At 47.5% G+C, this 144,179-nt stretch overlaps 5 protein-coding genes and 2 long non-coding RNA genes across 9 annotated transcripts in view; 5 read left to right on the top strand and 2 right to left on the bottom strand.

Moving 5' to 3' along the window:
• LOC106606060 (alpha-1,3/1,6-mannosyltransferase ALG2) overlaps positions 1 to 757 on the top strand; it is a 3,185-nt gene extending 2,428 nt beyond the window's left edge. Inside the window, exon 5 of the mRNA XM_014202140.3 lies at positions 1 to 757. This exon is cut by the window's left edge and continues 984 nt beyond it. The gene's annotated coding sequence lies outside the window, so the exon portion shown is untranslated.
• A 23,627-nt stretch (positions 758 to 24,384) lies between these two features.
• Positions 24,385 to 29,429, top strand: LOC145860050 (DOMON domain-containing protein FRRS1L). Its single transcript, XM_082960213.1, has 5 exons — positions 24,385 to 24,760; positions 25,307 to 25,391; positions 25,525 to 25,663; positions 28,128 to 28,374; positions 28,949 to 29,429. The coding sequence occupies exons 1-5, from the start codon at positions 24,556 to 24,558 to the stop codon at positions 29,119 to 29,121; spliced, it is 849 nt and encodes a 282-aa protein (XP_082816339.1). The 5' UTR covers positions 24,385 to 24,555; the 3' UTR covers positions 29,122 to 29,429.
• Positions 29,430 to 33,091: 3,662 nt separating this feature from the next.
• Positions 33,092 to 86,304, top strand: LOC106595499 (transmembrane protein 245). The gene is made up of 15 exons (XM_082960191.1): positions 33,092 to 33,866; positions 35,123 to 35,240; positions 38,063 to 38,278; positions 38,908 to 39,120; positions 39,352 to 39,521; positions 48,669 to 48,773; positions 48,891 to 48,973; positions 53,161 to 53,251; positions 53,350 to 53,448; positions 53,963 to 54,100; positions 55,162 to 55,284; positions 82,243 to 82,388; positions 83,705 to 83,805; positions 83,989 to 84,163; positions 84,330 to 86,304. Exons 1-15 carry the CDS (start codon positions 33,261 to 33,263, stop codon positions 84,571 to 84,573), a joined length of 2,628 nt encoding a protein of 875 aa, XP_082816317.1. The 5' UTR covers positions 33,092 to 33,260; the 3' UTR covers positions 84,574 to 86,304.
• A 1,444-nt stretch (positions 86,305 to 87,748) lies between these two features.
• On the bottom strand, positions 87,749 to 94,510 carry LOC106594735 (NLR family CARD domain-containing protein 3-like). The gene is given in 9 exon segments (XM_045719027.2): positions 87,749 to 88,321; positions 88,324 to 88,377; positions 88,560 to 88,606; positions 88,694 to 88,864; positions 89,084 to 89,248; positions 89,363 to 89,536; positions 89,639 to 91,430; positions 92,526 to 92,742; positions 94,411 to 94,510. Coding segments are annotated over 8 exon segments (2,781 nt in total). The 5' UTR covers positions 92,716 to 92,742; positions 94,411 to 94,510; the 3' UTR covers positions 87,749 to 88,133.
• Positions 94,511 to 115,983: 21,473 nt separating this feature from the next.
• On the top strand, positions 115,984 to 116,437 carry LOC145860048 (uncharacterized). Its single transcript, XR_014380109.1, has 3 exons — positions 115,984 to 116,069; positions 116,156 to 116,241; positions 116,284 to 116,437. It is a non-coding gene; the product is annotated as an uncharacterized LOC145860048 (long non-coding RNA).
• A 10-nt stretch (positions 116,438 to 116,447) lies between these two features.
• LOC145860049 (uncharacterized) lies at positions 116,448 to 116,897 on the top strand. Its single transcript, XR_014380110.1, has 3 exons — positions 116,448 to 116,549; positions 116,592 to 116,723; positions 116,768 to 116,897. It is a non-coding gene; the product is annotated as an uncharacterized LOC145860049 (long non-coding RNA).
• Positions 116,898 to 117,442: 545 nt separating this feature from the next.
• Positions 117,443 to 144,179, bottom strand: part of LOC106594804 (polypeptide N-acetylgalactosaminyltransferase 1) — a 124,128-nt gene continuing 97,391 nt past the window's right edge. For all 3 annotated transcript variants that reach the window (XM_082960198.1, XM_082960197.1, XM_082960201.1), the window contains 6 exons: positions 137,408 to 137,525; positions 133,215 to 133,395; positions 130,249 to 130,388; positions 130,061 to 130,159; positions 127,982 to 128,116; positions 117,443 to 118,878 (listed from right to left, as the gene is read on the bottom strand). In XM_082960198.1, the coding sequence (XP_082816324.1) occupies positions 118,732 to 118,878; positions 127,982 to 128,116; positions 130,061 to 130,159; positions 130,249 to 130,388; positions 133,215 to 133,395; positions 137,408 to 137,525 (820 nt within the window). In that variant the 3' untranslated portion in view covers positions 117,443 to 118,731. The remainder of the gene's footprint in view (positions 118,879 to 127,981; positions 128,117 to 130,060; positions 130,160 to 130,248; positions 130,389 to 133,214; positions 133,396 to 137,407; positions 137,526 to 144,179) is intronic.

Raw genomic sequence — 144,179 nt, 5'->3', positions numbered from 1 at the left:
GGACTGGAGGACAGACTGGGGAGGGGGGTGTAATGTAGAGGTGCGCTGACTGAGGAGGGCTCTAGACAATTAGTCATTGTTCCCCTAGGAGGGGTTGCTGAGGGAATGGAGGGATGGAATCTCCGCTCCAATTAACAAAAGAGTAACGACTTTACCCATACTGCCCCGGGGCCTCTCGTAACAATACCGGCCCTTGGTTCTAGAAGTGTGTGTGTGTGTGTGTGTGTGTGTGTGTGTGTGTGTGTGTGTGTGTGTGTGTGTGTGTGTGTGTGTGTGTGTGTGTGTGTGTGTGTGTGTGTGTGTGTGTGTGTGTGTGTGTGTGTGTGTGTGTGTGTGTGTGTGTGTGTGTGTGTGTGTGTGTGTGTGTGTGTGTGGGGGTGACCAAGAGCTTCAAAACCACTAGGATGGATCTGTAGTGTGATGACGGGATGCTGTGTGTTTGCGCATGCCACCGAGCGCCATTAGCCAGTTGGCAGCCACAGATCGATCAGCAGGATGTTTGCCACTTCCTCTGTCCTTTCAGACCTTAGTTACTTTTCACAATGAGGGAATGTTTGGCCTGTACATTGCTGTCTGTCTCTGGGTTATTAGGAGATGATGCTGTGTGTTGGTTATTAGGAGTGTGTGTGTGTGTGTGTGTGTGTGCAGTATAGAAGGTCATGCTGTCTGCTGGTCAGTCTTACTGGCCTCTAGAAGCGCTCTTATTGACATTCCTCAAGTCTTAATAAAACAGAGGACACATATCTAGTTTACCAAGTCTGCTTGTTTTGTTGTCAAGTTCTTTCTTTTTCTCTTTTGTACCAGACTGGTGTGTATCAGGCCAGGTATCCAACACACGCACACACACTCCAAATCCAACTCCTATCTACCCACTGCAAATGCAATGCCACCGAGAGAGGAGCGGAAAAGTAGAGGGGCGTGTTTGTGAATACGCGTGTGTGTGTTCAGTCAATGTTTCAGTGAGCAGAGGAATTAGCAGGAGATGAGGAGGGCTGTTACCACGGTGATTTAGAGACCCTGCTAGGAGGGGAAGATAAAGAGGCCCTCTGGAACCACCAGGGAGAGAACACACACACACTGGAGCCACGGGGAGAGGAGGGTGGGCTGAGGAGGTGGGAGACTCCCCCCCCCATCCACCACCTGGGCTCTCCGCAGCTCATAAACACAGTGATTTTAAGCAGGAGACTATCAGGCTTCTGGACACCCAGGAGGACTGTTCTTCTGTCTCCCTGTCTGTCTGTCCCTCAAAGCCGTCAAGTCAGTCAGTCCCCCCTCATCCCTTCCCACCTCCCCTCCCTCCTCCTCTTCTGAGCCCTGTGGTGGGGTAGTGTAATTCTGTTATTGAGACACGATGTGTCCTGAGCTGCAGTGATAACCACTGCCCAGGAGCCACCGGCACTCAGGCTTAATTCATTAATGAGACCGCGGGGTTGGTTTTAAATAGGCTCTAATTCCACACACAGACACCAGGAGAGATTGGGGTGTTGGTGGAGAGATGTATAGGTGTGTGTCTGTGTGTGTGCGTATGTGTGCTGGGTTTTTAGCGATGTGAATGTGTGCTGGGGGGAGGGGGAGGTGAGATGTATCAGTTTGTGTGTATGTGTGTATATCTGTTTTGTTGGCAGTTTGGGAGCGTGTACCCTTATTATTACAACATTAAAGATGAACTCTGTTTTTTAAACCTGCTCTCTGATTGGATGTTAATCATGCTTTCTGATTGGGTGTTAATCATGGGCTAAATGGAGATGATGAGGGAATCACAAACAAGTTAATCACTACAAGCCTTCACCTGGTCACAGACTGCTGGGCTGGAGCCCTGAGAGAACACACACCTATACATCTCACCATCACCTCCAACCCAGAGTGAAGACAAGTCATGAGGATTGATCCAACTCAGAGAGGGAATGTGCACTTATCAAAAGTCAACTGAATTTGTCAATTGTCTAGGACAGTGGTTCCCAACCAGGGGTACCACAGGGGGTACTTGGCCTATCCACAGAGGGTACTTGGCCTATCCATAGGGGGTACTAGGACCCCTGGTTAGGACCTGGGGATACTTGGCCTATCCACAGGGGGTACTTGGCCTATCCACAGGGGGTACTAGGACCCCTGGTTAGGACCTGGGGGTACTTGGCCTATCCACAGGGGGTACTAGGACCCCTGGTTAGGACCTGGGTGTACTTGGCCTATCCACAGGGGGTACTAGGACCCCTGGTTAGGACCTGGGGGTACTTGGCCTATCCACAAGGGGTTCTAGCACCCCTGGTTAGGACCTGGGGGTACTTGGCCTATCCACAGGGGCTACTTGGCCTATCCACAGGGGGTACTAGGACCCCTGGTTAGGACCTGGGGGTACTTGGCCTATCCACAGGGTGTACTTGGCCTATCCACAGGGGGTACTAGGACCCCTGGTTAGGACCTGGGGGTACTTGGCCTATCCACAGGGGGTACTTGGCCTATCCACAGGGGGTACTAGGACCCCTGGTTAGGACCTGGGGGTACTTGGCCTATCCACAGAGGGTACTTGGCCTATCCATAGGGGGTACTAGGACCCCTGGTTAGGACCTGGGGATACTTGGCCTATCCACAGGGGGTACTTGGCCTATCCACAGGGGGTACTAGGACCCCTGGTTAGGACCTGGGGGTACTTGGCCTATCCACAGGGGGTACTAGGACCCCTGGTTAGGACCTGGGGGTACTTGGCCTATCCACAAGGGGTTCTAGGACCCCTAGTTAGGACCTGGGTGTACTTGGCCTATCCACAGGGGGTACTAGGACCCCTGGTTAGGACCTGGGGGTACTTGGCCTATCCACAAGGGGTTCTAGCACCCCTGGTTAGGACCTGGGGGTACTTGGCCTATCCACAGGGGCTACTTGGCCTATCCACAGGGGGTACTAGGACCCCTGGTTAGGACCTGGGGGTACTTGGCCTATCCACAGGGGCTACTTGGCCTATCCACAGGGGGTACTAGGACCCCTGGTTAGGACCTGGGGGTACTTGGCCTATCCACAAGGGGTTCTAGGACCCCTGGTTAGGACCTGGGGGTACTTGGCCTATCCACAGGGTGTACTTGGCCTATCCACAGGGGGTACTAGGACCCCTGGTTAGGACCTGGGGGTACTTGGCCTATCCACAGGGGGTACTTGGCCTATCCACAGGGGGTACTAGGACCCCTGGTTAGGACCTGGGGGTACTTGGCTTATCCACAGGGGGTACTAGGACCCCTGGTTAGGACCTGGGGGTACTTGGCCTATCCACAAGGGGTTCTAGGACCCCTGGTTAGGACCTGGGGGTACTTGGCCTATCCACAGGGGGTACTAGGACCCCTGGTTAGGACCAAGGGGTACTTGGCCTATCCACAGGGGCTACTTGGCCTATCCACAGGGGGTACTAGGACCCCTGGTTAGGACCTGGGGGTACTTGGCCTATTCACAGGGGGTACTTGGCATATCCACAGGGGGTACTAGGACCCCTGGTTAGGACCTGGGGGTACTTGGCCTATCCACAGGGGGTACTAGGACCCCTGGTTAGGACCTGGGGATACTTGGCCTATCCACAGGGGGTACTTGGCCTATCCACAGGGGGTACTAGGACCCCTGGTTAGGACCTGGGGGTACTTGGCCTATCCACAGGGGGTACTAGGACCCCTGGTTAGGACCTGGGGGTACTTGGCCTATCCACAGGGGGTACTAGGACCCCTGGTTAGGACCTGGGGGTACTTGGCCTATCCACAAGGGGTTCTAGCACCCCTGGTTAGGACCTGGGGGTACTTGGCCTATCCACAGGGGCTACTTGGCCTATCCACAGGGGGTACTAGGACCCCTGGTTAGGACCTGGGGGTACTTGGCCTATCCACAGGGGCTACTTGGCCTATCCACAGGGGGTACTAGGACCCCTGGTTAGGACCTGGGGGTACTTGGCCTATCCACAAGGGGTTCTAGGACCCCTGGTTAGGACCTGGGGGTACTTGGCCTATCCACAGGGTGTACTTGGCCTATCCACAGGGGGTACTAGGACCCCTGGTTAGGACCTGGGGGTACTTGGCCTATCCACAGGGGGTACTTGGCCTATCCACAGGGGGTACTAGGACCCCTGGTTAGGACCTGGGGGTACTTGGCTTATCCACAGGGGGTACTGGACCCCTGGTTAGGACCTGGGGGTACTTGGCCTATCCACAAGGGGTTCTAGGACCCCTGGTTAGGACCTGGGGGTACTTGGCCTATCCACAGGGGGTACTAGGACCCCTGGTTAGGACCAAGGGGTACTTGGCCTATCCACAGGGGCTACTTGGCCTATCCACAGGGGGTACTAGGACCCCTGGTTAGGACCTGGGGGTACTTGGCCTATTCACAGGGGGTACTTGGCATATCCACAGGGGGTACTAGGACCCCTGGTTAGGACCTGGGGGTACTTGGCCTATCCACAGGGGGTACTAGGACCCCTGGTTAGGACCTGGGGGTACTTGGCCTATCCACAGGGGGTACTAGGACCCCTGGTTAGGGGTCATGAGTCATGAGAACATAGGCTTACTGGTAAAATGCAAATGGAGTGTACTTCAAGGGCACTCTGGGCAGAGCTAAATTCAGTTGGTGGTACAGTAACGTAAAGAGGTTAGGAACCACTGGTCTAGGATGTTGGTAGTTATGGTAACTGTCCTCCAAATGTCCCTTGTTGGGATGAGTACTGTCATCGTCAGTGTAAAGGGTTAAAGCAGAGAAGAGAGAACGCTGTAGGCCTGTAGAGTGTCATTGATAGATTGTTTAAACAAAGCAAATCTGCATTGATATTCATGAGACGTCTTTCAGCGCTGTTTTACATGGAACACGTTAACAAATTATGGATTTCAGTTTTTACTGCTTCTATAAAGTATTCAAATATATTAGCATATACTGTACCTCGTAACTGTTAACTCTGCAGAGCCTTCAGAGTGATACGCGCACAAACACACATGTGCACCTTCATGCACACACACACACAAACTTTGTGTAAAAGTGATTTAGTCCAGTGACATAAAATAACCATCTCTGGGAGGTTTTAATAAAGCTATCAACAATGTCTGATAGTGGCGTGTTATAGATAGCCTCAATAAAACTCTATGTTTATGGCTCTGCAAGGAGAGACATTATAGGACTAATTCTACCCAGTCTACAGTAGGCTGTAGGGGCTGCTGCTGAAAAGATGGCGTAGACAGAGAGACAGTGAGACAGATGGAATACTGTATTGTAGAATAGGAGTTATCTTTACTGTGAATAGAACTGGTCATATTTATCTAGTCTTGAATCTTGACGTGTTCTGGGTGTCATACTGGTAGTCTCCACTCACAGGCTGTCTCCCAGAGTGGCAGGCAGAACAGGGGAGAGAAGAGAGAGAGGGAGGAGGGTAGGGATGGAGGTAGGAGGGTAATGATGGAGGGTAGGGATGGAGGGTAGGGATGGAGGTAGGACGGTAATGATGGAGGGTAGGGATGGAGGTAGGAGGGTAGGGAGGGAGGGTAGGGATGGAGGGAGGAGGGTAGGGATGGAGGGTAATGATGGAGGTAGGAGGGTAATGATGGAGGGTAGGGATGGAGGGAGGAGGGTAGGGATGGAGGGTAGGGATGGAGGTAGGAGGGTAATGATGGAGGGTAGGGATGGAGGGGGGGGTAGGGAGGGGGTGGGAGGGGAGGGGGTGGGAGGGTAGGGATGGAGGTAGGAGGGTAGGGAGGGGGTAGGGATGGAGGGGGGGGTAGGGATGGAGGGAGTGGAGGTAGGAGGGTAATGATGGAGGGTAGGGATGGAGGTAGGAGGGTAGGGATGTAGGGTAGGGATGGAGGTAGGAGGGTAATGATGGAGGGTAGGGATGGAAGTAGAAGGGTAATGATGGAGGGTAGGGATGGAGGGTAGGGATGGAGGTAGGAAGGTAGGGTTGGAGGGTAGGGCTGGAGGTAGGAAGGTAGGGATGGAGGGAGGAGGGTAGGGATAGAGGTAGGAGTGTAATGATGGAGGGTAGGGATGGAGGTAGGAGGGTAGGGCTGGAGGTAGGAGGGTAATGATGGAGGGTAGGGATGGAGGTAGGAGGGTAGGGATGGAGGGAGGAGGGTAGGGATGGAGGTAGGAGGGTAATGATGGAGGGTAGGGATGGAGGTAGGAGGGTAGGGGTGGAGGGTAGGGATGGAGGTAGGAGTGTAGGGATGGAGGGTAGGGATGGAGGTAGGAGGGTAGGGATGGAGGTAGGAGGGTAGGGATGGAGGGTAATGATGGAGGTAGGAGGGTAATGATGGAGGGTAGGGATGGAGGTAGGAGGGTAGGGATGGAGGGTAGGGATGGAGGTAGGAGGGTAGGGATAGAGGGTAGGGATGGAAGGTTGGGATGGAGGGTAGGGATGGATGGTAGGAGGGGTAGGGATGGAGGGTAGGGATGGAAGGTTGGGATGGAGGGGGGGTAGGGATAGAGGGAGGGAGGAGGGTAGGGATGGAGGGGGGTAGGGATAGAGGGAGGGAGGAGGGTAGGGATGGAGAGAGGGAGGAGGGTAGGGATGGAGGGGGGTAGGGATGAGGAGGAGAAGGGATGGAAGGGGGTAGGGAGAAGAAGCTGTGGGGGAAGCTAAGACCTCCTGGTGAACCTCAGTCTTCCTCTACCTCATTTGTCTGCAAACACACCTACTAACCTCTCTGTGCTAAGCTCACAGTCGATACTTAGTTAAACACCCCTGGTGGGGGGTTATTTATGGAGACTTGCCTTGGGCATGGGTATTGGGGTGAGATAGGGAGGGATGTGGTGCATGCGGGCGTAAGGGGGGGTTGAGGCTGATTGGGGGAGCAGTGGGCCCAAACTGGTACAGAGGGACCATCAGCACGCCAACCGTGATGCCAGCGAGCCCTCGTCTCAGCTGGAGAGAACAACCTCTCCTGATTACACACACTGGGGTGAACGTCAATCACTGTGTTTGTGTGTAGCACAAAGACAATGCTTGTCTTCTTGTGTATATGTTTGCGCGTATGTGTGCGTGGATATGTGTGTGTGTGTTAGCTGCAGAAAGACAATGCCAGTCTATTAGTCTGGTTTGTCAATGTGTTGAAGTCTGTGTGTTGAAGTTTCTGTGTGTGTGTTTATGTGTGTGTGTGTTAGCTGCAGAAAGACAATGCCCGTCTTTTAGTCTGGTTTGTCAATGTGTTGAAGTCTGTGTGTTGAAGTCTGTGTGTGTGTTTGCCATTAGACAATGCCCTCCTCCTCAACATGAGAGAGAGTGTGGTGTGTGTGTGTGTGTGTGTGTGTGTGTGTGTGTGTGTGTGTGTGTGTGTGTGGGGGGGGGGGGCCCAGTGATGGCCTGTTAGATTGAGCTGTCAGTTGCCAGGCATCAGATGAAGATTAATGTTCCACGCAAACAATACGAGGCTGGCAATGATCATAAATATGCTAATGGCCATTATCAATACACACACTGCCCTGACGGGGGAGGGAGGGGGGGGAGGGGGGGGGGGGGGGGGAGGTTACGCTTTAATTCAGGTCACTGAGATAAATAGAGAAATGAATCCCCCCCACCCCCCCTCAACACAAACACACACTGTTGAAGCTGATTGAGTGGAGAGGATGGTTTGGCGTGTGTTATTTTAGGGTGGGGCGATGAAGAGGAGATGATTGGTGTCACATTAAGGATGCGTGTTTGTTTAGTGTGTGCGTGTGTGTTTGCTGTGCGCGTGCGGAGTGTGTTTGTGTGCGTGTGTAGGAGATGATTGGGGTGGTGTAAGGGATGTTTCTGCCAAGGCTCTGATTAAGACTCTACAGGTTCATTCAGCTATGATCACTGCTACATGGCAGAGAGATGCGGAGAGAGGGAAGAATGGAGTGAGGGAAAAGGACCAGGAGGGAGGGACAGACGGACAGAGACTAGAAAGGACAGAAAATAGAGAGAGGGAGAGACAGAGATAGTGATGTTGTGGGCCACAGGTTATTATGTCTCAGGCCGTTCTTAGTCCAGTAAGACTAACCTGACGACTTCTTACAAAGACTCTCACTCACTGGTCTGTCTCGTCTCTTTCCGGTCTCTCTCTGGTCTCTCTGCGTCTCTCTCTGGTCTCTTTCCGGTCTCTCTCTGGTCTCTCTGCGTCTCTCTCTGGTCTCTTTCTGGTCTCTCTTTGGCCTCTCTCTGGCCTCTCTCTGGTCTTTCTTTGGTCTTTTTCTGGTCTCTCTCTTGTCTCATTGTTCTCTCTCTGCTCGCTCTGGTCTCTCTCTGGTGTCTCTGCTCTCTCTGGTCTCTCTGGTCTATCTCTGCTCTCTCTTTGCTCTCTCTGGCCTCTCTCTGGTCTCTCTGGTCTATCTCTGCTCTCTCTCTGCTCTCTCTGGTCTCTTTCTGGTCTCTCTGGTCTCTCTCTCTGGTCTCTCTGGTCTCTCTCTGCTCTGTCTCTGCTCTCTCTGGTCTATCTCTGGTCTCTCTCTCGGTCTCTCTCTGGTCTCTCTGGTCTATCTCTGGTCTATCTCTGGTCTATCTCTGGTCTATATCTGGTCTATCTCTGGCTCTCTCTGGTCTCTCTGGTCTATCTCTGGTCTATCTCTGGTCTCTCTGGTCTCTCTGGTCTCTCTGGTCTATCTCTGGTCTATCTCTGGTCTATCTCTGGTCTCTCTGGGCTATCTCTGGTCTATCTCTGGTCTATCTCTGGTCTCTCTGGTCTACTCGGTCTCTCTGGTCTATCTCTGGTCTCTCTCTGGTCTCTCTGGTCTATCTCTGGTCTATCTCTGGTCTATCTCTGGTCTCTCTGGTCTATCTCTGGTCTCTCTGGTCTATCTCTGGTCTCTCTCTGGTCTCTCTCTGGTCTCTCTGGTCTATCTCTGCGCTCTCTGGCTCTCGCTCTCTCTGGTCTATCTCTGGTCTATCTCTGGTCTATCTCTGCTCTCTCTGGTCTCTCTGCTCTCTCTGGTCTCTCTGCTCTCTCTGGTCTATCTCTGGTCTATCTCTGCTCTCTCTGGTCTCTCTCTGATTTATCTCTGGTCTCTCTGGTCCCAGGTCACTCTTAGATACATAGAGTCATTAGGCCTATACTAATTTAGCACATTATTTCTCCACCCACCTGTCTCCTCCTTTTCAGCTCTTTTCCCTCCCCCTTCTCTCTCTGTCTAGTGTAGAGGGCTGTGGGGGTAGACTGGAGGTACCCATGGGTCTCTCTGACCTTCATCGTCCTTTAACACTCATACACACGCACATAAACTGTTGATGGAGAGTGTAATGTGTGTGGGGTGAGGGGCGGGGGTTGCTGATTAGGGCTAATGAGCTCACAGGGGACTGTGGGATAGAGGAGGACCAGTCAATCGCTCACTAAGGGCGTCAGTGTTGAGGAGTAGTGAACTATATGTAGTTCAACTAGTAATTTAACTACATTTTGCAGTAGCTTGGTGGTAGTTGAACTCAATTCAAATCTAGGTTATGTTTCAGTTAATTACTTTTCTTCATGTAGCGGTATAGCTAACTACTGGAACTTTGCCAAAAGAAATGAAAATATGGGTGAAGTAGGCAATAATTTCCTTTATTTTTCAGTTTCATAACTGCCTAATTCTCACATGAAACAGTGTTTTTGTGTTTAATAGGTTAAATTACACACTCTGTTAACGTATGACCCCAAAGTGTTCTGTTCTTGCAATTTGTAGTCTATGACATTCCAGATTTACATATGATAATTTGTCACAAAGTAGTTTGGATGTAGTGAACTACTTTTTCAAGGTAACTTTAGATAAGTAAACTATATTTTTCTTAAGGGTAGCTCTAGTGTAGCTTCACTTCTTGCAGTGTGAAGTAATTGGTATCTAGGTAAACTCTACTTTCAGAGTAGCTTCACCAACACTGGGAGTCACACTCCTCTCATTTCTGGGGACGCCTCACGTTCCAAATGTGTCAATCACAGGAGGTTGGTGGCAACTTAATTGGGGAGCATGGGCTCGGGGTAATGACTGGAGCAGAATGAATGGAAAGGTATAAAACATATTGTTTCTATGTGTTTGATAACATTCCATTCACTCTGTTCAGGCCATTATGATGAGCCGTCCTCCCCTTAGCAGCCTCCGCTGGTGTGATTGTGTATGAATGTGTCCCGGACACAGGGAAAGACGGTATAGAGGTCTGCTCTCGGTCCTGGGGGAGGGAGGGAGGGTCACAGGTAGAGGGTTCCTCTCACAACCCTTCATGGTCTTTCAGCTCCCCACGGTCATTAAACTCTCCACTCTGGGGTTGCTCATTAACCATGGTCTGAGGTCAGGGCCTGGTCAATAAGGGTTAAGGTCAGTGGTTAACGGTTTAACCGCAGTGGGACAAGGTTGTTGTTTGGTTGAGATGTAGAGTACTGGTGTGATGGTCTGGTTAGCCAAGTGGAGATAACTCATATTAGAAGACAGACACTGATCTGGAAGCCTGTGTGTTTCTGTAAGTGTGTCTCTGTTAGTGTGTATTTGTATGTGTCTCTTCAAATGTGTGTGTCTGCAGGTGTGTGTGTGTGTGTCTCATTAGCATGCATAGCGTCTCTCTGTCTCCTCCTCTGTCCGGCAGGCAGAGCCTTAGCCCCGTGCTCCAGAGTGGAGTTATAGATTAGTGTCCGTGGCTGGAGCAGGCAGGGGGCCGGGGGATCCGCCATAGCCCAGGCTGGGGCAACGTAGACTGGGCACGGCTCACAGCTCATCAGCCTGTCTCTGGAGGGTGGGGAGCTTCACACGGAGCAGAGCTCTGATTAACCACACTAATGACAGACCAGCTCCCAGCTCCCACTGCCGCCCAACACCATAATCACTGCTTCAGGGTGTGCGTGTGTGTATGTGTGTGTGTGAATGTGCGTTGTATGTGCGTGTGTGTGTGAAGTGGCTTGGCGATCATTCACAGATTGAGTCACTCTCACTAACTCTGCCTCTCTCTCTCTCTCTCTCTCTCTCTCCTTCTTTCTCTCTTTCTCTCTCCTCTCTCTCTCTCTCCTTCTTTCTCTCTTTCTCTCTCCTCTCTCTCTCTCTCTCTCTCTCTCCCCTCTCTCTCTCCCTCTCTCTCTCCCTCTCTCTCCTCTCTCTCTCCCCCTCTCTCGCTCTCTCTCTCCTTCTTTCTCTCTCCCCCATTCCTAGTCCTCTCACTTTCCTCCTCTCTCTGTCTCTGAAGGAGATTAGATCTGATCCAGGCCTTTAGAGCTCCTTCCTACTTAAGAAGCGTGTGTGTGTGTGTGTGTGTGTGTGTGTGTGTGTGTGTGTGTGTGTGTGTGTGTGTGTGTGTGTGTGTGTGTGTGTGTGTGTGTGTGTGTGTGTGTGTGTCAGTGCTCTGGGACATTGAATTAATGGTTGAGGGGCGGCAGGTAGCCTTGTGGTTAGAGTGTTGGGCCTGTAACCGAAAGGTTGCTAGATCAAATCCCTGAGCTGACAAGGTAAAAATCTGTCGTTCTGCCCCTGAACAAGGCAGTTAACCCACTGTTAGTAGGCCGTCATTGTAAATAACAATTTGTTCTTAACTGACTTGCCTAGTTAAATAAAGGTTAAATAAAAAATGTAAAATGTGATGGATGTCCTGTCTGTCCCTCTGCTGATGAGCCAATCCCCTCAGCCAACATGTCATCAAAGCTGGAGCACTGTCCTCTCAGCCACATCCACACACAGCAAGACCAATCCTAGATGGTTCTATCTAGACCAATCCTAGATGGTTCTAGACCAATCCTAGATGGTTCTATCTAGACCAATCCTAGATGGTTCTAGACCAATCCTAGATGGTTCTATCTAGACCAATCCTAGATGGTTCTATCTAGACCAATCCTAGATGGTTCTATCTAGACCAATCCTAGATGGTTCTATCTAGACCAATCCTAGATGGTTCTATCTAGACCAATCCTAGATGGTTCTAGACCAATCCTAGATGGTTCTATCTAGACCAATCCTAGATTGTTCTATCTAGACCAATCCTAGATGGTTCTATCTAGACCAATCCTAGATGGTTCTATCTAGACCAATCCTAGATGGTTCTATCTAGACCAATCCTAGATGGTTCTATCTAGACCAAACCTAGATGGTTCTATCTAGACCAATCCTAGATGGTTCTATCTAGACCAATCCTAGACTGTGCTATCTAGACCAATCCTAGATGGTTCTAGACCAATCCTAGATGGTTCTATCTAGACCAAACCTAGATGGTTCTATCTAGACCAATCCTAGGTGGTTCTATCTAGACCAATCCTAGATGGTTCTATCTAGACCAAACCTAGATGGTTCTATCTAGACCAATCCTAGATGGTTCTATCTAGACCAATCCTAGATGGTTTTATCTAGACCAATCCTAGATGGTTCTTGCATGGCTCATGCTAGTAGTAACATTGTCATAGTAAGCACATGTGCAATACAACATTCCTCTAACAGAAAGTTGAGTGAGACTTGAAACTCCTCCCTTAATTTAATACAACAGTACCTTATCTCTACCATTAATTCAATACAACAGTACCTTATCTCTACCATTAATTCAATACAACAGTACCTTATCTCTACCATTAATTCAATACAACAGTACCTAATCTCTACCATTAATTCTATACAACAGTACCTTATCTCTACCATTAATTCAATACAACAGTACTTTATCTCTACCATTAATTCAATACAACAGTACCTTAACTCAACCATTAATTTAATACAACATTTGTCACGACTTCCACCGAAGTGGAAATCTCCTGGTAGACACAGCACTTCCCAGGAGTCACGTGTATCCCCTGTCACAGGAGGAGATGGCGGCTTTGGAAACATATGTCTCCGAATCCCTGGGGCAGGGATACATTCGGCCCTCCACTTCACCTGCCTCCTCGAGTTTATTTTTTGTGAAGAAGAAGGATGGAGGTCTGCGCCCGTGTATTGACTATCGAGGTATCAACCAGATCACTGTTAGGTACAGTTACCCGCTACCTCTCATAGCCAGTGCGATTGAGTCAATGCACGGGACGCGCTTCTTCACCAAATTGGATCTCAGGAGCGCTTACAACCTGGTGCGTATCCGGGAGGGAGACGAGTGGAAGACAGCTTTCAGTACCACCTCTGGGCACTATGAGTACCTCGTCATGCCGTACGGGTTGATGAATGCTCCATCAGTCTTCCAATCCTTTGTAGATGAGATTTTCAGGGACCTGCACGGGCAGGGTGTAGTGGTGTATATCGATGACATCCTGATATACTCCGCTACACGTGCCGAGCATGTGTCCCTGGTGCGCAAGGTGCTAGGTCGACTGTTGGAGCATGACCTGTATGTCAAGACTGAGAAATGTCTGTTTTTCCAACAGTCCGTCTCCTTCCTAGGGTACCACATTTCCACCTCGGGGGTGGTGATGGAGTGTGACCGCGTTAAGGCCGTGCGTAATTGGCCGACTCCGACCACGGTAAAGGAGGTGCAGCGGTTCTTAGGGTTTGCCAATTACTACCGGAGGTTTATCCGGGGCTTTGGTCAGGTGGCTGCTCCCATTACCTCACTGCTGAAGGGGGGTCCGGCATGCTTGCGCTGGTCAGCAGAGGCAAACAGAGCTTTCAGTCGTCTGAAGGAGCTGTTTACCGACGCTCCCGTGCTGGCTCATCCGGACCCCTCTTTGGCATTCATAGTGGAGGTGGACGCGTCCGAGACTGGGGTGGGGGCCGTGCTATCACAGCGCTCGGGCACGCCACCAAAACTCCGCCCTTGCGCCTTCTTTTCTAGGAAGCTCGGTCCGGCGGAGCAGAACTATGACGTGGGGGACCGGGAGTTGTTAGCTGTAGTCAAGGCTCTGAAAGTGTGGAGACACTGGCTTGAGGGGGCTAAGCACCCTTTCCTCATTTGGACTGACCACCGTAATCTCGAGTACATCCGGGCAGCTAGGAGACTGAATCCGCGTCAGGCCAGGTGGGCCATGTTCTTTACCCGATTTCGGTTCACAATCTCCTATCGGCCAGGTTCATTAAACACGAAGGCCGACGCGCTGTCCCGCCTATATGAAACCGAGGGGAGGGCCATCGATCCAACTCCCATCCTCCCAGCGTCATGCTTGGTAGCACCGGTGGTATGGGAGGTGGACGCGGAGATCGAGCGGGCGTTATGGTTGGAACCAGCACCATCTCAGTGTCCAGCAGGTGTTCAGTACGTGCTGCTTGGTGTCCGTGATCGATTGATTCGATGGGCCCATAATCTCCCCTCTTCAGGTCACCCTGGGATCGAGAGGACAGTGCGGAGCCTGAGGGGAAAGTACTGGTGGCCCACCTTGGCAAAGGACGTGCGGTTTTATGTTCCTCCTGCTCGGTGTGCGCTCAGAGCAAGGCTCCTCAACACCTGCCTATAGGGAAATTACAGCCCCTCCCCGTTCCACAGCGGCCGTGGTCGCACTTGTCAGTGGACTTTCTCAACGACCTTCCCATATCTCAGGGAAACACCACAATCCTGGTCGTTGTGGATCGGTTCTCGAAGTCCTGCCGTCTCATCCCGTTGCCCGGTCTCCCTACGGCTCTGCAGACTGCGGAGGCCCTGTTTACCCATGTCTTCCGGCACTACGGGGTGCCCGAGGACATCGTTTCTGATCGGGGTCCCCAATTCACGTCCAGAGTTTGGAGGGCATTCATGGAACGGTTGGGGGTCTCGGTCAGCCTGACCTCGGGTTTCCACCCCGAGAGTAATGGGCAGGTGGAGAGAGTGAACCAAGAGGTGGGTAGGTTTCTAAGGACGTATTGCCGGGACCGGCCCAGGGAGTGGGCGAGATACGTCCCATGGGCAGAGGTAGCCCAAAACTCCCTCCGTCACTCATCAACTAACATGTCACCGTTTCAGTGCGTGTTGGGCTACCAGCCAGTCCTGGCTCCATGGCACCAGAGTCAGACCGAGGCTCCTGCGGTGGAGGAGTGGGTGCAGCGCTCGAAGGACACTTGGAAAGCCGTCCAAGACGCACTAACAAAGGCGAGTGGACGGCAGAAGAAGAGCGCTGACCAGCACCGCAGTGAGACCCCTGTGTTTGCACCAGGGGATCAAGTCTGGCTCTCGGCTCGAAACCTACCCCTCCGCTTGCCCTGCCGGAAGCTGGGGCCGCAGTGTGTAGGTCCGTTTAAAGTCCTGAGGAGGATAAACGAGGTGTGTTACCGGTTACAACTTCCATCTTACTACCGTATTAACCCCTCGTTTCATGTGTCTCTCCTCAGGCCGGTGGTGGCAGGTCCCCTGCAGGAAGGTGAGGTGCCGGAGGTCCCTCCACCCCCTCTGGACATTGGGGGGTCCCCGGAGTATACGATACGCACCATTCTGGACTCCAGACGTCGGGTGGGGGGCCTACAGTACCTCATCGACTGGGAGGGGTACGGCGCGGAGGAGAGGTGCTGGGTACCAGTGAAGGACATTTTGGACCCCTCACTACTGAGGGATTTCCACTGCCTTCATGGGGATCGCCCTGCGCCTCGTCCTCCGGGTCACCCTCGAGGCCGGTGGCGGCGTGCTGCGGGAGCCGCGCATCGGGGGGGTACTGTCACGTATCCCACCGAAGGTGGCTCCCCTGCCTGCTCGGGCGGCGCTCGGCGGTCGTCGTCGCCGGCCTACTAGCCGCCGCTGATCCTTTTTTCCTTTTCTGTTTGTATGTCTTATTGGTTGCACCTGTTCCCTATTTGAGTGTCTTGATTTGTGGTTATTTAAGCCTGTTTAGCCCGCCCAGGTTTGTGCGGGATTATTTTATGTCAGTGTGCTTTTTGGATGTGCTGGCTATTCACCTTGATTTTCTTTCCGGACTGTGTGCCCGTTATTACTGGGTTGGTCATTTTGTTCACGCGCCTGTTGTGTTGGCGTTGACCGTTTTGTACCAGAGAAAATAAATCCATTATTTCCTTACCTCTGCTCTCTGCGCCTGACTCCTACCACCACTCCTAGGAATTCATGACAAGTGTATTTGTTTACCTTGTGCCTTCATTTATGAGTAAAGTACGTTGCTCACTCATTTTTGCTCTCCTGCGCCTGACTTCATGCACCGGCTACACTCACCTTCTGACAACAGTACCTTATCTCTACCATGAATTCTATACAACAGTACCTTATCTCTACCATGAATTCTATACAACAGTACCTTATCTCTACCATGAATTCAATACAACAGTACCTTATCTCTACCATGAATTCAATACAACAGTACCTTATCTCTACCATGAATTCTATACAACAGTACCTTATCTCTACCATGAATTCTATACAACAGTACCTTATCTCTACCATGAATTCAATACAACAGTACCTTATCTCTACCATGAATTCTATACAACAGTACCTTATCTATACCATGAATTCAATACAACAGTACCTTATCTCTACCATGAATTCAATACAACAGTACCTAATCTCTACCATGAATTCAATACAACAGTACCTTATCTCTACCATGAATTCAATACAACAGTACCTTATCTCTACCATGAATTCAATACAACAGTACCTTAACTCTACCATGAATTCAATACAACCAAATGGTGTTAGATTCTGCTCCACCTCACTCTGTGATATGAAACCAAACCGTTTGTTTTGTTGTGCGTCTGCGTTCAGTCCTCTGTACTTGGTAATGGGTCCCCAGGGAAACACAGATCATTTGAGGTCAGGTGGATCTGTGGGTGCAGAGTGACCACATTGCGGCCACATCACATCAATGCTGGAGAGACAGAGAGACTACAGCTGCTAACAGCAACAGCCTATTGATCCCTCACTAAAAGAATGTGTGTGTGTGTGTGTGTGTGTGTGTGTGTGTGTGTGTGTGTGTGTGTGTGTGTGTGTGTGTGTGTGTGTGTGTGTGTGTGTGTGTGTGTGTGTGTGTGTGTGTGTGTGTGCCTGTGTAATGGCCGTGACAGCTGTACTTACCCTCCTCTCTTGAGTGGAGTGATTCCTGTCGGCTGCTAAATGATGTCTCACGGCTGAAGACCCTACAGTTACAGCACTGACCACAGAACATCACAGCGCTTTGTGTGTGTGAAGCGAGGAAGACCAGAAGGTAAGAGGGTAGGAGAGGAAGAGAGAGAGAGGGTGAGATAGATGGAGAGAGAGCAGATGTGAGTAGTCTGTCTGTGTTCAATAGGCCAGTATTCTCTGGAGACCAGTATTGATTGACAGCTCTGACTAAGCCATCCACATCACTGCTGATCCCTCTCAACATCCACATCTTACCGTGTGGGGAGATAGACCTGTACACACAGACACAGGTACACTGACACAGATGCAGACACACAGTACACACACAGACATACACACACAGACACAGGTACACTGACACAGATGCAGACACACAGTACACACACAGACACAGGTACACTGACACAGATGCAGACACACAGTACACACACACACATACAAACAGAGAAGCAGACACACACACACACACACACACACACACACACACACACACACACACACACACACACACAGTGGCAGTGTTTCTGAATTGGGCTGGCGGCTGTTGTTCTCCTGTCACTCAGTCGTCTCTCAGACCCAGGAGACACACCGCTGACATTTAGCAGATTCTCTCCCTCCATCCATCCTCTCTCTCTCCCTGTGTGTGTGTGAGTGTGTCTAGGGTGTCTATGTGGTAATGAACGGGCCTTTGACGCTACTAAGATAAGTCAGGAGTCCCTCATTACCCACCATGCACTGCTCCCCCACGTAGAGTGGTAATTGAGAGGGGGAGAGAGAGATAGAGAGGGGGGAAGAAGAAAAACAGAGAGAGGAGAGACAGAGAGAGAGAGCAGAGACAGAGAGAGAGACAGAGAGAGAAGAGACAGAAGAGAGAAGAGAGAGGGAGAGAGAGAAGAGAGAGAGCAGAGAGAGAGAGGGAGAGAGCAGAGAGAGAGAGAGAGAGAGAGAGAGAGAGAGAATAATAGTTGGATAAACAGAGGATAATTGGGAGGATCGGGAGTGAGCAGAGCGATTGATCAGGGTCATTACAGAGCGCAGACAGAGAGAAGAGGGGTGAAAGGTCAACAGTGCAGCAAGGACACACACTCACGCACTCACTAACACAAGCATACACACACGCACACACACACACTCACACAGATGGTGGATTTAGCAGCTGCAGAGACAGAGACAATTTGAACCTGTTCACGTGTTGCACTAGCAACACCTACAGGTGGGTTAGGATTTTACCCCAGTCTTCCCCAGTCTCACTCAGTCAAGTCCCTCTCCGTCTGCCCAGCTAGAAATGTATGAAATGAAACAAAGTCTGTTATCATAAAGGTTGGTTTTCATATCTATGTCTTCTGTTGGTTATTTCATTAACATAACCGTTTTGTACTTTAGCACACAATCCTTGTGATCACTATGGCTAAACCAATTGCACAGTACTGACTGTGTGCCAGATATTAGAACGGTGGACCTATACTGCCATCTAGAGGCAGGAATAAGCACAACCAGTGAAGAAAGTGAGAATTTTGTGTGTTTTTACATTTTATTTCACCTTTATTTAACCAGGTAGGCAAGTTGAGAACAAGTTCTCATTTGCAACTGTGACCTGGCCAAGATAAAGCAAAGCAGTTCAACACATACAACAACACAGAGTTACACATGGAATAAACAAACATACAGTCAATAATACATTTTTACATTTACATTTACGTCATTTAGCAGACGCTCTTATCCAGAGCGACTTACAAATTGGTGCATTCACCTTATGATATCCAGTGGAACAACCACTTTACAATAGTACATCTATATCCTTTTTTTGGGGGGGGGGGGTTAGAAGGATTACTTTATCCTATCCCAGGTATTCCTTAAAGAGGTGGGGTTTCAGGTGTCTACGGAAGGTGGTGATTGACTCCGCTGTCCTGGCATCGTGAGGGAGCTTGTTCCACCATTGGGGTGCCAGAGCAGCGAACAGTTTTGACTGGGCTGAGCGGGAACTGTGCTTCCGCAGAGGTAGGGGGGCCAGCAGGCCAGAGGTGAATGAACGCAGTGCCCTTGTTTGGGTGTAGGGCCTGATCAGAGCCTGAAGGTACGGAGGTGCCGTTCCCCTCACAGCTCCGTAGGCAAGCACCATGGTCTTGTAGCAGATGCGAGCTTCAACTGGAAGCCAGTGGAGTGTGCGGAGAAGCGGGGTGACGTGAGAGAACTTGGGAAGGTTGAACACCAGACGGGCTGCGGCGTTCTGGATGAGTTGTAGGGGTTTAATGGCACAGGCAGGGAGCCCCGCCAACAGGGAGTTGCAGTAATCCAGACGGGAGATGACAAGTGCCTGGGTTAGGACCTGCGCCGCTTCCTGTGTGAGGCAGGGTCGTACTCTGCGAATGTTGTAGAGCATGAACCTACAGGATCGGGTCACCGCCTTGATGTTAGTGGAGAACGACAGGGTGTTGTCCAGGGTCACGCCGAGGCTCTTAGCACTCTGGGAGGAGGACACAATGGAGTTGTCCACCGTGATGGCGAGATCATGGAAAGGGCAGTCCTTCCCCGGGAGGAAGAGCAGCTCCGTCTTGCCGAGGTTCAGCTTGAGGTGGTGATCCGTCATCCACACTGATATGTCTGCCAGACATGCAGAGATGCGATTCGCCACCTGGTTATCAGAAGGGGGAAAGGAGAAGATTAATTGTGTGTCGTCTGCGTAGCAATGATAGGAGAGACCATGTGAGGATATGACAGAGCCAAGTGACTTGGTGTATAGCGAGAATAGGAGAGGCCCAAGAACTGAGCCCTGGGGGACACCAGTGGTGAGAGCACGTGGTGCGGAGACGGATTCTCGCCACGCCACATGGTAGGAGCGACCTGTCAGGTAGGATGCAATCCAAGAGTGAGCCGCGCCGGAGATACCCAACTCGGAGAGGGTGGAGAGGAGGATCTGAGGGTTCACAGTATCAAAGGCAGCAGATAGGTCTAGAAGGATGAGAGCAGAGGAGAGAGAGTTAGCTTTAGCAGTGCGGAGAGCCTCCGTGACACAGAGAAGAGCAGTCTCAGTTGAATGACCAGCCTTGAAACCTGACTGATTTGGATCGAGAAGGTCATTCTGAGAGAGATAGCAGGAGAGCTGGCCAAGGACGGCACGTTCAAGAGTTTTGGAGAGAAAAGAAAGAAGGGATACTGGTCTGTAGTTGTTGACATCGGAGGGATCGAGTGTAGGTTTTTTGAGAAGGGGTGCAACTCTCGCTCTCTTGAAGACGGAAGGGACGTAGCCAGCGGTCAAGGATGAGTTGATGAGCGAGGTGAGGTAAGGGAGAAGGTCTCCAGAAATGGTCTGGAGAAGAGAGGAGGGGATAGGGTCAAGTGGGCAGGTTGTTGGGCGGCCGGCTGTCACAAGACGCAAGATTTCATCTGGAGAGAGAGGGGAGAAAGAGGTCAAAGCATAGGGTAGGGCAATGTGAGCAGGACCAGCGGTGTCGTTTGACTTAACAAACGAGGATCGGATGTCGGATGTTCTTTTCAAAATGGTTGACGAAGTCATCCGCAGAGAGGGAGGGGGGGGGGGGGAGGAGGATTCAGGAGGGAGGAGAAGGTAGCAAAGAGCTTCCTAGGGTTAGAGGCAGATGCTTGGAAGTTAAAGTGGTAGAAAGTGGCTTTAGCAGCAGAAACAGAGGAGGAAAATGTAGAGAGGAGGGAGTGAAAAGATGCCAGGTCCGCAGGGAGGCTGGTTTTCCTCCATTTCCGCTCGGCTGCCCGGAGCCCTGTTCTGTGAGCTCGCAATGAGTCGTCAAGCCATGGAGCAGGAGGGGAGGACCGAGCCGGTCGGGAGGATAGGGGACATAGAGAGTCAAAGGATGCAGAAAGGGAGGAGAGGAGGGTTGAGGAGGCAGAATCAGGAGATTGGTTGGAGAAGGATTGAGCAGAGGGAAGAGATGATAGGGTGGAAGAGGAGAGAGTAGCAGCAGATGGTATTGCGACGGCGCAATACCATCTGAGTAGGGGGCAGAGTGAGTAGTGTTGGAGGAGAGCGAGAGGGAAAAGGATACAAGGTAGTGATTGGAGACTTGGAGGGGAGTTGCAGTGAGATTAGTAGAAGAACAGCATCTAGTGAAGATGAGGTCAAGTGTATTGCCTGCCTTGTGAGTAGGGGGGGACGGTGAGAGGGTGAGGTCAAAAGAGGAGAGGAGTGGAAAGGAGGCAGAGAGAAATGAGTCAAAGGTAGACGTAGGGAGGTTAAAGTCACCCAGAACTGTGAGGGGTGAGCCATACTCAGGAAAGGAACTTATCAAGGCGTCAAGCTCATTGATGAACTCTCCAAGGGAACCTGGAGGGCGATAAATGGTAAGGATGTTAAGCTTGAATGGGCTAGTGATTGTGACAGCATGGAATTTAAATGCCGAGATAGACAGATGGGTCAGGTGAGAAAGAGAGAATGTCCACTTGGGAGAGATGAGGATTCCAGTGCCACCACCCCGCTGACCAGATGCTCTCGGGGTGTGCGAGAACACGTGGTCGGACGAGGAGAGAGCAGTAGGAGTAGCAGTGTTTTCTGTGGTAATCCATGTTTCCGTCAGCGCCAAGAAGTCGAGGGACTGGAGGGTAGCATAGGCTGAGATGAACTCTGCCTTGTTGGCCGCAGACCGGCAGTTCCAGAGGCTGCCGGAGACCTGGAACTCCACGTGGGTCGTGCGCGCTGGGACCACCAGGTTAGAGTGGCAGCGCCAAGCGATGTGAAGCGTTTGTATGGCCTGTGCAGAGGAGAGAACAGGGATAGACCGACACATAGTTGATAGGCTACAGGATAGGCTACGCTAATGCAAAGGAGATTGGCATGAAAATTAACTAAACAACTGGGGAAGCGAGAGAGCAGGGCCTCCCTCACTAACAATTCACTGAAACACTAAAACGCTAAAATATAACTTTTCTAGCTACCACTAGAAATTAAAATTGATGTAAACTACAGTGGTTCAATGTTTCCAGGAATAGGCTCAAACTTAGTTTATTCCGCTAGATAACTTGGTGCAGTAGAAAAAGTCTATATACAGTCAGTGCAAATGAGGTAGGATAAGGGAGGTAAGGCAATAAATAGGCCATGGTGGTGAAGTAATTACAATATAGCAATTAAACACTGGAATGGTAGATGTGCAGAAGATGAATGTGCGAGTAGAGATACTGGGGTGCAAAGGAGCAAGATAAATAAATAAATACAGTATGGGGATGAGGTAGTTGGATGGGCTGTTTACAGATGGGCTATGTACAGGTGCAGTAATCTGTGAGCTGCTCTGACAGCGGTGATTAAAGCTAGTGAGGGAGATATGAGTCTCCAGCCTCAGTGTTTTTTGCAGTTCGTTCCAGTCATTGGCAGCAGAGAACTGGAAGGAAAGGCGGCCAAAGGAAGAATTGGCTTTGGGGGTGACCAGTGAGATACACCTGCTGGAGCGCGTGCTACGGGTGGGTGCGGCTATGGTGACCAGTGAGCTGAGATAAGGCGGGGCTTTACCTAGAAGAGACTTGTAGATGACCTGGAGCCAGTGGGTTTGGCGACGAGTATGAAGCAAGTGCCAGCCAACGAGAACATACAGGTCGCAGTGGTGGGTAGTATATGGGGCTTTGGGGACAAAACGGATGGCACTGTGATAGACTGCATCCAATTTGCTGAGTAGAGTGTTGGAGGCTATTTTGTAAATGACATCGCCAAAGTCGAGGATCGGTAGGATGGTCAGTTTTACGAGGGTATGTTTGGCAGCATGAGTGAAGGATGCTTTGTTGTGAAATAGGAAGCCGATTCTAGATTTAATTTTGGATTGGAGATGCTTAATGTGAGTCTGGAAGGAGAGTTTACAGTCTAACCAGACACCTAGGTATTTGTAGTTGTCCACATATTCTAAGTCAGAACCATCCAAAGTAGTGATGCTGGACGGGCGGGCAGGTGCGGGCATTTAAGAGCAGTTGGAGGCCACGGAAGGAGTTGTATGGTATTGAAGCTCATCTGGAGGTTAGTTAACACAGTGTCCAAAGAAGGGCCAGAAGTATACAGAATGGTGTCGTCTGCGTAGAGGTGGATCAGAGAATCACCAGCAGCAAGAGCGACATCATTGATGTATACAGAGAAGAGAGCCGGTCCGAGAATTGAACCCTGTGGCACCCCCATAGAGACTGCCAGAGGTCGAGACAACAGGCCCTCCAATTTGACACACTGAACTCTATCAGAGAAGTAGTTGGTGAACCAGGCAATCATTTGAGAAACCAAGGCTGTTGAGTCTGCCGATAAGAATGTGGTGATTGACAGAGTCGAAAGCCTTGGCCAGGTCCATGAATGCGACTGCACAGTAATGTCTCTTATCGATGGCGGTTATGATATCGTTTAGGACCTTGAGCGTGGCTGAGGTGCACCCATGACCAGCTCTGAAACCGTGTGTCACCGTGCCGACAGCTGTTCAGGTAAAGACTCGTTCACACAAAGACTGGTGTTGGTAAAGGAATCATGACAATTGAACATACTGTATGTCTCTGATGGAAAATGGAAAAGTGTGAAACAGCACCAGTGAGAGGAGTCTACTCAGATTCACCGCTTTGATTACCGCAAATCGCAAACCCTGGGTGTGTGCCTGGATACTGGAACATAATAATGATGAGGATAATACATACAGTACATATCTAATGCATTGTCTCTAGAGCTGGAGGAGGGAGATGTGGTCTACATGAGTCTCCCCTCAGGCAGTGGGCTCTTTGATGATACTGATAACCCTAACACTTTCCAGGGCTTCCTGCTCTTCACTTTGTAAGGGAACCACCATGCATTCTGTAATGAATTCAGATGTCTGATGTTAGCTGCTCTGGGTTCAATGTTCCTCTCTAACCAATAAATAAACAAGCATTAAAGACAAACAATTAAAATGATTATCTTTGTATTATTGACAAGAGAAGAAGAATGGGTGAGATTTGAGAATCACAATCCTTGTAAAGCCAGTTGTAACCACTGGTAAATTGTGTATCCTGCTTTTTTTCAGCAGTTTGGCCTTAGTCCTTGGGAGTTATCAATGCTGTCAACAATAAAATGTAATGTAGATTCTAGAATATTTTCACATCACAGAAAGGAATAAGAAACCAACCTACCATAGCAGACATTTCAGCATAATAAATGTATAAATCCCATACATTACCCCATATTGTTATTCAATTGGCATCTGTGTTTACATAAACAGTGCTGAATGGGAATTTAAACGATAGATTGATAATGCTGAGTGTACATCGAGGTTTCCTATTGGACGCTGCAGTGATTGGCTCTATCATGGACGTAATGGGCCATTAGGAGAGAGGAGAGGAGACGGGCGAAACCAACAACAGACACATTCATCCCTAAACTGGGATATTATTACATTATTTTAACATTAAATCCAATCACTTGGATTATTATGGACGTCTCCGTTTCACACTAATTTAGGTGAATTGGCAAAACAAATCGGTTCAGTTACAAATCCCGCTAATTCCAGATTGGTTTAACCGAGGCTCATACGTTTGACCGCACTGGATCCCACTCCTCTCGCGCCCATTCACACTACGGGAAATAGCCTACGACACACTAAACAACCGCGTTGAAAATATTCTGTAGTGATGCGATTGATGTCCAGTGATTAGGCTCCGTAAAGAAATGCTCAAATACAACCAACAATGATGATTCCGTCTCAGTTCTGTCTCCTTTAGACCGTTTTTATACTCCCTTTTTGGCCATGATTTTCCTGCGCAGCCTGCTGCAGCTGGCGGTGCTCCTGGTCCAGGGCAGTTGGCGGGGGGTAGCGCCGAGCCCCACGGATGAAGGCGCACTGCGGGCGAGCCACGGAGACCACGGAGAGCCGGGCCACAAGGAGCCCCATAAGGACTCATACAGTACGTTCGCCTCGGAGTTCCTGGAGTCTAGACATCTATCGGATGATGGTGAGAAAGGGATACAGGATAGACCATTTCTGAACGAGGAATTTAGCTTACTGTGGCCTTCATGGTCATCAAGGCAGTGTTTATGTGTAGGCCTTTTCCTGATGGAAATCAGAGGGCGCATCTACACATCTGTGGTTGATACGTAATTCGTGGTTAATTGGCTATTTATGTGATGATGCGCAGGTTGACAGACCGAGCGTACAGTGTCTTAATTCTACCCGAGTCCACTCATGCATAGATCAGGACCCTGGCCAGCTACCGCCAGCTACCCGCAGCTCCCCGCTCTGGCTCTCACTGGCCGGCCTGGAGATGGGCGAGCATTGGGCGAGCACATTAAATGTTGTATATTATTAGATTTTAATAAATTAACTAAAATAACATATTTCAAACTATCCCAATGTTGTTATGAAACGTGAAGGAGCAGTTGTGCTTCCCTGAATGCACATTAGGCTGAAACCCACCAAATGACATATGGTACAACTTGTAGAAGATGACTAGAGGCAGGTCAGTAGCCTAAACATTTCTTATGTGGTGTGTGTTCTCCAGGCTACCCCTTCCCCACCGCCCCTCCTGTGGATCCCTTCGCCAGGATCAAAGTCGTAGACTGTGGAGTCACCAAGGGCTGCATAAGGTCAGTGTGTGTGTGTGTGTGTGTGTCCAGGGGTTTCTCTGTGTACTGTGGTCCCACTCTGGCAGATGTGGGAGCACATCACTCTGAAGAGGTTACATTTCTTAATCGTGTGTGTGTGTGTGTGTGTGTGTAGGTATGGGAAGCCGGGGTGTGATGCAGAGACATGTGACTATTTCATGAGTTACCGGCGGATCGGGACAGACGTGGAGTATGAGATGAGTGCTGACACTGACGGCTGGGTGGCTGTAGGCTTCTCCTCAGACAAGAAGATGGTAAGGGACCGTATCTGTGTGTGTGTGGGCATAGGTGTGTGTGTGTGTGTGTGTGGGGATGAGCATGCGTGAGATTTGTTCTTACACTCAATTTGCTTCCAACAATTGAGTGGGTAAACCTAATAACCAACATTTCTGCAATGATGTTATTATGTTATTATGGTATTAGGTTATTATGTTATTAGGCTATTACGTGCTATTAGGTTATTATGTTAATATGTTATTAGATTATTATGTTATTAGGTTATTATGTTATTAGGTTATTATGTTATTAGGGTATTATGTTATTATGTTATTAGGGTATAATGTTATTAGGTTATTATGTTATTAGGTTATTGTGTTATTAGGTTATGTTATTATGTTATTTGGTTGTTATGTTATTAGGTTATTAGGTTATTATGTTATTATGTTATAAGGTTATTGTGTTATTAGGGTATTATGTTATTAGGGTATTATGTTATCTATCGTTCATTCAGGTTATTCGCCCTGCTTATTCCACGGGTATTATGTTACGTTAGGGTGGAGGTTGACCTGTGCAGCGTGGTAGGCGCTTATTACCTGTTATTATGTTACCCTCCCTACCGCGTTAGTTATGCTGCTATTCAGCGCTTTACACCATCGTCCCACACTTGTTGGGAGGCATGACTACAGTGCCCCTTCAGAGACAGTAGCGCTGCCTCGAGGACCCCCTTCCGACTTTTTGCCCACCCATCCCCGTGCTTATTACGTTACAGCCTTATTCGAAAATGGATTAAATCGTTTTTTCCGTCATCAATCTACACACAATACCCCATAATGACAAAGCACTTTTTTTGGTGGCATATTTATAAAATAAAATAAACTGAAATATATCATTTGCATAAGTATTCAGACCCTTTACTCAGTACTTTGTTGAAGCACCTTTGGCAGCGATTACAGCCTCGAGTCTTCTTGGGTATGACGCTACAAGCTTGGCACACCTGTATTTGGAGAGTTTCTCCCATTCATCTCTGCAAATCCTCTCAAGTTCTGTCAGGTTGGATGGGGAGCGTTGCTGCACAGCTATTTTCAGGTCTCTCCAGAGATGTTCGATCGGGTTGAAGTCTGGGCTCTGGCTGGGCCACTCAAGGACATTCAGAGACTTGTCCCGAAGCCACTCCTGTGTTGTCTTGACTGTGTGCTTAGGATCGTTGTTCTGTTGGAAGGTGAACCTTCACCGCAGTCTGAGGTCCTGAGTGCTCTGGAGCAGGTTTTCACCAAGGATCTCTCTGTACTTTGCTCCGTTCATCTTTGCCTCGATCCTAACTAGTCTCCCAGTCCCTGCAGCTGAAAAACATCCCCACAGCATGATGCTGTCACCACCATGCTTCACCGTAGGGATGGTGCCAGGTTTCCTCCAGACACGACGCTTAGCATTCAGGCCAAAGAGTTCAACATTGGTTTCATCAGACCAGAGAATCTTGTTTCTCATGGTCTGAGAGTCCTTTAGGTGCCATTTGGCAAACTCCAACTGGGCTGTCATGTGCCTTTTACTGAGGAGTGGCTTCCGTCTGGCCAATCTACCATAAAGGCCTGATTGGTGGAGTGCTGCACAGAGGAACTCTGGAGGAACTGTGGAGCTCTGTCAGAGTGACCATCGGGTTCTTGGTCACCTCCCTGACCAAGGCTCTTCTCCCCCAATTGCTCAATTTGGCCAGGCGCCCAGCTCTAGGAAGAGACTTGGTGGTTCCAAACTTCTTCCATTTAAGAATGATGGAGGCCACTGTGTTCTTGGGGACCTTCAATGCTGCAGAAATGTTTTGGTACCCTTCCCCAGATCTGTGCCTTGACACAATCCTGTCTCTGAGCTCTACGGACAATTCCTTCGACCTTGTGGCTTTGTTTTTGCTCTGACATGCACTGTCAACTGTGGGACCTTATATAGACAGGTGTGTGCCTTTCCAAATCATGTTCAATCAATTGAATTTACCACAGGTGGACTCCAATCAAGTTGTAGAAACATCTCAAGGATGATCAATGGAAACAGAATGCACCTGAGCTCAATTTCGAGTCTCATAGCAAAGGGTATGAATACTTATGTAAATAAGGTATTTCTGTTTTTTATTTTTAATAATTTAGCAAAAAAAATCAAAAAGCCTGTTTTCAGTTTGTCATTATGGGGTATTGTGTGTAGATTGATGAAGGAAATGTTTAATTCAATCAATTTTAGAATAAGGCTGTAACGTAACAAAATATGGAAAAAGTCAAGGGGTCTGAATACTTTCCGAATGCACTGTATAGAGTGTGGGACTTTCTTTGTTTTGATACAGCCTACTCTTAGTTAGTCAACAGCACCTCTACAGACATTTTGGGTCAGAGTCAGCTCAGGCTTTTACTACATCTGGTACACATGAAGTCTGCCACGAAAGGCACATCACAAAAACAAGGCTGATTGGTCAACCTATCCTTCATGCTGATTGGTTCTCCTCACCCCTACCCCTCTCAGGGAGGAGATGACGTGATGGGCTGTGTCCATGACGATAATGGGCGTGTTCGTATCCATCACTTCTACAACGTGGGCCAGTGGGCCAAGGAGATCAAGAGGAATCCTGCCAGGGACGAAGAGGGCGTGTTTGACAACAACCGTGTGACCTGCCGCTTCAAACGGCCGCTCTACGTCCCTAGAGAGGAGACACTGGTGGATCTGCATCTCTCCTGGTTCTACCTGTTGGCCTGGGGGCCTGCTATACAAGGTCAGTCAAGGACTGTGTGTGTGTGTGTGGTATTGTGTGTGTGCAGAGAGTGGATGTGTGTGTTTATTAGTATGTACAGTCCATTCGGAAAGTATTCAGACCCCTTGACTTTTTCCACATTGTGTTACGTTACAGCCTTATTCTAAAATATATTAAATTCTGTTTTTTCCTCCTCAATCTACACACAATACTCCATAATGACAAAGCGAAAACAGGTTTTCAAAATAAGAAACTGGAAATATCGCATTTACATAAGTATTCAGACCCTTTACTCACTACTTTGTTGAAGCACCTTTGGCAGTGATTACAGCCTCGAGTCTTCTTGGGTATGACACTACAAGCTTGGCACACCTGTATTTGGGGAGTTTCTCCCATTCATCTCTGCAGATCTTCTCAAGCTCTGTCAGGTTGTATGGGGAGCGTCGTTGCACAGTTATTTTCAGGTCTCTCCAGAGATGTTCGATTGAGTTCCCAAACCTGTGCTCTTTCCGAATGCACTTTACATGTAAATTATTTCCCTACCCTTTTTCTCTTACTCTCCTCCCCCACTCTTCTCTTTCCTCCTCTCCTCCAGGTTCCATCACCCGTCATGACAACGATGCTCCGCCAGTCTCCGATCACATGATCAGCATCTATAAATATGAGGACATCTTCATGCCGTCTACAGCCTACCAGACGTTCTCCTCACCCTTCTGTCTGCTGCTCATAGTAGCCCTCACCTTCTATCTGCTGATGGGCACCCCCTGAGAGAGAGGAGAGCAGACGAGATGAGAGGAGACGAGAGAAGACAAGAGGAGAGAAGATGAGAGAGGAGACAAAAGAGAGAAGGGGAGAGACGACCAATTAACCCAGAGGAGAGAAGAGAGGAGACGAGATGACAGAAGAGGACAGAAGAGGAGAGAAGAGACGAGTAGAGACGAGATGAGACAAGTGAAGAGGAGACGAGGAGAGAAGTGGAGAGATGAGAGGAGACGAGGAGAGAAGTGGAGAGAAGAGGAAAGAGACAGCAATAAGACTGAGAGTTCACATTGTATTTCTGTCTGCCACACCCTCAATGCAGGGTGCTCTTTACACAGAATTACACTATAAATATATATTAATAAATATATACAGTAGGATACTATATATAATTTACATTGAGGACTCATCAGGAAGCTTGCAAATCATTCTGAAAATTGTATTGTGCTACCATAACAACATTCACTAACCCATTAGTCAGAATATCTGAAATACTGTATGTGTTTCTAGAGAAGAGTAGCATAACCTTTAGTTTTAGTAAGGTATTTCATTTAGTGTATTTATGTTTACGACAGTAAGGTATTACACTCCTGACAACAAGTATTACTCCAACACATGTGGCGAATCACAACTGGACCCTGAATATGTGAAGAACCTACGGACACGATACAAGGAGACATTACACACTGGGACAGACTACTGAGACTGGAGAGAGACTTCACTTAGAGAGAACCATCCAGATTGATGTGAGCCAAAGAAAAGCAGACAGCTCATAGTTTATTATCCTGCTGAAACATACTGCTTCTGTATGCAGCCATACTTTACACAACACTCATTCTCCACAGGGGAAATACAGTATTAGTAGTAGTAGTATTATAGTATTTGTATACAGAAACTAAGACTAGGTGGTTGAACAGATGTTTTGTTTGTTTGTTTCAGCCCCAGTCTCACTGTGTAACACTGAACTCTATACTGTTTTCCACAATGCCATTTTACATGCTGATGATTAAGACAGGGTTCTCTTTTCTCTCTATGTGTGAGAGGGTCCATTTTCTTAGGACTGCTTTATTTCACCACATGCTAGGTCATGTTTCATTTGCCTGTGGCGAGGTGTGTGTGTGTGTGTGTGTGTGATAACTGTTTGCTGACGATAGGGCAGCTGACTGTATGATTGATGGCGCATGATTCCTTTGTAGATATGCAATAACACACCCATCAGCACTGAGGCTGTAGTGGACATGATGACAGCCAGGGACGGGGGCTCTGTCTGACAGCTTGCCTTGGCCCTGCAGCATATGGCCTAAAGCTGAAGGAATCTATGGCACAGAGTCCAGTTGTATTTGTACCGTTCACTGAACCGTTGTGTTCCATGGAAATGCTTCCTCGCTGAAACAGTGTCTAGTGTCTAACGTGCAAGTGTTTTTGTTATCAATAAAGCTGTGTTCAATAATAAATACACACCGACATGTTGTTTTCATCCCTGTGGGTCATGTGATGGCTCTGTCAGCTGCATCATGTGCCCCTCAGGCAACATACATTTCATCTGCAATCTAATGAATTTACAATGAATCACACAACCATACAACATCTGTGTGGGTCGCTCTGGGCTGGGAACAAACCATACAACATCTGTGTGGGTCGCTCTGGGCTGGGAACAAACCATACAACATCTGTGTGGGTCGCTCTGGGCTGGGAACAAACCATACAACATCTGTGTGGGTCGCTCTGGGCTGGGAACAAACCATACAACATCTGTGTGGGTCGCTCTGGGCTGGGAACAAACCATACAACATCTGTGTGGGTCGCTCTGGGCTGGGAACAAACCATACAACATCTGTGTGGGTCGCTCTGGGCTGGGAACAAACCATACAACATCTGTGTGGGTCGCTCTGGGCTGGGAACAAACCATACAACATCTGTGTGGGTCGCTCTGGGCTGGGAACAAACCATACAACATCTGTGTGGGTCGCTCTGGGCTGGGAACAAATAATGGGCATTGACATATTTTTGGAAAAGCAGCACATTCAAAATAATTCCAGATAATAGAGGATAGGGTTAGACTACAGATATCTGGGTAACACTTCATTTTAAAAAGATCCTTATTACAGTGTAATTACAGTGTAACAGGTATTGTAGTTAACTGTAACAGCTCATAGTTACAGTGTAACAACAACATGTAACTAGGAGTAATTGAGGTATGCAATTACAGAGGTGCAACAATTAATGCTTGTTACAAATGGGCAGGTTTCCACTAAATTCACCAATTTAGAGCTTCGCTTCTTCTCAGCTGCATACAGTTACAACTGTCACAAAGGTTGTGACCCCTCGTGGATGCGCTGGGTGTCAGAGATATGATGCTCAATAGGCTCTAATTACTTAGCGTTGAATGTGTACTGTTCTAACTACATCTCCACTCAGTGGTGTTGCTAGCACCTGCCCCCAAAATAAAGTGTTCCATCTGGGTTAACTGGTAAGAACAGATCAGAACAGATCAGTAAGTCAACCTCACTGACTGGGATCTAATATGGGTGGTATCGCAGATGTGGAAAAATACACTACTTCAAAGCATAGTACATGTAATGTTTTCCTAAGTACAATGTAATTACTAGTTGTTACACAGAATTTAGCTAGTTAAAATAAAGTGTATCTTGAGGGGTACTTAGTTGTAATTAATGTGTACTTATACAGTACACATCCTGACAACCTGGCCCTCAAGCTTCTGGAAGTTTCACTTCATTTCACAATAAGGTACAGAAATTAAGTGAAACTTCCAGAAGCTTTAAAATGAGGGCCAGGTTGTAAGGATGTACAGTGTACTGTATAAGTACACATTAACTACAACTAAATACCCCTCAAGATACGCTTCATTTTAATTAGTTAAATCCTGTGTAACAACTAGTAATTACATTGTACTTATGCAAATATGACATGTACTCTGTGTACTAGTGTGTTTATCCTCCCACTTGGATTGCGCTTCCTGAAGCTTTAAAATGAGGGCCAGGTTGTCAGTATAAGTACACATTAATTACAACTAAATACCCCTCAAGATACACTTTATTTTAACTAGCTAAATCCCGTGTAACAACTAGTAATTACATTGTACTTAGGCAAACACTACATGTACTTTGCTTTCAAATAGTGTGTTTTTCCTCATCTGGGATGATCAAATGAACCCAGATGGTACACTTTATTTTAGTGGCAAGTGCTAGCAATAAAGTTGAGTGGAGATCTTTTTTCAACAGTGCACATTCATGAGTAAGTAATTAGAGCCTATTGAGCATCATATCTCTGACACCTAGCGCATCCACGAGGGATCACAACCTTTGTGACAGTTGTAACTGTATGCAGCTGAGAATAAACAAAACACTAAATTGGTGAATTTAGTGGAAACCTGCCCATTTGTAGCAAGCATGGCAACAAGGATTCATTGTTACACCTCTGTAATTACAGACCGCAATTACTACCAGTTACATTTACATTTGAGTCATTTAGCAGACGCTCTTATCCAGAGCGACTTACAGTAGTGAATACATACATTTCATTTCATGCATTTTTCTTTTTGTACTGGCCCCCCGTGGGAATCGAACCCACAACCCTGGCGTTGCACACACCATGCTGGCGTTGCAAACACCATGCTCTACCAACTGAGCCACAGGGAAGACCTGTAGAAGTTATTACAGTGTAACTATTGGTTGATACAGTTAACTACAATACTTGTTACAGTGTAATTACACTCTAATATGGGCACTTAAAATGAAGTTTTACCTGTTTTGTAAAGATTGTAATGACAGGCTATGCAAATATGTGATTACTTTGCATATTTCCTAGGTGACAGCACGGACATCCTCAATTCGTGGTGATTCTCTGACAAAGGTCTGTTTATTCAAGTTTCTGTGTGTAGTTCAACTGGGCATTCCAAAGAGTAGTCTACTAGCAGCAAACTAGGCAGCGAGCACAGTTCTGTCTGGCACCAGCTACAATACCCATCATACCTTGCGACTGTTACGTCACCAGTACGTCTAGTGTTGTGTTGTTCCTCATGTGTGGTAGCGGTATCAAACATACTGGAAACTAACGCTCCTTCTTCCGTCTGTGGTGGTAGTGGGTGGATCCGCAGGAGGACGCAGACCGAAGCGGAATCATTGAAGATGGCAGACGAGGAGGACTCGGGGCCGGAGGCAGAGCCGGCTCCTTCCTCTCCCGCGGAAACCCCTAGTTCCGCCCGGCCTCACTACGTCTCGTTCTCCGAGAGCGTCCAGCCAGCGGTGGGCATGATGAGCCAGCTACTCAGCCAGCCTTCCTCCCTCAAATTCGACAAGAACATCAAACAGGCCTTCTACAACACAGGAGCGATGATTTTCGTGGCTATCTGTTGTGGAGCGGCTGTGCTAGTCTTCTTTATCCTGGAAGCCTTTCTGAGACCACTGCTCTGGGCCGTTCTCTGCGGGACCTTCCTCCACCCATTCAAACACTCCCTAGCCCGGTTGGGACGCTCCTGGCTCAACGGCCTGCAGGACACCGGGACGCCGATACTCCTGGGGACGCTGCTGGTCCCGGTGTGGTGTTTCAACCACGGAGTGGATTTCCTGGGGGGTCTGGTGCTGGAGAGGCTCACGGTGCTGCTGGTGATCGGGGCGGGCGCGCCACTCATCTACTTCTTTTACCTGTTCTGGAGCGTCATTGGCATGCAGGTGATCATCGGGCACGTGTGTGACGTCATCGGGAGCGCGCTGGACTGCTTCCACTCAGTGTGGGTGAGTGACAGGGACACTACTGACGCTGAAGGAGGAAGGCCCCCACAACAATAAGAAAGGCTTTTCCAATACTGTAGTCTACAACAGGATGGATGGGCAGGGGATAAGACTGCAGCCCTTACATGAATCAAGTACTCAGCTAACTACATTTAGATTTCCTGAGACCTTTCACAGGCCTTGGCTTTGTGTGTGTGTGTGTGTGTGTATTTCCTTAAACTCTTTATAAAATAGATAAAGAACTCTTATAAAAGTACTTTCTGCTTTTTCTCTCTCTCTACTCCCTCCCTCATCTTCTCTCTCTCTCTGTGCCTCTCTCTCTCTACTCCCTCCCTCATCTTCTCTCTCTCTCTGTCCCCCCTCTCTTTCTACTCCCTCCATCATCTTCTCTCTCTTCCCTCTCTCTCTCTCTCTCTCTCTCTCTCTTCTACTCCCTCCATTATCTTCTCTCTCTCTACTCCCTCCCTCATCTTCTCTCACTCTCTGTCCCCCCTCTCTTTCTACTCCCTCCATTATCTTCTCTCTCTCTTCCCCCTCTCTCTCTCTCTCTTTCTACTCCCTCCATTATCTTCTCTCTCTCTACTCCCTCCATCATCTTCTCTCTCTCTCTGCCCCCCCTCTCTCTCTCTTTCTACTCCCTCCATTATCTTCTCTCTCTCTACTCCATCCCTCATCTTCTCTCTCTGCCCCCCCTCTCTCTCTTTCTACTCCCTCCCTAATCTCTCTCTCTACTCCCTCCCTTATCTTCTCTCTCTCTACTCCCTCCCTCATCTTCTCTCTCTCTCTGTCCCCCCCTCTCTCTCTCTACTCCCTCCATCATCTTCTCTCTCTCTGCCCCCCCTCTCTCTTTCTACTCCCTCTCTTATCTTCTCTCTCTCTACTCCCTCCCTAATCTTCTCTCTCTCTCTGTCCCCCTCTCTCTCTCTCTACTCCCTCCATAATCTTTTCTCTCTCTCTGTCCTCCCCTCTCTCTCTACTCCCTCCCTCATCTTCTCTCTCTCTTTCTACTCCCTCTCTCATATTCTCTCTGTCTCTCTACTCCCTCCCTCATCTTCTCTCTCTCTCTCTACTCCCTCCCTCATCTTCCCTCTGTCTCCCTCTCTCTCTACTCCCTCCATCATCTTCTCTCTCTCTGCCCCCCTCTCTCTCTGTCCCCCTCTCTCTCTCTCTACTCCCTCCCTCATCTTCTCCCTCTCTCTGTCCCTCTCTCTCGCTCTACCCCTCCCCCATCTTCTATCTTCCTGTCTTCCTCTCTCTAGGTGATGACAGTGGTGTTGGGGTATGTACTGGCTGTAGTCTGCAAATGGAGCCCCGGTACAGAGAGATACCTGAGAACTATGTCTGTACCTGTCTGGACCATACTACTCTTCTACCTGGGTGAGGAGAGGGGGAGAGGGGGAGAGAGGGAGGGAGGGAGAGAGAGAGAGGAGGAGCTATGTGAGCGAGAGCCATGCCTGTACCTGTCTGGACCATACTACTCTTCTACCTGGGTGAGGAGAGGGGGAGAGAGGGAGGGAGGGAGAGAGAGAGAGGAGGAGCTATGTGAGTGAGAGCCATGCCTGTACCTGTCTGGACAACATGTTCTATTCTTCTACCTGGATACAGACAGGGGAGTGGAAGAGGGAGTGGAAGAGGGAGTGGAAGAGGGAGTGGAAGAGGGAGGGAGAGAGGGAGTGGAAGAGGGAGTGGGAGAGGGAGTGGGAGAGGGAGTGGGAGGGAGAGTGGAGTGCGAGAGGGAGTGGGAGGGAGAGGGAGTGCGAGAGGGAGTGCGAGAGGGAGTGGGAGGTAGAGGGAGTGCGAGAGGGAGTGCGAGAGGGAGTGAGAGAGGGAGTGGGAGAGGGAGTGGGAGAGGGAGTGGGAGAGGGAGTGGGAGAGGGAGTGGGAGGGAGAGGGAGTGGGAGAGGGAGTGGGAGGGAGAGGGAGTGGGAGAGGGAGTGAGAGAGGGAGTGAGAGAGGGAGTGGGAGAGGGAGTGGGAGGGAGAGGGAGTGGGAGGGAGAGGGAGTGCGAGAGGGAGTGGGAGAGGGAGTGGGAGGGAGAGGGAGTGGGAGAGGGAGTGGGAGGGAGAGGGAGTGGGAGGGAGAGGGAGTGGGAGGGAGAGGGAGTGCGAGAGGGAGTGGGAGAGGGAGTGGGAGGGAGAGGGAGTGGGAGAGGGAGTGGGAGAGGGAGTGGGAGGGAGAGGGAGTGGGAGGGAGAGGGAGTGGGAGGGAGAGGGAGTGGGAGGGAGAGGGAGTGGGAGAGGGAGTGGGAGAGGGAGTGGGAGGGAGAGGGAGGGAGAGGGAGTGGGAGGGAGAGGGAGTGGGAGAGGGAGTGAGAGAGGGAGTGGGAGGGAGAGGGAGTGCGAGAGGGAGTGGGAGAGGGAGTGAGAGAGGGAGTGGGAGGGAGAGGGAGTGGGAGAGGGAGTGGGAGAGGGAGTGGGAGGGAGAGGGAGTGGGAGAGGGAGTGAGAGAGGGAGTGGGAGGGAGAGGGAGTGGGAGAGGGAGTGGGAGAGGGAGTGGGAGGAGAGAGGGAGTGCGAGAGGGAGTGGGAGAGGGAGTGAGAGAGGGAGTGGGAGGGAGAGGGAGTGGGAGAGGGAGTGGGAGAGGGAGTGGGAGGGAGAGGGAGTGGGAGAGGGAGTGGGAGAGGGAGTGGGAGGGAGAGGGAGTGGGAGAGGGAGTGGGAGAGGGAGTGGGAGGGAGAGGGAGTGCGAGAGGGAGTGGGAGAGGGAGTGAGAGAGGGAGTGGGAGAGGGAGTGGAGGTAACTTTGTAGGTATTTATGTTCCATCATAAGATAAGGAAGCGTATAAAGGTCAAGTGTGTGGCCGTGGTCTCAGGATATTTAGTCTTCAGCATTAATAGACAGCTGGTTGTGTGCTGGGAGCGAGGGAGGGGGTGTTAACCTTCAGGCTGACATGTTAAAACATACTGAGAGCTGAAGCACTGCTAGGACAGAGGTATTTACAGGGGGGGTAGTAGTACATTCTGATGAGAGCTGAAGCACTGCTAGGACAGAGGTATTTACAGGGGGGGTAGTAGTACATTCTGATGAGAGCTGAAGCACTGCTAGGACAGAGGTATTTACAGGGGGGGTAGTAGTACATTCTGATGAGAGCTGAAGCACTGCTAGGACAGAGGTATTTACAGGGGGGGTAGTAGTACATTCTGATGAGAGCTGAAGCACTGCTAGGACAGAGGTATTTACAGGGGGGGTAGTAGTACATTCTGATGAGAGCTGAAGCACTGCTAGGACAGAGGTATTTACAGGGGGGGTAGTAGTACATTCTGATGAGAGCTGAAGCACTGCTAGGACAGAGGTATTTACAGGGGGGGTAGTAGTACATTCTGATGAGAGCTGAAGCACTGCTAGGACAGAGGTATTTACAGGGGGGTAGTAGTACATTCTGATGAGAGCTGAAGCACTGCTAGGACAGAGGTATTTACAGGGGGGTAGTAGTACATTCTGATGAGAGCTGAAGCACTGCTAGGACAGAGGTATTTACAGGGGGGTAGTAGTACATTCTGATGAGAGCTGAAGCACTGCTAGGACAGAGGTATTTACAGGGGGGTAGTAGTACATTCTGATGAGAGCTGAAGCACTGCTAGGACAGAGGTATTTACAGGGGAGGTAGTAGTACATTCTGATGAGAGCTGAAGCACTGCTAGGACAGAGGTATTTACAGGGGGGTAGTAGTACATTCTGATGAGAGCTGAAGCACTGCTAGGACAGAGGTATTTACAGGGGGGGTAGTAGTACATTCTGATGAGAGCTGAAGCACTGCTAGGACAGAGGTATTTACAGGGGGGGTAGTAGTACATTCTGATGAGAGCTGAAGCACTGCTAGGACAGAGGTATTTACAGGGGGGGTAGTAGTACATTCTGATGAGAGCTGAAGCACTGCTAGGACAGAGGTATTTACAGGGGGGTAGTAGTACATTCTGATGAGAGCTGAAGCACTGCTAGGACAGAGGTATTTACAGGGGGGGTAGTAGTACATTCTGATGAGAGCTGAAGTACTGCTAGGACAGAGGTATTTACAGGGTGGTAGTAGTACATTCTGATGAGAGCTGAAGCACTGCTAGGACAGAGGTATTTACAGGGGGGGTAGTAGTACATTCTGATGTAGTTTCAAAAGGAGTTTACTGTTCATTATTCATCACACTGCCATACGCCCCTCTCACCATATACCCCCCCCCCCCCTCTCCCTCATGCCTCTCTCTCTAGTGTCTCTGACTGGCTCGTGGAGAGTTCCTGTGTTTGTAATCGTGGTCACGCTCCTCATCGTGGGCTCTCAAGAGAAACCACCTGTCCCTGGTAACTCAGGTGAGCTGTCAGGACAGGTGTTGTCGTTCGCTGCTAACACCATCTACATGGCCATCTCCTGTAGTAACCTCCACCTGGGCCCCGAGAGAGAGACCAGCAGCAGCAGTGTCTCCGCAGGTCAGATAACACACGCACACACACACACACACACACACACACACACACACACACACGCACACACACACACACACACACACACACACACACACCGCACGCACACGCACGCACGCACGCACGCACGCACGCACGCACGCACACACACACACACACACACACACACACACACACACACCACACACACACACACACACACACACACACACACACACACACACACACACACACACACAGACACACCGCACGCACGCACGCACGCACGCACAGACACGCACGCACGCACGCACGCACGCACGCACACACACACACACACACACACACACACACACACACACACACACCGCACGCACGCACGCACGCACACACACACATACACATACACCACACATAGGCGTTGTACCGCAGTAACTAACCATCAGCCACAAAAAGCTCTCTAAGTCTTAATTCTACATTAATTCAATAGATGTTGAAGGTTTGGACTGATTTAATGACCACTTTCTCACCCTTTCTATCACGTTTTCAATCCAAATCTACTTCATTGTCTTGACTGTCACAATGGCTTAACTCCTCTCATCTCTCCTCTCCTCACCCCCTCCTTTCCTCATCTCCCCCCTCCTCTCTCTCTGTAGATGGGGTGGACTCTGTGGGCCCTGGCCCTTCCGGTCCCCCCTCTGTCTTCCCGTTCCCCCGTCAGGGCCGTCCTGAGCTGGGGGGTCTCTTCCAGAAGAAGGGGTCCCAAAGAGCCAGTGATATCTACTTTGTCCTGCTGGCCTGGGCTTTTGTACTGGTCCAAGTCTGGCTCAATCTCTGGATGCTACAATTACTGCCTATCCCAGTGGCTGGTAATATCTCAAACACTCACACACACTTACACACAGAGACTTACACAGACAGACACACACACTGACCCAAGCACTCACACGACCCAGGCACGCACACACACACACACACACACACACACACACACACACACACACACACACACACACACACACACACACACACACACACACACACACACACACACACACACAATGCATAACATTGTGTCTGTGTGTGTGTGTGTGTTGTAGTGTGGGTGTTGAAGAAGCTGGTGGTACATTTTGGTCTGAAGCGATTCGCTGAGAAGACTCTGTCGTCATGGTGGGTAGGACTGGAGAAGTTTGGCCGTGAGCGACAGGACGCCATCATGCCTGGACCAATCAAAGGACTCGTTCAGTTCCTGCTACGCGTTGACACCAAGGTAATGGCCCGCCCCCCCGGCCAACCTCCATAAGACACACAGCCACCCTGCCAACCTCCCTGAGACACACAGCCACCCTGCCAACCTCCCTGAGACACACAGCCACCCTGCCAACCTCCCTGAGACACACAGCCACCCTGCCAACCTCCATAAGACACACAGCCACCCTGCCAACCTCCCTGAGACACACAGCCACCCTGCCAACCTCCATAAGACACACAGCCACCCTGCCAACCTCCCTGAGACACACAGCCACCCTGCCAACCCCCATAAGACACACAGCCACCCTGCCAACCTCCATAAGACACACAGCCACCCTGCCAACCTCCCTGAGACACACAGCCACCCTGCCAACCTCCCTGAGACACACAGCCACCCTGCCAACCTCCATAAGACACACAGCCACCCTGCCAACCTCCATAAGACACACAGCCACCCTGCCAACCTCCCTGAGACACACAGCCACCCTGCCAACCTCCCTGTGACACACAGCCACCCTGCCAACCTCCCATAAGACACACAGCCACCCTGCCAACCTCCCTGAGACACACAGCCACCCTGCCAACCTCCCTGAGACACACAGCCACCCTGCCAACCCCCATAAGACACACAGCCACCCTGCCAACCCCCATAAGACACACAGCCACCCTGCCAACCTCCCTGAGACACACAGCCACCCTGCCAACCCCCATAAGACACACAGCCACCCTGCCAACCTCCCTGATACACACAGCCACCCTGCCAACCTCCCTGAGACACACAGCCACCCTGCCAACCCCCATAAGACACACAGCCACCCTGCCAACCTCCCTGAGACACACAGCCACCCTGCCAACCTCCCTGAGACACACAGCCACCCTGCCAACCCCCATAAGACACACAGCCACCCTGCCAACCTCCATAAGACACACAGCCACCCTGCCAACCTCCCTGATACACACAGCCACCCTGCCAACCTCCATAAGACACACAGCCACCCTGCCAACCTCCCTGAGACACACAGCCACCCTGCCAACCTCCCTGAGACACACAGCCACCCTGCCAACCTCCATAAGACACACAGCCACCCTGCCAACCTCCCTGAGACACACAGCCACCCTGCCAACCTCCATAAGACACACAGCCACCCTGCCAACCTCCCTGAGACACACAGCCACCCTGCCAACCTCCCTGAGACACACAGCCACCCTGCCAACCTCCCTGAGACACACAGCCACCCTGCCAACCCCCATAAGACACACAGCCACCCTGCCAACCTCCCTGAGACACACAGCCACCCTGCCAACCTCCCTGAGACACACAGCCACCCTGCCAACCTCCCTGAGACACACAGCCACCCTGCCAACCTCCCTGATACACACAGCCACCCTGCCAACCTCCATAAGACACACAGCCACCCTGCCAACCCCCATAAGACACACAGCCACCCTGCCAACCTCCCTGAGACACACAGCCACCCTGCCAACCTCCCTGTGACACACAGCCACCCTGCCAACCCCCATAAGACACACAGCCACCCTGCCAACCTCCATAAGACACACAGCCACCCTGCCAACCTCCCTGAGACACACAGCCACCCTGCCAACCCCCTGACACACAGCCACCCTGCCAACCCCCTGACACACAGCCACCCTGCCAACCTCCATAAGACACACAGCCACCCTGCCAACCCCCTAAGACACACAGCCACCCTGCCAACCCCCATAAGACACACAGCCACCCTGCCAACCTCCCTGTGACACACAGCCACCCTGCCAACCCCCATAAGACACACAGCCACCCTGCCAACCTCCCATAAGACACACAGCCACCCTGCCAACCTCCCATGAATGACACACAGCCACCCTGCCAACCTCCATAAGACACACAGCCACCCTGCCAACCTCCCTGAGACACACAGCCACCCTGCCAACCTCCCTGAGACACACAGCCACCCTGCCAACCTCCCTGAGACACACAGCCACCCTGCCAACCCCCATAAGACACACAGCCACCCTGCCAACCCCCATAAGACACACAGCCACCCTGCCAACCTCCATAAGACACACAGCCACCCTGCCAACCTCCCTGTGACACACAGCCACCCTGCCAACCCCCATAAGACACACAGCCACCCTGCCAACCTCCATAAGACACACAGCCACCCTGCCAACCTCCCATAAGACACACAGCCACCCTGCCAACCTCCATAAGACACACAGCCACCCTGCCAACCTCCCTGTGACACACAGCCACCCTGCCAACCCCCATAAGACACACAGCCACCCTGCCAACCTCCCTGAGACACACAGCCACCCTGCCAACCTCCCTGATACACACAGCCACCCTGCCAACCTCCCTGTGACACACAGCCACCCTGCCAACCTCCCTGATACACACAGCCACCCTGCCAACCTCCCTGATACACACAGCCACCCTGCCAACCTCCCTGAGACACACAGCCACCCTGCCAACCTCCCTGAGACACACAGCCACCCTGCCAACCTCCCTGATACACACAGCCACCCTGCCAACCTCCCTGATACACACAGCCACCCTGCCAACCTCCCTGATACACACAGCCACCCTGCCAACCTCCCTGATACACACAGCCACCCTGCCAACCTCCCTGATGACACACAGCCACCCTGCCAACCTCCCTGAGACACACAGCCACCCTGCCAACCTCCCTGAGACACACAGCTACCCTGTATTTTTATAAACCACTTCCTGATGTATCTCTGGTCACCACTGGAGGGTGCTGATGCATACAACACTGTAGACAAGATACAACACAATTCTTATCGACAGTGATTCTGTGATTTTGATCGGCTAGCAGCAGTGTAGGGTCCTGTTTACCCTGGGGTAACGGTTCTGGACAGTTAAGGTAAGGGTTGAAGGAGCTGGTCTTCTCTGTGATATATGAATGATCTCCCTACAGGTTAATATTACTACTGAATGATCTCCCTACAGGTTAATATTACTACTGAATGATCTCCCTACAGGTTAATATTGCTACTGAATGATCTCTCTACAGGTTAATATTACTACTGAATGATCTTACAGGTTAATATTACTACTGAACGATCTCCCTTCAGGTTAATATTACTACTGAATGATCTCCCTACAGGTTAATATTACTACAGAATGATCTCCCTACAGGTTAATATTACTACTGAACGATCTCCCTACAGGTTAATATTACTACTGAATGATCTCCCTACAGGTTAATATTACTACTGAATGATCTCCCTACAGGTTAATATTACTACTGAATGATCTCCCTACAGGTTAATATTACTACTGAATGATCTCCCTACAGGTTAATATTACTACTGAATGATCTCCCTACAGGTTAATATTACTACTGAATGATCTCCTCTACAGTGTTAATATTACTACTGAATGATCTCCCTACAGGTTCATATTTTTACTGAACGATCTCCCTACAGGTTAATATTACTACTGAACGATCTCCCTACAGGTTAATATTACTACTGAATGATCTCCCTACAGGTTAATATTACTACTGAATGATCTCTCTACAGGTTAATATTACTACTGAACGATCTTACAGGTTAATATTAGTACTGAATGATCTTACAGGTTAATATTACTACTGAATGATCTCCCTACAGGTTAATATTACTACTGAATGATCTCTCTACATGTTAATATTACTACTGAATGATCTTACAGGTTAATATTACTACTGAATGATCTCCCTACAGGTTCATATTTTTACTGAACGATCTCCCTACAGGTTAATATTACTACTGAATGATCTCCCTACAGGTTAATATTACTACTGAATGATCTCCCTACAGGTTAATATTACTACTGAATGATCTCCCTACAGGTTAATATTACTACTGAATGATCTCCCTACAGGTTAATATTACTACTGAATGATCTCCCTACAGGTTAATATTACTACTGAATGATCTCCCTACAGGTTAATATTACTACTGAATGATCTCCCTACAGGTTAATATTACTACTGAATGATCTCCCTACAGGTTAATATTACTACTGAATGATCTTACAGGTTAATATTACTACTGAATGATCTCCCTACAGGTTAATATTACTACTGAATGATCTCCCTACAGGTTAATATTACTACTGAATGATCTCTCTACAGGTTAATATTACTACTGAATGATCTCCCTACAGGTTAATATTACTACTGAATGATCTCTCTACAGGTTAATATTACTACTGAATGATCTTACAGGTTAATATTACTACTGAATGATCTCCCTACAGGTTAATATTACTACTGAATGATCTTACAGGTTAATATTACTACTGAATGATCTCCCTACAGGTTAATATTACTACTGAATGATCTCCCTACAGGTTAATATTACTACTGAATGATCTCTCTACAGGTTAATATTACTACTGAATGATCTCCCTACAGGTTAATATTACTACTGAATGATCTCCCTACAGGTTAATATTACTACTGAATGATCTCCCTACAGGTTAATATTACTACTGAATGATCTCTACAGGTTAATATTACTACTGAATGATCTCCCTACAGGTTAATATTACTACTGAATGATCTCCCTACAGGTTAATATTACTACTGAATGATCTCCCTACAGGTTAATATTACTACTGAATGATCTCCCTACAGGTTAATATTACTACTGAATGATCTCTCTACAGGTTAATATTACTACTGAATGATCTCCCTACAGGTTAATATTACTACTGAACTGATCTCCCTACAGGTTAATATTACTACTGAATGATCTTACAGGTTAATATTACTACTGAATGATCTCCCTACAGGTTAATATTACTACTGAATGATCTTATCAGGTTAATATTACTACTGAATGATCTCCCTACAGGTTAATATTACTACTGAATGATCTCCCTACAGGTTAATATTACTACTGAATGATCTCCCTACAGGTTAATATTACTACTGAATGATCTCCCTACAGGTTAATATTACTACTGAATGATCTCCCTACAGGTTAATATTACTACTGAATGATCTCCCTACAGGTTAATATTACTACTGAATGATCTCCCTACAGGTTAATATTACTACTGAATGATCTCCCTACAGGTTAATATTACTACTGAATGATCTCCCTACAGGTTAATATTACTACTGAATGATCTCCCTACAGGTTAATATTACTACTGAATCGATCTCCCTACAGGTTAATATTACTACTGAATGATCTTACAGGTTAATATTACTACTGAATGATCTCCCTACAGGTTAATATTACTACTGAATGATCTCCCTACAGGTTAATATTACTACTGAATGATCTCCCTACAGGTTAATATTACTACTGAATGATCTCCCTACAGGTTAATATTACTACTGAATGATCTTACAGGTTAATATTACTACTGAATGATCTCCCTACAGGTTAATATTACTACTGAATGATCTCCCTACAGGTTAATATTACTACTGAATGATCTCCCTACAGGTTAATATTACTACTGAATGATCTCCCTACAGGTTAATATTACTACTGAATGATCTCTCTACATGTTAATATTACTACTGAATGATCTTACAGGTTAATATTACTACTGAATGATCTTACAGGTTAATATTACTACTGAATGATCTTACAGGTTAATATTACTACTGAATGATCTCCCTACAGGTTAATATTACTACTGAATGATCTCTCTACATGTTAATATTACTACTGAATGATCTTACAGGTTAATATTACTTCTGAATGATCTCCCTACAGGTTAATATTACTACTGAATGATCTCTCTACAGGTTAATATTACTACTGAACGATCTTCCTACAGGTTAATATTACTACTGAATGATATCCCTACAGGTTAATATTACTACTGAATGATCTTACAGGTTAATATTACTACTGAATGATCTCCCTACAGGTTAATATTACTACTGAATGATCTCCCTACAGGTAAATATTACTACTGAATGATCTCCCTACAGGTTAATATTACTACTGAATGATCTTACAGGTTAATATTACTACTGAATGATCTCCCTACAGGTTAATATTACTACTGAATGATCTCTCTACAGGTTAATATTACTACTGAATGATCTTACAGGTTAATATTACTACTGAATGATCTCCCTACAGGTTAATATTACTACTGAATGATCTCCCTACAGGTTAATATTACTACTGAATGATCTCTCTACAGGTTAATATTACTACTGAACGATCTTACAGGTTAATATTAGTACTGAATGATCTTACAGGTTAATATTACTACTGAATGATCTCCCTACAGGTTAATATTACTACTGAATGATCTTATAGGTTAATATTACTACTGAATGATCTCCCTACAGGTTAATATTACTACTGAATGATCTCCCTACAGGTTAATATTACTACTGAACGATCTCTCTACAGGTTAATATTACTACTGAATGATCTCCCTACAGGTTAATATTACTACTGAATGATCACCCTACAGGTTAATATTACTACTGAATGATCTCTCTACAGGTTAATATTACTACTGAATGATCTCCCTACAGGTTAATATTACTACTGAACGATCTCTCTACAGGTTAATATTACTACTGAATGATCTCCCTACAGGTTAATATTACTACTGAATGATCTCCCTACAGGTTAATATTACTACTGAATGATCTCCCTACAGGTTAATATTACTACTGAATGATCTCCCTACAGGTTAATATTACTACTGAATGATCTTACAGGTTAATATTACTACTGAATGATCTTACAGGTTAATATTACTACTGAACGATCTCTCTACAGGTTAATATTACTACTGAATGATCTCCCTACAGGTTAATATTACTACTGAACGATCTCTCTACAGGTTAATATAACTACTGAACGATCTCTCTACAGGTTAATATTACTACTGAATGATCTCCCTACAGGTTAATATTACTACTGAATGATCTCCCTACAGGTTAATATTACTACTGAATGATCTCCCTACAGGTTAATATTACTACTGAATGATCTCCCTACAGGTTAATATTACTACTGAATGATTTTACAGGTTAATATTACTACTGAATGATCTCCCTACCGGTTAATATTACTACTGAATGATCTCCCTCGTCTCACCCCCTCGTCTCATCCCCCTCGTCTTCACCTCTACAAATAAAATATTGCACTTTCGCTCTCTTTTTCTCTGCACCGTTTTGTTGTTTTTTCTATTCTGCTCAAGCACACGTTGACACATCTTGTAACCAATCAGAACGGCATTCACTCCCTGCATCCAATCAGCACTTCCTGTTTTCTAAAGCCCCCCTTTACTGCCTGTATCCAATCACAATCTGTGTTGTTTGTGCTTGGGAACCATGTGATGATTGCTGCACAGGTCTGTCAAATAATAATTTCCCCAATGTCTCTTTGTCTCCTCCTGAAGCTCTGGCATTGGCTTAACAAGCAGGTAATGTTCTGGAGGAGAGCTCTGCTGAGAGAGAGAGAGAGAGAGAGAGCATGAAAGTGTGTGTCTGAAATAATGTCAAAATGAGAATGAAAGAGAGAAGAAGTGGAAGAGTGTGTGTATGAAATAGTCAGAGAACAAAAGAGAGAGAATGATAAAGGAAGGAAGTAAGAGAATGTGTGAAGCCGTGTGAGAGCCCTATAGTAGCTTGGAGTGACGCTGTAACCATCCACTGTCATCCCTCCATCCTGTCTCCGCCCCTCGCTGACCTCACTTCCTCCCTGCTTCTGTTGTGGTGAAGCTACGGTGGGGCGAGCTCATTCATTGGCTCCTCAACCTTCCTTAGCTTCTCCTCTGTGGTCTGATTGGCTGGTTGGCTTCTGAGCATGTGTGAGGTGCATGGAGAGAAGAAACTGCTTTAGACCAAGCTGAGGGGAGTGCCGGGGGGGTTGGGTTGGGGGGGGGCAGGGCTGCCCCTACTATTACCAAGACAGGGTAGACGCCCCCTGCTATTCCCTAGCTCTGGAAATGAAGAGCTGTACCATGGAGGGGCATTAGCAGACCGCCTAAAGAAAGATCTGGGTGGGGTCCTGGGGGTGACATGGGTTTGGGAGGGGTGGGACTGAGCTGGTACTGGGTTGGGTTGAGTTGGAGTCTGATCCATATTGGACAGGGGGGACATCCATATTAATGACTATTCTGTAGTGAAGGCGTTAGATTAGCATCTTTAAAGGTAGACTCAGCCTCGAGCAGCACGGCTGATATTGAGATGAGCAAGATACAAGACTTTGCTTTCACACAGTCACACAGTATTCGCGCATGTGCACAGGTTCGCTTCACACTGATAGCGTGCTAGCTATGGGACCAAAACAGAGGAGAAGTTAAGCATCTCTCTCCAACGCTCTTAGTTGTTGTGGAAATGGACCCACTCGCTGGTTACTTTGTGCATCTACGTCATATCGCTGAGTCTACCTTTAAAACAGCAGTTACATCAAACTGATTTCTGATTTTGACTGGTCTTGAGCTGAGCTTTGCTGTAGTCTATATTTCTGTAGAGTCTATATTGTAGATTCTCTAGATTTTCTCTCAGATTCTCGTTCTGTTATGTGTTGACTTGATGTGTCCCAATACTCTGAGGTTGCCACCATATTGCTTCATGTCCTGTCAGGTCAGTGGCCATGTTGTGTAATACCACTGGGACACCGCCTTACTAATATCTCACCATCACCTTCAGCCTCCTGATGGTAACGTTCAGCATTCTTCCTCAGTGACCTCACACACTCCCAGGTCACTTAGGAAGGTGTCATAATGCTGTCATAAGGTATCATAGGGTTGTTATAAGGCAGGGAACATAGAGAAACCTAAATACTGGGAAGTGACTGTCCTTCTCTGTGGCCCTTAGAGGAACTTCCTCTTAAAGTTACAATAAAGACGTGTGAAGAGATGAGCCTGCAGACAGAGCACACATCTCACACACAGCCCTGGGGTTTAACATGCATACACTCATGCATGGTGTGTGATAGTGTGTCTGTGTACACAGGCTGTTCTCAGGATCCAAGATGGCGGCGGTAGGCTTTAGTTCAGACACAGAATGTCTGCCTTGGTCTCTGGTTTCCCAGGGGAGAAGGACACAGGTTTCTCCATGTGTCCAGTCACATCTGCAACAACTCCTAATGGCAGATACTGACTTTTGTCTCTCACTCTCTGTCTGTTCTCCCTCTCTCTCCCTCTCTCTCTCTGTAGATGGTCATATGGTTGGAGCGCTCCCTGGATAAACTCATCAGTATCTTCATCATCTTCCTGCTGGTGACAGGAACTCTGCTCATGGGTCTCCTGCTCACTGCTATGGTGCGGTACTGTGTGTTCCTCAGAGCTTACCATAGTTTGATTTCCTCCTCTTCCACTGTACATAGCTAATTGAGAGATAGGCTATTTTCAGCATAACCTCTCTCTCTCTCTCTCTAGGTTCATCATGAGAGTGTTCATATCATAGAGGTCACCAGTAACCTTATCAACGAGACTTTGTCCAGCCATCCAGAATGGGCCAAGTAAGAGAGACACTCACGCGCACACACACACACACACACACACACACACACACACACACACACACACACACAAACACAAACACATAGTCTCTGGCTCCTTGTACACTTGGCTGTCCATAAATATTGATGATGACGTTACTCCCAATTGTCACAGAGGTGTGATTACTGTGTGGGGTTGGGGTTGTGCCAGTGCGTGTGGCTGTGGCTGTGCAGGCCAAAGCAGGTGGGTGAGTTGTTGCTGGGGGGTGAGTTGTTGATGTGGAAGGTGAGCTCTTCTTAATGGGGGGTGAGTTGTTGATGTGGAAGGTGAGCTCTTCTTGCTGGGGGGTGAGTTGTTGATGTGGAAGGTGAGCTCTTCTTGCTGGGGGGTGAGTTGTTGATGTGGAAGGTGAGCTCTTCTTAATGGGGGGTGAGTTGTTGATGTGGAAGGTGAGCTCTTCTTGCTGGGGGGTGAGTTGTTGATGTGGAAGGTGAGCTCTTCTTGCTGGGGGGTGAGTTCTGATGTGGAAGGTGAGCAATTCTTGCTGGGGGGTGAGTTGTTGATGTGGAAGGTGAGCAATTCTTGCTGGGGGGTGAGTTGTTGATGTGGAAGGTGAGCTCTTCTTGCTGGGGGGTGAGTTGTTGATGTGGAAGGTGAGCTCTTCTTGCTGGGGGGTGAGTTGTTGAGGTGGAAGGCAGTGTTTTCCATTAGCGTCGGCAGTCGGTTAATCAGCCGGTTACAGACTCATTTTCAGCCAGCTACATTTTCCACTTCATATTAACTAGGTTACTTTCCATCTTCTAGCGATCTATTTATAGGACAGGCGCCTGTCAGTCACAAAGCGAGTGATGGCAGGGAAAAGCAGCAGAGAGGAAGAGGCAAAGCAAGAGGTTTCACACTCGCCAAAATCTGTCCAATGCGTTTCTATGGTCTTATTTTGGACCTAAGCTTGTCGCCTGCCTTCCCGCCTTTGGGACAACGACTCCCATTGGTAGGGAGGAGACATGAGCATCTCGTCATTATATACAGATCTTTGGTTGCAGTCAAATTATTTTACAGTGAGGAGGGAGAGAGCACGATGCTTGTGAATTTGCACCGCCCATGTAATGTAAGTGGTAATGATGAGTTGAAATTCACGACTTTGCCAAATTATTATTTTCTGACACATTCATGTATTATCTTTGGTGTGCTTCACAGAGCCAGCCACGCGGAGTGGTGGCTCACAGTAGCCTATTTACTTAGTCTAGGCAGCCGATAGTGGGCGCTAGAGCTGCACGACTGTCTGATTGATTTCCATTCCCAGTAATACATACACTGGTTTCCCCCGTGGACTGGCTCGCACATAAAACGTCCTCCATTCAGGCTGAGAAGTTGTCATTTCCCTCCTTCACTATCTTTAATAGTGTTAATAAAACACAATTTTTCCATCACCATTGGCTGAATGCGGTGTGCAACATCTCTGGCTACTTCTTCTGGCTGGTTACTTTTTCTATTTGGCAGGCTACTATGTACTTGTGGAAAACACTGGGAAAGGTGGGCTGTTCATGCTGGGGGGCGAGTTGTTGACCATTAATGTGGAAAGTGGGCTCTTCTTGATAGATGATGAGTTGTTGACCAATGATGTGGAAGGTGGACTCTTCTTGATAGATGATGAGTTGTTGACCAATGATGTGGAAGGTGGGCTCTTCTTGATAGATGATGAGTTGTTGACCAATGATGTGGAAGGTGGGCTCTTCTTGATAGATGATGAGTTGTTGACCAATGATGTGGAAGGTGGACTCTTCTTGATAGATGATGAGTTGTTGACCATTAATGTGGAAGGTGGGCTCTTCTTGATAGATGATGAGTTGTTGACCAATGATGTGGAAGGTGGGCTCTTCTTGATAGATGATGAGTTGTTGACCATTAATGTGGAAGGTGGGCTCTTCTTGATAGATGATGAGTTGTTGACCAATGATGTGGAAGGTGGGCTCTTCTTGATAGATGATGAGTTGTTGACCATTGATGTGGAAGGTGGACTCTTCTTGATAGATGATGAGTTGTTGACCATTAATGTGGAAGGTGGGCTCTTCTTGATAGATGATGAGTTGTTGACCATTGATGTGGAAGGTGGACTCTTCTTGATAGATGATGAGTTGTTGACCATTAATGTGGAAGGTGGACTCTTCTTGATAGATGATGAGTTGTTGACCATTAATGTGGAAAGTGGGCTCTTCTTGATAGATGATGAGTTGTTGACCAATGATGTGGAAGGTGGGCTCTTCTTGATAGATGATGAGTTGTTGACCATTGATGTGGAAGGTGGACTCTTCTTGATAGATGATGAGTTGTTGACCAATGATGTGGAAGGTGGGCTCTTCTTGATAGATGGTGAGTTGTTGACCAAAGATGTGTGTCTTGCTGAGACTGACGGACTTGTCGACAGAGGTGACAGGCTGAGTGAATGCTGCATGGATTCTGGTGAGTGGGAGAGGAGATATTGCGGTGCAAAGTTGTGTTGAGTTGAGGTCTTGCTGGTGGCTTGGAGGCGCCGGAGGTTGAATAGATTGTCATCCAGCCGGAACTGCTTTATTTACCCAACATTCATCTCTTCATGGTACAGACGGCTCAAAGGCAAGCAGTGGACTGGGCCTGGGGGTTAACTAGGTGAGCAGTGGACTGTGCCTGGGGGTTAACTAGGTGAGCAGTGGACTGGGCCTGGGGGTTAACTAGGTGAGCAGTGGACTGGGCCTGGGGGTTAACTAGGTGAGCAGTGGAATGGGCCTGGGGGTTAACTAGGTGAGCAGTGGACTGGGCCTGGGGTTAACTAGGTGAGCAGTGGACTGGGCCTGGGGGTTAACTAGGTGAGCAGTGGACTGGGCCTGGGGTTAACTAGGTGAGCAGTGGACTGGGGGTTAACTAGGTGAGCAGTGGACTGGGCCTCTCATAGACATCACACCACCCTGTGGTGATAACCCCCTGGCTCCTCATAGACATCACACCACCCTGTGGTGATAACCCCCTGACCCCTCATAGACATCACACCACCCTGTGGTGATAACCCCCTGGCTCCTCATAGACATCACACCACCCTGTGGTGATAACCCCCTGGGCCTCATAGACATCACACCACCCTGTGGTGATAACCCCCTGCCCCTCATAGACATCACACCACCCTGTGGTGATAACCCCCTGGCTCCTCATAGACATCACACCACCCTGTGGTGATAACCCCCTGGCTCCTCATAGACATCACACCACCCTGTGGTGATAACCCCCTGCCCCTCATAGACATCACACCACCCTGTGGTGATAACCCCCTGGCTCCTCATAGACATCACACCACCCTGTGGTGATAACCCCCTGCCCCTCATAGACATCACACCACCCTGTGGTGATAACCCCCTGGCTCCTCATAGACATCACACCACCCTGTGGTGATAACCCCCTGGCTCCTCATAGACATCACACCACCCTGTGGTGATAACCCCCTGCCCCTCATAGACATCACACCACCCTGTGGTGATAACCCCCTGGCTCCTCATAGACATCACACCACCCTGTGGTGATAACCCCCTGGGCCTCATAGACATCACACCACCCTGTGGTGATAACCTCCTGGCTCCTCATAGACATCACACCACCCTGTGGTGATAACCCCCTGGCTCCTCATAGACATCACACCACCCTGTGGTGATAACCCCCTGGCTCCTCATAGACATCACACCACCCTGTGGTGATAACCCCCTGGCTCCTCATAGACATCACACCACCCTGTGGTGATAACCCCCTGGCTCCTCATAGACATCACACCACCCTGTGGTGATAACCCCCTGCCCCTCATAGACATCACACCACCCTGTGGTGATAACCCCCTGGCTCCTCATAGACATCACACCACCCTGTGGTGATAACCCCCTGGCTCCTCATAGACATCACACCACCCTGTGGTGATAACCCCCTGGCTCCTCATAGACATCACACCACCCTGTGGTGATAACCCCCTGACCCCTCATAGACATCACACCACCCTGTGGTGATAACCCCCTGGCTCCTCATAGACATCACACCACCCTGTGGTGATAACCCCCTGGCTCCTCATAGACATTACACCACCCTGTGGTGATAACCCCCTGGGCCTCATAGACATCACTCAACTGCTGAACAGGGTGCTTTATTGGTAAATCAGTCCCTGACTCTCTTTCTCTCTCCACCCTCTCTCCTCCAGTTGGCTCCCTGAGGCCCAGGTCATCCAGAAAGCTATGAACTCAGCTGCCACTAACGTCTACCAGCATGGTCGAGAATGGATAACATTCAAGGTAAGAGAGACAACAGGAGAGAGATGGAAAGAGAGGGAGGGGGTGGAGACACTGGTAAAATCACTGATTGTGTGTGTGTGTGTGTGGTGTGTGTGTAGCTCCATAAGATGCTTGGTGAAAAGGGGAACCACACAGCTGTCATAGAGAAGCAGGTTCTGGAACTGTGGGACAGACTGTACCACTCCTGGTTTGTCAAGGTAACGCAGGGGGGGTGGCCTGGTCCATCAGACCACAGTATAGGGGGGTTCACAGGGTCACATCTTCATGTTTGGCTTGAGAATATATAGACTGAAACACTGATTACCCCTTATAAACACAGACCAGAACTACACTATACATTCATACTTATAAACACAGACCAGAACTACACTATACATTCATACTTATAAACACAGACCAGAACTACACTATACATTCATACTTATAAACACAGACCAGAACTACACTATACATTCATACTTATAAACACAGACCAGAACTACACTATACATTCATACTTATAAACCCAGACCAGAACTATACTATACATTCATACATGTCTCATTCTCTTAACACCGTGTGTGTGTGTGTGTGTGTGTGTGTGTGTGTGTGTGTGTGTGTGTGTGTGTGTGTGTGTGTGTGTGTGTGTGTGTGTGTGTGTGTGTGTGTGTGTGTGTGTGTGTGTGTGGCGTGTGTGTGTGCTTACATGTCTGTACGGCGTTTCTGTCTCAGAATGTAACCCATACAGGAGGGCGTAACCGTAGTGGTGGTCAGAAGCTTGTCCAGAGACAGAACAGCTGGCTGGGAGAGATCTTAGACTGGCAAGACATCGCCTCCTTCGCTCAGGAGAACATAGAAACACTGCTCTCTGTGAGTACACACGTGTGTGTGTGTATTGTGCGTGCGTGTGCGTGTGTATATAACGTGTGTATCCTCTGTTATAGATAGTGGAGTCTCTGTGTGTATATAACGTGTGTATCCTCTGTTATAGATAGTGGAGTCTCTGTGTGTATATAACGTGTGTATCCTCTGTTATAGATAGTGGAGTCTCTGTGTGTATATAACGTGTGTATCCTCTGTTATAGATAGTGGAGTCTCTGTGTGTATATAACGTGTGTATCCTCTGTTATAGATAGTGGAGTCTCTGTGTGTATATAACGTGTGTATCCTCTGTTATAGATAGTGGAGTCTCTGTGTGTATATAACGTGTGTATCCTCTGTTATAGATAGTGGAGTCTCTGTGTGTATATAACGTGTGTATCCTCTGTTATAGATAGTGGAGTCTCTGTGTGTATATAACGTGTGTATCCTCTGTTATAGATAGTGGAGTCTCTGTGTGTATATAACGTGTGTATCCTCTGTTATAGATAGTGGAGTCTCTGTGTGTATATAACGTGTGTATCCTCTGTTATAGATAGTGGAGTCTCTGTGTGTATATAACGTGTGTATCCTCTGTTATAGATAGTGGAGTCTCTGTGTGTATATAACGTGTGTATCCTCTGTTATAGATAGTGGAGTCTCTGTGTGTATATAACGTGTGTATCCTCTGTTATAGATAGTGGAGTCTCTGTGTGTATATAACGTGTGTATACTCTGTTATAGATAGTGGAGTCTCTGTGTGTATATAACGTGTGTATCCTCTGTTATAGATAGTGGAGTCTCTGTGTGTATATAACGTGTGTATCCTCTGTTATAGATAGTGGAGTCTCTGTGTGTATATAACGTGTGTATACTCTGTTATAGATAGTGGAGTCTCTGTGTGTATATAACGTGTGTATCCTCTGTTATAGATAGTGGAGTCTCTGTGTGTATATAACGTGTGTATCCTCTGTTATAGATAGTGGAGTCTCTGTGTGTATATAACGTGTGTATACTCTGTTATAGATAGTGGAGTCTCTGTGTGTATATAACGTGTGTATCCTCTGTTATAGATAGTGGAGTCTCTGTGGGTGGTGATGAGTCGGAACGTTGGGCTGCTGATCTCCACAACGACCACACTCCTCACTGTCCTCTTCCACAGCGGCACAGCTCTACTCAACTTTGCCCTCAGCCTGGTAACACACACACACAGCTCTACTCAACTTCGCCCTCAGCCTGGTAACACACACACACAGCTCTACTCAACTTCGCCCTCAGCCTGGTAACACACACACACACAGCTCTACTCAACTTCGCCCTCAGCCTGGTAACACACACACAGCTCTACTCAACTTCCCCCTCAGCCTGGTAACACACACACACACACAGCTCTACTCAACTTCCCCCTCAGCCTGGTAACACACACACACACAGCTCTACTCAACTTCGCCCTCAGCCTGGTAACACACACACACAGCTCTACTCAACTTTGCCCTCAGCCTGGTAACACACACACACACACAGCTCTACTCAACTTTGCCCTCAGCCTGGTAACACACACACACACACAGCTCTACTCAACTTCGCCCTCAGCCTGGTAACACACACACACACAGCTCTACTCAACTTCGCCCTCAGCCTGGTAACACACACACAGCTCTACTCAACTTCCCCCTCAGCCTGGTAACACACACACACACACAGCTCTACTCAACTTCCCCCTCAGCCTGGTAACACACACACACACAGCTCTACTCAACTTCGCCCTCAGCCTGGTAACACACACACACACAGCTCTACTCAACTTCACCCTCAGCCTGGTAACACACACACACAGCTCTACTCAACTTTGCCCTCAGCCTGGTAACACACACACACAGCTCTACTCAACTTCGCCCTCAGCCTGGTAACACACACACACAGCTCTACTCAACTTCCCCCTCAGCCTGGTAACACACACACACACACAGCTCTACTCAACTTCGCCCTCAGCCTGGTAACACACACACACACAGCTCTACTCAACTTCGCCCTCAGCCTGGTAACACACACACACACAGCTCTACTCAACTTCGCCCTCAGCCTGGTAACACACACACACAGCTCTACTCAACTTCACCCTCAGCCTGGTAACACACACACACACAGCTCTACTCAACTTCGCCCTCAGCCTGGTAACACACACACACACAGCTCTACTCAACTTCGCCCTCAGCCTGGTAACACACACACACAGCTCTACTTAACTTCGCCCTCAGCCTGGTAACACACACACACACAGCTCTACTCAACCCTCGCCCTCAGCCTGGTAACACACACACACAGCTCTACTCAACTTCGCCCTCAGCCTGGTAACACACACACACACACAGGCTCTACTCAACTTCGCCCTCAGCCTGGTAACACACACACACAGCTCTATTCAACTTCGCCCTCAGCCTGGTAACACACACACATAGCTCTACTCAACTTTGCCCTCAGCCTGGTAACACACACACACACAGCTCTACTCAACTTCGCCCTCAGCCTGGTAACACACACACACAGCTCTACTCAACTTCGCCCTCAGCCTGGTAACACACACCACACACACACACACACACACACACACAGCTCTACTCAACTTCGCCCTCAGCCTGGTAACACACACACACAGCTCTACTCAAATTCGCCCTGAGCCTGGTAACACACACACACACACACAGCTCTACTCAACTTCGCCCTGAGCCTGGTAACACACACACACACACACAGCTCTACTCAACTTCTCCCTGAGCCTGGTAACACACACACACACAGCTCTATTCAACTTCGCCCTCAGCCTGGTAACACACACAGCTCTATTCAACTTCGCCCTCAGCCTGGTAACACACACACACACACACAGCTCTACTCAACTTCACCCTCAGCCTGGTAACATACACACACAGCTCTACTCAACTTCGCCCTCAGCCTGGTAACACACACACACACAGCTCTACTCAACCCTCGCCCTCAGCCTGGTAACATACACACACAGCTCTACTCAACTTCGCCCTCAGCCTGGTAACACACACACACACACACACACACACACACACACACACACACACACACACACACAGCTCTACTCAACTTCGCCCTCAGCCTGGTAACACACACACACAGCTCTACTCAACTTCGCCCTGAGCCTGGTAACACACACACACACACAGCTCTACTCAACTTCGCCCTGAGCCTGGTAACACACACACACACACACACACAGCTCTACTCAACTTCGCCCTGAGCCTGGTAACACACACACACACACAGCTCTACTCAACTTCGCCCTCAGCCTGGTAACACACACACACACACAGCTCCACTCAACTTCGCCCTGAGCCTGGTAACACACACACAGCTCTATTTAACTTTCGCCCTCAGCCTGGTAACACACACACACACACACACAGCTCTACTCAACTTCGCCCTGAGCCTGGTAACACACACACACACACACACACACAGCTCCACTCAACTTCGCCCTGAGCCTGGTAACACACACACAGCTCTACTCAACTTCGCCCTCAGCCTGGTAACACACACACACAGCTCTACTCAACTTCGCCCTCAGCCTGGTAACACACACACACAGCTCTACTCAACTTCGCCCTCTAGCCTGGTAACACACACACACAGCTCTACTCAACTTCGCCCTCAGCCTGGTAACACACCACATCACACAGCTCTACTCAACCTTGCCCTCAGCCCTGGTAACATACACACACAGCTCTACTCAACTTCGCCCTCAGCCTGGTAACACACACACACCATACACACACACACACACACACAGCTCTACTCAACTTCGCCCTCAGCCTGGTAACACACACACAAAGCTCTACTCAACTTCGCCCTCAGCCTGGTAACACACACACACAGCTCTACTCAACTTCACCCCTCAGCCTGGTAACACACACACACACAGCTCTACTCAACTTCACCCTCAGCCTGGTAACACACACACACACACAGCTCTACTCAACTTCGCCCTCAGCCTGGTAACACACACACACAGCTCTACTCAACTTCACCCTCAGCCTGGTAACACACACACACAAAGCTCTACTCAACTTCGCCCTCAGCCTGGTAACACACACACATAGCTCTACTCAACTTCACCCTCAACCTGGTAACACACACACACACAGCTCTACTCAACTCGCCCTCAGCCTGGTAACACACACACATAGCTCTACTCAACTTCGCCCTCAGCCTGGTAACACACACACACACATAGCTCTACTCAACTTCGCCCTCAGCCTGGTAACACACACACACACACACAGCTCTACTCAACTTTGCCCTCAGCCTGGTAACACACACACACAACAGCTCTACTCAACTTCGCCCTGAGCCTGGTAACACACACACACACACAGCTCTACTCAACTTCGCCCTGAGCCTGGTAACACACACACACACACAGCTCTACTCAACTTCGCCCTCAGCCTGGTAACACACACACACACACAGCTCCACTCAACTTCGCCCTGAGCCTGGTAACACACACACACACACACAGCTCTACTCAACTTCGCCCTCAGCCTGGTAACACACACACACACACAGCTCTACTCAACTTCGCCCTCAGCCTGGTAACACACACACACACACACAGCTCTACTCAACTTCGCCCTCAGCCTGGTAAACACACACACACAGCTCTACTCAACTTCGCCCTCAGCCTGGTAACACACACACACAGCTCTACTCAACCTTGCACTCAGCCTGGTAACATACACACACAGCTCTACTCAACTTCGCCCTCAGCCGGGTAACCACACACACACACACACACACACACACACACACACACACACACACACACACACACACACACACACACACACAGCTCTACTCAACTTCGCCCTCAGCCTGGTAACACACACACACACAGCTCTATTCAACTTCGCCCTCAGCCTGGTAACACACACACACAGCTCTACTCAACTTCGCCCTCAGCCTGGTAACACACACACATAGCTCTACTCAACTTCACCCTCAGCCTGGTAACACACACACAGCTCTACTCAACTTCGCCCTCAGCCTGGTAACACACACACATAGCTCTACTCAACTTCGCCCTCAGCCTGGTAACACACACACACAGCTCTACTCAACTCTCGCCCTCAGCCTGGTAACACACACACACATAGCTCTACTCGACTTCGCCCTCAGCCTGGTAACACACACACACACAGCTCTACTCAACTTCGCCCTCAGCCTGGTAACACACACACATAGCTCTACTCGACTTCGCCCTCAGCCTGGTAACACACACACACACAGCTCTACTCAACTTCGCCCTCAGCCTGGTAACACACACACACAGCTCTACTCAACTTCGCCCTCAGCCTGGTAACACACACACACACACACACAGCTCTACTCAACTTCGCCCTCAGCCTGGTAACACACACACACACAGCTCTACTCAAATTCGCCCTGAGCCTGGTAACACACACACACACACACACACACACACACACACACACACACACACACACACACACACACACACACAGAGCTCTACTCAACTTCGCCCTGAGCCTGGTAACACACACACACACAGCTCTACTCAACTTCTCCCTGAGCCTGGTAACACACTCACACACAGCTCTATTCAACTTCGCCCTCAGCCTGGTAACACACACAGCTCTATTCAACTTCGCCCTCAGCCTGGTAACACACACACACAGCTCTACTCAACTTCACCCTCAGCCTGGTAACATACACACACAGCTCTACTTAACTTCGCCCTCAGCCTGGTAACACACACACACACAGCTCTACTCAACCCTCGCCCTCAGCCTGGTAACATACACACACAGCTCTACACAACCTCGCCCTCAGCCTGGTAACACACACACACACACACACACACACACACACACACACACACACCACACACACACACACACAGCTCTACTCAACTTCGCCCTCAGCCTGGTAACACACACACACAGCTCTACTCAACCTCGCCCTCAGCCTGGTAACACACACACACACAGCTCTACTCAACTTCACCCTCAGCCTGGTAACACACACACACACAGCTCTACTCAACTTCACCCTCAGCCTGGTAACACACACACACACACACACACAGCTCTACTCAACTTCGCCCTCAGCCTGGTAACACACACACACAGCTCTACTCAACTTCGCCCTCAGCCTGGTAACACACACACACACACACACACACACAGCTCTACTCAACTTCTCCCTGAGCCTGGTAACACACTCACACACAGCTCTATTCAACTTCGCCCTCAGCCTGGTAACACACACAGCTCTACTCAACTTCGCCCTCAGCCTGGTAACATACACACACAGCTCTACTTAACTTCGCCCTCAGCCTGGTAACACACACACACACAGCTCTACTCAACCCTCGCCCTCAGCCTGGTAACATACACACACAGCTCTACTCAACCTCGCCCTCAGCCTGGTAACACACACACACACACACACACAGCTCTACTCAACTTCGCCCTCAGCCTGGTAACACACACACACAGCTCTACTCAACCTCGCCCTCAGCCTGGTAACACACACACACACAGCTCTACTCAACTTCACCCTCAGCCTGGTAACACACACACACACAGCTCTACTCAACTTCACCCTCAGCCTGGTAACACACACACACACACACAGCTCTACTCAACTTCACCCTCAGCCTGGTAACACACACACACAGCTCTACTCAACTTCGCCCTCAGCCTGGTAACACACACACACACACACACACACACACACACACACACACACACACACACACAGCTCTACTCAACCTCGCCCTCAGCCTGGTAACACACACACACAGCTCTACTCAACTTCGCCCTCAGCCTGGTAACACACACACACACACAGCTCTACTCAACTTCGCCCTCAGCCTGGTAACACACACACACACACACACAGCTCTACTCAACTTCGCCCTCAGCCTGGTAACACACACACACAGCTCTACTCAACTTCGCCCTCAGCCTGGTAACACACACACACAGCCCTACTCAACCTTGCACTCAGCCTGGTAACATACACACACAGCTCTACTCAACTTCGCCCTCAGCCGGGTAACACACACACACACACACACACACACACACACACACACACACACACACACACACACACACACACACACACACACACACACAGCTCTACTCAACTTCGCCCTCAGCCTGGTAACACACACACACACAGCTCTATTCAACTTCGCCCTCAGCCTGGTAACACACACACACAGCTCTACTCAACTTCGCCCTCAGCCTGGTAACACACACACATAGCTCTACTCAACTTCACCCTCAGCCTGGTAACACACACACAGCTCTACTCAACTTCGCCCTCAGCCTGGTAACACACACACATAGCTCTACTCAACTTCGCCCTCAGCCTGGTAACACACACACACAGCTCTACTCAACTCTTGCCCTCAGCCTGGTAACACACACACACATAGCTCTACTCGACTTCGCCCTCAGCCTGGTAACACACACACACACAGCTCTACTCAACTTCGCCCTCAGCCTGGTAACACACACACATAGCTCTACTCGACTTCGCCCTCAGCCTGGTAACACACACACACACAGCTCTACTCAACTTCGCCCTCAGCCTGGTAACACACACACACAGCTCTACTCAACTTCGCCCTCAGCCTGGTAACACACACACACACACACACAGCTCTACTCAACTTCGCCCTCAGCCTGGTAACACACACACACACAGCTCTACTCAAATTCGCCCTGAGCCTGGTAACACACACACACACACACACACACACACACACACACACACACACACACACACACACAGAGCTCTACTCAACTTCGCCCTGAGCCTGGTAACACACACACACACACAGCTCTACTCAACTTCTCCCTGAGCCTGGTAACACACTCACACACAGCTCTATTCAACTTCGCCCTCAGCCTGGTAACACACACAGCTCTACTCAACTTCGCCCTCAGCCTGGTAACACACACACACAGCTCTACTCAACTTCACCCTCAGCCTGGTAACATACACACACAGCTCTACTTAACTTCGCCCTCAGCCTGGTAACACACACACACACAGCTCTACTCAACCCTCGCCCTCAGCCTGGTAACATACACACACAGCTCTACTCAACCTCGCCCTCAGCCTGGTAACACACACACACACAGCTCTACTCAACTTCACCCTCAGCCTGGTAACACACACACACACACACAGCTCTACTCAACTTCACCCTCAGCCTGGTAACACACACACACAGCTCTACTCAACTTCGCCCTCAGCCTGGTAACACACACACACACACACACACACACACACACACACACACACACACAGCTCTACTCAACCTCGCCCTCAGCCTGGTAACACACACACACAGCTCTACTCAACTTCGCCCTCAGCCTGGTAACACACACACACACACAGCTCTACTCAACTTCGCCCTCAGCCTGGTAACACACACACACACACACAGCTCTACTCAACTTCGCCCTCAGCCTGGTAACACACACACACAGCTCTACTCAACTTCGCCCTCAGCCTGGTAACACACACACACAGCTCTACTCAACCTTGCACTCAGCCTGGTAACATACACACACAGCTCTACTCAACTTCGCCCTCAGCCGGGTAACACACACACACACACACACACACACACACACACACACACACACACACACACACACACACACACACACACACACACAGCTCTACTCAACTTCGCCCTCAGCCTGGTAACACACAAACACACAGCTCTATTCAACTTCGCCCTCAGCCTGGTAACACACACACACAGCTCTACTCAACTTCGCCCTCAGCCTGGTAACACACACACATAGCTCTACTCAACTTCACCCTCAGCCTGGTAACACACACACAGCTCTACTCAACTTCGCCCTCAGCCTGGTAACACACACACATAGCTCTACTCAACTTCGCCCTCAGCCTGGTAACACACACACACAGCTCTACTCAACTCTCGCCCTCAGCCTGGTAACACACACACACATAGCTCTACTCGACTTCGCCCTCAGCCTGGTAACACACACACACACAGCTCTACTCAACTTCGCCCTCAGCCTGGTAACACACACACATAGCTCTACTCGACTTCGCCCTCAGCCTGGTAACACACACACACACAGCTCTACTCAACTTCGCCCTCAGCCTGGTAACACACACACACAGCTCTACTCAACTTCGCCCTCAGCCTGGTAACACACACACACACACACACAGCTCTAATCAACTTCGCCCTCAGCCTGGTAACACACACACACACAGCTCTACTCAAATTCGCCCTGAGCCTGGTAACACACACACACACACACACACACACACACACACACACACACACACACACACACACACACACACACAGAGCTCTACTCAACTTCGCCCTGAGCCTGGTAACACACACACACACACAGCTCTACTCAACTTCTCCCTGAGCCTGGTAACACACTCACACACAGCTCTATTCAACTTCGCCCTCAGCCTGGTAACACACACAGCTCTACTCAACTTCGCCCTCAGCCTGGTAACACACACACACAGCTCTACTCAACTTCACCCTCAGCCTGGTAACATACACACACAGCTCTACTTAACTTCGCCCTCAGCCTGGTAACACACACACACACAGCTCTACTCAACCCTCGCCCTCAGCCTGGTAACATACACACACAGCTCTACTCAACCTCGCCCTCAGCCTGGTAACACACACACACACACACACACACACACACACACACACACACACACACACACACACACACACACACACACACACACACACACAGCTCTACTCAACTTCGCCCTCAGCCTGGTAACACACACACACAGCTCTACTCAACCTCGCCCTCAGCCTGGTAACACACACACACACAGCTCTACTCAACTTCACCCTCAGCCTGGTAACACACACACACACAGCTCTACTCAACTTCACCCTCAGCCTGGTAACACACACACACACACACAGCTCTACTCAACTTCGCCCTCAGCCTGGTAACACACACACACAGCTCTACTCAACTTCGCCCTCAGCCTGGTAACACACACACACACACACACACACACACACACACACACACACACACACACACACACACACACACACACACACACACACACACACACACACACACACACACAGCTCTACTCAACTTCTCCCTGAGCCTGGTAACACACTCACACACAGCTCTATTCAACTTCGCCCTCAGCCTGGTAACACACACAGCTCTACTCAACTTCGCCCTCAGCCTGGTAACACACACACACAGCTCTACTCAACTTCACCCTCAGCCTGGTAACATACACACACAGCTCTACTCAACCTCGCCCTCAGCCTGGTAACACACACACACACACACAGCTCTACTCAACTTCGCCCTCAGCCTGGTAACACACACACACAGCTCTACTCAACCTCGCCCTCAGCCTGGTAACACACACACACACAGCTCTACTCAACTTCACCCTCAGCCTGGTAACACACACACACACAGCTCTACTCAACTTCACCCTCAGCCTGGTAACACACACACACACACACACAGCTCTACTCAACTTCACCCTCAGCCTGGTAACACACACACACAGCTCTACTCAACTTCGCCCTCAGCCTGGTAACACACACACACACACACACACACACACACACACACACACACACACACACAGCTCTACTCAACCTCGCCCTCAGCCTGATAACACACACACACAGCTCTACTCAAATTCGCCCTGAGCCTGGTAACACACACACACACACACAGCTCTTCTCAACTTCGCCCTGAGCCTGGTAACACACACACACACACAGCTCTACTCAACTTCTCCCTGAGCCTGGTAACACACTCACACACAGCTCTATTCAACTTCGCCCTCAGCCTGGTAACACACACAGCTCTACTCAACTTCGCCCTCAGCCTGGTAACACACACACACAGCTCTACTCAACTTCACCCTCAGCCTGGTAACATACACACACAGCTCTACTCAACTTCGCCCTCAGCCTGGTAACACACACACACACAGCTCTACTCAACCCTCGCCCTCAGCCTGGTAACATACACACACAGCTCTACTCAACTTCGCCCTCAGCCTGGTAACACACACACACACACACACACACACACACACACACACACAGCTCTACTCAACTTCGCCCTCAGCCTGGTAACACACACACACAGCTCTACTCAACTTCGCCCTGAGCCTGGTAACACACACACACACACACAGCTCTACTCAACTTCGCCCTGAGCCTGGTAACACACACACACACACACAGCTCTACTCAACTTCGCCCTCAGCCTGGTAACACACACACACACACAGCTCCACTCAACTTCGCCCTGAGCCTGGTAACACACACACAGCTCTATTTAACTTTCGCCCTCAGCCTGGTAACACACACACACACACACAGCTCTACTCAACTTCGCCCTCAGCCTGGTAACACACACACACAGCTCTACTCAACTTCGCCCTCAGCCTGGTAACACACACACACAGCTCTACTCAACTTCGCCCTCAGCCTGGTAACACACACACACACAGCTCTACTCAACTTCACCCTCAGCCTGGTAACACACACACACACAGCTCTACTCAACTTCACCCTCAGCCTGGTAACACACACACACACAGCTCTACTCAACTTCGCCCTCAGCCTGGTAACACACACACACACAGCTCTACTCAACTTCGCCCTCAGCCTGGTAACACACACACATAGCTCTACTCAACTTCACCCTCAGCCTGGTAACACACACACACACAGCTCTACTCAACTTCGCCCTCAGCCTGGTAACACACACACATAGCTCTACTCAACTTCGCCCTCAGCCTGGTAACACACACACACAGCTCTACTCAACTCTCGCCTTCAGCCTGGTAACACACACACACATAGCTCTACTCGACTTCGCCCTCAGCCTGGTAACACACACACACACAGCTCTACTCAACTTCGCCCTCAGCCTGGTAACACACACACACACAGCTCTACTCAACTTCACCCTCAGCCTGGTAACACACACACACACAGCTCTACTCAACTTCGCCCTCAGCCTGGTAACACACACACACAGCTCTACTCAACTTCGCCCTCAGCCTGGTAACACACACACACACACACACACACACACACACACACACACACACAGCTCTACTCATCTTCGCCCTCAGCCTGGTAACACACACAAAAAGCTCTACTCAAATTCGCCCTGAGCCTGGTAACACACACACACACACACAGCTCTACTCAACTTCGCCCTGAGCCTGGTAACACACACACACACACAGCTCTACTCAACTTCTCCCTGAGCCTGGTAACACACTCACACACAGCTCTATTCAACTTCGCCCTCAGCCTGGTAACGCACACAGCTCTACTCAACTTCGCCCTCAGCCTGGTAACACACACACACAGCTCTACTCAACTTCACCCTCAGCCTGGTAACATACACACACAGCTCTACTCAACTTCGCCCTCAGCCTGGTAACACACACACACACACAGCTCTACTCAACCCTCGCCCTCAGCCTGGTAACATACACACACAGCTCTACTCAACTTCGCCCTCAGCCTGGTAACACACACACACACACACACACACACACACACACACACACACAGCTCTACTCAACTTCGCCCTCAGCCTGGTAACACACACACACAGCTCTACTCAACTTCGCCCTCAGCCTGGTAACACACACACACACAGCTCTACTCAACTTGACCCTCAGCCTGGTAACACACACACACACAGCTCTACTCAACTTCACCCTCAGCCTGGTAACACACACACACACAGCTCTACTCAAATTCGCCCTCAGCCTGGTAACACACACACACAGCTCTACTCAACTTCGCCCTCAGCCTGGTAACACACACACATAGCTCTACTCAACTTCACCCTCAGCCTGGTAACACACACACACACAGCTCTACTCAACTTCGCCCTCAGCCTGGTAACACACACACATAGCTCTACTCAACTTCGCCCTCAGCCTGGTAACACACACACACAGCTCTACTCAACTCTCGCCCTCAGCCTGGTAACACACACACACATAGCTCTACTCGACTTCGCCCTCAGCCTGGTAACACACACACACACACAGCTCTACTCAACTTCGCCCTCAGCCTGGTAACACACACACATAGCTCTACTCAACTTCGCCCTCAGCCTGGTAACAAACACACACAGCTCTACTCAACTTCGCCCTCAGCCTGGTAACACACACACACACACACACACAGCTCTACTCAACTTTGCCCTCAGCCTGGTAACACACACACACACACACACAGCTCTAATCAACTTCGCCCTCAGCCTGGTAACACACACACACACAGCTCTACTCAAATTCGCCCTGAGCCTGGTAACACACACACACACACACACACACACAGAGCTCTACTCAACTTCGCCCTGAGCCTGGTAACACACACACACACACAGCTCTACTCAACTTCTCCCTGAGCCTGGTAACACACTCACACACAGCTCTATTCAACTTCGCCCTCAGCCTGGTAACACACACACATAGCTCTACTCAACTTCGCCCTCAGCCTGGTAACACACACACACAGCTCTACTCAACTTCACCCTCAGCCTGGTAACATACACACACAGCTCTACTTAACTTCGCCCTCAGCCTGGTAACACACACACACACAGCTCTACTCAACCCTCGCCCTCAGCCTGGTAACATACACACACAGCTCTACTCAACCTCGCCCTCAGCCTGGTAACACACACACACACACACACACACACACACACACACACACACACACACACACACACACACACACAGCTCTACTCAACTTCGCCCTCAGCCTGGTAACACACACACACAGCTCTACTCAACCTCGCCCTCAGCCTGGTAACACACACACACACAGCTCTACTCAACTTCACCCTCAGCCTGGTAACACACACACACACAGCTCTACTCAACTTCACCCTCAGCCTGGTAACACACACACACACACACAGCTCTACTCAACTTCGCCCTCAGCCTGGTAACACACACACACAGCTCTACTCAACTTCGCCCTCAGCCTGGTAACACACACACACACACACACACACACACACACACACACACACACACACACACACACACACACACACACACACACACACAGCTCTACTCAACTTCTCCCTGAGCCTGGTAACACACTCACACACAGCTCTATTCAACTTCGCCCTCAGCCTGGTAACACACACAGCTCTACTCAACTTCGCCCTCAGCCTGGTAACACACACACACAGCTCTACTCAACTTCACCCTCAGCCTGGTAACATACACACACAGCTCTACTCAACCTCGCCCTCAGCCTGGTAACACACACACACACACACAGCTCTACTCAACTTCGCCCTCAGCCTGGTAACACACACACACAGCTCTACTCAACCTCGCCCTCAGCCTGGTAACACACACACACACAGCTCTACTCAACTTCACCCTCAGCCTGGTAACACACACACACACAGCTCTACTCAACTTCACCCTCAGCCTGGTAACACACACACACACACACACAGCTCTACTCAACTTCACCCTCAGCCTGGTAACACACACACACAGCTCTACTCAACTTCGCCCTCAGCCTGGTAACACACACACACACACACACACACACACACACACACACACACACACACACACACACACAGCTCTACTCAACTTCACCCTCAGCCTGGTAACACACACACACAGCTCTACTCAACTTCGCCCTCAGCCTGGTAACACACACACACACACACACACACACACACACACACACACACACACACACACACACAGCTCTACTCAACCTCGCCCTCAGCCTGATAACACACACACACAGCTCTACTCAACTTCGCCCTCAGCCTGGTAACACACACACACAGCTCTACTCAACTTCACCCTCAGCCTGGTAACATACACACACAGCTCTACTCAACTTCGCCCTCAGCCTGGTAACACACACACACACAGCTCTACTCAACCCTCGCCCTCAGCCTGGTAACATACACACACAGCTCTACTCAACTTCGCCCTCAGCCTGGTAACACACACACACACACACACACACACACACACACACACACACACACACAGCTCTACTCAACTTCGCCCTCAGCCTGGTAACACACACACACAGCTCTACTCAACTTCGCCCTGAGCCTGGTAACACACACACACACACACAGCTCTACTCAACTTCGCCCTGAGCCTGGTAACACACACACACACACACAGCTCTACTCAACTTCGCCCTCAGCCTGGTAACACACACACACACACAGCTCCACTCAACTTCGCCCTCAGCCTGGTAACACACACAGCTCTACTCAACTTCGCCCTGAGCCTGGTAACACACACACACACACACACACAGCTCTACTCAACTTCGCCCTCAGCCTGGTAACACACACACACATACACACACACACACAGCTCTACTCAACTTCGCCCTCAGCCTGGTAAAACACACACAGCTCTATTCAACTTCGCCCTCAGCCTGGTAACACACACACACACAGCTATATTCAACTTCGCCCTCAGCCTGGTAACACACACACACACACAGCTCTATTCAACTTCGCCATCAGCCTGGTAACACACACACACACAGCTCTACTCAACTTCGCCCTCAGCCTGGTAACACACACACACACAGCTCTACTCAACTTCGCCCTCAGCCTGGTAACACACACACACAGCTCTACTCAACTTCGCCCTCAGCCTGGTAACACACACACACACAGCTCTACTCAAATTCACCCTCAGCCTGGTAACACACACACACACAGCTCTACTCAACTTCACCCTCAGCCTGGTAACACACACACACACAGCTCTACTCAACCTCGCCCTCAGCCTGGTAACACACACACACAGCTCTACTCAACTTCGCCCTCAGCCTGGTAACACACACACATAGCTCTACTCAACTTCACCCTCAGCCTGGTAACACACACACACACAGCTCTACTCAACTCGCCCTCAGCCTGGTAACACACACACATAGCTCTACTCAACTTCGCCCTCAGCCTGGTAACACACACACACACACATAGCTCTACTCAACTTCGCCCTCAGCCTGGTAACACACACACACACACACACACACACACACACACACACACACACACACACACACACACACACACACACACACACACACACACACACACACACACACACAGCTCTACTCAACTTCGCCCTCAGCCTGGTAACACACACACACAGCTCTACTCAACTTTGCCCTCAGCCTGGTAACACACACACACACAGCTCTACTCAACTTCACCCTCAGCCTGGTAACACACACACACACAGCTCTACTCAACTTCACCCTCAGCCTGGTAACACACACACACACACAGCTCTACTCAACTTCGCCCTCAGCCTGGTAACACACACACACAGCTCTACTCAACTTCGCCCTCAGCCTGGTAACACACACACATAGCTCTACTCAACTTCACCCTCAGCCTTGTAGCACACACACACAGCTCTACTCAACTTCGCCCTCAGCCTGGTAACACACACACACACAGCTCTACTCAACTTCGCCCTGAGCCTGGTAACACACACACACACACACAGCTCTACTCAACTTCGCCCTCAGCCTGGTAACACACACACACAGCTCCACTCAACTTCGCCCTGAGCCTGGTAACACACACACAGCTCTATTTAACTTTCGCCCTCAGCCTGGTAACACACACACACACACACAGCTCTACTCAACTTCGCCCTCAGCCTGGTAACACACACACACAGCTCTACTCAACTTCGCCCTCAGCCTGGTAACACACACACACAGCTCTACTCAACTTCGCCCTCAGCCTGGTAACACACACACACACAGCTCTACTCAACTTCACCCTCAGCCTGGTAACACACACACACACAGCTCTACTCAACTTCACCCTCAGCCTGGTAACACACACACACACAGCTCTACTCAACTTCGCCCTCAGCCTGGTAACACACACACACACAGCTCTACTCAACTTCGCCCTCAGCCTGGTAACACACACACATAGCTCTACTCAACTTCACCCTCAGCCTGGTAACACACACACACACAGCTCTACTCAACTTCGCCCTCAGCCTGGTAACACACACACATAGCTCTACTCAACTTCGCCCTCAGCCTGGTAACACACACACACAGCTCTACTCAACTCTCGCCTTCAGCCTGGTAACACACACACACATAGCTCTACTCGACTTCGCCCTCAGCCTGGTAACACACACACACACACAGCTCTACTCAACTTCGCCCTCAGCCTGGTAACACACACACATAGCTCTACTCAACTTCGCCCTCAGCCTGGTATCACACACACACACAGCTCTACTCAACTTCGCCCTCAGCCTGGTAACACACACACACACACACACACACACACACACACACACACACACACAGCTCTACTCATCTTTGCCCTCAGCCTGGTAACACACACAAAAAGCTCTACTCAAATTCGCCCTGAGCCTGGTAACACACACACACACACACAGCTCTACTCAACTTCGCCCTGAGCCTGGTAACACACACACACACACAGCTCTACTCAACTTCTCCCTGAGCCTGGTAACACACTCACACACAGCTCTATTCAACTTCGCCCTCAGCCTGGTAACGCACACAGCTCTACTCAACTTCGCCCTCAGCCTGGTAACACACACACACAGCTCTACTCAACTTCACCCTCAGCCTGGTAACATACACACACAGCTCTACTCAACTTCGCCCTCAGCCTGGTAACACACACACACACACAGCTCTACTCAACCCTCGCCCTCAGCCTGGTAACATACACACACAGCTCTACTCAACTTCGCCCTCAGCCTGGTAACACACACACACACACACACACACACACACACACACACACACACACACACACACACACACACACACAGCTCTACTCAACTTCGCCCTCAGCCTGGTAACACACACACACAGCTCTACTCAACTTCGCCCTCAGCCTGGTAACACACACACACACAGCTCTACTCAACTTGACCCTCAGCCTGGTAACACACACACACACAGCTCTACTCAACTTCACCCTCAGCCTGGTAACACACACACACACAGCTCTACTCAACTTCGCCCTCAGCCTGGTAACACACACACACAGCTCTACTCAACTTCGCCCTCAGCCTGGTAACACACACACATAGCTCTACTCAACTTCACCCTCAGCCTGGTAACACACACACACACAGCTCTACTCAACTTCGCCCTCAGCCTGGTAACACACACACATAGCTCTACTCAACTTCGCCCTCAGCCTGGTAACACACACACACAGCTCTACTCAACTCTCGCCCTCAGCCTGGTAACACACACACACATAGCTCTACTCGACTTCGCCCTCAGCCTGGTAACACACACACACACACACAGCTCTACTCAACTTCGCCCTCAGCCTGGTAACACACACACATAGCTCTACTCAACTTCGCCCTCAGCCTGGTAACACACACACACAGCTCTACTCAACTTCGCCCTCAGCCTGGTAACACACACACACAGCTCTACTCAACTTCACCCTCAGCCTGGTAACATACACACACAGCTCTACTCAACTTCGCCCTCAGCCTGGTAACACAAACACACACACAGCTCTACTCAACCCTCGCCCTCAGCCTGGTAACATACACACACAGCTCTACTCAACTTCGCCCTCAGCCTGGTAACACACACACACACAGCTCTACTCAACTTCGCCCTCAGCCTGGTAACACACACACACAGCTCTACTCAACTTCGCCCTGAGCCTGGTAACACACACACACACACAGCTCTACTCAACTTCGCCCTGAGCCTGGTAACACACACACACACACACAGCTCTACTCAACTTCGCCCTGAGCCTGGTAACACACACACACACACACAGCTCTACTCAACTTCGCCCTCAGCCTGGTAACACACACACACACAGCTCCACTCAACTTCGCCCTGAGCCTGGTAACACACACACAGCTCTATTTAACTTTCGCCCTCAGCCTGGTAACACACACACACACAGCTCTACTCAACTTCGCCCTCAGCCTGGTAATACACACACACAGCTCTACTCAACTTCGCCCTCAGCCTGGTAACACACACACACAGCTCTACTCAACTTCGCCCTCAGCCTGGTAACACACACACACATACACACACACACACAGCTCTACTCAACTTCGCCCTCAGCCTGGTAACATACACACACAGCTCTACTCAACTTCGCCCTCAGCCTGGTAAAACACACACAGCTCTATTCAACTTCGCCCTCAGCCTGGTAACACACACACACACAGCTATATTCAACTTCGCCCTCAGCCTGGTAACACACACACACACAGCTCTATTCAACTTCGCCATCAGCCTGGTAACACACACACACACAGCTCTACTCAACTTCGCCCTCAGCCTGGTAACACACACACACACAGCTCTATTCAACTTCGCCCTCAGCCTGGTAACACACACACACACAGCTCTACTCAACTTCGCCCTCAGCCTGGTAACACACACACATAGCTCTACTCAACTTCACCCTCAGCCTGGTAACACACACACACACAGCTCTACTCAACTCGCCCTCAGCCTGGTAACACACACACATAGCTCTACTCAACTTCGCCCTCAGCCTGGTAACACACACACACACACATAGCTCTACTCAACTTCGCCCTCAGCCTGGTAACACACACACACACACACACACACACACACACACACACACACACACACACACACACACACACACACACACACACACACACACACAGCTCTACTCAACTTCGCCCTCAGCCTGGTAACACACACACACAGCTCTACTCAACTTTGCCCTCAGCCTGGTAACACACACACACACAGCTCTACTCAACTTCACCCTCAGCCTGGTAACACACACACACACAGCTCTACTCAACTTCACCCTCAGCCTGGTAACACACACACACACAGCTCTACTCAACTTCGCCCTCAGCCTGGTAACACACACACACAGCTCTACTCAAATTCGCCCTGAGCCTGGTAACACACACACACAGCTCTACTCAACTTCGCCCTGAGCCTGGTAACACACACACACACAGCTCTACTCAACTTCTCCCTGAGCCTGGTAACACACTCACACACAGCTCTATTCAACTTCGCCCTCAGCCTGGTAACACACACAGCTCTACTCAACTTCGCCCTCAGCCTGGTAACACACACACACAGCTCTACTCAACTTCACCCTCAGCCTGGTAACATACACACACAGCTCTACTCAACTTCTCCCTGAGCCTGGTAACACACTCACACACAGCTCTATTCAACTTCGCCCTCAGCCTGGTAACACACACAGCTCTACTCAACTTCGCCCTCAGCCTGGTAACACACACACACAGCTCTACTCAACTTCACCCTCAGCCTGGTAACATACACACACAGCTCTACTCAAATTTCGCCCTCAGCCTGGTAACACACACACACACAGCTCTACTCAACCCTCGCCCTCAGCCTGGTAACATACACACACAGCTCTACTCAACTTCGCCCTCAGCCTGGTAACACACACACACACACACACACACACACACACAGCTCTACTCAACTTCGCCCTCAGCCTGGTAACACACACACACAGCTCTACTCAACTTCGCCCTGAGCCTGGTAACACACACACACACACAGCTCTACTCAACTTCGCCCTGAGCCTGGTAACACACACACACACACACACACCCAGCTCTACTCAACTTCGCCCTCAGCCTGGTAACACACACACACAGCTCTACTCAACTTCACCCTCAGCCTGGTAACACACACACACACAGCTCTACTCAACTTCACCCTCAGCCTGGTAACACACACACACACAGCTCTACTCAACCTCGCCCTCAGCCTGGTAACACACACACACACAGCTCTACTCAACTCGCCCTCAGCCTGGTAACACACACACATAGCTCTACTCAACTTCGCCCTCAGCCTGGTAACACACACACACACACATAGCTCTACTCAACTTCGCCCTCAGCCTGGTAACACACACACACACAGCTCTATTCAACTTCGCCCTCAGCCTGGTAACACACACACACACAGCTCTACTCAACTTCGCCCTGAGCCTGGTAACACACACACACACACACACAGCTCTACTCAACTTCGCCCTGAGCCTGGTAACACACACACACACACAGCTCTACTCAACTTCGCCCTCAGCCTGGTAACACACACACACACACAGCTCCACTCAACTTCGCCCTGAGCCTGGTAACACACACACAGCTCTATTTAACTTTCGCCCTCAGACTGGTAACACACACACACACACAGCTCTACTCAACTTCGCCCTCAGCCTGGTAACACACACACACAGCTCTACTCAACTTCGCCCTCAGCCTGGTAACACACACACACACAGCTCTACTCAACCTTGCACTCAGCCTGGTAACATACACACACAGCTCTACTCAACTTCGCCCTCAGCCTGGTAACACACACACACACACACACACACACACACACACACACACACACACACACACACACACACACACACACACACACACACACACAGCTCTACTCAACTTCGCCCTCAGCCTGGTAACATACACACACAGCTCTACTCAACTTCGCCCTCAGCCTGGTAAAACACACACACACAGCTCTACTCAACTTCGCCCTCAGCCTGGTAACACACACACACACAGCTCTATTCAACTTCGCCCTCAGCCTGGTAACACACACACACAGCTCTATTCAACTTCGCCCTCAGCCTGGTAACACACACACACACAGCTCTCCTTAACTTCGCCCTCAGCCTGGTAACACACACACACAGCTCTACTCAACTTCGCCCTCAGCCTGGTAACACACACACACAGCTCTACTCAACTTCACCCTCAGCCTGGTAACACACACACACACAGCTCTACTCAACTTCACCCTCAGCCTGGTAACACACACACACACAGCTCTACTCAACTTCGCCCTCAGCCTGGTAACACACACACACAGCTCTACTCAACTTCGCCCTCAGCCTGGTAACACACACACATAGCTCTACTCAACTTCACCCTCAGCCTGGTAACACACACACACACAGCTCTACTCAACCTCGCCCTCAGCCTGGTAACACACACACACAGCTCTACTCAACTTCGCCCTCAGCCTGGTAACACACACACATAGCTCTACTCAACTTCACCCTCAGCCTGGTAACACACACACACACAGCTCTACTCAACTCGCCCTCAGCCTGGTAACACACACACATAGCTCTACTCAACTTCGCCCTCAGCCTGGTAACACACACACACACACATAGCTCTACTCAACTTCGCCCTCAGCCTGGTAACACACACACACAGCTCTACTCAACTTCGCCCTCAGCCTGGTAACACACACACACACAGCTCTACTCAACTTCGCCCTGAGCCTGGTAACACACACACACACACAGCTCTACTCAACTTCGCCCTGAGCCTTTTAACACACACACACACACAGCTCTACTCAACTTCGCCGTCAGCCTGGTAACACACACACACACACAGCTCCACTCAAGTTCGCCCTGAGCCTGGTAACACACACACAGCTCTATTTAACTTTCGCCCTCAGCCTGGTAACACACACACACACACAGCTCTACTCAACTTCGCCCTCAGCCTGGTAACACACACACACAGCTCTACTCAACTTCGCCCTCAGCCTGGTAACACACACACACAGCTCTACTCAACCTTGCACTCAGCCTGGTAACATACACACACAGCTCTACTCAACTTCGCCCTCAGCCTGGTAACACACACACACACACACACACACACACACACACACACACACAGCTCTACTCAACTTCGCCCTCAGCCTGGTAACATACACACACAGCTCTACTCAACTTCGCCCTCAGCCTGGTAAAACACACACACACAGCTCTACTTAACTTCGCCCTCAGCCTGGTAACACACACACACAGCTCTATTCAACTTCGCCCTCAGCCTGGTAACACACACACACAGCTCTATTCAACTTCGCCCTCAGCCTGGTAACACACACACACACAGCTCTACTTAACTTCGCCCTCAGCCTGGTAACACACACACACAGCTCTACTCAACTTCGCCCTCAGCCTGGTAACACACACACACACAGCTCTACTCAACTTCACCCTCAGCCTGGTAACACACACACACACAGCTCTACTCAACTTCACCCTCAGCCTGGTAACACACACACACAGCTCTACTCAACTTCGCCCTCAGCCTGGTAACACACACACACAGCTCTACTCAACTTCGCCCTCAGCCTGGTAACACACACACATAGCTCTACTCAACTTCACCCTCAGCCTGGTAACACACACACACACAGCTCTACTCAACTTCGCCCTCAGCCTGGTAACACACACACATAGCTCTACTCAACTTCGCCCTCAGCCTGGTAACACACACACACAGCTCTACTCAACTCTCGCCCTCAGCCTGGTAACACACACACACACACACACACACACACACACACACACACACACACAGCTCTACTCAACTTCGCCCTCAGCCTGGTAACACACACACACAGCTCTACTCAACTTCGCCCTGAGCCTGGTAACACACACACACACACAGCTCTACTAAACTTCGCCCTCAGCCTGGTAACACACATACACACACACACACAGCTCTACTCAACTTCGCCCTAAGCCTGGTAACATACACACACAGCTCTACTCAACTTCGCCCTCAGCCTGGTAAAACACACACAGCTCTATTCAACCTCGCCCTCAGCCTGGTAACACACACACACACACAGCTCTATTCAACTTCGCCCTCAGCCTGGTAACACACACACACACAGCTCTATTCAACTTCGCCCTCAGCCTGGTAACACACACACACACAGCTCTACTCAACTTCGCCCTCAGCCTGGTAACACACACACACACAGCTCTATTCAACTTCGCCCTCACCCTGGTAACACACACACACACAGCTCTACTCAACTTCGCCCTCAGCCTGATAACACACACACACAGCTCTACTCAACTTCGCCCTCAGCCTGGTAACACACACACACAGCTCTACTCAACTTCACCCTCAGCCTGGTAACACACACACACACAGCTCTACTCAACTTCACCCTCAGCCTGGTAACACACACACACACACAGCTCTACTCAACCTCGCCCTCAGCCTGGTAACACACACACACAGCTCTACTCAACTTCGCCCTCAGCCTGGTAACACACACACATAGCTCTACTCAACTTCACCCTCAGCCTGGTAACACACACACACACAGCTCTACTCAACTCGCCCTCAGCCTGGTAACACACACACATAGCTCTACTCAACTTCGCCCTCAGCCTGGTAACACACACACACACACATAGCTCTACTCAACTTCGCCCTCAGCCTGGTAACACACACACACACAGCTCTACTCAACTTCGCCCTCAGCCTGGTAACACACACACACACAGCTCTACTCAACTTCGCCCTGAGCCTGGTAACACACACACACACACAGCTCTACTCAACTTCGCCCTGAGCCTGGTAACACACACACACACACAGCTCTACTCAACTTCTCCCTCAGCCTGGTAACACACACACACACACAGCTCCACTCAACTTCGCCCTGAGCCTGGTAACACACACACAGCTCTATTTAACTTTCGCCCTCAGCCTGGTAACACTCACACAGCTCTACTCAACTTCGCCCTCAGCCTGGTAACACACACACACAGCTCTACTCAACTTCGCCCTCAGCCTGGTAACACACACACACAGCTCTACTCAACTTCGCCCTCAGCCTGGTAACACACACACACATACACACACACAGCTCTACTCAACTTCGCCCTCAGCCTGGTAACATACACACACAGCTCTACTCAACTTCGCCCTCAGCCTGGTAAAACACACACACACAGCTCTACTCAACTTCACCCTCAGCCTGGTAACACACACACACACAGCTCTACTCAACTTCACCCTCAGCCTGGTAACACACACACACACAGCTCTACTCAACCTCGCCCTCAGCCTGGTAACACACACACACAGCTCTACTCAACTTCGCCCTCAGCCTGGTAACACACACACATAGCTCTACTCAACTTCACCCTCAGCCTGGTAACACACACACACACAGCTCTACTCAACTCGCCCTCAGCCTGGTAACACACACACACACACATAGCTCTACTCAACTTCGCCCTCAGCCTGGTAACACACACACACACACACACACACACACACACACACACACACACACACACACACACACACACACACACACACACACACACACACACACACACACACACACACACACACACACACACAGCTCTACTCAACTTCGCCCTCAGCCTGGTAACACACACACACAGCTCTACTCAACTTCGCCCTCAGCCTGGTAACACACACACACACACAGCTCTACTCAACTTCGCCCTCAGCCTGGTAACACACACACACAGCTCTACTCAACTTCGCCCTCAGCCTGGTAACACACACACACACAGCTCTACTCAACTTCACCCTCAGCCTGGTAACACACACACACACAGCTCTACTCAACTTCACCCTCAGCCTGGTAACACACACACACACACAGCTCTACTCAACTTCGCCCTCAGCATGGTAACACACACACACAGCTCTACTCAACTTCGCCCTCAGCCTGGTAACACACACACATAGCTCTACTCAACTTCACCCTCAGCCTGGTAACACACACACACACAGCTCTACTCAACTTCGCCCTCAGCCTGGTAACACACACACATAGCTCTACTCAACTTCGCCCTCAGCCTGGTAACACACACACACAGCTCTACTCAACTCTCGCCCTCAGCCTGGTAACACACACACACACACACACACACAGCTCTACTCAACTTCGCCCTGAGCCTGGTAACACACACACACACACAGCTCTACTCAACTTCGCGTTGAGCCTGGTAACACACACACACACACAGCTCTACTCAACTTCGCCCTCAGCCTGGTAACACACACACACACACAGCTCCACTCAACTTCGCCCTGAGCCTGGTAACACACACACAGCTCTATTTAACTTTCGCCCTCAGCCTGGTAACACACACACACACAGCTCTACTCAACTTCGCCCTCAGCCTGGTAACACACACACACAGCTCTACTCAACTTCGCCCTCAGCCTGGTAACACACACACACAGCTCTACTCAACTTCGCCCTCAGCCTGGTAACACACACACACACACACACACACACACACACACACACACACACACACACACACACACACACACACACACACACACACACACACACACACACACACACACACACACACACAGAGCTCTACTCAACTTCGCCCTCAGCCTGGTAACACACACACACAGCTCTACTCAACTTCGCCCTCAGCCTGGTAACACACACACACACAGCTCTACTCAACTTCACCCTCAGCCTGGTAACACACACACACACACACACACACACACACACACACACACACACACACACACACAGCTCTACTCAACTTCGCCCTCAGCCTGGTAACATACACACACAGCTCTACTCAACTTCGCCCTCAGCCTGGTAAAACACACACACACACAGCTCTACTCAACTTCGCCCTCAGCCTGGTAACACACACACACAGCTCTACTCAACTTCACCCTCAGCCTGGTAACACACACACACACAGCTCTACTCAACCTCACCCTCAGCCTGGTAACCCACACACACACAGCTCTACTCAACTTCACCCTCAGCCTGGTAACACACACACACACAGCTCTACTCAACTTCGCCCTCAGCCTGGTAACACACACACACAGCTCTACTCAACTTTGCCCTCAGCCTGGTAACACACACACACAGCTCTACTCAACTTCGCCCTCAGCCTGGTAACACACACACACAGCTCTACTCAACTTCGCCCTCAGCCTGGTAACACACACACACACAGCTCTACTCAACTTCGCCCTCAGCCTGGTAACACACACACAGCTCTACTCAACTTCCCCCTCAGCCTGGTAACACACACACACACACAGCTCTACTCAACTTCCCCCTCAGCCTGGTAACACACACACACACAGCTCTACTCAACTTCGCCCTCAGCCTGGTAACACACACACACAGCTCTACTCAACTTTGCCCTCAGCCTGGTAACACACACACACACACAGCTCTACTCAACTTTGCCCTCAGCCTGGTAACACACACACACACACAGCTCTACTCAACTTCGCCCTCAGCCTGGTAACACACACACACACAGCTCTACTCAACTTCGCCCTCAGCCTGGTAACACACACACACAGCTCTACTCAACTTCGCCCTCAGCCTGGTAAACACACACACACAGCTCTACTCAACTTCGCCCTCAGCCTGGTAACACACACACAGCTCTACTCAACTTCCCCCTCAGCCTGGTAACACACACACACACAGCTCTACTCAACTTCGCCCTCAGCCTGGTAACACACACACACACAGCTCTACTCAACTTCGCCCTCAGCCTGGTAACACACACACACACAGCTCTACTCAACTTCACCCTCAGCCTGGTAACACACACACACAGCTCTACTCAACTTTGCCCTCAGCCTGGTAACACACACACACAGCTCTACTCAACTTCGCCCTCAGCCTGGTAACACACACACACAGCTCTACTCAACTTCCCCCTCAGCCTGGTAACACACACACACACACAGCTCTACTCAACTTCGCCCTCAGCCTGGTAACACACACACACACAGCTCTACTCAACTTCGCCCTCAGCCTGGTAACACACACACACACAGCTCTACTCAACTTCGCCCTCAGCCTGGTAACACACACACACAGCTCTACTCAACTTCACCCTCAGCCTGGTAACACACACACATAGCTCTCTCTGTGTGCCTCCTCCTTCATACCTTAATATTTACACTGTTGAGTGTGTGTCTGTGTCTGTGTGTGTGTGTGTGTGTGTGTCTGTGTGTGTGTGTGTGTGTGTGTGTGTGTGTGTGTGTGTGTGTGTGTGTGTGTGTGTGTGTGTGTGTGTGTGTGTGTGTGTGTCTGTGTGTGTTTGTGTGTGTAGGTGATATTCCTGACCACGTTGTTCTATCTGCTGAGTTCCAGTGGAGAGTACTACGAGCCTGTCAAATGGGTGATCAGCCTCACTCCTCTGTCCCAGCCCGGACCATCCTCTAACATCATAGGACAGTCTGTAGAGGAGGCCATCAGGTACACACACACACACACACACGGTCTTGTACAGCTAACCTTGTGGGAACACACAATTCAGTCCCATTCTAAATCCTATTTTCCCTAACCCCTAACCCGTACACTTACCCTAACCCATACACTTACCCTAACCGTAACTGTAACCCTAAAAATTGAACCAAAAACCTAACCTGAACGCGAAACCTAACCCTAGCTCCTAAACCTAACCCTAGCTCCAAAACCTAAACCTAACCCTTAAACCTAACCCTAGCTCATAAACCTAAACCTAACCCTAGCTCCTAAACCTAACCCTAGCTCTTAAACCTAACCCTAGCTCCAAAACCTAAACCTAACCCTTAAACCTAACCCTAGCTCATAAACCTAAACCTAACCCTAGCTCCTAAACCTAACCCTAGCTCTTAAACCTAACCCTAGCTCCTAAACCTAACCCTAGCTCCTAAACCTAACCCTAGCTCTTAAACCTAACCCTAGCTCCTAAACCTAACCCTAGCTCTTAAACCTAACCCTAGCTCCAAAACCTAACCCTAACCCTTAAACCTAACCCTAGCTCATAAACCTAAACCTAACCCTAGCTCCTAAACCTAACCCTAGCTCCTAAACCTAACCCTAGCTCCTAAACCTAACCCTAGCTCTTAAACCTAACCTAGCTCCTAAACCTAACTCCTAAACCTAACCCTAGCTCTTAAACCTAACCCTAGCTCCTAAACCTAGCTCTTAAACCTAAACCTAAACCTAGCTCCTAAACCTAAACTTCTGGTCCCCACAAGAATATTTAAACACGTCCACACACACACTGCACACGTTTGTCACGGTTATCGTCGGTGAAGGAGGACCAAAATGCAGCAGGACTGTGTTTGTTCATTTTGAACATTTATTAAATCAAAATGAACACAAAAACAACAAAACGAACTCAAGATATACCGACAGTCTTCTCAGGCTCATACATGCTAGACAAGTAACAATCTCCCACAAATACACAGACAAACACACCCAACTAATATAGGACTTCCAATCAAAGGCAACACCACACAGCTGCCTTCAATTGGAAGTCCACCCCAATTAACTCAACATAGATATAGATTACCTAGACTAAACATAGAATTACATAAACAAGGAACAGTGCCCAAAAACCCCGGAATACATAAATCAAATGCCCTTTTTAGAAAAACCACCACCCCGAACCACATAAACCAAATACCCTCTGCCACGTCCTGACCAAACTACAATAACAATTAATCCTTATACTGGCCAGGACGTGACAACGTTTGACATTTGAAATGTTAAAACATATATTTGTTTAATTGTGTGTGTTTTAGAGGGGTGTTTGATGCCTCTCTGAAGATGGCAGGGTTCTATGGTCTCTACACCTGGCTGACACACACCATCTTCGGCATCCACATCGTCTTCATCCCCTCTGGTGAGTGTGTTCAAAACTGACTGATCATATAGAACACCTTAACTTGCTGATGTTTGACTGACTAGCCTGGAGATGAGGAAAACCCTACTTGTGTCCAGACTATTAGGTGAAGAACTTGTATAACAGGACTGTTCTATTCCAGTCTTCTGTCTTACTATTGTCCTCTTCCCTCGCCCCCTTCAGCCCTGGCAGCTATCCTGGGTGCGGTGCCGTTCCTGGGGACGTACTGGGCAGCGCTGCCCGCTGTGTGTGACCTGTGGCTGGCCCAGGGAGAGGGGGTCAAAGCCTTGCTACTGCTACTCTTCCATCTGCTGCCCACCTACTTCGTAGACACAGCCATCTACTCCGATATATCAGGGTACGAGAGCGTGTGTGTGTGTGTGTGTGTGTGTGTGTGTGAGAGAGAGAGTGTGTACGTGTTTGTGCATATTCACTGTTTATGAGATCAGTGTGTAAGAGAGAGAAATCTAATCTGTTATGATATTAAAGTAAGTGTGTGTTGATATCTGTCGTCCCCTCCACAGTGGTGGTCACCCGTATCTGACTGGTCTAGCAGTGGCAGGAGGAGCATACTATCTGGGTCTGGAGGGGGCGATCATCGGTCCTATCCTGCTCTGTATCCTGGTGGTAGCCTCCAACATCTACAGTGCCATGCTGATGAGTCCCAACTCTGCCCAGCCCACCCCTGTACAGTCTACCTGGCCACTACACCCTGCCAGGTCCTTCATGGACACCACTCCCTCGGTGCTGAAGAGGATGAGCGAGTGAGAGGTGGAGTATCTCCTGGTTTCTCATTGGCTGGGTGCCTGTCCCTTGGCTTCTTATAGGCTGATTACCTGGGAGAAGCACCCTTTCCTCCCTCGTGCTCCTCCCGAGCTCTATGGGGTCTCCCAGGCGGAGTGGCAGGGTGTGAGGGGAGGTTACCCACGATGCCATCAGCCTGATAAAGCTACTTTTCAGACCATGGAGGAGAGACCCTCCCCTCCCCCAACACATATAAGACCATAGAAAATATTTACATTACAAATCAAATCAATGGTCCACAACATGTATACTGGGCACACCATATTTAATATTGAATGTATGATACCATATTTAATATTGAATGTATGATACCATATTTAATATTGAATGTATGATACCATATTTAATATTGAATGTATGATACCATATTTAATATTGAATGTATGATACCATATTTAATATTGAATGTTTGATACCATATTTAATATTGAATGTTTAATTGATGCTTATCACATCTCGCTGAATGCGGTGCCTCTTTCAGTGTTCCACACATTCAGCAATGGTAAAGTTTATTGTGCCGCAATAAGGGATGGAACGTGGATTTTAGAACATGGGTCTGTTCTACCCATTCTATGTACACGTATAAGACCCCCCAGTACCAAATCTACACACCTGCCTAAAGTGGGATGTAACTTACTCCCCCCTCCCCCAGTCCTTCTGCCCCCTCTACCTGGCACTTTTGTGAAGGTTAAAGTTCAGAATGGGTCGCACGTTGTAAGCTGCAATGGAACACTGAGTCAATGAACTAACCCTGGTCCTGGAGAGCTACTGGATGGGCAGGGTTTAGTTCCAGCCCAGCATTAACACATCTGATTTAAGTAATGAAGGATTTAATAAGGGGACTAGAGCCTGTACACACTGGTGCCCTCCAGATGCCACCAAAATTAACATTTAGCGCTTTTGGTTTTTATCATCTTTACTGTTATCATTAATATAATACTGTTTTATTATCTCTATGGTTACATGTTGTATGTTGGGAGTTCTCTTGGCGTGGCGATGAGTACTGTATACAGGCACTTCCTGTGCTGAGAGGTGGAACTTCCTGTGTTGATGTTTTTACATTTAAAAATAGCTCAAGTTTATGTTTTGCTCTCTAACACACACACACACACAGGTTGATGTCAGTGCTGCTGTAAGGTGAATGTAATCTAAAGGCGCTGTAGTTGTTACATATCACGGTAATAAGGCAGTGGGTCCTGGCCTGTACTAACTACATCCTATTATAATCTATCACATACCCCAGATTACACACACACACACACACACACACACACACACACACACACACACACACACACACACACACACACACACACACACACACACACACACACACACACACACACACACACACACACACACACACACACACACACACACACACACACACCTCCACATTTATGTGAGAAGGATGAACTTTCACATTATAAATGTAACTGTTTACACCAAATGAACGATGTACAGGTATGTATTCTGATTGAGTACTCTGTATGTGAAGCACGACATCATCTTATGTGGCCAAAGCGTTAGCTGTCTGAGGTTGGGAGGACTGGTTATTTATCCTCAGACGGTTGGAGTCCTACTATTGGCTCACTTCCCTCACCTCACACTGACGTCACCTGACTCTGGAACACACTGTTGCTGTGTTTTCTACTGGAAATGCACTGAGACAATAAACATGACTGTTTGAACTAAGATGGCGTCCTCCTGGTGTTGCTCAACAATAACAACTCGTTCATTTTCAGACTGATCATCACATACATTTTTTATATTTTCCCTCAACGATCAATCATTAACCAAACTGATTTGAGCATTACAGGCTAACACTTGATGTTGAAGTCGTTGTCTAAACAAGTTCCAGAACACTACAGAGAGGGGACGGGGACATGAACCCACTCTGCAGAGTACACTGGAACTGATCCCCAGAGAGATAAAAATGTTAAATAAAAACATGAAGCAATGCACTTATTGATCGATTCTATTTTGTTTTCTAATAAGGCTACTCACACCATACATGAACATGTTGGATAACACATTTCAAAGGGCAGAAAGACAAACAGATGTACAAACCACAATAATAAAATAACAATTACAAATGACTAAACATTTATATTTTTCCGGCAGCATTTCTTAAGGCTATTTACACTAAAAACACAGAGGGAAAAAATGACTCCCACTGATTTAGAGTCCTGAAGTCAGGCTGTGTCCATGTTCCAACAAGTCCTTGTCCACTTTCAGATTGTGCCCACTTTGTCAGATATGCATCTACACATGGTATTAAAATGTGTCTCATCCGTCCACTGTGTCGGCATTGGGACCATATTTCCTCGTCCCTTCTTGTATGCAAATTATTTTGAAATTGCCTCTTTTGTATTCTACTATTCGACAGTAAGTTGAGAACCCGACTGAGTTCATTAGGTTATTTATACTTTTTTGGGGGGGGAATTGATCCGAGGGCCTTCGAAAGGGGGGGCTGATTTAGAGGGTGTGATGATGATGATTTAAATGGTTTTACTGTCCAGATCCATCTACACTTGTAAAGATATTCAGACACAATGGGTGCCTGACTGCCTCCGGAGGTGGGAAGGAAGATCTGATCACAATCAGATCATGGGTTTTTTGATTGTCTACAACTGTCTAAAAATGTGGGCACAATCAGAATGTGGACAAGATCAGGACTAAGCTATGTTATAGCTCCAGGTATAAACAGGACTAGAATATGTGTGCTGGAGCAGGAGGTAAAAGGATGGGGGTCCTGAGGAGTTCAGAACTGTCTTACTCTGCACAGGGTAATAGCTGAGTCAAGCCAAGGCCATAGCACCACATAAAGTGGCTCAGTGAAGGTGGCGTGGAATGTGTGCAGGTGGGTCAGTGTGTCAGAGGAAATATTGTAGAAGGACAGGGTAGCACCTTGCCAATCCAGATACACTCCTACTCTGCGGGAGCTGGAGGACGGTAAAAGGATGGGGGTGCTCTTTATGTTATGAAAGGCATCATAGGACTTGTCATTGCAGTACAAACTCCAGGACATGTCATTGTAACCAATCACACAGTCATTATTCCCTCCTTTCCTAACAAGTCTTCTATATGTCAGCCTGTCACGGCTGTTGTCGGTAAATGAGGACCAAAACGCAGCAGGTACGTGAATGCTCATCTTGATATTTAATTATCTTTCAAAACGAACATACAAAAATAACAAAAACACGAACGATCAACAAAAACAGTCTGGTAAGGCACAAGGCTATACACAGAATAATCACCCACAAATCACACATACAAACACACCCTAATATATGGAACTCTCAATCAAAGGCAGATAGACAACACCTGCCTTCAACTGAGAGTCCCAACCTCAATCAACCAAACATAGAAACACACAACCTAGACTAACCATAGAATTACTAAACATAAACCAAAACCCGGAATTACTAAATCAAACACCCTTTACACAAAACACACCACCCCGAACCACAGAAAACAAATACCCCCTGCCACGCCCTGACCAAACTACAAAACAATTAACCTTATATACTGGCCAGGACGTGACACAGCCCTACATAAGCCCCATAACCCTCCCACTCTGCCTCCCAGTAGCAGCGCCCAGAAAGAGGCTCTCTACACAGCATCTGAGTCCACTGGTCAAACCTCTCTGGGTGCTCAGGATAGTTGTTCTGATGTCCTTTGGAGTCATGCACCAGCTTCCTGTCCCCTGAGTCAGGTACAGTTGAGGGTGTATGGTGTTGAGTTCTGGTGTGAGCTCACAGGCATCTGATGATACATAACACATCAAGAGAATAGTTTGGCATCGTTGTGTAGTTTTATTTCAAGTTTATTTAGATCATATAGTATTGGTAACAAGTATAATCTCGTATATTCCAAATAAATGTTATCCCTGGGAAACATTAAACAACAGTAATTTTACTCTGATTCCGAATGGTATTGAGACTTACATTTTCTCAGTGCTGATTTTAACCAGCACTCTGAATCATGGTCCACACTGGAAGAACAGCAGAAACAAACAGACAGTTAGAATCAAGGACTTATCTTTTTGATGGGAAATAATAACCAATGTTAATGTTTTTACCTGAGTGTCTGCAGTTTATAGTGTGGATCCTCCAGTAGAGAAGAGAGCAGTTTCCCTGAGTCTCCAGGGTTATTGTAGCTCAGGTCCAACTCTCTCAGGTGGGAGGGATTTGAGCTGACAGCTGAAGCTAGAAAAGCACAACCTTCCTCTGTGACTCCACAGAATGACAGCCTGCAGAAAGAGACATCTCACTCTCAGAGAAATATACACTCATGTCATCTACATGTCCAATAAATAAGAGTCTACCAGATTAGTCTGGAATATTTAGTATAATATTATCATTTTTTGAGAAAGTACGTGTACATAATCTCAGAATATTAACTGTAAGGGGTACAGTTAGGGTAGGGTCAACAGTAGGGTTAGATAATAAACACAGTGTGGAAGACTAACCTAAGTATCTTTAGTTTACAACTTGGAGTCCCCAGTCCAACAGAGAGTTGTATCACTCCTGAATCCTGCAGGTCATTGTCACTCAGGTCCAGCTCTATCAGACTTGAGTTTGAGCAGAAAACTGAAGCCAATGCTTTACTGTTTTTGATGTTACATTGCTTCAGCCTGAAGAGAAAGTAAGAGTGATTGAAATTCATATGGGGTCATCATAAACTTTATGAACAGCTCTTGAAACTTTATTTCATACAATTTGACCCGATTTCGGGATTTGTTGTTTACTTGAGTTTCTCCAGTGGACAGGGTGGGTTCTTCAGTCCAGCAGAGAGCAGCTCCATTCCTGAATCCTGCAGGTCATTGTCACTCAGGTCCAGCTCTCTCAGGTGTGAGGAGTCTGAGCTGAGAACTGAGGCCAACGACTCACAGCATTTCTCTGTGAGGTTACATCCATTCAGCCTTAAGAAGAAAAAAGACCACTATGTGTTAAGAAATCAACCCATATCTTTGTTTATATTAGTGTTCTGTCTGATGACGAAAGTTTGAATTTAAAGTACTTACAGAGCTGTTCTGGAAGCCTTGACCACTGGCAGCAGCCTCACAAGACCTTCATCTGATCTGATGTACTTCTTCAGGTCAAACACATCCAGCTCCTCTTCTGAGGTCAGCAACACAAAGAGAAGAGCTGACCACTGTGCAGGAGAGAGTTCTTCTTTAGAGAGACTTCCTGAGCTCACGTAGCTTTGGATCTCCTCTACTAGTGAATGGTCATTTAGCTCATTCAGACAGTGGAACAGATTGATGCATCTCTCTGGAGAGGAATTCTCCCTGATCTTCTCCTTGATGTATCTGACTGTTTTCTCATTGGTCTCTGAGCTGCTTCCTGTCTGTGTCAGTAGGCCTCGAAGAAGAGTCTGATTGGACTCCAGTGAGAGGCCGAGAAAGAAGCGGAGGAACAGGTCCAGATGTCTATTCTCACTCTGTAAGGCCTTGTCCACTGCACTCTTGTAGAGGATTGTTACAGCTGTGTCTTTGGCTGTCTGAGGTTTCCTGGTTGTTTTTTGTTCAGACATTACATTTACAGTATCATTGTTGAATGTGAGAAACACGTATAAAGCTGCCAGAAACTCTTGAATGCTCAGATGCACAAAGCAGTAGACCTTCTCCTGGTGCAGCCCAAACTCCTCTCTAAAGATCTCTGTGCACACTCCTGAGTACACTGACGCTTCTGTGACATCAATGCCACACTCTCTCAGGTCTTCATCATAGAAGATCAGATTGCCTTTTTCCAGCTGCTGAAAAGCCAGTTTTCCCAGTGCTAGGATGGTAGTTTTATTCCAATAATGATCCAATGCAAGATCTCCAAGGTACTTCTGACCCCTCTGTTTGGTCTGAAACACCAGGAATTGTGTGTACATTTGAGTCAGAGTCTTGGGCAAATCTCCGCTTTCTGCTTCACGCAACATTTCCTCGAGAACTGTGGCTGAAATCCAACTGAAGACTGGTATGTGGCACATGATGTAAATGCTCCTTGAAGACTTCAAATGCTTTATGATTCTGTTGGCCAGGTTCACATCACTGATTCTCTTCCTGAAGTACTCTTCTTTCTGTGGGTCGTTAAACCCTCGTACTTCTGTCACACGGTCAACACATTCAGGAAGGATCTGATTGGCTGCTGCAGGTCGAGAGGTGATCCAGAGGAGAGAAGAGGGAAGCAGATTTCCCTTGATGAGGTTTGTCAGTAGGACATCCACTGAAGTTGGCTCTGTGACATCACAACAGCTCTCATTATTCTGAAAGTCTAGAGGAAGTCGACACTCATCCAGACCATCAAAGACAAACAGAACTTTGTACTTTTCAAAGTCTGTTATCCCTGATTCTTTGGTTTCTATGAAGAAGTGATTGAGAAGTTCAACCAAGCTGTGTTTTTTCTTCATCAGATTCAGCTCCCGAAAAGGGAGTGAAAATATCAAGTGGACATCATGATTTGCTTTTTCTTCAGCCCAGTCTAGAATGAACTTCTGCACGGAGACCGTTTTTCCAATGCCAGCGACTCCCTTTGTCAGCACTGTTCTGATACATTTGTTTTGTCCAGGTAAGGGTTTATAGATGTCGTTGTACTTGATTGGTATCTCTTGTGTTGACGCTCGTCTAGATGCCGTCTCAATCTGTCTCACTTCATGTTCCTTATTGACCTGTCCACTTCCACCCTCTGTGATGTAGAGCTCTGTGTAGATCTTATTGAGAGGGGTTGGGTTTCCCTGTTTTGCTATTCCCTCAAAGACACGCTCACACCTCCTCTTCATGTTGGACTTGAGTCTAAGTTGGCACACAGTAAGGTCACCCAAAAGACCTGACAATTTAGATATCATTAATGTTAACATGTTACTACAGACACATTCAGGGTTTCAAGCAGCTATGTATTACAGTGTATACTTTCAAGCAAACAACCGTATAGGCCTCTCTTATACCACTGTGCTTTTGCAAACAGAATAGCTCAAAGAAGATCAATTAAATATAGGCATGTAGATTAGGGAGAGTGTATTTACAGAAATTCTCCGTGAAATTTCTCTCTGGGCATACACAGGGTGTCATTCTTCAAATGCTGGTGCATTTGGCCATGGCATTTCAGAAAAAGAATAAATAATGTTTCTAGATCTAAAACATCTTCCCATTCTAAATCAACTAATATGTCAGCTTAATAACTTTGAATAATTGTTCTATTATGATAACATTGTGCCACCAGTAGGAGTAGTAAAACAAATGACACAGTCTTGGTAATTGAGAATTTTCTCAAATGGAGGACACAGATGCTAAAATATAAGGTAATGTACCCTTATATTTTTTTTTTACTAAAGTGATAGGATTACGTATTTAGCTCACAATGTAATTTCCTTTCATTTAAATTGAGTAACACCAATGACACTGTGTATTTAGACAACAAATGATTTATGGAATCCTCAAATGTATGACCTACTAAAAGGGTGTGATTAGCTAAGAATTTTCTTTAATATAGACTCCTCCCCCGATAACGGTTTGCCACTGGAATGCTCAAGGTCCTTGTATATCTTTGTAATGAGTGATTTTAATGTAATTGATCTATACAATATGTTAAATACTTTTGTTTACTTTCTAGCATTCAAAATAATAGATAGATATCTCTAAATCCCCAAAACATGCCACTACAACTCTACTCATCAATATTGGGGAAAGCCAATTTGCTTGCCCCAAGTACTTTAAACAATGCATAAAAAAAGTTTTGCAGTATAAAGGACTTGCATTAAGTTTTACAATGGATAAACAGTTCAATACCAATAAAAACATGTATGATGCGTACCTATTTGTCATTTTAAAATGTTTTCATGGTTGAAAAGACAAGGGACACAAATGCCCCTGCAATTCAAGAATGACCCATGAGGCAATGAAGATTAAAGCATAGAGCACTTACTTTTCTCCAGTGTGTCAGCGAGCTCCTTCTGATCCATGTTCATCAGGACGTGCAGCGTGATCTTTAGAGCCGCCTCTCTGGCACTCCTCTGCTTCTTCTCATCTTCACCGTCCACCACTTCCTCATCTTCTCCCTGACTCTCAGAGCCTGGACTCAGAAGCCTCTCGAACATCTTCAACTCACTCTTCATAAAAGTGATGATGTTGGCTTCGACCAACTGTTGAAACAATCATTTAAAAAAAGGTATATGATATGGGCCTTTCCAAGCTGTTGTTATAAGTTTTGATTTGCCAGGGAGTATTCAAACCCAGGCCTCAAGGACCTCAGTGCTGTTAGTTTTATTAGGGATGAAACCTATTGTTAGTCTTAGAATATTTTTGGTCAAACAACTCAAGCATTGATTGATAACTTGTTTTCTAATATGGCACACAGAAAGTAGGCGCCATGAGGAACTCAGTCAAAAAGAATGGCACCGATTGGCCTATAAGTGATGCAGGCCCATGGTACATATCTTAACTTACAGTACCGGTCAAAAGTTTGGACACACCTACCCTTTCCAGGGTTTTTCTTTATCTTTACTATTTTCTACATTGTATAATAATAGTGAAGACATCAAAACTATGAAATAACACATATGGAACCATGTAGTAACCAAAAAAAGTGTTAAATCAAAACAAAATATATTTAATATTTTAGATTCTTCAAAGTAGCCACCCTTTGCCTTGATAACAGCTTTGCACACTCTTGGCAACCCAGGCTTGCCATGGACATTTCCCTGCTAACTGGGTGGGCGTTGGAGTGGGCTACGGCTGTCTGGGAGAGAGGACAGGAGAGGAGGAGCTGGGTTCCTACGAGGGGTTCATGGCTCTGTTCAGGGTGGTCTTCGACCATCCACCGGAGGGTAGAGAGGGAGGTGAGCGACTACTCCCACTCCGGCAGGGTGCCCAGACCGCTGCAGAATATGCCCTCACCTTCTAGACTGTGGCAGCCTCCAGGGGATGGGATGAGCCTGTGCTGCGCACCTTATTCGGAAGAGGGAGTTGGCGTGCCGGGACGACAACCTTTCACAGGATGCGCTCATCGCTATGGCCATCAACCTGGACAACCTTCTTCTGGAGTTCCGGCGCCTCCATTGTCCCTCACCCCACTCTTTTGACCGTCCTGGGGCAGAGCCTGAACCTATGGAGATAGGGTTCACACACCTCGCCCCGGTAGAGCGACGTCGCCGGAGACAGCTGTGTCTCTATTGCGGTCAGGAGGGGCACTGGCTCCAGCGGTGTCCGGTGCATCCCAACCCGAAGTCCACTGGGGCAGAGGGACAGCCCCGTGATCATCCGTCTCGCAGTGTAGGCATGAGTATTCCTTCATCATTGTTTTCCTCCAAACCCTTGCTGTTTTCCATTTCATTGGTTGGCTGTCCCTCAGGTGTTGTCTCTACAGCTCTAGTGGACTCCGGTGCAGCGGGGAATTTTATCCACCAGACCCTTGTCTCCTCCCTGAACATCACCACGTACCCATTCTCCTCTCCTTTCCCGGTTCAAGCCTTGGATAAACGACCATTGAGATCCGGCACTATCACGCACATCACAGCACCACTCACCCTCACCTTCCTCATCACCAGGGTTTCCGTACACAAAGGCAACCTCTCCTGGTCAATGACTTGATCATGTGTTTTTGACTTTTCTAACCTTTGCAAAGGCTGATGATAAGTCAGTAAAAGCAGAAAATATGTTTAATGTAATTGATTAAAATGCAGTTGTTATTTCCCAGGTTCAGAATGGATAATCTATGAGTAGCTACCCAATATTTCACTCCAAGTGCATTGCAGGCATGTATAATAACACGCATACACTTAACCCACACAACTATCCCCATAAACTCTCACCTTTGCTTATCCTTACTGAACTCTATTGGATGACCCATAGACTTGTCACTCTTTAGGGACACACAGCTGGGTCCCGGGGAGACTGGTCTCTCCTGCTGGACACTATCAGAAGCACATAAGGACAAGACTTGCAGCATATCAGTACTGGTGGTAATAGGGTCATTCCACATGATTTCAATCACTTTCTGACTGCACCCCTTTTGATTTGAATGAAACCTTCCATACAAGTTTGCCCCTTGTAGAAGTGGTCAGAAAGGGACTTTTTGGACCTGAATGCCAAAACATTCAGGAGATAGAGGTTCTCAAAGTTGACCCATTTAGCATTACCCCACCTTACCATGAGACATCCATGTCTTCATCACTGGAAAAGATCAAATGTTGAGTTTGATATCATTTGAAAGCTTACAAACAGGGTTGTCAAACTATTTTATAATTTCTTTCAAACATTGAAATTTTTGTACATTTAAAGTTCCAATGCAGCTGTTTTTATCCCAATATCAAATAATTTCTGGGTAACAAATACGTACCTTACTGTGATTGCTTTCAATTAAAATGGTGCAAAAGAAACAAAAGTAGCTTCTTAGCAAAGAGCAATTTCTCAAGCAAGAATGTAGCTAGGACTGTGTAGGAGTGGTTTGGGTGGGAGGGGAAAACAGAAAATTAGCTGTTCTCGGCAGAGGTTTGGAAGCGTCTTTCTTATTGGTCAATTAACTAATTTACCCCATGTCACCATGGAAGGCCAAAACTCCCTCCGACCAAACAGGCAGAAATTTCAGGCGCTTTTATTAGATACACCAATCTAGTACCTCATCTGACCCCCCTTTGCCTCCAGAACAGCCTGAATTCTTCGGGGCATGGAAACATAGCTCAATTGGTATCAAGGGACCTAACGTGTGCCAGGAAAACATTCCCTTCACTATTACTCCTCCGCCACCAGCCTGTACCATTGACACCAGGCAGGATGGGGCCATGGACTCATGCTGCTTACGCCAAATCCTGACTCTGCCATCACAAAAGGAGCCGGAATTCATTGGACCAGGCAATGTTTTTACACTCCACAATTGTCCAGTGTTGGTGATCGCATGCCCACTGGAGCCACTTCTTCTTGTTTTTAGCTGATAGGAGTGGAACCCGGTGTGGTGGTCTACTGCAATACCCATCCGTGACAAGGACCGACGAGTTGTGCGTTCTGAGATGCCGTTCTGCACACCACTGTTGTACTGTGCCGTTATTTGGCTGTTTGTGGCCTGCCTGTTAACTTGCACGAGTCTTGCCATTCTCCTTCAACCTCTCATCAACGAGCTGTTTTCGGAAACAGGACTGACGCTGACTGGATGTTTTTTATTTGTCGCTACATTCTCGCTAAACCGTAGACACTGTTGTGCGTGAAAAGCCCAGGAGGCCGGCCGTTTCAGAGATACTGGAACCGGCGTGACTGGCACCAACGATCATTCCACGCTCAAAGTCACTTAGGTCACTCGTTTTGCCCATTCTAATGTTCAATCGAACAGTAACTGAAAGCCTCAATGCCTGTCTGCCTGCTTTATATAGCAAGCCACAGCCACATGACTCACTGTCTGTAGGAGAGAACCATTTTCGTGAACGGGGTGTAAACTGGTCACTGAGTGTATGTTGTAGCTTAGACCCTATTGTACATTATCAGAGGTGGTTGTGTTGTACCCACCATCAGTTGAGACACAGCATGCTCTTCTTAAATACAGAATGGGTGTCATATTTTGGCTGATAAATGAACAAACATTTCTACTTTCAAACCGTACCACAAAGATGGTTGGAGGTCCACACATCAGAGCATGTTGACTTGAGTATCCATTGTTTTATATTAAACTGTCAATCATAGGAAACCTATTGAACTCATAGAAATATATAGAATAGACATTCCCATACAAGTTGACATTCGACGTGGATGGACTGGCGGCCATCTTTCTGAAGGTATAGGCCCATTCTATGATTTCTGTTTCTATGATTGAAATGACACCCACCCTTGTATTCTAGAGAATGCTGTGTTTCAACTGATGCTGGGCACAACATAAACACCTCAGACAATGTAGAATAGGGTCTAAGCTACAACATATGTGAAAAATCATTTCCGTTAAAGGTAAAAAAAAAAAAATTATATATATTTTTTAAAGAAATTATAAAATAGTTTCATAACCCTGTTTGTAGGCTTTCAAATGATATCAAAGTCAACATTTTATATTTTTTTATTGATGAAGACATGGAAGTCTCATGGTAGGATGGCGAATGTTTTGGCATTCAGGTTCAAAAAGTCACTTTCTGACCACTTCTTCTACGGGCAAACACGTTCGGAAGGTTTCGTTCAAATCTAAAGGGGTGCAGTCAGAAAGTGATTGAATTCTTTTGGAACGGCCCAATAGGGGGAAAGCATGAGGCATCTGTATGGTGATGTAATAAGGTGGGTAAAATCGGAAGCCGGAGACAAGAAACGTAAACACAAAATTAGTGTAATTCTAGGTCTATTGGTGCATTCCGCTATTTACAAAATATAAAGGTGTTTGTCAACTACATTCACATCCATTACGTCCCTGACTTATACCTTTGTTCAGTGGAAATGGTTCCTTTTCTGAACTCTATTGGATGACCCATAGACTTAGTGACCCATAGTCACTCTTCATGGACAGACAGCTGGGTACAGGTGAGACTGGTCTCTCCTGTTGGATTGGGCTTCAACACAACACTCTCCTAATCAATGCTGTTTTCTACAATGTATGAATTATTATACATCACTAAAAAGTAAAATATGTTGACACTATAGTATACAAGATGCATGACTGCAATGTCAGTAAAAAACACACAAACACACACACCCTTTAAACCCCCTAAGCTCCTTTGAGACGCCTCTTTCAAAGTCACTGAGATCTCTTCTTCTAGCCATGGTAATCAAAATAATGGTCAACTGGGCATTTTCATACATGACCCTAAGAGTAATGGGGTGTTTCTTACCTTTTAGCTTCATTGTCATTGTCCGGTTCCTCAAAACCACTTGTTTTAGAGGCAGTGTCCCCCTCCTCCCTCTCCCCAGAGAGGCTCATTTTAGAGGCACTTCTCTCTCACTGGGGAAGGAATAGAGATGTCAGATTTTTAGAGAAATTAGAGGAGTATCCGGATGTGGCATCTGTCAACCACCTGTAGTTGTTCTGAATTGTCCTGTTGTCCTCCAGACACACAGTAGGCTAGCTGAGTTTTTACACCCATGTAGCCTCACAAAAGTACAGTACAATTGTGTTCCATGAACATCATTATCTATTGGATGTATTTCAAAATAAATACAGGCTGCAGTTCTTACCTCAGTCAGTTCCTTTCCTCTCTCCGTTCTGTTCTACCACTCCCAACGCACCTCATATGACAGCCTCAAACTCTCTCAGGTAATGTTCTACCACTCCCGACGCACCTCATACGACAGCCTCAAACTCTCAGGTAATGTAGTAACTCTGTTCTACCACTCCCGACGCACCTCATATGACAGCCTCAAACTCTCTCAGGTAATGTAGTAACTTTGTTCTACCACTCCCGACGCACCTCATACGACAGTCTCAAACTCTCTCAGGTAATGTAGTAACTTTGTTCTACCACTCCCGACGCACCTCATACGACAGCCTCAAACTCTCTCAGGTAATGTAGTAACTTTGTTCTACCACTCCCGACGCACCTCATACGACAGCCTCAAACTCTCTCAGGTAATGTAGTAACTTTGTTCTACCACTCCCGACGCACCTCATATGACAGCCTCAAACTCTCTCAGGTAATGTAGTAACTTTGTTCTACCACTCCCGACGCACCTCATATGACAGCCTCAAACTCTCTCAGGTAATGTAGTAACTTTGTTCTACCACTCCCGACGCACCTCATATGACAGCCTCAAACTCTCTCAGGTAATGTAGTAACTCTGTTCTACCACTCCCAACGCACCTCATATGACAGCCTCAAACTCTCTCAGGTAATGTAGTAACTCTGTTCTACCACTCCCGACGCACCTCATATGACAGACTCAAAGTCCAACAGGTGCCCTATTACTTTTTACTAGATTGTGCTCTTTCAATTGACTGGTTTATCCATTTCTGTTTTAAGGTCACAGAGAGACACACCTGCACCTGCTGGGAAATCAAATGACTCATGATCGTGACAGAGGATACATATTACCACCAATACATACATGACTTGCTTATCAGCATACCGGTGCACAGACACACCATTGTGTGTGAATACCACTGAGCACAGAGAGAGAGATAGATCTGTTTAACGCTGTTACTTTGACTTGAACGGGTAATGTGATTCCACAACATGTCTCCCATGACCCCAGGAAGTAATTTATACAATTTATTGACAGTGAGAAATGTCCCATATTGTCACACCGGTGTGCCGTCAGGAAAGTAGGAGAGTTATTCCACTGAAGACTTCACAACCACACAGGGTGACAGCTGAGTCAGGCCAGGGCCACAGCACAGCATAGAGAGGCTCGTTGAAGGTGGTGTGGAAGGTGTGCAGGTGGGTCAGTGTGTCAGAGGAAACACTGTAGAAGGACAAAGTTCCAGCCGGCCAGTCCAGGTACAATCCTCCTCTGTGGGATCGGGAGGAAGGGCCAGGTATGGATATGTTGTTTACATGATGATAGGCACCATAAGACTCATGAGTGCAGTGCAGACTACTGGACAACTCTCTGTAGCCAATCACACAGTCATTAGTCCCTCCATTTCTAGGGAGTCCATTATATGCCAACTCTGCATAAGCCCCATAACCCTCCCACTCTGCCTCCCAGTAGCAGAGCCCAGAAAGAGGCTCTCTACACAGCATCTGAGTCCACTCGTCAAACCTCTCTGGGTGCTCAGGATAGTCAGTCCATTTGTCTGTTATGTGCACCACCTTTCTGTTTCCTTCTGTCAGAAAGAGCGCTGGATGTATGGTGTTGAAGTCTGGTGTGAGCTCACAGGCATCTGATGAAACAAAATACGTCAACATTCTTATTATTGTAATTATAGTTTTTTCATTGTTTAATTTAGATTTCATTGTGATGTCTTGCTCCTGTTACCAAAATGTGTTCAAATGGGAAACTTTTGGGCCTAGATTAAATCTGCATCACGGAAGAGCAGCGAGATTGAAATTTAAAGGCAATTTTCGGCATTTGCGGAGACTACATTCACTGTAAACGTTGGATATGTCGGCTCAATTGTTTCTACAACATTTCTCCATGTCAAGCTTGCTAAAGCAAGGAGCAACAAAAAACTATTCAATTATTACCTCAGGTGTTGATGTTCTCAAGACTTCTATTTCTTCAGTGCTGATAATAACCAGCACTCAGAGTCATGTTGTACACTTGGAGAATAGACAGTGATTAAATGTCAGTGAAGTTCTTCTTTAGAGAGACTTCCTGAGCTCACGTAGCTTTGGATCTCCTCTACCAGTGAATGGTCATTCAACTCAGACAGTGGAAAAGATTGATGCACCGCTCTGGAGAGGGATTCTCTCTTATCTTCTCCTTGATTTACTCAAGTGTTTCATTATTGGTCTGTTTCAAAAGGCCTCGTTGGAGAAAGTGGTTGGAATCCAATGAGCGGCCCAGAAGGAAGCAGTGTCCAGAAGTCCAGGTGTCCATTCTAACTCTACAAGGCCTTGTCCACTGCATTGTTGTGAAGGATTGTAGCAGGTATATCTTTGCTTCTAGTGCTAGTTCCCTTTTTAGCCATCAGATTCACATTGTTGTTGATGAACATGTGAACACTCCTGTACTCCCTGTTCACCCACGACTGCGTGGCCATGCACGCCTCCAACTCAATCATCAAGTTTGCAGACGACACTACAGTGGTAGGCTTGATTACCAACAACGACGAGACGGCCTACAGGGAGGAGGTGAGGGCCCTCAGAGTGTGGTGTCAGGAAAATAACCTCACACTCAACGTCAACAAAACAAAGGAGATGATCGTGGACTTCAGGAAACAGCAGAGGGAGCACCCCCCTATCCACATCGATGGGACAGTAGTGGAGAAGGTGGAAAGTTTTAAGTTCCTCGGTGGACACATCACGGACAAACTGAATTGGTCCACCCACACAGACAGCGTGGTGAAGAAGGCGCAACAGCGCCTCTTCAACCTCAGGAGGCTGAAGAAATTTGGCTTGTCACCAAAAACACTCACAAACGTTTACAGATGCACAATCGAGAGCATCCTGTCGGGCTGTATCATTTCCTGGTACGGCAACTGCTCCGCCCACAACCGCAAGGCTCTCCAGAGGGTAGTGAGGTCTGCACAACGCATCACCGGGGGCAAACAACCTGCCTTCCAGGACACCTACACCACCCGATGTCACAGGAAGGCCAAAAAGATCATCAAGGACAACAACCACCCGAGCCACTGCCTGTTCACCCTGCTACCATCCAGAAGGCGAGGTCAGTACAGGTACATCAAAGCTGGGACCGAGAGACTGAAAAACAGCTTCTATCTCAAGGCCATCAGACTGTTAAACAGCCATCACTAACGTTGAGTGCCAAACAGCCAACAGCCATTAGCAATCACTAACTCCGTGGTGCCAGAATAACAACCTATCCCTCGACGTAACCAAGACTAAGGAGATGATTTTGGACTACAGGAAAAGGAGGACCGAGCACGCCCCCATTCTCATCGACGGGGCTGTAGTGGAGCAGGTTGAGAGCTTCAAGTTCCTTAGTGTCCACATCAACAACAAACTAGAATGGTCCAAACACACCAAGACAGTCGTGAAGAGGGCACGACAAAGCCTATTCCTTCTCAGGAAACTAAAAAGATTTGGCATGGTTCCTGAGATCCTCAAAAGGTTCTACAGCTGCAACATCGAGAGCATCCTGACTGGTTGCATCACTGCCTGGTACGGAAATTGCTCGGCCTCTGACCACAAGGCACTTCAGAGGGTAGTGCGTACGGCCCAGTACATCACTGGGGATAAGCTGCCTGCCATCCAGGACCTCTACTCCAGGCGGTGTCAGAGGAAGGCCCTAAAAATTGTCAAAGACCCCAGCCACCCCAGTCCATAGACTGTTCTCTCTACTACCGTATGGCAAGCGGTACCGGAGTGCCAAGTCTAGGACAAAAAGGCTTCTCAACAGTTTTATCCCCAAGCCATAAGACTCCTGAACAGGTAATCAAATGGCTACCCAGACTATTTGCATTGTGTGCCCCCCAACCCCTCTTTTTTTACGCTGCTGCTACTCTCTGTTCATCATATATGCATAGTCACTTTAACCATACCCACATGTACATACTGCCTCAATAAGCCTGACTAACCGGTGTTTACTTCCCTATTATTCACCTAATACCTTTTTGCAATATTGGTTAGAGCCTGTAAGTAAGCATTTCACTGACAAATACACCTTGATTTGATTTGCTGCCAACATACTGACTCAAATCTCCAGCCACTTTAATAATTAAAAATTGGATGTAATAAATGTATCACTAGTCACTTTAAACAATGCCACTTCATATAATGTTTACATACCCTACGTTACTCATCTCATATGTATATACTGTACTCTATACTATCTACTGCATCTTGCCTATGCCGTTCGGCCATCGCTCATCCAAATATTTATATGTATATATTCTTATTCATTCCTTTACACTTGTGTGCATAAGGTAGTTGTGAAATTGTTAGATTACTTGTTAGATATTACTGCCCTGTCGGAACTAGAAGCACAAGCATTTCGCTACACTCGCATTAACATCTGCTAACCATGTGTATGTGACCAATAAAATTTGATTTGATTTGAACCACATACAGAGCAGCTACAAACTCCAGAATGCTGAGATGCACATAGCAGTACACCTTCACCTGATACAGCCCACCCTTCCTCTCTGAAGATCTGTCTGCACTCTCCTCAATATACTGACAAGTCTGTGACATCAATTCTGCACTCTCTGAGGTCCTCCTCATAGAAGAACAGATTGCCCTTTTCCAGCTGTTGAAAGGCCAGCTTCCCCAGTTTCAAAATGTTCTCTTCATCCAGTGTCAGCTTTCTCTGATCTCCGTGGATATTTCTTATTTTATCAGTATGTTGAAGATCAGGACGTGTGTGTACGTTTGACTCAGAGTCTTGGGCATCTCTCCACTTTATGCCTCATGCAACATTTTCTCAAGAACTGTGTCTGAAATCCAACTGAAGAATGGTGTGAGGCACATGATGTAAAGGCTCCTTGAAGACATATGCTTGATGATTCTGTTGGCCAGCTTCTCATCACTGATTTTCTTCCTGAAGTACTTCAGACGAGTCCCAAGACACTTGTGGGATTCGTAGAGCAAAACGGAGACCACCATCGTGTTCGTGAGAGTCTCATCTTTCCATAAAGGAAATAATAGTTTGTAGGCCAAACCATTCGGACACTACAGACGATTTTGTGAGAAGACCGATTTTCAGGATGTCTCATGGTCTGACTAACACCACTCTAGCTCTGTCACCTTTCACTGCAGATTGGAAGTGTGACATAGGTGGATGCAGTGGATTGAGATGCATGCAATGCCAAAAAAATTATATTTCTAGCTTAAACTGACGGATTGTGTTTAAAAAAAAATTATTATGCAAATTAGATTTACGAGGACATATACCTAAAACATTTTTTAAAGATACTTACAAATAATATCAAGGGGTATGTAATATCAATGTTTCACAGATGTGAACTAAACTTTGCATTGATCTGTATATTCTGAGCACAGGGTAGACAATGCAAATTGAGCCCTAAAGGCTGAAAGCTCTTTTCTCCAGTATGTCAGCAAACTCTGCTTCTCATCTGCACTGTCCACCACTTTCTCATTCTGCTTCTGACTCAGTCCTCTCAAACCTCAACTCATTTTTCACTGTCCACCACTTTCTCATTGTCACGACTCCTACCGAAGGTGGCTCCCCTTCCTGCTCGGGTGGTGCTCGGCGGTCGTCGTCACCGGCCTACTAGCTGCCACTGCTTCCCTTTTTCCCCTTTCTGTTTATTGGTTTCACCTGTTTTGTGTTGGGCTGATTAGTCAGGTTATTTTAGCCAGTAGGCCCGCCTGCTCTGTGTGCGGGATTGTTTGTGTGTTGCTACTGTGCACGCTTGTGTCTGATGTGTTTTCGGTCGTGGGTTTTCTCCGGACTGTTTCAGTCCCCAGTGTTTGGGGCATTTGTTTTGTGTGCGCCCTGTATTTTTGTGGGGTGGCTTATGTTCGCCGTGTGTGCAAATAAAGCACTACCCTGTACTCTCTGCTTCCTGCGCCTGACTTCGCACCCACTACACCCAGAGCCTTTCACTCATTCTGCTTCTGACTCAGTCCTCTCAAACCTCAACTCATTTTTCACACAAGTGATGACATTGTCTTCAACCAACTATTGAGACAACAAATATACAAATTAAATAGATATTTCAAGTTAGAGTCTTAACAAACTACAGGTAACTGCCAAAATAAAGGAAACACTTGTGGAAATGAGGGATACAAAGTATATTGAAAACAGGTGCTTCCACACAGGTGTGGTTCCTGAGTTAATTAAGCAATTAACATCCCATCATGCTTAGGGTCGTGTATGAAAATGACCAGTTGCCAATTATTTGGAATACCATGGCTGGATGAAGAGATCTCAGTGACTTTGAAAGAGGCGTCTCAAAGAAGCATAGGGGGTTTAAAGGGTGTGTCTGTCTGTGTGTCTGTGTCTCAGTCACCAGATCTCCACCACCATCAACAAAACACCAAATGATGGAAGAATGGTGTCGTATTCTTCCTCTTACCTTTGATCAGTAGGAATGTCCTCCTCTCTGAATTGTAGAGGCTGACCCATTGACTGGTCACTTCATGGACACACAGCCTGACACAGCTGGGTATAGGTGACCTTGGTCTCTCCTGCAGGATAGAACTTCAACACAACAGAGACACCTTCAGTGTCTCATCTACTCTGTCCAATGATGACATATCATTGCTGGATTACCTTTAATGCCCAATATGTTCTCGCTATGCACACGTGAAGAATTTACTCTGCCCTCCGTCCCCAAAACACACAAACACACTCACTCACATTCCTTTTACCTTTTAACTTCGTTAGTGTCATGTTCCCCAGAGAGACTTTGAGGCAGTAGCCCCCTCTTCTCTCTCCCCAGAGACTTTTAGAGGCAGTAGCCCCCTCTTCTCTCTCCCCAGAGACTTTTAGAGGCAGTAGCCCCCTCTTCTCTCTCCCCAGAGACTTATAGAGGCAGTACCCCCCTCTTCTCTCTCCCCAGAGACTTTTAGAGGCAGTAGCCCCCTCTTCTCTCTCCCCAGAGACTTTTAGAGGCAGTAGCCCCCTCTTCTCTCTCCCCAGAGACTTTTAGAGGCAGTACCCCCCTCTTCTCTCTCCCCAGAGACTTTTAGAGGCAGTAGCCCACTCTTCTCTCTCCCCAGAGACTTTTAGAGGCAGTAGCCCCCTCTTCTCTCTCCCCAGAGACTTTTAGAGGCAGTAGCCCCCTTCTCTCTCCCCAGAGACTTTTAGAGGCAGTACCCCCCTCTTCTCTCTCCACAGAGACTTTTAGAGGCAGTAGCCCCCTCTTCTCTCTCCACAGAGACTTTTAGAGGCAGTACCCCCTTCTCTCTCCCCAAAGACTTTTAGAGGCAGAACCCCACTCCTCTCCCTCCACAGAGACTCATTATAGAGGCTGTTGTGTCTTCTATAACTATGAAAAAAATAGAGAAGTGCTTTAATGAAAATACTCTTGACATCAGAAAGTTCTGTGAGAATATCTGGATTCAGCATCTCTGGACTGGAACCGTGCTTCACTATCAACGCTAAAACCATCCGCATTTCATGGTTAAGTGTCAGAGATGGCAGCATATCCGCAATCTGGCCTACGCCATTGTTTTACTGTATAGGTACACAAGGGGGCTGTTTCATTGGCCTAATAGTTATCTCAGGCTCAGCAATACATCGCTATATAGTAAATCTGATCTGCTACTATATAGATCTAAGTAGCAAGAACACTTGGATCTAAACCAGGGCTCTCCAACCCTGTTCCTGGAGAGATACCCTCCTGAAGGTTTAAACTCCAGCCCTGTTCCTGGAGAGATACCCTCCTGTAGGTCTTAACTCCAGCCCTGTTCCTGGAGAGATACCCTCCTGTAGATTTTAACTCCAGCCCTGTTCCTGGAGAGATACCCTCCTGTAGGTTTTAACTCCAGTCCTGTTCCTGCAGAGATACAGTCCTGGAGGTTTTAACTCCAACCCTGTTCCTGGAGAGATACCCTCCTGTAGGTTTTAACTCCAGCCCTGTTCCTGGAGAGATACAGTCCTGTAGGTTATAACTCCAGCCCTGTTCCTGGAGAGATACCCTCCTGTAGGTTTTAACTCCAGCCCTGTTCCTGGAGAGATACCCTCCTGTAGGTTTTAACTCCAAAACCTACAGGACTGTATCTCTCCAGGAACAGGGCTGGAGTTAAAACCTACAGGACTGTATCTCTCCAGGAACAGGGCTGGAGTTAAAACCTACAGGACTGTATCTCTCCAGGAACAGGGCTGGAGTTAAAACCTACAGGACTGTACCTTTCCAGGAACAGGGCTGGAGTTAACCTACAGGACTGTATCTCTCCAGGAACAGGGCTGGAGTTAAAACCTACAGGACTGTATCTCTCCAGGAACAGGGCTGGAGTTAAAACCTATAGGACTGTATCTCTCCAGGAACAGGGCTGGAGTTAAAACCTACAGGACTGTATCTCTCCAGGAACAGGGCTGGAGTTAAAACCTACAGGACTGTATCTCTCCAGGAACAGGGCTGGAGTTAAAACCTACAGGACTGTACCTCTCCAGGAACAGGGCTGGAGTTAACCTACAGGACTGTATCTCTCCAGGAACAGGGCTGGAGTTAAAACCTACAGGACTGTATCTCTCCAGGAACAGGGCTGGAGTTAAAACCTATAGGACTGTATCTCTCCAGGAACAGGGCTGGAGTTAAAACCTACAGGACTGTATCTCTCCAGGAACAGGGCTGGAGTTAAAACCTACAGGACTGTATCTCTCCAGGAACAGGGCTGGAGTTAAAACCTATAGGACTGTATCTCTCCAGGAACAGGGCTGGAGTTAAAACCTATAGGACTGTATCTCTCCAGGAACAGGGCTGGAGTTAAAACCTACAGGACTGTATCTCTCCAGGAACAGGGCTGGAGTTAAAACATACAGGACTGTATCTCTCCAGGAACAGGGCTGGAGTTTAAACCTACAGGACTGTATCTCTCCAGGAACAGGGTTGGAGTTTAAACCTACAGGACTGTATCTCTCCAGGAACAGGGCTGGAGTTAAAACCTACAGGACTGTATCTCTCCAGGAGCAGGGCTGGAGTTAAAACCTACAGGAGGGTACCTCTCCAGGAACATGGCTGGAGTTAAAACCTACAGGACTGTATCTCTCCAGGAACAGGACTGGAGTTAAAACCTACAGGACTGTATCTCTCCAGGAACAGGGCTGGAGTTAAAACCTACAGGAGGGTACCTCTCCAGGAACAGGGCTGGAGTTAAAACCTACAGGACTGTATCTCTACAGGAACAGGGCTGGAGTTAAAACCTACAGGACTGTATCTCTCCAGGAACAGGACTGGAGTTAAAACCTACAGGACTGTATCTCTCCAGGAACAGGGCTGGAGTTAAAACCTACAGGAGGGTACCTCTCCAGGAACAGGGCTGGAGTTAAAACCTACAGGACTGTATCTCTCCAGGAACAGGGCTGGAGTTAAAACCTACAGGAGGGTACCTCTCCAGGAACAGGGCTGGAGTTAAAACCTACAGGACTGTATCTCTCCAGGAACAGGGTTGGAGTTAAAACCTACAGGACTGTATCTCTCCAGGAACAGGGCTGGAGTTAAAACCTACAGGACTGTATCTCTCCAGGAACAGGGTTGGAGTTAAAACCTACAGGACTGTATCTCTCCAGGAACAGGGCTGGAGTTAAAACCTACAGGACTGTATCTCTCCAGGAACAGGGCTGGAGTTAAAACCTACAGGACTGTATCTCTCCAGGAACAGGGCTGGAGTTAAAACCTATAGGACTGTATCTCTCCAGGAACAGGGCTGGAGTTATAACCTACAGGACTGTATCTCTCCAGGAACAGGGCTGGAGTTAAAACATACAGGACTGTATCTCTCCAGGAACAGGGCTGGAGTTAAAACCTACAGGACTGTATCTCTCCAGGAACAGGGCTGGAGTTAAAACCTACAGGAGGGTACCTCTCCAGGAACAGGGCTGGAGTTAAAACCTACAGGACTGTATCTCTCCAGGAACAGGGCTGGAGTTAAAACCTACAGGACTGTACCTCTCCAGGAACAGGGCTGGAGTTAAAACCTACAGGACTGTATCTCTCCAGGAACAGGGCTGGAGTTAAAACCTACAGGACTGTATTTCTCCAGGAACAGGGCTGGAGTTATAACCTACAGGAGGGTACCTCTCCAGGAACAGGGCTGGAGTTAAAACCTACAGGACTGTACCTCTCCAGGAACAGGGCTGGAGTTAAAACCTACAGGACTGTATCTCTCCAGGAACAGGGCTGGAGTTAAAACCTACAGGACTGTATCTCTCCAGGAACAGGGCTGGAGTTAAAACCTACAGGACTGTATCTCTCCAGGAACAGGGCTGGAGTTAAAACCTACAGGACTGTATCTCTCCAGGAACAGGGCTGGAGTTAAAACCTACAGGACTGTATCTCTCTAGGAACAGGGCTGGAGTTAAAACCTACAGGATGGTATCTCTCCAGGAACAAGGCTGGAGTTAAAACCTACAGGACTGTATATCTCCAGGAACAGGGCTGGAGTTAAAACCTACAGGACTGTATCTCTCCAGGAACAGGGCTGGAGTTAAAACCTACAGGATGGTATCTATCCAGGAACAGGGCTGGAGTTAAAACCTACAGGACTGTATCTCTCCAGGAACAGGGCTGGAGTTATAACCTACAGGATGGTATCTCTCCAGGAACAGGGCTGGAGTTAAAACCTACAGGACTGTACCTCTCCAGGAACAGGGCTGGAGTTATAACCTACAGGATGGTATCTCTCCAGGAACAGGGCTGGAGTTAAAACCTACAGGACTGTACCTCTCCAGGAACAGGGCTGGAGAGCCCTGATCTATAAGTACTGCAGCCCCCCTCTGGGATTAACAAATGTTACATTTACATAGATGCTCTTATCCAGACCAACTTACAGTAGTGAGTGCATACAGCTTCATATTTTGTTTGTACTGGTTCCCTGTGGGAATTGAACCCACAACCCTGGTGTTGTAACTGCCATGCTCTACCAACTGAGCCACACACGACAAACTTAACTTTTCTGTGTTCCTCTATCTTCGAAGGTGAACCTGAGGTTATATTGCAGACGCCAGTTACCTGAACCCAGGTCTCCGAGCTAGGTAAATCTGCTTTTAGTTTTAATGCACTGTAGAACAAAATACATCTTGATGTTCTGGTACCATTCAGGCAAGTTAAAGTATTGATTGGGGTCTTAATTGTGGAGGAATATATATATATATGTTGTATTATACAGGGCACATTTGAAAAAGAGACCTAGGTCTCTTTCATATAATCACTATCAAGTTCATACAGATGGCAGAATTAGGAGACAGCTCTTACCGTAGTGTTCTTCTCTCCTCTCTCCAGTGTGTTTATGTGATGGCATCAGTCTATCATGCAGTCTATCATATCATCTTAAAAACTGGGTAAGGGTGGGTGGGTAAAGTTTAACAGAGACTATATTACTTTATAACATAATCTCTTGTTGTTACAACAGACAAAATGTGTGTAAAAAAGCGCCGCCATTAATGTTGTTCTCAGCATGATCAGTCAAGAAACACAGAATCAACCATAGAAATAGAACACATCTCTTTAGGTCAGACCAGCACTGATGGACTGATCACTGGTGGACTGATCACTGGTGGACTGTACACTGGTGGACTGATCACTGGTGGACTGATCACTGATGGACTGATCACTGCTGGACTGTACACTGGTGGACTGATCACTGGTGGACTGATCACTGGTGGACTGATCACTGGTGGACTGATCACTGGTGGACTGTACACTGATGGACTGATCACTGGTGGACTGATCACTGGTGGACTGTACACTGGTGGACTGATCACTGGTGGACTGATCACTGATGGACTGATCACTGGTGGACTGATCACTGGTGGACTGATCACTGGTGGACTGATCACTGATGGACTGATCACTGGTGGACTGTACACTGGTGGACTGATCACTGGTGGACTGATCACTGATGGACTGATCACTGATGGACTGATCACTGGTGGACTGATCACTGGTGGACTGATCACTGATGGACTGATCACTGATGGACTGGTCACTGGTGGACTGATCACTGGTGGACTGATCACTGGTGGACTGATCACTGGTGGACTGTACACTGATGGACTGATCACTGGTGGACTGATCACTGATGGACTGATCACTGATGGACTGATCACTGATGGACTGATCACTGATGGACTGATCACTGATGGACTGATCAAATCAAATCAAATGTATTTATATAGCCCTTCGTACATCAGCTGATATCTCAAAGTGCTGTACAGAAACCCAGCCTAAAACCCCAAACAGCAAGCAAAGCATGTGAAAGAAGCACGGTGGCTAGGAAAAACTCCCTAGAAAAAACTCCCTAGAAAGGCCAAAAACCTAGGAAGAAACCTAGAGAGGAACCAGGCTATGAGGGGTGGCCAGTCCTCTTCTGGCTGTGCAGGGTGGATATTATAACAGAACATGGTCAAGATGTTAAAATGTTCATAAATGACCAGCATGGTCAAATAATAATAATCATAGTAGTTGTCGAGGGTGCAACAAGCACGTCCGGTGAACAGGTCAGGGTTCCATAGCCGCAGGCAGAACAGTTGAAACTGGAGCAGCAGCACGGCCAGGTGGACTGGGGACAGCAAGGAGTCATCATACCAGGTAGTCCTGAGGCATGGTCCTAGGGCTCAGGTCCTCCGAGAGAAAGACAGAAAGAGAGAAAGAGAGAATTAGAGAGAGCATATTTAAATTCACACAGGACACCGGATAAGACAAGAGAAATACTCCAGATGTAACAGACTGACCCTAGCCCCACGACACATAAACTACTGCAGCATAAATACTGGAGGCTGAGACAGGAGGGATCAGAAGACACTGTGGCCCCATCCGATGATACCCCCGGACAGGGCCAAACAGGCAGGATATAACCCCACCCACTTTGCCAAAGCACAGCCCCCACACCACTAGAGGGATGTCTCCAACCACCAACTTACCGTCCTAAGACAGGGCCGAGTATAGCCCACAACAATCTCCGCCATGGCACAACCCAAGGGGGGGCGCCAACCCAGACAGGAAGACCACGTCAGTGACTCAACCCACTCAAGTGTATCTCCCATGGACGGCATGGAAGAACACCAGTAAGCCAGTGACTCAGCCCCTGTAAAAGGGTTAGAGGCAGAGAATCCCAGTGGAAAGAGGGGAACCGGCAAGGCAGAGACAGCAAGGGCGGTTCGTTGCTCCAGCCTTTCCGTTCACCTTCACACTCCTGGGCCAGACTATACTTAATCATAGGACCTACTGAAGAGATAAGTCTTCAGTAAAGACTTAAAGGTTGAGACTGAGTCTGCGTCTCTCACATTGGTAGGCAGACCATTCCATAAAAATGGAGCTCTAAAGGAGAAAGCCCTACCTCCAGCCGTTTGCTTAGAAATTCTAGGGACAATTAGGAGGCCTGCGTCTTGTGACCGTAGCGTACGTGTAGGTATGTACGGAAGGACCAAATCGGAAAGATAGGTAGGAGCAAGCCCATGTAATGCTTTGTAGGTTAGCAGTAAAACCTTGAAATCAGCCCTTGCCTTAACAGGAAGCCAGTGTAGGGAGACTAGCACTGGAGTAATATGATCAAATTTTTTGGTTCTAGTCAGGATTCTAGCAGCCGTATTTAGCACTAACTGAAGTTTGTTTAGTGCTTTATCCGGGTAGCCGGAAAGTAGAGCATTGCAGTAGTCCAGCCTAGAAGTAACAAAAGCATGGATAAATTTTTCTGCGTCATTTTTGGACAGAAAGTTTCTGATTTTTGCAATGTTACGTAGATGGAAAAAAGCTGTCCTTGAAACAGTCTTGATATGTTCTTCAAAAGAGAGATCAGGGTCCAGAGTAACGCCGAGGTCCTTCACAGTTTTATTTGAGACGACTGTACAACCATCCAGATTAATTGTCAGATTCAACAGAAGATCTCTTTGTTTCTTGGGACCTAGAACAAGCATCTCTGTTTTGTCCGAGTTTAAAAGTAGAAAGTTTGCAGCCATCCACTTCTTTATGTCTGAAACACAGGCTTCTAGCGAGGGCAATTTTGGGGCTTCACCATGTTTCATTGAAATGTACAGCTGTGTGTCGTCCGCATAGCAGTGAAATTTAACATTATGTTTTCGAATGACATCCCCAAGAGGTAAAATATATAGTGAAAACAATAGTGGTCCTAAAACGGAACCTTGAGGAACACCGAAATTTACAATTGGTTTGTCAGGGGACAAACCATTCACAGAGACAAACTGATATCTTTCCGACAGATAAGATCTAAACCAGGCCAGAACTTGTCCATGTAGACCAATTTGGGTTTCCAATCTCTCCAAAAGAATGTGGTGATCGATGGTATCAAAAGCGGCACTAAGATCTAGGAGCACGAGGACAGATGCAGAGCCTCGGTCTGACGTCATTAAAAGGTCATTTACCACCTTCACAAGTGCAGTCTCAGTGCTATGATGGGGTCTAAAACCAGACTGAAGTGTTTCGTATACATTGTTTGTCTTCAGGAAGGCAGTGAGTTGCTGTGCAACAGCTTTTTCTAAAATTTTTGAGAGGAATGGAAGATTCGATATAGGCCGATAGTTTTTTATAATTTCTGGATCAAGATTCGGCTTTTTCAAGAGAGGCTTTATTACTGCCACTTTTAGTGAGCTTGGTACACATCCGGTGGATAGAGAGCCGTTTATTATGTTCAACATAGGAGGGCCAAGCACAGGAAGCAGCTCTTTCAGTAGTTTAGTTGGAATAGGGTCCAGTATGCAGCTTGAGGGTTTGGAGGCCATGATTATTTTCATCATTGTGTCAAGAGATATAGTACTAAAACACTTTAGTATCTCCCTTGATCATAGGTCCTGGCAGAGTTGTGTAGACTCAGGACAATGGAGCTTTGGAGGAATACCCAGATTTAAAGAGGAGTCTGTAATTTGCTTTCTAATGATCATGATCTTTTCCTCAAAGAAGTTCATAAATCTATTACTGCTGAAGTGAAAGCCATCCTCCATTTGCGAAGGCTGCTTTTTAGTTAGCTTTGCGACAGTATCAAAAAGAAATGTCGGATTGTTCTTATTTTCCTCAATTAAGTTGGAAAAATAGGATGATCGAGCAGCAGTGAGGGCTCTTCGATACTGCACGGTACTGTCTTTCCAAACTAGTCGGAAGACTTCCAGTTTGGTGTGGCGCCATTTCCGTTCCAATTTTCTGGAAGCTTGCTTCAGAGCTCGTGTATTTTCTGTATACCAGGGAGCTAGTTTCTTATGACAGATGTTTTTAGTTTTTAGGGGTGCAACTGCATCTAGGGTATTGCGCAAGGTTAAATTGAGTTCCTCGGTTAGGTGGTAAACTGATTTTTGTCCTCTGACGTCCTTGGGTAGGCAGAGGCAGTCTGGAAGGGCATCAAGGAATCTTTGGGTTGTCTGAGAATTTATAGCACGACTTTTAATGCTCCTTGGTTGGGGTCTGAGCAGATTATTTGTTGCGATTGCAAACGTAATAAAATGGTGGTCCAATAGTCCAGGATTATGAGGAAAAACATTAAGATCCACAACATTTATTCCATGGGACAAAACTAGGTCCAGAGTATGACTGTGGCAGTGAGTAGGTCCAGAGACAAGTTGGACAAAACCCACTGAGTCGATGATGGCTCCGAAAGCCTTTTGGAGTGGGTCTGTGGTCTTTTCCATGTGAATGTTAAAGTCACCAAAAATTAGAATATTATCTGCTATGACTACAAGATCCGATAGGAATTCAGGGAACTCAGTGAGGAACGTTGTATATGGCCCAGGAGGCCTGGAAACAGTAGCTATAAAAAGTGATTGAGTAGGCTGCATAGATTTCATGACTAGAAGCTCAAAAGACGAAAACGTCGTTGTTGTTTTTTTGGGGGTAAATTTAAATTTGCTATCATAAATGTTAGCAACACCTCCGCCTTTGCCGGATGCACGGGGGGTATGGTCACTAGTGTAACCAGGGGGTGAGGCCTCATTTAACACAGTAAATTCATCAGGCTTAAGCCATGTTTCAGTCAGGCCAATCACATCAAGATTATGATCAGTGATTAGTTCATTGACTATAACTGCCTTGGAAGTGAGGGATCTAACATTAAGTAACCCAATTTTGAGATGTGAGGTATCACAATCTCTTTCAATAATGGCAGGAATGGAGGAGGTCTTTATACTAGTGAGATTGCTAAAGCGAACACCGCCATTTTTAATTTTGCCCAACCTAGATCGAGGCACAGACACGGTCTCAATGGGGAAAGCTGAGCTGACTACGCTGACTGTGCTAGTGGCAGACTCCACTAAGCTGGCAGGCTGGCTAACAGCCTGCTGCCTGGCCTGCACCCTATTTCATTGTGGAGCTAGAGGAGTTAGAGCCCTGTCTATGTTCGTAGATAAGATGAGAGCACCCCTCCAGCTAGGATGGAGTCCGTCACTCCTCAACAGGCCAGGCTTGGTCCTGTTTGTGGGTGAGTCCCAGAAAGAGGGCCAATTATCTACAAATTCTATCTTTTGGGAGGGGCAGAAAACAGTTTTCAACCAGCGATTGAGTTGTGAGACTCTGCTGTAGAGCTCATCACTCCCCCTAACTGGGAGGGGGCCAGAGACAATTAATCGATGCCGACACATCTTTCTAGCTGATTTACACGCTGAAGCTATGTTGCGCTTGGTGACCTCTGACTGTTTCATCCTAACATCGTTGGTGCCGACGTGGATAACAATATCTCTATACACTCGCCAGTTTTAGCTTTAGCCAGCACCGTCTTTAGAGCCTTAACGTCGGTAGCCCTGCCCCCTAGTAAACAGTGTATGATGGCTGGATGATTAGTTTTAAGTCTAATACTGCGGGTAATGGAGTCGCCAATGACTAGGGTTTTCAATTTGTCAGAGCTAATGGTGGGAGCTGTCGGCGTCTCAGACCCCACAACGGGAGGAGTAGAGACCAGAGAATTCTCTGCCTCCGACTCCGACTCGCTTAATGGGGAGAACCGGTTGAAAGTTTCTGTCGGCTGAATAAGCGACACCGGTTGAGCATTCCTACAGCGTTTCCCTCCAGAAGCCATGAGAAAGTTGTCCGGCTGCGGGGACCGTGCGAGGGGATTTATACTAACGTTACTATCTGTACTTACTGGTGCCACAGACGCTGTTTCATCCTTTCCTACACTGAAATTACCCTTGCCTAACGATCGCGTCTGAAGCTGGGCTTGCAGCACAGCTATCCTTGCCGTAAGGCGATCGTTCTCCTGTATATTATAAGTACAACGACTGCAATTAGAAGGCATCATGTTAATGTTACTTAGCTTCGGCTGTTTGAAGTCCTGATGAACCATGTCCAGATAAAACCTCCGGGGTGAAAAAGTTGAATGAAAAAAGTTGAGTGAGGGAAAAAGTAAAAATATACGGTAATGAAAAAGTAAAAAACCGTCAGGTAGCAAAGTAAGATCGGCAACAAAACGCACAGCAGCATAAACAAGTCTGCAAGTTGTGACCGGAAACAGGAAACCGGAAAAAACACTGGTGGACTGTACACTGATGGACTGATCACTGGTGGACTGATCACTGATGGACTGATCACTGGTGGACTGATCGCTGGTGGACTGATCGCTGGTGGACTGTACACTGATGGACTGATCACTGGTGGACTGATCACTGGTGGACTGATCACTGGTGGACTGTACACTGATGGACTGATCACTGGTGGACTGATCACTGGTGGACTGATCACTGATGGACTGATCACTGATGGACTGATCACTGATCACTGGCGGAGTTCAAGATAATCTGTTGTCTCATGAATATGTGAGTAAAGAGAGAGACAGGAGTCCATGTTGTTGTTGTGGTGTTCTGTAAACGTTCTGACTTTTATTTCTACAACGTTTGAAACAGCTCAGTCTGGAAGCCTGGATATAACTCATACAGCTGTCAATCAAACCCCGCCCCTCCCCGACAAGAGTCGATTCTTTAGATACAAACAGTCCTCGCCTGTCTCACAGTCAAAACCCACCAATCAGAAATCACACATCTTTATCGCAGTCATTCAATCAAACATGAATCCGTCAAGTAAAGCCCCCCCACCCATTTCCACAGCAAAGATGAGCCAATGAAATGTCAGAACGGTGTGTAAACCCCTCCCCCAACAGAGGAGGTTGAAATAGTTAATGATAGACGTCATCTCTCAGACTGGCAAACTGATAAAAGCAGGTGATACAAAACAACTAAAAAGAAGAGGTAAACCAAAATGATAAGTCAAATGTTAAGTAAAGGAGTGATATGAGCAGAGAGGTCTATGTTGAAATGTTAAGTAAAGGAGTGATATGAGCAGAGAGGTCTGTGTTGAAATGTTAAGTAAAGGAGTGATATGAGTAGAGAGGTCTGTGTTGAAATGTTAAGTAAAGGAGTGATATGAGCAGAGAGGTCTATGTTGAAATGTTAAGTAAAGGAGTGATATGAGCAGAGGTCTGTGTTGAAATGTTAAGTAAAGGAGTGATATGAGTAGAGAGGTCTGTGTTGAAATGTTAAGTAAAGGAGTGATATGAGCAGAGGTCTATGTTGAAATGTTAAGTAAAGGAGTGATATGAGTAGAGAGGTCTGTGTTGAAATGTTAAGTAAAGGAGTGATATGAGTAGAGAGGTCTGTGTTGAAATGTTAAGTAAAGGAGTGATATGAGTAGAGAGGTCTGTGTTGAAATGTTAAGTAAAGGAGTGATATGAGTAGAGAGGTCTGTGTTGAAATGTTAAGTAAAGGAGTGATATGAGTAGAGAGGTCTGTGTTGAAATGTTAAGTAAAGGAGTGATATGAACAGAGAGGTCTGTGTTGAAATGTTAAGTAAAGGAGTGATATGAGCAGAAAGGTCTGTGTTGAAATGTTAAGTAAAGGAGTGATATGAGCAGAGGTCTGTGTTGAAATGTTAAGTAAAGGAGTGATATGAGTAGAGAGGTCTGTGTTGAAATGTTAAGTAAAGGAGTGATATGAGTAGAGAGGTCTGTGTTGAAATGTTAAGTAAAGGAGTGATATGAGTAGAGAGGTCTGTGTTGAAATGTTAAGTAAAGGAGTGATATGAACAGAAAGGTCTGTGTTGAAATGTTAAGTAAAGGAGTGATATGAGTAGAGAGGTCTGTGTTGAAATGTTAAGTAAAGGAGTGATATGAGCAGAGAGGTCTGTGTTGAAATGTTAAGTAAAGGAGTGATATGAGTAGAGAGGTCTGTGTTGAAATGTTAAGTAAAGGAGTGATATGAGCAGAGAGGTCTGTGTTGACCAGAAAGATATAAGTGGTTATGGAGTGAGATACTGTAGGACACCTTACATCCCTCTCCCACATTCATGATCAAACATTTACTGCATTCCTGAACCGCCTCCATTTTATTCTAACGATACAAAGCATAGAAGTCAATGTATGAAACTGAGATACTGCCCTTAACTGACCTCTGGTCAGTTTATGCAGCTCCACTGTGCTGTTCCGTGATATAGAAATCGCATTAAACTGATGTGCTGATAAGAGTGGAGTTGACGGGCTGGGGTTAGTACTACACACACACACACACACACACACACACACACACACACACACACACACACACACACACACACACACACACACACACACACACACACACACACACACACACACACACACACACCCCCCCCCCCCCCCCCCCCCCCCTGGAGGATGGAGCCATTGGAGTGTTTTATCAGGACGTCTTCAGGAAGTAAATATGATAGAGAAGATTAAAGTGACAGTCCAGTTCAGCTTGTGTGTTTATTTCTGTTTGTGTATGTGTGTACGTGTGTATACTGTGTTTGTATGTGGGATTATTTATGTGTGTGTGTGTGTGATATGATCAGATATGCAGAGGCCCAGGGCTGTGTGTGTTGCCTCCGGACACTGATCTATGACCAGTTCTTGTTTCCTACCCATAATGGTTAACGTTAGGATTTGAGGAGGTTAAGGGAAACGTCAACCAGCAGCCGTATTAGCTCTATGTTAAACACTTTACCTTAAAGACATAAACAGACAGATAAACTACAGTCGCTGCTCTGTAGAACTCTCACAGTAATAAACAAACACATGTAAAAAAGTCTACATAGAAATCTCAGTATATCACAAACATATTATTTCTGTCTCTATATCTGTCTGTAGGAGTGCAAGTCCGTCAATTAGGGATTCAGTTCAGTTTGTGGTTCAGCGCATTGTTCCTTGGTGCTTCGCTGGAGAGTTCTGAGTCCCCCCTCTCTCTCTGTTTCCATCTCCTCTCTCTGAGTCTGTCTCTTCAGGCTGCAACTCAGGGGAGGAACACTAGAGGGAGACAGATACTGCTAGGTGCAGCTGTATGGGGCTGTCCTCATACATGCACAGTCATACAATACTGCAACAGGAGGGCATATCCCAACACATGTACACATGATGGCTCGCTCAAACGCACACCCCCTTCCTTCATATGAGTTCACCAGAGTTCATTTCCAAACTCAATGAAAAAAAATCACTAATGAGCCACCTTTACTTGAGAACACACACACACACACACACACACACACACACACACACACACACACACACACACACACACACACACACACACACACACACACACACACACACACACACACACACACGGTAAACATAAGTGATGAGTTTGGAGTGTTGGGGAGACTGCCTTGTCCATGGAAGGTGTGAGCAACACAGAACCTTGTTTCTCTCTGTGAGTCTCTCTCTCTCTCTTTAACAACATGTTTCTCCAGGAGCAGGTCTCTCTCTCTCTCTCTTTAACATCATGGCTCTCCTGGAGCAGGTCTCTCTCTCTCTCTTTAAAACATCACCAGTCTCTCTTGATAAAAGTATGAGTCTCTCCTCCATTGAGTCCAAACATGTTCCCTCTCTCCCAGCCGCCATAGAAGAGCCCTGCTTCATCCCATTCAGCGTGGACTGTCCCTTCTGTTCTCCTCCTCTTCCCTCCTCTCACTCTCTCTCTCTCCGTCAGTGTGTGTGTGTGTGTGTGTGTGTGTGTGTGTGTGTGTGTGCGTGTGCGTGCAGCAGTCAGAAGATCTCAGGCAGCGTGACGTTGCGCAGCAGCCACTGTTGAGAGCGAGTGTGTGTGCAGTCTCTGACACTGGGCACCTGGCTGTCCTCCTCACTGGCCTTGTCCAGACACTGGTTACTATTGACGTGGATCAGGGTCAACTTCTGTAGAGACAACAGACAGAGAAACAGACCTGGGTCAACTTCTACAGACACAACAGACAGAGAAACAGACCTGGGTCAACTTCTGTAGAGACAACAGACAGAGAAACAGACCTGGGTCAACTTCTACAGACACAACAGACAGAGAAACAGACCTGGGTCAACTTCTGTAGAGACAACAGACAGAGAAACAGACCTGGGTCAACTTCTACAGACACAACAGACAGAGAAACAGACCTGGGTCAACTTCTGTAGAGACAACAGACAGAGAAACAGACCTGGGTCAACTTCTACAGACACAACAGACAGAGAAACAGACCTGGGTCAACTTCTGTAGAGACAACAGACAGAGAAACAGACCTGGGTCAACTTCTACAGAGACAACAGACAGAGAAACAGACCTGGGTCAACTTCTATAGAGACAACAGAGAAACAGACCTGGGTCAACTTCTGTAGAGACAACAGACAGAGAAACAGACCTGGGTCAACTTCTACAGACACAACAGAGAAACAGACCTGGGTCAACTTCTACAGACACAACAGATAGAGAAACAGACCTGGGTCAACTTCTATAGAGACAACAGATAGAGAAACAGACCTGGGTCAACTTCTACAGACACAACAGAGAAACAGACCTGGGTCAACTTCTACAGAAACAACAGAGAAACAGACCTGGGTCAACTTCTACAGACACAACAGACAGAGAAACAGACCTGGGTCAACTTCTACAGACACAACAGAGAAACAGACCTGGGTCAACTTCTACAGACACAATAGAGAAACAGACCTGGGTCAACTTCTACAGACACAACAGAGAAACAGACCTGGGTCAACTTCTACAGAAACAACAGAGAAACAGACCTGGGTCAACTTCTACAGACACAACAGACAGAGAAACAGACCTGGGTCAACTTCTACAGACACAACAGAGAAACAGACCTGGGTCAACTTCTACAGACACAACAGGGAAACAGACCTGGGTCAACTTCTACAGACACAACAGAGAAACAGACCTGGGTCAACTTCTACAGACACAACAGAGAAACAGACCTGGGTCTACTTCTACAGACACAACAGATAGAGAAACAGACCTGGGTCAACTTCTACAGACACAACAGATAGAGAAACAGACCTGGGTCAACTTCTACAGACACAACAGACAGAGAAACAGACCTGGGTCAACTTCTACAGACACAACAGAGAAACAGATCTGGGTCAACTTCTACAGACACAACAGACAGAGAAACAGACCTGGGTCAACTTCTACAGACACAACAGACAGAGAAACAGACCTGGGTCAACTTCTACAGACACAACAGAGAAACAGACCTGGGTCAACTTCTATAGAGACAACAGAGAAACAGACCTGGGTCAACTTCTGTACAGACAACAGACAGAGAAACAGACCTGGGTCAACTTCTACAGACACAACAGATAGAGAAACAGACCTGGGTCAACTTCTACAGACACAACAGACGAGAAACAGATCCTGGGTCAACTTCTACAGACACAACAGACAGAGAAACAGACCTGGGTCAACTTCTACAGACACAACAGACAGAGAAACAGACCTGGGTCAACTTCTACAGACACAACAGACAGAGAAACAGACCTGGGTCAACTTCTACAGACACAACAGAGAAACAGACCTGGGTCAACTTCTATAGAGACAACAGAGAAACAGACCTGGGTCAACTTCTGTACAGACAACAGACAGAGAAACAGACCTGGGTCAACTTCTACAGACACAACAGAGAAACAGACCTGGGTCAACTTCTACAGACACAAAAGACAGAGAAACAGACCTGGGTCAACTTCTACAGACACAACAGACAGAGAAACAGACCTGGGTCAACTTCTACAGACACAACAGAGAAACAGACCTTGGTCAACTTCTACAGACACAACAGACAGAGAAACAGACCTGGGTCAACTTCTACAGACACAACAGAGAAACAGACCTGGGTCAACTTCTACAGACACAACAGAGAAACAGACCTGGGTCAACTTCTACAGACACAACAGAGAAACAGACCTGGGTCAACTTCTACAGACACAACAGACAGAGAAAAAGACCTGGGTCAACTTCTATAGAGACAACAGACAGAGAAACAGACCTGGGTCAACTTCTACAGACACAACAGACAGAGAAACAGACCTGGGTCAACTTCTACAGACACAACAGAGAAACAGACCTGGGTCAACTTCTACAGACACAGCAGAGAAACAGACCTGGGTCAACTTCTACGGACAACAGAGAAACAGACCTGGGTCAACTTCCACAGACACAACAGAGAAACAGACCTGGGTCAACTTCTACAGACACAACAGACAGAGAAACAGACCTGGGTCAACTTCTACAGACACAACAGACAGAGAAACAGACCTGGGTCAACTTCTACAGACACAACAGACAGAGAAACAGACCTGGGTCAACTTCTACAGACACAACAGAGAAACAGACCTGGGTCAACTTCTACAGACACAACAGAGAAACAGACCTGGGTCAACTTCTACAGACACAACAGACAGAGAAAAAGACCTGGGTCAACTTCTATAGAGACAACAGACAGAGAAACAGACCTGGGTCAACTTCTACAGACACAACAGACAGAGAAACAGACCTGGGTCAACTTCTACAGACACAACAGAGAAACAGACCTGGGTCAACTTCTACAGACACAACAGAGAAACAGACCTGGGTCAACTTCTACAGACACAACAGACAGAGAAAAAGACCTGGGTCAACTTCTACAGACACAACAGAGAAACAGACCTGGGTCAACTTCTACAGACACAAAAGAGAAACAGACCTGGGTCAACTTCTACAAACACAACAGAGAAACAGACCTGGGTCAACTTCTACAGACACAACAGAGAAACAGACCTGGGTCAACTTCTACAGACACAACAGAGAAACAGACCTGGGTCAACTTCTACAGACACAACAGAGAAACAGACCTGGGTCAACTTCTACAGACACAACAGAGAAACAGACCTGGGTCAACTTCTACAGACACAACAGACAGAGAAACAGACCTGGGTCAACATCTACAGACACAACAGACAGAGAAACAGACCTGGGTCAACTTCTACAGACACAACAGAGAAACAGACCTGGGTCAACTTCTACAGACACAACAGAGAAACAGACCTGGGTCAACTTCTACAGACACAACAGACAGAGAAAAAGACCTGGGTCAACTTCTACAGACACAACAGACAGAGAAAAAGACCTGGGTCAACTTCTACAGACACAAAAGAGAAACAGACCTGGGTCAACTTCTACAAACACAACAGAGAAACAGACCTGGGTCAACTTCTACAGACACAACAGAGAAACAGACCTGGGTCAACTTCTACAGAAACAACAGAGAAACAGACCTGGGTCAACTTCTACAGACACAACAGACAGAGAAAAAGACCTGGGTCAACTTCTATAGAGACAACAGACAGAGAAACAGACCTGGGTCAACTTCTACAGACACAACAGAGAAACAGACCTGGGTCAACTTCTACAGACACAAAAGAGAAACAGACCTGGGTCAACTTCTACAAACACAACAGAGAAACAGACCTGGGTCAACTTCTACAGACACAACAGAGACACAGACCTGGGTCAACTTCTACAGACACAACAGAGAAACAGACCTGGGTCAACTTGTACAGACACAACAGAGAAACAGACCTGGGTCAACTTCTACAGACACAACAGAGAAACAGACCTGGGTCAACTTCTACAGACACACAGATAGAGAAACAGACCTGGGTCAACTTCTACAGACACAACAGACAGAGAAACAGACCTGGGTCAACTTCTACAGACACAACAGAGAAACAGACCTGGGTCAACTTCTACAGACACAACAGACAGAGAAACAGACCTGGGTCAACTTCTACAGACACAACAGAGAAACAGACCTGGGTCAACTTCTACAGACACAACAGACAGAGAAACAGACCTGGGTCAACTTCTACAGACACAACAGAGAAACAGACCTGGGTCAACTTCTACAGACACAACAGACAGAGAAACAGACCTGGGTCAACTTCTACAGACACAACAGACAGAGAAACAGACCTGGGTCAACTTCTACAGACACAACAGACAGAGAAACAGACCTGGGTCAACTTCTACAGACACAACAGACAGAGAAACAGACCTGGGTCAACTTCTATAGAGACAACAGAGAAACAGACCTGGGTCAACTTCTGTACAGACAACAGACAGAGAAACAGACCTGGGTCAACTTCTACAGACACAACAGAGAAACAGACCTGGGTCAACTTCTACAGACACAACAGACAGAGAAACAGACCTGGGTCAACTTCTACAGACACAACAGACAGAGAAACAGACCTGGGTCAACTTCTACAGACACAACAGAGAAACAGACCTTGGTCAACTTCTACAGACACAACAGACAGAGAAACAGACCTGGGTCAACTTCTACAGACACAACAGAGAAACAGACCTGGGTCAACTTCTACAGACACAACAGAGAAACAGACCTGGGTCAACTTCTACAGACACAACAGAGAAACAGACCTGGGTCAACTTCTACAGACACAACAGACAGAGAAAAAGACCTGGGTCAACTTCTATAGAGACAACAGACAGAGAAACAGACCTGGGTCAACTTCTACAGACACAACAGACAGAGAAACAGACCTGGGTCAACTTCTACAGACACAACAGAGAAACAGACCTGGGTCAACTTCTACAGACACAGCAGAGAAACAGACCTGGGTCAACTTCTACGGACAACAGAGAAACAGACCTGGGTCAACTTCCACAGACACAACAGAGAAACAGACCTGGGTCAACTTCTACAGACACAACAGACAGAGAAACAGACCTGGGTCAACTTCTACAGACACAACAGACAGAGAAACAGACCTGGGTCAACTTCTACAGACACAACAGACAGAGAAACAGACCTGGGTCAACTTCTACAGACACAACAGAGAAACAGACCTGGGTCAACTTCTACAGACACAACAGACAGAGAAAAAGACCTGGGTCAACTTCTATAGAGACAACAGACAGAGAAACAGACCTGGGTCAACATCTACAGACACAACAGACAGAGAAACAGACCTGGGTCAACTTCTACAGACACAACAGAGAAACAGACCTGGGTCAACTTCTACAGACACAACAGAGAAACAGACCTGGGTCAACTTCTACAGACACAACAGACAGAGAAAAAGACCTGGGTCAACTTCTACAGACACAACAGAGAAACAGACCTGGGTCAACTTCTACAGACACAAAAGAGAAACAGACCTGGGTCAACTTCTACAAACACAACAGAGAAACAGAGCTGGGTCAACTTCTACAGACACAACAGAGAAACAGACCTGGGTCAACTTCTACAGACACAACAGAGAAACAGACCTGGGTCAACTTCTACAGACAACAGAGAAACAGACCTGGGTCAACTTCTACAGACACAACAGAGAAACAGACCTGGGTCAACTTCTACAGACACAACAGACAGAGAAAAAGACCTGGGTCAACTTCTATAGAGACAACAGACAGAGAAACAGACCTGGGTCAACTTCTACAGACACAACAGAGAAACAGACCTGGGTCAACTTCTACAGACACAAAAGAGAAACAGACCTGGGTCAACTTCTACAAACACAACAGAGAAACAGACCTGGGTCAACTTCTACAGACACAACAGAGACACAGACCTGGGTCAACTTCTACAGACACAACAGAGAAACAGACCTGGGTCAACTTGTACAGACACAACAGAGAAACAGACCTGGGTCAACTTCTACAGACACAACAGAGAAACAGACCTGGGTCAACTTCTACAGACACAACGGATAGAGAAACAGACCTGGGTCAACTTCTACAGACACAACAGACAGAGAAACAGACCTGGGTCAACTTCTACAGACACAACAGACAGAGAAACAGACCTGGGTCAACTTCTACAGACACAACAGACAGAGAAACAGACCTGGGTCAACTTCTACAGACACAACAGAGAAACAGACCTGGGTCAACTTCTACAGACACAACAGATAGAGAAACAGACCTGGGTCAACTTCTACAGACACAACAGACAGAGAAACAGACCTGGGTCAACTTCTACAGACACAACAGAGAAACAGACCTGGGTCAACTTCTACAGACACAACAGACAGAGAAACAGACCTGGGTCAACTTCTACAGACACAACAGACAGAGAAACAGACCTGGGTCAACTTCTACAGACACAACAGACAGAGAAACAGACCTGGGTCAACTTCTACAGACACAACAGACAGAGAAACAGACCTGGGTCAACTTCTGTACAGACAACAGACAGAGAAACAGACCTGGGTCAACTTCTACAGACACAACAGAGAAACAGACCTGGGTCAACTTCTACAGACACAACAGAGAAACAGACCTGGGTCAACTTCTACAGACACAACAGATAGAGAAACAGACCTGGGTCAACTTCTACAGACACAACAGACAGAGAAACAGACCTGGGTCAACTTCTACAGACACAACAGACAGAGAAACAGACCTGGGTCAACTTCTACAGACACAACAGAGAAACAGACCTGGGTCAACTTCTACAGACACAACAGACAGAGAAACAGACCTGGGTCAACTTCTACAGACACAACAGACAGAGAAACAGACCTGGGTCAACTTCTACAGACACAACAGACAGAGAAACAGACCTGGGTCAACTTCTACAGACACAACAGAGAAACAGACCTGGGTCAACTTCTACAGACACAACAGAGAAACAGACCTGGGTCAACTTCTACAGACACAACAGACAGAGAAACATTTTTTTAAATATATATTTGAGTCATTTAGCGAGGCTCTTACCTAGAGCAACTCACAGTTTAAAAGTGCATTCATCTTAAAGTAACTGTGAAAATGTCACTTTTAAAAGTGAATATTCTGTTAACCTGTTAGGGATTGGGGGCAGTATTTACACGGCCAGATAAAAAACGTACCCGATTTAATCTGGTTATTACTACTGCCCAGAAACTAGAATATGCATATAATTATTGGCTTTGGATAGAAAACACCCTAAAGTTTCTAAAACTGTTTGAATGGTGTCTGTGAGTATAACAGAACTCATATGGCAGGCAAAAACCTGAGAAGATTATGTACAGGAAGTGCCCTCTCTGACCATTCCTTGGGCTTCTTGACTCTCTTTATTGAAAACTTAGGATCTCTGCTGTAACGTGACACTTCCTACGGCTCCCATAGGCTCTCAGAACCCGGGAAAAAGCTGAATGATGTCTTTGCAGCCCCTGGCTGAAAAACATTAGTGCCTTTGGTAAGTGGTCTATCAGAGGACAATGAGACTGAGGCGCGTGCACGAGGCGACCCCATGTTTTTATTTTCTCTGTCTTTGAACTAAAACACGGTTTCCCGGTCGGAATATTATCGCTTTTTTACGAGAAAAATGGCATAAAAATTGATTTTAAACAGCGGTTGACATGCTTTGAAGTACGGTAATGGAATATTTAGACATTTTTTGTCACGAAACGCGTCGGGCGCGTCACCCTTCTTTACCCATCGGATAGTGTCTTGAACGCACGAACAAAACAGAGGATATTTGAACATAACTATGGATTATTTTGAACCAAACCAACATTTGTTATTGAAGTAGAAGTCCTGGGAGTGCATTCTGACAAAGAACAGCAAAGGTAATAACATTTTTCTTATAGTAAATCTGACTTTGGTGAGGGCTAAACTTGGTGGGTGTCTAAATAGCTAGCCCTGTGATGCCGGGCTATTTACTCAGAATATTGCAAAACGTGCTTTCACCGAAAAGCTATTTTAAAATCGGACATAGCGAGTGCATAAAGGAGTTCTGTATCTATAATTCTTAAAATAATTGTTGTTTTTTGTGAACGTTTATCGTGAGTAATTTAGTAAATTCACCGGAAGTTTGCGGGGGGTATGCTAGTTCTGAACGTCACATGCTAATGTAAAAAGCTGGTTTTTGATATAAATATGAACTTGATTGAACAAAACATGCATGTATTGTATAACATAATGTCCTAGGATTGTCATCTGATGAAGATCATCAAAGGTTAGTGCTGCATTTAGCTGTGGTTTGGGTTTATGTGACATTATATGCTAGCTTGAAAAATGGGTGTCTGATTATTTCTGGCTGGGTACTCTGCTGACATAATCTAATGTTTTGCTTTCGTTGTAAAGCCTTTTTGAAATCGGACAGTGTGGTTAGATTAACGAGAGTCTTGTCTTTAAAATGGTGTAAAATAGTCATATGTTTGAGAAATTGAAGTAATAGCATTTCTAAGGTATTTGAATAACGCGCCACGGGATTCCACTGGCTGTTGACTAGGTGGGACGATTACGTCCCACCTACCCTAGAGAGGTTAACTCATACCCAAATAATGTTGTTGACTCATCCTATATTTGTATGTGGCCAAAGCATAAAATTAAGAAAAAAAACCTCAAACTGGTATGTCAAAAAGACAGTTTAAAAAAATGCTTGCTATTTCCTCATTGATGATGTCATCCTCCTAAGGATGCGCTGGCCAATCAGCGATCTACTCGCGTGAATAATTTTAATGACTAGTATACGGCCACACCATTCAGTTGTTGGGGTACGGCCACACCATTCAGTTGTTGGGGTACGGCCACACCATTCAGTTGTTGGGGTACGGCCACACCATTCAGTTGTCGGGGTACGGCCACACCATTCAGTTGTTGGGGTACGGCCACACCATTCAGTTGTTGGGGTACGGCCACACCATTCAGTTGTTGGGGTACGGCCACACCATTCAGTTGTTGGGGTACGGCCACACCATTCAGGTGTTGGGGTACGGCCACACCATTCAGTTGTTGGGGTACGGCCACACCATTCCAATACAGAAAAGCTGCTTTTTATCATACTTCAAAAATAAAAAATTGGAAGGAAAACTATATGTTTTACTCATATTGTAATTAATTATATGACGTCTTTCATAGAAATCTGGAAACACTTGACAGTTACTTTATTAAGATAGCTAGATAAAACAACAACTAGCACAGTCAGCAGGGTCAGTGGTAGTAAGAAAAGACAAGGATAGGTTGTTTACTGTTGACAGACAGACATACCATGGGGTCATACTCCCAGAGCTGGTTTCCTTTCAGGTGATGACACTTGAGCATCATGACAGGACCGTTGAGTTTGGACACGTCTAGACACAGGTCATCTGTCCTGATCTCTTTATTGGCCGTGTAGCTGAACACCTGCAGGGGACGACACACGGTCAGACGGGAAGACCAGAGACCTCTCTCTCTCTCTTATGTCATTTACATTGTATCTCTCTCCTCTCAGGTCAGAGAAGTTGCTCAGGTTAATGTTTGTCACTATGATAAACACCAAAGGTAATCTTATTACTGTTGTCCTGTCCTCAGTTGATCAGTTACGGAGTTCTAGTTACCTGGTTTCCTCCTATGTCATGGCAGTTCTAGTTACCTGGTTTCCTCCTATGTCATGGCAGTTCTAGTTACCTGGTTTCCTCCCATGCCATGGCAGTTCTAGTTACATGGTTTCCTCCCATGCCATGGCAGTTCTAGTGACATGGTTTCCTCCCATGCCATGGCAGTTCTAGTTACCTGGTTTCCTCCCATGCCATGGCAGTTCTAGTTACCTGGTTTCCTCCCATGCCATGGCAGTTCTAGTTACCTGGTTTCCTCCCATGCCATGGCAGTTCTAGTTACCTGGTTTCCTCCCATGCCATGGCAGTTCTAGTTACCTGGTTTCCTCCCATGCCATGGCAGTCCTAGTTACATGGTTTCCTCCCATGCCATGGCAGTTCTAGTTACCTGGTTTCCTCCCATGCCATGGCAGTTCTAGTTACCTGGTTTCCTCCCATGCCATGGCAGTTCTAGTTACCTGGTTTCCTCCCATGCCATGGCAGTCCTAGTTACATGGTTTCCTCCCATGCCATGGCAGTTCTAGTTACCTGGTTTCCTCCCATGCCATGGCAGTTCTAGTTACATGGTTTCCTCCCATGCCATGGCAGTTCTAGTGACATGGTTTCCTCCCATGCCATGGCAGTCCTAGTGACATGGTTTCCTCCCATGCCATGGCAGTTCTAGTTACCTGATTTCCTCCTATGTCATGGCAGTCCTAGTTACCTGGTTTCTTCCCATGCCATGGCAGTCCTAGTTACCTGGTTTCCTCCCATGCCATGGCAGTTCTAGTTACCTGGTTTCCTCCCATGCCATGGCAGTCCTAGTTACCTGGTTTCCTCCTATGACATGGCAGTTCTAGTTACCTGGTTTCCTCCCCTGCCATGGCAGTTCTAGTGACATGGTTTCCTCCCATGCCATGGCAGTTCTAGTGACATGGTTTCCTCCCATGCCATGGCAGTTCTAGTTACCTGATTTCCTCCTATGTCATGGCAGTCCTAGTTACCTGGTTTCTTCCCATGCCATGGCAGTTCTAGTTACCTGGTTTCTTCCCATGCCATGGCAGTCCTAGTTACCTGGTTTCTTCCCATGCCATGGCAGTCCTAGTTACCTGGTTTCCTCCCATGCCATGGCAGTCCTAGTTACCTGGTTTCCTCCTATGTCATGGCAGTCCTAGTTACCTGGTTTCCTCCCATGCCATGGCAGTTCTAGTGACATGGTTTCCTCCCATGCCATGGCAGTCCTAGTTACCTGGTTTCCTCCCATGCCATGGCAGTTCTAGTTACCTGGTTTCCTCCTATGCCATGGCAGTCCTAGTTACCTGGTTTCCTCCCATGCCATGGCAGTTCTAGTGACCTGGTTTCCTCCCATGCCATGGCAGTCCTAGTTACCTGGTTTCCTCCCATGCCATGGCAGTCCTAGTTACCTGGTTTCCTCCCATGCCATGGCAGTTCTAGTTACATGGTTTCCTCCCATGCCATGGCAGTCCTAGTTACCTGGTTTCCTCCCATGCCATGGCAGTCCTAGTTACCTGGTTTCCTCCTATGCCATGGCAGTTCTAGTTACCTGGTTTCCTCCCATGCCATGGCAGTTCTAGTTACCTGGTTTCCTCCTATGCCATGGCAGGTCTAGTTACCTGGTTTCTTCCCATGCCATGGCAGTCCTAGTTACCTGGTTTCCTCCCATGCCATGGCAGTTCTAGTTACATGGTTTCCTCCCATGCCATGGCAGTTGTAGTTACCTGGTTTCCTCCTATGTCATGGCAGTTCTAGTTACCTGGTTTCCTCCCATGCCATGGCAGTTGAAGATGCCAACTTTCTCGTTCTCCTTCCGGGCCATGTTGTCCAGACACTGGTTAGTCTCCACGTTACGGATCTGACAGAACAACACACAACCAACAATTATCACTGATTCAATGTGTGTGTGTTTAGTGTGTGTGTGTTGTATGTTTAGCGTGGGTGCACCTCTCCCAGTGAGTAGTAGTGTCGTGGTATCTGGGAGTCAGGATAGACGTTTTCCAGGTACCAGCTGAAAGGTTTACACTGCAGCTTCTGTCTCAGAGACGAGCGAGATGTGATGTCACCATAGTCCACCTTCGTCACACCTGAAACACAGTGTTTTCCATTAGCATCAGCTGTCGGCTAATCAGCAGGTTACAGACTCATTTTCAGCCAGCTACATTTTCCACTTCATATTAACTAGGCTACTTTTCATTTACGTTTCAATTCGCTAGTCCATCGAGCCCTCTCCTGCTAGAATGAACGATATGTATCTTCTAGTGATCTATTTATAGGACAGGCGCCTGTCAGTCACAAAGCGAGTGATGACAGGGAAATGCAGCAGAGAGGAAGAGGCAAAGCGAGAGGTTTCACACTCGCCAAAATCTGTCCAATGCGTTTCTATGATCTTATTTTGGACCTAAGCTTGTCGCCTGCCTTCCCGCCTTTGGGACAACGACTCCCATTGGTAGGGAGGAGACATGAGCATCTCATCATTATATAGCCTACAGATTTCTGGTTGCAGTCAAATTTCTTTACACCTGTGGGAGAGAGCATGATTCTCATGAATTTGCACATCCCATGTAATGTAAGTGGTAACGATGAGTGGAAATCCATGACTTAGCCTAATTATTGTTTACTGACACAAAATCATTCATTTTCTTTTGCGTTTCACATAGTCAGCCACGCGGAGCGGCCTAGGCTATTTACTGTGTGTTGATTGACAACTGAACAGCAAGTGTTGACTAGTTTCTAAAAGGTGTCGAACTGACTGAATAAATTCAAATGGCCTACATCCCTTTGCCCTTCAACATGGTTATATGTCCATGGTGTCGCATCGGGACAAGTCAACCAAAGGATTTCCTAGGTTTCCTTTCCTAGGATGTCGGGGCTTGCCAAACAGGACGATAAAGTGAGTGACTTTCATCTCGTCAGTCTGTAGCCCACCGAATGGCGTCGGAGAGACGTTCATTTGGCTCCCTAATTTGTATAGGCTACTGGTAGGCCTAGGCTTTTTGGCAATTATCTGCAGATAAATTATGAAAACATTCGATGAAGATGATGAATCATCACTGAAGGAACAATAGATAGTGGAGAGCCTCATTCTGGTCCAAATATGATAATTAGGGCCCTCAGGGAATCCAGGCATTAAAACAGAATTCAACAATATTCAAAGATGTATTGACCTTATTAGGGAATCAACTAAATGTATTGAAAATGAATTAACTTCCCCAAAATTATCATAAGACAGGAACAGAATGCATCAGTGATTCGTATTTCCTGCAACTTTCTAAGTCAAGAGGCAACGAGAATGCCCCTGTCTGTTTCTGCAGTGCACGAGTCTACCACTTTGTGTAGCCGTTAGCGATGAAGCTCTTCTGGTAGATGGAACGGCTCCCAAAAAACTTCTCAATTAAATGTTAACTACAAAGTAGCCTATGCTGACCTGGCAGAATGATATCAGGGTTATTTTCATCAACCCAGTGGGTATTTGTTTTATCTACCATCATATGTGGCTACAAAAACCCTGCTCAACAACAGCCTCTTGCTAGGTGTGCACTTGAATTAAAGGGTAAATACTAGAGGTTGACCGATTAATCGGAATGGCCGATTAATTAGGGCCGATTTCAAGTTTTCATAGCAATCGGAAATCGGTATTTTTGGACACCGATTTGGCGTTTTTTGTTGTTGTTTTTTTTACACCTTTATTTAACTAGGCAAGTCAGTTAAGAACACATTCTTATTTACAATGATGGCCTAGGAACGGTGGGTTAACTGCCTTGTTCAGGGGCAGAACGATCACCAACTACCCAAAGGACTGGAAGAATCTTACAAACATGTTTCTCATAGTGTGTTTGATATCTACTTCTCTGGATTAGGGATTGTTATTAAAGTAAGAGGAAGCAGTGAACACTAAACTTCCTGTTAGTGGAAGAGAGGTGAACATTTGTCCTTGTTCTTGTCTGTCCTCTACCTGATCTGTGCAGGGGTGTGTGTGTCTGTGTGTGTGTGTATGTGTGTGTGTCAGTGATGAGATGGCAAGGTTAATAGAGGCTGTGTAGCGTGAAATTATTCTGCCCCTCCCCCCCGTCGCACAGTGTCTCCCGACCCCTCCTGTCTCAGCCTTCAGTAATTATGTTGCAATAGTTTATCGGAGGGCTAGGGTCAGTCTGTTATATCTGGAGAAATTTTCCTGTCTTATCCGGCGTCCTGTGTGAATTTAAGTATGCTCCCTCTAATTCTCTCTCTCCCGCTTTCTCTCTCTCTCTCTCTCGTTCTCTTCTCTCAGAGGACTTGAGCCTTAGGACCATGCCTCAGGATTACCTGGTCTGATGACTCCTTGCTGTCCCCAGTCCACCTGGTCATGCTGTTGCTCCAGTTTCAACTGTTCTGCCTGCGGCTATGGAACACTGACCTGTTCACAGGACGTGCTACCTTGACCCGGACCTGCTGTTTTCGACCATCTCTCTATACAGCACCTGCTGTCTCTAACTCTGAAAGATCGGCTATGGAAAGCCAACTGACATTTACTCCTGAGGTGCTGACCTGTTGCACCCTCTACAACCACTGTGATTATTATTATCTGACCCTGCTGGTCATCTATGAACGTTTGAACATCTTGGCCATGTTCTGTTATAATCTCCACCCGGCACAGCCAGAAGAGGACTGGCCACCCCTCATAGCCTGCTTCCTCTCTAGGTTTCTTCCTAGGTTCTGGCCTTTCTAGGGAGTTTTTCCTAGCCACCGTGCTTCATCATCTGTATTGCTTGCTGTTTGAGGTTTTTAGGCTGGGTTTCTGTATAGCACTTTGTGACAACTGCTGATGAAAAAGGGCTTTATAAATACATTTGATTGATTGGAGAATACATACCTGGCTTCTGTTTTGAAACATCCCCCAGACACACAGCAACCCTCGCCCCTCACTCACTCACCAGGGGAGATGATGTAGAAGAAGTTTTTGAACTGGTCCATCCAGACCTCGGCCAGGCGTCTGTTGTTCTTATTGATGATCTGACCCGTTCCCCCTGGAAACGTATAGGGCGTGGCCTTCCGGAACACGTGACCCACGTGAGAACACGTCACGATCTCCAACGTCCCCCCGCACTGCCAGATCTACAACACACCAGAAACTCTCATGTTACAACTACATAGCCCTGTGTGTGTGTGTGTGTGTGTGTGTGTGTGTGTGTGTGTGTGTGTGTGTGTGTGTGTGTGTGTGTGTCTGTGTGTGTGTGTGTGTGTGTGAGGGATGCAAACTGTTGAGGGCCCAAAAACTTTTTTCCCTCCACTGAAACATAAAAAACGTAAAAAATCCCTGCTAGGTGGAAATGCAGGTTTGAACTAATTAAACAACACAGAATATGATCTACGTGATCAGTCTCTGTGTGTCAAATAAAAAGTGGTTCATGTGAACCGAACTCACAGCTAAAACATGTAAGGAAAACAATCCAATGTTATTTGTTGCCTAGACTTTACTGCAAATGACACTCAAGTCTCGAGAAAAAACAATCCAGTAATATTGCAGTTAGCCATGACAGCCTTTATAATAGAATACGTGTGACCACACATCTAAATACTGCACTTGAGAAAAAAACATCTTAAAGTAGAAATAGAATGAAACAAACAGGCATTCTATGTTTGCTCTATTGTAGTGGTCACTATAGTAGACCTCGATCAAGTGCACAAGGCTACATGTGTACCAAAATAACATTCACTAAGTAAAACAATAATCCCCCCTCACCCACACAAAGGTGTTACTACCAAGTTCAACACAACAAAAGCAATATCTTTGGTCTGCACTGCATGTTATTACATTGTACATGTTCTGCCTGTGGACATCTGTTCTACAATGTGCCAACAGAGCATGATACCCTTTGTTGGCATACTTGATCTCTTTCAGGCAGAGAGTACACCTGGCATACCCCTTTTATCCACTGTGTTGAAAGAGGGAAAGTGTGTGGCGTTTCTTTCACCTCTATTGGCATCCAGCATAAGCCAGGCCCAGCTCCAGCTACACTTGATCCCTGAATCCACGTGTTTAACCTCTTGGCGTTACCCTAGGATAGGGGGCGCTAAAGCGATTTTTGAAAAAAATGTGTGCCCATTTTAAACGGCCTCCTACTCAAACTCAGAAGCTAGGATATGCATATAATTAATACTTGTGGATAGAAAACACCCTAAAGTTTCTAAAACTGTTTGAATGGTGTCTGTGAGTATAACAGAACTCATATGGCAGTCAAAACCCCGAGACAGATGGAAACAGGAAGTGGAATTCTGAATTGCGAACTCAACTTCATCACGTTGCCTATTAATCACATCGTGAGCTATGGTTCATTGAGCACTTCCTATTGCTTCCACTAGATGTCCCCAGTCTTCACAAATTGGTTTGAGCCTTCTACTGTTAAAACTGAATGAATGAGACGCTGTGGAACGTGGTCACACGGAGAGGGCCATCACCATTATGACGCCGGCGCCCCTGGTTACCCTCCCCTTTCGAAACGTTTTGAAACACAATGCAATCGTCCCCCTCGAATCTTATTGGCTCTCTTGTTGAAAAACGCCCTGAAGATTTATGTTATACAACGTTTGACATGTTTGAACGAACCTAAATGGGGAAAAAATGCATTTTCTCGAAATGGCTGTCCCGCGGCCGACGGAGCATTTGGATCAGCCTTCAGACGCGCTAACAAGAACAAGCTCTTGGAACATAAAGGAGTCATTTTTTCGAACGAAAATACATTTGTTGTGGACCTGGGATTCCTGGAAGTGCTTTCTGATGAAGACAACCAAAGGTAAGGGATTATTGACAATAGTATACAAGACTAGATGTGATATGCGATTGTTCCAAGATGGCTAGCCTATTGTTCTGAGTATCGCATCCCCTTTTATCGCAAAGTGTGATTACCCAGTAAAGTTATTTTTAAATCTGGCATTACAGGTGCTTTCAAGAGATATTCATCTATAAATCTTAGAATGACAATATTACATTTTAAAAATGTTTTCGAATAGCAATTTAGTAAATTGTAGCTCTGTTTCATCGGATGCATTTGAGGGAAAATAGTTAGTCAACGTTACGCACCGATGTAAAATGCTGTTTTTATATATAAATATGAACTTTATCGAACAAAATAATGCATGTATTGTGTAACATGATGTCCTAGGTGGGTCATCTGATGAAGATTGTCAAAGGTTAGTGCTGCATTTAGCTGTTTTTTTGGTTATTTGTGATGCATGTGGTTGGTCGGAAAATGGCTATGTGGCTACTTTTACGATATACTCCTCTAACATAATCTAATGTTTTGCTTTTGCTGTAAAGCCTTTTTGAAATCTGACAACGTGGTTCGATTCAGGAGAGGTGTATCTATAAAACGATATAATTTGAAAAAAAATATATATATATTTTTTTAAATTACATTTTGTTATGCTAATGGCGATATGATTTTTCGCTGGATGTGAGGCCGCACAGGGGTTAACAAGCAACGCCTCATTTTCACCTAATTCTCTCATTCTGAAAATGAACCACATACTGTAGAGGGAAAACATTAGTTCACAGAAAATAGTTGGTTCGGTAGCTAGTTAATGTTTCACACAGATCGCCAGGGTCCAGTAAGCAACTAACTCGTTATAACTTGAGGAACGGCAAGGAGTACCAATTAATACTATAGCGAATTGGTTAGGTTACGAACGTTAGCTCATCTGATGTAGTAACGTTAGCTAGCTAGCTGTCTGACTTTATTAGCCAGCTAATTTTCACACAATAAACTCAATAATTTGATCAGCTAAGTTGGCTAATGTTTCTCAACATTTCTCTGGCTAGCTAACGGAGAACTCCATCCAGCTACTACAGCAAGATACTTAACAACGCTAACAATACTTGTTCCACCACACTTTCTCCCTCACCTCAAACTTTCCAAATGCCAGTTGTTTTTCGGTTACAGCTCATGAAGTATGCTTCATCACCTTCCTCTGCACCCTACTGCTGTCTTTCAGAGTGCCCTGATTCTGTAACTAGCACATTGGTTGTCTCTTCTCTCTTCAGGCTGCATTCTGTTGTTATGTGAATGATTGGCTGAGCCTTGGACACAGACAGAATTGCTCCAAACGCGCATCACTCGTTCACTTACAAACGCGCATCGCTCGTTCACTTAGAGTCAGTAGTGATCCAAAGCTCCCACTGCCAAACTTTTCTCATCTGATCAACACGATTCACGTAAGTCGCCTATTTTGGATTCAAAACGGCGAATTTCACCAAAAGGTGACTAGTTTGCATCCCTGGTGTGTGTGTGCGCTTGCATGCCCTGTGTATGTGTGCCCTGTGTATGTGTGCCCTGTGTATGTGTGCCCTGTATATGTGTGCCCTGTGTATGTGTGCCCTGTGTATGTGTGCCCTGTGTATGTGTGCCCTGTGTATGTGTGCGTGTGCCCTGTGTATGTGTGCCCTGTGTATGTGTATGTGTGCCCTGTGTATGTGTGCCCTGTGTATGTGTGCCCTGTGTATGTGTGCCCTGTGTATGTGTGCCCTGTGTATGTGTGCCCTGTGTATGTGTGCGTGTGCCCTGTGTATGTGTGCCCTGTGTATGTGTATGTGTGCCCTGTGTATGTGTGCCCTGTGTATGTGTGCGTGTGCCCTGTGTATGTGTGCGTGTGCCCTGTGTATGTGTGCCCTGTGTATGTGTGCGTGTGCCCTGTGTATGTGTGCCCTGTGTATGTGTGCGTGTGCCCTGTGTATGTGTGCCCTGTGTATGTGTGCGTGTGCCCTGTGTATGTGTGCCCTGTGTATGTGTGCGTGTGCCCTGTGCATGTGTGCCCTGTGTATGTGTGCGTGTGCCCTGTGTATGTGTGCCCTGTGTATATGTGCCCTGTGTATGTGTGCCCTGTGTATGTGTGCGTGTGCCCTGTGTATGTGTGCCCTGTGTATATGTGCCCTGTGTATGTGTGCCCTGTGTATGTGTGCGTGTGCCCTGTGTATGTGTGCCCTGTGTATGTGTGCCCTGTGTATGTGTGCGTGTGCCCTGTGTATGTGTGCCCTGTGTATGTGTGCCCTGTGTATGTGTATGTGTGCCCTGTGTATGTGTATGTGTGCCCTGTGTATGTGTGCGTGTGCCCTGTGTATGTGTGTACTCACCCTAAAGGAGATCTCCAGGTTCTCTCCTCCCCAAATGTCCATACCTGCGTCATACGTCCCTATCTCCTGGAAATAATCTCTGTCTATAGAAAACAACCCACCGGCCATGGTAGGAGTCCTGGAGAGAGAGAGAGAGAGAGAGAGAGAGAGGGGGGGGGAGAGAGAGAGTGAGAGAGAGGGGAGGGTAGTGGAGAGAGAGGGGAGGGAGGTGGGGGGGAGAGAGAGAGCAAGGGGGAGAGAGAGAGGGAGAGAGAGTGAGGGGAGAGGGGGAGAGAGAAAACAGTCACTCAAAACTACATTCTGGTTTCATGTTTGCGACAGAGATCACAAGTTTGTCAGTAGAGATGGTATCTTCAGAGGCACAAAAACATCACGTCGACCTCCAGAGATCGTTGTTTTTTCCTGTTTTTCCATCTCAATCCAATTCAATTCAATGTAAGGGCTTTATTGGCATGGGAAACATATGTTAACATTGCCAAAGCAAGTAATCTCTCTCTCCCTGTCAGTCTCTCAGGAGGGATATACAGTGGCAAGAACAAGTATGTGAACCCTTTGGAATTACCTGGATTTCTGTATAAATTCATCATAACATTTTATCAGACTTTCATCTCAGATCAAATCACTACAAGTCACTACAATAGACACAAACAGTGTGCTTAAACTAATAACACATAAATTATTGTATTTTTATTGTCTATATTGAATTGAATATATTAAACTGAATCGATTAAGAATTGTTGACTTGCATAAAGCTGGAAAGGGTTACAAAAGTATCTCTAAAAGCCTTGATGTTCCTCATTCCCACGGTAAGACAAAATGTCTATAAATGAAGAAAGTTCAATACTGTTGCTACTCTCCCTAGGATGTCCTGCAAAGATGACTGCAAGAGCACAGCGCATAATGCTCAACTAGGTTAAGAAGAATCCTAGAGTGTCAGCTAAAGATTTACAGAAATCTCTGGAACATGCTAACATCTGTTGATGAGTCTATGATACATAAAACACTAAACAAGAATGGTGTTCATGGGAAAACACCACGAAAGATGCCACTGCTGTCCAAAATAAACATTTCTGCACGCCTGAAGTTTACAAAAGAGCACCTGGATGTTCCACAGCGCTACTGGCAACATATTCTGTGGACAGATGAAACTAAAGTTGAGTTGTTTGGAAGGAACACACAACACTATGTGTGGAGACAAAAAGGCACAGCACACCAACATCAAAACCTCATCCCAACTGTAAAGTATGGTGGAGGGAGCATCATGGTTTGGGGTTGCTTTGCTGCCTCAGGGCCTGGACAGCTTGCTATCATCGACGGAAAAATGAATTCCCAAGTTTATCAAGACATTTTGCAGGAGAATGTTAGGCTATCTGTCACCAATTGAAGCTCAACAGAAGTTGGGTGATGCAACAGGACAACGACCCAAAACACAGAAGTAAATCAACAACAGAATGGCTTCAACAGAAGGAAATACGCCTTCTGGAGTGGCCCAGTCAGAGTCCTGACCTCAACCCGATTGAGATGCTGTGGCATAACCTAAATAGAGTGGTTCACACCAGAAATCACAAGAATATTTCTGAACTGAAACAGCTTTGTAAAGAGGAATGGTCCAAAATTCCTCCTGAACGTTGTGCAGGTCTGATCCGCAACTACAGAAAACGTTTGGTTGAGGTTATTGCTTCCAAAGGAGGGTCAACCAGTTATTAAATCCAACGGTTCACATACTTTTCCCACCCTGCACTGTGAATGTTTAAACAGTGTGTTCAATAAATAAATGAAAACATATAATTGTTTGTGTGTTATTAGTTTAAGCAGACTGTGTTTGTCTATTGTTGTGACCTAGATGAAGATCAGATGACATTTTATGACCAATTTAAGCAGAAATCCAGGTAATTCCAAAGGGTTCACATACTTTCTTGCCACCATATGTCATTGAGCTAAAGACTTGTTTTCAAGATGTTGATCAGGAAGACAACAGGAAACATGGTGCCAGTGCCACATAGAACTACAAATAGAACAGCACACGTCCCCCTGGGGAAACATATTGTGGGAACACGATCTGAGCTGTGGAGCTGTGCACTGTGTGGGGAGTCACACACGTTCTGTTGTTGGCCAGCTGGGAACACAAGAGTAGCAAAACACCTTGGCCACGCAGGCAGGGGAAAACAGAAAAACACCTTGGCCACGCAGGCAGGGGAAAACAGAAAAACACCTTGGCCACGCAGGCAGGGGAAAACAGAAAAACACCTTGGCCACGCAGGCAGGGGAAACAGAAAAACACCTTGGCCACGCAGGCAGGGGAAAACAGAAAAACACCTTGGCCACGCAGGCAGGGGAAAACAGAAAAACACCTTGGCCACGCAGGCAGGGGAAAACAGAAAAACACCTTGGCCACGCAGGCAGGGGAAAACAGAAAAACACCTTGGCCACGCAGGCAGGGGAAAACAGAAAAACACCTTGGCCACGCAGGCAGGGGAAAACAGAAAAACACCTTGGCCACGCAGGCAGGGGAAAACAGAAAAACACCTTGGCCACGCAGGCAGGGGAAAACAGAAAAACACCTTGGCCACGCAGGCAGGGGAAACAGAAAAACACCTTGGCCACGCAGGCAGGGGAAAACAGAAAAACACCTTGGCCACGCAGGCAGGGGAAAACAGAAAAACACCTTGGCCACGCAGGCAGGGGAAAACAGAAAAACACCTTGGCCACGCAGGCAGGGGAAAACAGAAAAACACCTTGGCCACGCAGGCAGGGGAAAACAGAAAAACACCTTGGCCACGCAGGCAGGGGAAAACAGAAAAACACCTTGGCCACGCAGGCAGGGGAAAACAGAAAAACACCTTGGCCACGCAGGCAGGGGAAAACAGAAAAACACCTTGGCCACGCAGGCAGGGGAAAACAGAAAAACACCTTGGCCACGCAGGCAGGGGAAAACAGAAAAACACCTTGGCCACGCAGGCAGGGGAAAACAGAAAAACACCTTGGCCACGCAGGCAGGGGAAAACAGAAAAACACCTTGGCCACGCAGGCAGGGGAAAACAGAAAAACACCTTGGCCACGCAGGCAGGGGAAAACAGAAAAACACCTTGGCCACGCAGGCAGGGGAAAACAGAAAAACACCTTGGCCACGCAGGCAGGGGAAAACAGAAAAACACCTTGGCCACGCAGGCAGGGGAAAACAGAAAAACACCTTGGCCACGCAGGCAGGGGAAAACAGAAAAACACCTTGGCCACGCAGGCAGGGGAAAACAGAAAAACACCTTGGCCACGCAGGCAGGGGAAAACAGAAAAACACCTTGGCCACGCAGGCAGGGGAAAACAGAAAAACACCTTGGCCACGCAGGCAGGGGAAAACAGAAAAACACCTTGGCCACGCAGGCAGGGGAAAACAGAAAAACACCTTGGCCACGCAGGCAGGGGAAAACAGAAAAACACCTTGGCCACGCAGGCAGGGGAAAACAGAAAAACACCTTCGCTGATATTAGCTGGCTAAAGATAAACTCAATAACATGTTGTTTTACTTAAACTACTTTACTCAGGTCACCTCATGAATAGACTAGTCTGTTTCCCTGTGTTGTGATGGAAGCAGGGACTCTGACTGGAAATGGGACCTCTGAATGTGCCTCTGATAGTCCCAGTTGGACTGGTGGGGAACATGAACAGGAAGAGGTGATGAGGGACAAGCGAAAACAAACCCTGGGTTTTATTCCTGAATGTTCCCAGAGTTTCCCTATCTTCAACTACACAGGAACACAGCAACACGGCTACACCACACTGAGCTCATGTATTTTACTGAAAACAGAGCTTCTAACTAAGTCCCAGCTATGCCTCTATTACTAGTCTATTACATTTAGAATCAGTAGTGTTAGGAGCAGGGCTGATATCCTCTACGTTCCAGTCTCTATGGCACTATTACTAGTCTATTACATTTAGAATCAGTAGTGTTAGGAGCAGGGCTGATATCCTCTACGTTCCAGTCTCTATGTCACTATTACTAGTCTATTACATTTAGAATCAGTAGTGTTAGGAGCAGGGCTGATATCCTCTACGTTCCAGTCTCTATGTCACTATTACTAGTCTATTACATTTAGAATCAGTAGTGTTAGGAGCAGGACTGATATCCTCTACGTTCCAGTCTCTATGCCACTATTACTAGTCTATTACATTTAGAATCAGTAGTGTTAGGAGCAGGGCTGATATCCTCTACGTTCCAGTCTCTTTGGCACTATTACTAGTCTATTACATTTAGAATCAGTAGTGTTAGGAGCAGGGCTGATATCCTCTACGTTCCAGTCTCTATGCCACTATTATTAGTCTATTACATTTAGAATCAGTAGTGTTAGGAGCAGGGCTGATATCCTCTACGTTCCAGTCTCTATGGCACTATTACTAGTCTATTACATTTAGAATCAGTAGTGTTAGGAGCAGGGCTGATATCCTCTACGTTCCAGTCTCTATGGCACTATTACTAGTCTATTACATTTAGAATCAGTAGTGTTAGGAGCAGGGCTGATATCCTCTACGTTCCAGTCTCTATGCCACTATTACTAGTCTATTACATTTAGAATCAGTAGTGTTAGGAGCAGGGCTGATATCCTCTACGTTCCAGTCTCTATGCCACTATTACTAGTCTATTACATTTAGAATCAGTAGTGTTAGGAGCAGGGCTGATATCCTCTACGTTCCGGTCTCTATGCCACTATTACTAGTCTATTACATTTAGAATCAGTAGTGTTAGGAGCAGGGCTGATATCCTCTACGTTCCGGTCTCTATGCCACTATTACTAGTCTATTACATTTAGAATCAGTAGTGTTAGGAGCAGGGCTGATATCCTCTACGTTCCGGTCTCTATGCCACTATTACTAGTCTATTACATTTAGAATCAGTAGTGTTAGGAGCAGGGCTGATATCCTCTACGTTCCGGTCTCTATGCCACTATTACTAGTCTATTACATTTAGAATCAGTAGTGTTAGGAGCAGGGCTGATATCCTCTACGTTCCGGTCTCTATGCCACTATTACTAGTCTATTACATTTAGAATCAGTAGTGTTAGGAGCAGGGCTGATATCCTCTACGTTCCGGTCTCTATGCCACTATTACTAGTCTATTACATTTAGAATCAGTAGTGTTAGGAGCAGGGCTGATATCCTCTACGTTCCAGTCCCTATGCCACTATTACTAGTCTATTACATTTAGAATCAGTAGTGTTAGGAGCAGGACTGATATCCTCTACGTTCCAAGCTCTATGCCACTATTACTAGTCTATTACATTTAGAATCAGTAGTGTTAGGAGCAGGGCTGATATCCTCTACGTTCCAGTCTCTATGCCACTATTACTAGTCTATTACATTTAGAATCAGTAGTGTTAGGAGCAGGGCTGATATCCTCTACGTTCCAGTCTCTATGCCACTATTACTAGTCTATTACATTTAGAATCAGTAGTGTTAGGAGCAGGGCTGATATCCTCTACGTTCCAGTCTCTATGCCACTATTACTAGTCTATTACATTTAGAATCAGTAGTGTTAGGAGCAGGGCTGATATCCTCTACGTTCCAGTCTATATGCCACTATTACTAGTCTATTACATTTAGAATCAGTAGTGTTAGGAGCAGGGCTGATATCCTCTACGTTCCAGTCTCTATGCCTCTATTACTAGTCTATTACATTTAGAATCAGTAGTGTTAGCAGCAGGGCTGATATCCTCTACGTTCCAGTCTCTATGCCACTATTACTAGTCTATTACATTTAGAATCAGTAGTGTTAGGAGTAGGGCTGATATCCTCTACGTTCCAGTCTCTATGTCACTATTACTAGTCTATTACATTTAGAATCAGTAGTGTTAGGAGCAGGGCTGATATCCTCTACGTTCCAGTCTCTATGCCACTATTACTAGTCTATCACATTTAGAATCAGTAGTGTTAGGAGCAGGGCTGATATCCTCTACGTTCCAGTCTCTATGTCACTATTACTAGTCTATCACATTTAGAATCAGTAGTGTTAGGAGCAGGGCTGATATCCTCTACGTTCCAGTCCCTATGTCACTATTACTAGTCTATCACATTTAGAATCAGTAGTGTTAGGAGCAGGGCTGATATCCTCTACGTTCCAGTCTCTATGTCACTATTACTAGTCTATTACATTTAGAATCAGTAGTGTTAGGAGCAGGGCTGATATCCTCTACGTTCCAGTCTCTATGTCACTATTACTAGTCTATTACATTTAGAATCAGTAGTGTTAGGAGCAGGGCTGATATCCTCTACGTTCCAGTCTCTATGTCACTATTACTAGTCTATTACATTTAGAATCAGTAGTGTTAGGAGCAGGGCTGATATCCTCTACGTTCCAGTCTCCATGTCACTATTACTAGTCTATTACATTTAGAATCAGTAGTGTTAGGAGCAGGGCTGATATCCTCTACGTTCCAGTCTCCATGCCACTATTACTAGTCTATTACATTTAGAATCAGTAGTGTTAGGAGCAGGGCTGATATCCTCTACGTTCCAGTCTCCATGCCACTATTACTAGTCTATTACATTTAGAATCAGTAGTGTTAGGAGCAGGGCTGATATCCTCTACGTTCCAGTCTCCATGCCACTATTACTAGTCTATTACATTTAGAATCAGTAGTGTTAGGAGCAGGGCTGATATCCTCTACGTTCCAGTCTCCATGTCACTATTACTAGTCTATTACATTTAGAATCAGTAGTGTTAGGAGCAGGGCTGATATCCTCTACGTTCCAGTCTCTATGCCACTATTACTAGTCTATTACA

Source organism: Salmo salar, chromosome 02, assembly GCF_965601325.2.
Source record: "Salmo salar chromosome 02, fSalSal1, whole genome shotgun sequence".
NCBI classification, from domain to species: Eukaryota; Metazoa; Chordata; class Actinopteri; order Salmoniformes; family Salmonidae; genus Salmo; species Salmo salar.
Note: the sequence above shows the minus strand (reverse complement) of the source record. Positions and strands in the feature narration are given on the sequence as shown.

Bases quoted from the DNA above. Each gene is read 5' to 3' on its own strand.
- LOC145860050 (XM_082960213.1), top strand. From the start codon at position 24,556: ATGATTTTCCTGCGCAGCCTGCTGCAGCTGGCGGTGCTCCTGGTCCAG. The intron at 24,761-25,306 runs GTGAGAAAGGGA...TGTGTTCTCCAG, and splicing joins TAGACATCTATCGGATGATG to GCTACCCCTTCCCCACCGCC. The intron at 25,392-25,524 runs GTCAGTGTGTGT...GTGTGTGTGTAG, and splicing joins GTCACCAAGGGCTGCATAAG to GTATGGGAAGCCGGGGTGTG.
- LOC106595499 (XM_082960191.1), top strand. From the start codon at position 33,261: ATGGCAGACGAGGAGGACTCGGGGCCGGAGGCAGAGCCGGCTCCTTCC. The intron at 38,279-38,907 runs GTCAGATAACAC...CTCTCTCTGTAG, and splicing joins CAGCAGCAGTGTCTCCGCAG to ATGGGGTGGACTCTGTGGGC. The intron at 53,252-53,349 runs GTAAGAGAGACA...GTGTGTGTGTAG, and splicing joins GAGAATGGATAACATTCAAG to CTCCATAAGATGCTTGGTGA.